Consider the following 138,257-nt stretch of genomic DNA (forward strand, 5'->3'; position numbering starts at 1 on the left):
AGACTCCACAAAAACTACACATTCAATGACGGGGCGAAAAAATCAGCAAAGAATGAGAAATTTTTCCGCGGCAACTGCAATAAAATGAGACAAAATGGAGGGGCAATGGGGGAAAGGGAATGCGACCGAAAAAATGCAATTTCCGTGCGGTTCGGTGGGTTTTTTAGTAGATTCTCGGTAGAGTGGGGCTGGGGCTGGGGCTGGGCGGCTGAGTGGGTGGTTGGGTTGGCTTCTGCGGCTGCCACTGTTGCCAAGTGCAAGCGTAGCGAAAAATTAAAAGAGAGAAAAAAGTTTAACGAATGTAAATTAAAGTTGTCATTAATGACATGGCCCACACGTACGCCCCGCATAGATGCAGATACATTTACAGATGTAGATACAGATGCAGAGAGAGAGAGAAAGAGAATAGGTGGGTGTGTGGGTGTGTGAGAGGGAGAGAGAACATATAATTGCGCTCTTTTGGGCAACGCGTCGCTGGCTTCAAACCCATTAAAAATTGCAGCTACTTTCTGGCCATGGGGTGGAGCGGGCAGACAGTCTCTGCCGCCGCACAGCCTCTGCTGGCCTGGCTGACCAGGGTGCTCGGCAGCTGCCCCTTCGGTGGGAGACCACCCCTTTTCCCTGGACAACTACGCCACTGCCCACGCCTCTTCCGCTGCCGCAGTCGCTGCCACTGCCACTGCCACTGTCGCTGCCACTGCCACTGCCACTGCTGCCATTTGCCGTTAAAAATGTGTGGAGTCAACTGTACTTTTACGCTCACACACTCACGCATGCACACACACACACACTCACACAGACAGGGGGCATTTTTATATACGAATTTTATTTCAATTCATTTAAAAAATATGTGTAATGCTTCCTTTTTTCTGCCGCTGCCACTGCCACTGCCACCGACGCAGCCACTGCGGCTATAGATGCCACTGCTCTGACACTCTCCTCCGTCTCCCCTGCTCTGCTGCCGGCGCTCATCCTTTCGACTTTTGTGTTTCGATTGTCGATGGACACAGCACACAACCCACCCACCACCCACCACCCACCATACACCATCAGTTTTAATGGCCAGCAAAAGGGGTCGAAGAAGGATGTGGAGAATGGAGGCTAAAGGATATGTGGTTCGCGCGCTCTTTGGGTGTCCGTCGCGCATTTTTTCAATAATTAATTTTTTGCGCGTAAATGAAATTTGCATGTAGATGAGGATACAAGTATATACACGCAGACAAATGCACATGCACATGCGTGTGTGTATCTCTGGGAGGCTGTTATATAATGTATGGATATATGGATGGATGGATGGATGGACGGATGGTCATGGTCTCTCTCGCTTGGGCAAGTAAATGGTTTCTGTGTTCTGTGTTCTGTATTCTGGCTTCTGACAGTGCATACGTTTTTGTTGCATACTTTTTGGCGCGCACGCCTCCTGTCCTTATCTCTTTCCCCCATGCATGGGGCTTATCTGGCATATCTGCGCTCGGACTGTACTCTTTTTTCTGCACTGTACTCTGCCACAGATCAAACATTGCGTATACGAACACCTGGAACTTGGAGCAATCGCACCCAGCCGTATCCCCCTATCTACTCCAAGTCTATGCCCATTAAGATAGGTATACTCAGACAATAAGCTAAAGTACTCACCAATTCAGCAGCCAATAATGATGGCTTGTTTTCCTTAGCCAAAGTTGTGTACCAAATGGGATTTCGGGGAATGTTGATTTATGCCTGAAAAACTCTCCTTCTCCTTCTCTCTCTATTTCGTTTGCTCCTCTCCTCTCCTGTGTATAGTTTTAAGATGCTCGAATACTCGTGTTATCATAAATGTTAATATAATTTGATGTTTAGCTTAGAACGCTCCGCTTATCTGAATGGATTTTTGTTTGGTTTTTGTTTTTGTTTTGTATTTTTTTTTCACACTACTAATATTAGCTTTAATTTGTTTTTGTATACGTACGAAATGCTTTCGAAAACTGTTTTTACATGTTTTAGATCATAGTTTTGCTTTTGCTTTTGGTTTGCTTTTGCTTTTGCTTTTGCCACGATATGAATAATTTGAGATAATTTTTATATGGATATATATTGTGATATTGTGATGTTCTTCGATCTGATCCTCTATCGTTCTCTCTCTTTCGATCTCTCGCTTCTGCGAAGACTCCTTCTCTGCTCCGGGTCTCCGGGTCTCCGCGTTTCCGGGTCTCCTGTGTGCTGCTTAGCCAACGATGGCCGCACACAGATACGCACCGCACACACACATACACAAATGTACAGTTCTCGTTGCGCAACTTTGGCACAAAACTGTCCTTCTCCCCCGTTTCCTAGTATTCACTCGCGAAATGTTTAATGTTTAATGCTTAATGTTTCTTCTCCTTTCTCCTCCCTTGTTTTTGTCGATGGCTTCACCTCTCAAAGTTTTTTCATTCAAGACTTTTTCAGAACATTTTCTCGACCGCGTTGACGAACGTAAAAATTCAAAATACTAAGACGAAAATTCAAATCCTAAGACAAAGTTTTCAATTTTATAAACGACAAAATTGTGCTGCTGCTGCTTTTCAATGGATTTCCGTTAAGCTTTTCGTGGCTGTTTTTCCGTTGTTGTTTTTGTTTTTTTTTGTTTTAAAGACACAAAAAAAATTTAACAAATTTTGGCTATTTCCTTTTTTTTGTATTCCGTTTTTTTGTTTTTTTTTTTTTTGGATTTTGTTTTTGAATTTCAGTTTTCACTTCTGCTGTTTTGCTGTTTTGCTGTTGCTTTTCTGTTTTCTGTTGCTGTTGGCTGTTTCGTTGATATATTTTCTATTTTTCCTGTTAACGATTATCGGTTTTCTGGGCTGCGGTTTTTGGGGGGGGGGCTGGAGGCTGGCTGTGGGGCTATTTCTTTTGATTTTTGTTCTGTTACTCTTTCCGGTTTTCCGGTTTTCTGTTTCTGTTTCGATTTCGTTTTCTGTTGCTATTTCTATTTCCGTTTTCGTGTGCTGTGTGTTGGCTCCTTCGTTTGGTTTCTATTTCCGGTTTGTTTGATCTGCTGTCTGCTTTGTGGTCTGGTTTATTGGCTGTTTGCTTTTGGTTGTGTGTTCTGTTCTTCTGTTTCTTCTGTTTGTTTGCTGGTTTCTTGGTTTGTTGCGCTCTGATTTGTTATTATCCTTCGATATCTGTGGTTGTCCTTTTATTGGGGTTCTCGTATTATGGTTACAGTTTTCTCTTTTATTATTCCTTTATCTACTCTATTATTTGTTATTATTTTCTTGTTGCTGTTGTTGTAGTTGTTGTTTGTTGTAGTTGTAGTTGCTGTTGTTGTAGTTGTAGTTGTTGCTGTTGCTGTGTTTGTTGTAGTTGTTGTTTGTTGTATTCCAAATTTTGTTGTGAATTTTGTTTGTTAAATTTTGAGAAACTAACTGAAAATCACTTTTTGTTTTTCCATACAACTGAAGATTAACTTTAATTTGTTGTACTATTTCCTCTTGATGTTGTTGTTGTTGCTGTTGATGTTGTTGTTGTTAGATCTTTGTTGTTGTTTTTTTTTTGTTTTGTCGTAGAATTGATTGATGGAAATTATATACAAATTATTCAGTTATTTAGTGATAAGAAGGTTTCAAAATAATAAGTTTAAATGATTGCACATAAGTTGTTATCGTTATCGTTATCGCTGCTATTATTATTACATTTGTATTATGTTGACGGATCTTCTATCGTCTTCGTTTTCGTTTTGGTATTATATAAATAGTATTATATGTGTTATTATTATTATTATTATTATTCAATTAAATAAAACAATATTTCAATAAGTATCAACAACGTTTTAACGTAATCTTTAAAAATGTTCCAAACAGTCAAAAAGCACCTAAAGATGGAAGAAACAAAGAAGATATCATCATTATTAGTATCTGGGTTCCACAAAGCTGGTTGCAACATTTGTAGCAGGGGCAAGGTCGTCGTCGCCAGTTGGCTCTTGATATCAGTTTAGCAAAAGGGTACAACGAGGACAAGAAAATATACAAATATTTAATGTTTGGACAGATATTATGTATATTTTAAGATCCGATTATCCTTGCCACCAAAAGCTACCGACGCATAAGAATTGGGGTAAAAGTTGAGATAGTTATAGGATGGGAGGATGTGGATGGGCTTTTGAGAAATGAGTTCAGCGTGTTTCTCGGTTCTGGGTTTTCGATTCTGGGTTCATGCCTCATCGTTATCATGGCAGCCTTGTCTGGCTTCCTGTTGCCAAAATAAATTCAACACATGGCACAAACGCACACACACACACACTAACAAACACGCACGCACGGCAAACGCACAGATACTGCAGACAAACAACCGCAGACAGACACCCCCCACCCCCAACCCCCACCCGCAACACCTCGACATCGAACACACACCCCTTTCGCTCTTCTATTCCTAACCCCAGACACGCGTGCTTTTCCTCTATGGAGACACGCATATTGTCTAAACAGCAGCGAAAGCCCCCGCTTCACAACAGAGAGAGGAAAAGCGCCACGCAAAGAGAGCCATGGAACGAGAGACTGTGTGTGTGTGTGTGTGTGAGTGTGTGTGTGTATAGGAAGGACGAGAGGACAATGGACATGCATGGGAGGGGAGGAAACTAAGCGAACAACAAAATTTTCAAGTTCAAAACGCCGCCAGAAGATAAAACGAGGCTTTCGATAAGGGGGCAAGGGGGCGTCACTGGGGGGTGGGGGGTGGCATTGAAGGGGTGTGGCGCAACAAAACCAGAACTAAGCACGAAAACAACAACGTGTGAGGGGTGAACAGTGTAAAAACAAACCCCCTGCGATACGATCAAATGCAGAAAACAACGGTGAAAAAAGCTGCCGCGGCGGCAAAGTCAACGAAATAAAAGTTAACCGTCGGCGACTGCACTATGCGCGGGGTGCAGGGTGTACACAGATTCCCGGATAGCGATACACAGACACAGTTAGACAGATCTTAATACAGACAGAAGCAGAGGCAGACACAGGCACAGACACAGACACAGACACAGACACAGACACATGGGGCACAATGGCACAAAGGGGCAACAACAGACAGACAGACAGATAGACGGACAGACAGAGACACATCCACCCGGCACAAAAGCACAAAGTTCCGATTAGTTGAGCAAAAATTGTTGAACCGCATCGGGGAGAGTCAATAGATAGTACTCGCAGATACCTCGCTCTGTACCCCATGGGTACACGGCAATGGTAACGGGTCTACAGCGACGGCCACACATTCACCAGATGTGTGGGGTGTAGTGAGTCCTGCACTTCCTGTTCATCTCACGGTCTTGGAAGTCTGTTCTTTGCACTCGGGATTCGCACAACATTTCCACAGTATTCACATGGAGCAACCGTTGATCGTTGATCCCAAAAAAAAAAGTGTTGTTCATAGATGGATCCATCTGTTTCGACTCCAACTAATCTGCACATCTGTTTCACATGCAAATACCCTTTAAACCCCCCAATTCACAAGGCCATTTGGCGCACAACTCTCCAGAAAAAAAACGCACACATAAAAAATATTTTTCTGTCTTGACAGAAACTGAATGATGCTGAAATTTTTGGGCGAATTTATTCCCCAAGACATCGCACAGATACAATTACAGTTACAGATACATTTGCACAGACACACACTCGTCTCGAGAAAAAAAATACACTCTGGATCGAAAAATAGCAAGAATATCGTGACGCAGATGTAGGAAGTATCGGAATCTGCTGGAAAGATGCAAGACGGAGACGTGGAACCAGAACCAGACTCCAAAAACACGGGAACAGAATTTCTTTAGAGCGCGCAAAAAACTCAAAACTCAGATGCCGCACAAAAATGTTGCGGGAACCCGTCAGGAGCCAGCGAGCTCCACGAAACGCACCGAAAACGGCCAAAAAGATGAATATGTGCAAAAATCTTTTGCATACGCTCAAGAACCCCATGGAAGGCGGCAGAGCTCGCAGTCGCGTCGCTGTCGCGGCCGGCTTTGGCAGCGGAGAATGGAGCGGCACTCTTCGCTGCGAGAGAACAGAAAAGAAATTGAAAAAAGTCGTCGTCGTCGTCGTCGTCGTCGTCGTGGTCGTGATGAGTGGTTGGTGGGCGGAGGGAGTGTGGGAGGGAGGGTGCACAAAGCTTTTACAGACGCTCGCGCTCAGACAACAAAAACGAAGCGAAAATGAAACGAAGCGAGCACAAAAAGGCGACGGCGACGGCGACCACGACGAATGCGCTCCGCTCGCTCCCCTCTCCAACCATTCCCCCACTGCAGCTCCAACACAAGCACAGCGAGAGAAAGAGAGAGGCCGCCACTCAAGAATTTGTTTGTGTGCGAGAGCGACAGAGTTGTTGGCAAAGAGACAGAGACACAGAGAGAGAGAGAGGGAGAGAGAGAGCAAGCAACGACAAGTAAAGCAAACAAAAAGCGTCGGCAAAAAGTTTGCAAAAAAAAGTAGCTTGACAGTGGAGGCGGTGGCGGCGGCGGAGGAGGCGTGCAAGCATGTGGTGTATCTACTGTGTCGGTGTATCTGTGCACAGGCTACATGTGTGTGCCTGAGTGTGTATCTGTGCGTGCTTGTCGCGCGACTCACATGGGGCCCGCAGTCGGCTGCGACGCGTGCGTCGACAGAGCCATCAGCGTCGCGTGCCTTTGCAGTTGAAGTTTTGTTGCCTGCTTTGGGTGGCTCCATCAGGCAGTGAAGGGTTAAACATTGGCATGCAACGCTCTCTGTATCTCTGTGGGAATGAGTGTCTTTCTGTGTGTGTGACGGAGAGAGGAGGAGGAGCTGCGACAGGTCTGGCCAGCACCCAGCCCCTCCTGCCATCCTTCCCAGTGTCTGGCCCTGTGGTTCCTTTTGGCGGACGGCGCGTGAAAGTGTTACGATTCGAAACCGCCAGAGCTTAGAACTAGGTAAATCAGTCCCTGCCCCAAGGGGAGGCACGAGAGCTTAGATTCGAGCTTTTTCACGCGCCAAAACGCTGAAAATTTAGCTAGATTCCATGGAATTCCCCCCATAATCGTATCTAAAGGGTATCTAGGGGTACTTCTGTTCCTCAATGGAATCGTATAACCCATTTCTATGTATAGACTTATCTCTATCAGCTTCAGAGCCTTAATCAGTTCCCCCCGTTTCTGTTGCTGTTGTTGCTGTTGTGGTGGATTGGGTCCCAGGGGGGAGACAGCGGCATACCCATTCTATATGCTGCGTCCTCCTATCCGTCCTCCTATCAGTAGAATAACAAAAGTGCTCACTTATAAATATTTATGAAAAACAAAATGATAAAGCGAATCGAATCGAAGCAAAACAGCAAAAGTCGCTGAACGCTGACTGAACAGCTGACTCAAACAAAAGGGAAAGACTATAGAAGACATGCATACATACATATATATGTACATATGTATGAAAGATCTTAAGGTCTTTAGGAAATAGGTGAACCGACGTAGAAGTACAAAAGATCTTGAGACTTTTAAGGAATTGCTCTCGTGTACTCGGGATCTTTCTTTAACATTACAAATTTGAGATCTCATCATTGCCAGTGGAATCGTCTGTTTCCAGATCCTCCCCCTCGCCATGGGAGACTTCCTTCTTGCGGAAGAGTATCCAGTCCACCAATGACATGATGCGACTTTGTCGCTTTACTATGCTTTGGATCTTCAGTATGGCCCCCTCGCCGGCCTGCATCTGCCGGAGATCCGGGGGACTGGGCACTTCGATCAGATCTGGAATCCTCCTGCCCTTGCAAATGATGAAACTGGGCTTTCCGCAGAGGCTGAAGGCATCTCCTTTCGGATCTTTCGGGGACTCCTTCTCACGGACGCCTGACTGCCCCTTTGGCCCTGAGATCTTTGTCAGAGATTTCGAGAGAGAATTCTCCACCATGTTTGACTGATCCATTTTGCAGAGCAATAATTTTTGTATATTCCTGGAACTGTTTTCTGAACGAATTTTACAATTGAAATTTCATTTGAATGACAGCTAGGTTTGACAGCTAGGCCTGTCTATCGGTCGGGTCTGTTTACAAGACACAAAGTACGAGTGTTGAACCATTTTCTGAATTGCCAAATTATCCTTGGAAATTTCTGTCGGCTTAACGAAACATCAATTTTCCGATTTAATAAAAATTTCGCCATGTCCGATCGCCTGAGCCTCGAGAAGGTGCGCAAGATACACGAAATTCGGGCCAAGCTGATGGGCGTTGTAGACCGCCAGACGGAGATCAGCGCCAGCCTGGAGGTGGCCATGAAGCACATGAAGCTGTGCCAGACTAAGTTGGTGGACTACTTTTCGAAGAAAAGCCAGATGATCCGTGGTCGCACCGACCCGGCCCTGAAGGCTGTCATCCGCCAGATCCGGATGCTGGACCTTCTGGGGGATGATAGCTTTTCAACGAGCTTGGAAGAGCAGAATGACAGCGACGAGGAGTTCTTTTACGAGGATATCTCGCTAGAGGCCCTATACAAACCTGACAACTACGATCTGGAGCAGTTCAAGGAGGATCTGGAGCTGTTGAAAGAGGATCTGAAGACTGATGCTGTGCCATACGACGACGATCCCGGAGACACTGTACAGCACAATGTCACCATCTAAACAACGTGCAACGTGACAACGGCACAATCTAAGCAACGTGAAACGTGGCAACGTTGCTCCAAAAACAATAGAAACTCTCGTTTGGCGCCAACACGAAAACACAACAATGTATAAAAAGCGCCAGAGCACACTTCACAAAGAGAGGAGAGAACCGAAATCGGAATCGGAATCGGAGAGGCACTGACTGGCAGCAACAGCAACAGCAACAGCAACAACATTTGCCGGGTGTTTAGTTTTTTTGCCGGTGCAAAAAGTAGACGACAAGCGGCCCCCTCTGAAAGCTTCCACTCTCCCAAAACCCAACTCAACGCGCGCGAGCGACCTTCTCTCTCTCTCTCGCTCGCTCGCTCGCCAGTATAGTACATCATCACCCACGCAGCAGACACCAGCATCACACATGGTACATGAATAATGGAAATAAAGAGTCAACTCCGAGTAGTTTCTGCGACCATCCGACCATTGGCATTTGTTGTTTTCTAACACCTTTTGCAGAGCGGGCACTGTGACTATGACAAAGAGTTGGCCCCTCTGAGGGGCCCTCTGAAACATTGCTATTCCGATGGCTACGATCCGTTATGGAATATCGCTTCGCTCGGAAATCAAATCTCAGCAGACCTTCTCGCACTGTATTTATGTAGAAGTCATGGAATTGATGGCTTTGGAAGGGTATCAAAAGGCTCGTCATCGGCAGCTACTTATTATTTCTTAATTTTAGCATGTCTTCTTCCTCTACGCCCCCACTCTACAACTCTCGCCCTCTCTCACCCTCTCTCTCTCTCTCTGTCTCTCTCTGGCGCTTCCCATCGATGGCCTCGGCATTCAAAACTAAGCTTCAGGGCCTGCCTGGCATCGGGACAATGGGGGCCGGGAGCGAGGAGAACAGACGCGGTATAATTGTGTTTTTGTTTGCGTTCTCACTTGGCGGCGCGGCGTGGAATAGGTTAAGAACAGGCCAAGACCCACTCACTCGGCCCCCCACCCCCCTCCACGCGGCCAGCTAGTCGAACATGCAGGGGGGTTTCTATGGCCACAGCAAAAGCTCTCTGCTCTCTGCTTTCTGCTCTCTTAGCCGCTACTGGCGCTGATAAGGCGCCCTTCGCTCCGTTCCCTTCTGTCGGGCGGGGGGGTGGTGGGAGGCTCTAATCTTATCGCGAGGAAGGAACGAGAGTTTGAGAATCGCACTTCGTGGAACAATTCTCTGTGCTGTTCTGTGCGAATTCTTGCTGCCTTTTTGCCAAAGTAGTAGTTGTTGACTCGAATATTAGGTCACACAAAAAGCCGGTTTCTGTTGTATGTAGCTTTTGTATCTGTTATCTTGTGTGGAGCGCTTGCATATGTGGGTGAGCTTCATATCTGTCTGTGTGTTGGGATATGTATTTTTGGGAGGGTGTGTGTGTGTGTGAGCTGGAAAGCCGGTTTCTGTTTCTGTTTCTGCCTCGCTGTTGCTTTTTGCGACTTTGTCGACTTTGGCTATGTAAATTTTTAGCCAGCCCATTCCCATTCGCAGTCCCAATCCCAGTCCCAGTCCCAGTCCCAGTCCCTCTACGAGTACGAATACGAATACGAGTACAAGTATAGCCCCCAGCCATGTCCGAGCATATGCTCGGACAGAGAGTCAGAGTCAGAGTAAGAGGCAGAGCAAGGGGGAGCGGAAGGAGAAATAGAACGCAATAAATATGAATTAGGCAAGAGGAGAGGATGGGTTGGGAGACCGACCACCGTCGCCGCAGACTATGGGGTTTCCCTAATGGCCTTTCATCTGAATTTGCATTAATATAGATTGGGGAATTATGTATTCAATCATTACGGGAATGCGGCACTATACATGGATTACAAGGGGGGGGTGGGAGATACTGGTTACTGGTACATATGTACAAAGGTGATGATGGTAGTGCTCTATCCATCCATCCGTTCAATCAGGCTCATGCAATTTTTATGCAAATATTTCAATTTGCGCCCCATGTCTCGTGGCTCATTTGCTGAAATCCTCTTCCGCCGCCAAAGAGCATCGATTAGCCACGAGCGAAATTCAATAGAATCCAGGTGCAGATACACACACAGATACCACCGACACATGTGCATTATCCTCCTGCAGGTACATATATGTATGCCCATAGACGGGGGCGATTACCATTTTTGTAATTTGCAGTGAAAAGGCTTTTAATTTGATATGAAAACATAAAGGAGCTGGATGGGACAGGAAAAAACATCCTCACGTGGACAACACGTAGGTGGCCTCGGGGCCAAATGCCTACCCTCCTCCCCATTTACCATGCCTACCCTCCTGCCGAGTGGATGGCAACAGCAGCAACAGCCTCTCGTTCAGGATATGCAGATAACTGTAAATAACCGATTATATGTACACACAAATACACACACACAAATGGTATACATATGTACATATGTACACATGTATATGTATATGTACATCATGCCACATATGTACATGGGGCAGAGTTTACATTTGTTCTTGTTGCTTAATTTACAGCCTTATGTCACTTTTTTGGTGCATTATACTTTTTCATTATCGCGCAGCAGCAGCAGAGCAGAGCAGCACCCAAAATCAGATAGAGAGAGAGCGCATCGAATCTCCTGCTGTCTCCCTCCCTCTCGCTATATCCATCTCGTTCTGGCAGTGTCCGAGCAAAGAGAGTAGACGAAGACCACACATCAAAGGGAAATGAGTTTTCATTTAGCCTCACACAAAAGCGGAAATGAATCGAAATAAATAAATAAATTGCACCTGTCCCACCCCGCAGAGCCACCCAGTCATCCGCCCTCCCATCCACGCGCGCTCTCTTCCTTTACATACACGCGATCCCCTCTCCTCTCTGCTGCAGCATCCCCCCCTCCCGACAGTGCGGCATTGCACATGCGTCGAGAGAGAGAGAGCGAGCGAGCGAGCGACAGAGAGAGGGAACTGCAGCAGAAGCTAGCCATCTCGCTCGGGCACCCACATATAGCGCTCTCCCTTTTCCGCACGGCGTGCATTCAACCCGGCAACGCACCTGAGCCACCCGCTGCCCCACACCTATCCCCACCGCCACCGCCACCGCCACCACAACCCCAAGCCCAGCCCCACTGCCATGCCACTGTCCTCGAGGCATTTTCATTCTCTCGCTGCATTCCTGCTCGCCTTTCGTCTTTTCCTTTTCGCCTTTTTCTATCGAGGAAAACCCTATTTGCTGTTTGTTTTTCCCGGCGACAGGCCCCCCGGTTGTACCATCCGCTCTCCGGCCCACCCGCTGTCGCTGCCTCCGTTTTGTTTTGCTTTCGCCTTATCAAACTTTGGCGCTCTCTGGCGCCCCCCAATCGCCCACTCAGCCCCTCCATTCCGCTTCGTGTCTCTGGTTTTGTATTTTGTTTAGGTTTTTGCTTCTGTTCTGTTGTTTTTGCTTTGTTTTCCCGTTTTTACTTTGACTTTCATTCAAGAAGAGTCTTCGTCGCGTCGCGTCGCCTCGCCTCGCCTCGACTCGGGAGGGAGGGACAGATTGGAATGGAATGGAATGGAATCTCCTCTTCGCGACACAGAAACGCAAACGCCCAGCCACGACGATGACGATGACGACAACGAGGGGCCTTGCCCGACTAGAACAAACTCCCCCCGCCGCCACCCGTGCTAGAAAATAGATCACAAAATGGCTAACAAAACCCCATGGAGGTCGGGGAACACACACAGCGATATGGAGAAAGCACATGGAAAGCGGCAAAACACCGCAGCAACATTTCTAATGAAAATTAAAGAGAGCCGAAAAGTTGTCTAGGACCAGCATCCGATGGATGGGTCTTTAAGATAGAGCTTCTATTACACGATTCGTTTTCCACCGATGCCGTTTCTATTTTGGCATTCCCGTAATGTGCACTGCATTCATCCACTAATTTTCACGAAATTCTATCCTTATTTCTGCCAAATAAATACCAGGAATCGTAAGAATCATATTTTGTATAAAATTATATAAATTAATTAAATAAAAACTAATTTCTGATTTTTATTGTAAAAACGCTTATGTACAAATTGAAAATTAATATTGAACTCAAATATCTATCGAGACTACGCTACAATACCTTTCGTTTGGTACATGATATGCCAAACATTAATTGCACACTGATGGGCTATAGTTCTCCACTAGTTCTATCTAGGCTTTAATCAGTTTACAGACCTTCATTCTGAGCGCTTTCAAAAGCTCTTATTTCTGATCTCTGATACTCTCAAATACTTCAAGCCGATATTCTCTTGGAACGATTGTTTTTCGCTTAAATTAACTGAAGAAAAATGTATTCTTTCAGGGTTTATTTTCATGATTTGTGTCTTCAGAGAATCAGAGGCTGATCATGGAGTACATGGAGATCTGGCGAGGCCCAAAAGCTAAGAGGTATACTTATTGTTTGGTGCATTGAATATTTACATCTCAACTATAGACAAATCACTTCTTCATCCACATGACATACCATCGCTAAGCTCTTCTCCTTTACATATCCTTTTGATTCATTCACAGATGCAATCAATCGCACTTTGGGAACACATGGGGAACTAATGGGGACTCCGGCTCTTTGGGAAACTTTGGGAAATTACGAGTTGTAGGTATTTTTTAGTTAAGTCGAAAAAAGCGAACAATTTTTGTTTGTTTCGAACGCGAGAGCGGAGTTTTCTAAACTAATTTTGTTAATCAGATGCATCGGTCGCCGCAGCTAACTAGCGACAACAACAAAACCGCAGAATACGGAATACAGAATCCAGAATAGCGTCGACGTCAGCGTAATAGAGAAATAGGGGGTGGGCCGATGCGGGTGGTGTGGCCTCTCTGCGGTTTAGGGCTGTAATAGGGGTAGTATTTGCATAATTTACATCCAAAACACACTGCACACATACACATGCACACGCACATGCACATACAAATACAAAACACACATACACACATAAACAAAAATAGAGAGTGGCTATGGGCACCCACACTGCGTATACTTAATCCATGGTACGCTTAGGCTTAGGGGCCGCCCGAGGCCCGACGCGCGAGACCTGCACCATGTACCATGCACCTTTCACCATACACAATGCACACTCAATTCACTCACTCATGCTTTTAGGTGCTTCCCCGCTCGACAAAAAATTAAGAGGAGAATTTTTCCAACACAGGACCAAGTGGCGCGCCAAAGTTGTAATGTTGCACTAAATCAGGCAAAATAAAACTTATGCGACTAAACCGAAAATTTTGAATGTGTGTTGCTGTTGACAAAGCATTTTCGAAACTGATTTCGCCCAGGCAGGACGCACTGCCACGCATTTGTTGCAACAGCAACAACAACAACAGCTGCCACTGCAGCCAGAAAAAACTCATTATGAGAGTGGGCCGGCCACTGTCGACGCAGCCACAGCCACAGAAGTGGGTCCGTCCGGGTTACAGTCTGGGGCCGGGGCCGGGGCCCATCAATAATTAGCAGACCTATTAATACGGAATGCAGGAGGGTTGGTTGCCTCCACCCCGCCGCATCCACCGCCCAGTGCGTGGCGATTGAATTTTTTATATTCCTTTTTTTTACATGTTAATTTATTCGATTATTTTGTTGTTTGCGCATCGTCATGAACATAATCAGCAGCAGCAGCAGCAGATGCAGAAGCAGCTAAAGTGGCAGCAGCAGCAGCAAAAGCAGCAGCAGCAGCAAAAGCAGCAGCAGCAGCAAAAGCAGTGGCAAAAGCAGCAGCAGCAGCAGCAGCAGCAGCGGCAGCGGCAACAGCGGCTGCAGTGGCATGCGTCAACTGCAGCAGCGCATTAATGCCACGCATACCACCCAACGCATTCCCCCCTCCTTCCCAGGCATCCTGCGGATCTCCTACTGCATCTCCGCCTGCCTTTTCATTCGCTGCAGCGTTTTTTTAAATTCTTTTTTAGATGCGTTCGCACACAAAAAGTGCATTCATTATTTTTTCACTCGGCGCCAATCATTCACAGTCGGTTTCGGCCAGAGGATCGAAGACCGGCTTCCATACGACACGGAACAGGTACAATATTTTATCGCAAAGAAAGAAAGTGACTTGGGGTTTAAAGATCAATCGCCCCTACGAGTATTTTTAGGATTTGGAAGAACTTTGACTATAGGTTTCTGCTATCACTGAACATCTATCTACTAGTTCAAGGTCTTCCAAGTCAAAGTCTATAGGAGGCCAATAAATTGCGTGCTGCTCCCCCAGATTCTCGTCTCTTGGAGGCGAAAGATCTGCATTGTGCAGATGATATTCGGATGCATACCGCCTGATCCGGCATAAAAAAGAAATTATAATACAATTTATTATTAATTTTTTTTCCTGCTGCACTCACAAAGAGCCGCCGACCAACCAAAATGCAACCCACACGCCGTTCCCAGGGGGCGGGCCCAAACCGCACGCACGCATCAACGCATTATTCTCCCTCCTTTTTTTTGTATTTTGTATAATTTTTTATGTTGTGTTGTGCTCAGCGCAAGTATTACACTTTTATTTCGTATTTTTTATCGCATTTTATGCGATTTTATTGTCATTTTGCGTAGCCCAAACCAGTGACAGCCGCCTGCCCACACCCCCAGCGGAGTATATAGCAAGTACATATGCAATATATGTACATATATGGTGGGATTCGGCAGGAGTTGGACGTGAGCGTTATGCAAATGAGCCTGTGCGTGTATGCAGGTATGTATGTGCATGCTGTCGATGGGGTAATGCGAATGTTCACGTATTCGAAATTAGTGGTATCCTCCACCTGGGGAGCCTAGAATGGAACAAAGAAGGGATTTCGCAACTGTTTATAGCCATCGGCTATAAATTCGCACATTGCCCACAATCGGCGAGTACATAAATCGCCGGTACTTGCGGCTATATTGTATAGTGGCCAACGTGTCTACGCAGCAATTGAATGAAATAGGGCTGATGCCTCGGAGGTGGGAAATATTAAAATAAATTGTCGCAAATGTACGAGTACGAGTGTATTTGTATTAAATTCGGTTCGGTTCGGCTCGGTTTGGCAGTACATAGTTCACTCCCTATCCAATCATTGTGAAAACATTTTGATTGAATAAATATCCATAATAAAATAAGACCGCTTATTGGCTAATTGCAAATCGGGAAATCGGCAGACGATTGGCTGGTTCCGAGGATCGGAGAGAGCCTTTTTCCTGACTAGAATCCAGTCCGTCATTGCTGCATCATTATCCCATGATAAGTGGGATAAGTACAGTTCTCTCGGGCAGTGGCAGGCGACATCCGAGCCAGTGCATTAAGTGCATCCTCCTGTCGACTGTTCATTTTGCTGTCCCTGGGTTTGGGCCACGCACAAACAGCCCCTGGAGGTGGGAGTGCATTGGGGTCGGGGTCGGGGTCGCTGTCGGTGTCGGGGGCCCATACATATGTACATGGGAGCAGCTCAATGTAGTATGTATCTGAAAAAACATATTCTTATTTAACATTTTTGTTTAATTTTCGGCAAGCGCACAAAAAATTCGGGCACCCTGCAGTGAAAGGCGTCGGGCATATCCCTACCGGCAAGAGATGTCTCTGTGTAAATGAAGATCTGTGTATTTATCACTTCCACTGCCTGATAAACCGTTCCCCGAAACGGTGATCCATCGCTTCATCTAGTGCATTCGTCAATTCCATAGAAATATTACATATTACATATTCGTTAATTTTCCATTCAATGATCGATCATGGGCGTAGATGTCATCGTTTAAAAACGGGGTGGGATGAATATCAGGGAAGCGTTTACGCTGAAGATCGGTACAGTCAGGATGGCCGAGTGGTCTAAGGCGCTGCGTTCAGGTCGCAGTCTACTTCTGTAGGCGTGGGTTCGAATCCCACTTCTGACAAGAACGTTTTTTTTTTGTAATTTTTACTCTATTTTATTTGGATTTTTTCCTGGTTAATGTATTTCCTGCACACAGCGTCGCGCCTCGGCGCGAAAAACAATGCAACAAAAATACATTTTGCATGGAAACATAGTACATCGCTACATAGTCGTACGTCACCCACCATGCCCACCATTTGCCCCCCTTATGTACTCGCATTGTTTCCATTTACAGCAAAATAAGTCCGCAAACCAAATTGATTTTTATTCTACAACATTTTCGAATGTTTTTATTTCGCAAACAATTTGCAACCCTTAAAAAAATCCACGCCGGCTTTCACATATGCGAATTTTTCGGGGTTTTCGTTTTTTAATGATGCGAATCCGATGTACGAAATTTTCATTAATACTCGCACTCCGTCCGGCCGGCCTCCCCTCATTGTGCGGCTGTCGCTGTGGCAGTGGCATTGGCGAGGGTGCGAAAGAGATGGCTAGGAAACACCACAGACACTGGGGCGACATGGACATGGATATGGACGTGGACATGGACAGGGACATGGGACTGTGGGTTTAAAGTGCGTCATGTATGTACATGTACAGGTCAGGACATGGACTTGGTGGAGCATATGCAGGGCTCCGAACATACATACATGCATCTGCCTATGTAGTACATAGGCCTTTACATGGGACCCGAGTGTTTATGCAATGCGGTTAACGTTCACCCCATCCCTCACGAATCTCAGGCCAGACCACACCAGATCTCTGCTGTTTGTTTGAATTCTTTTTCAAAAATAATTGAATGTTATTTTCAATTAATTGTTCGTTAGGCGGGAGCACCTACCACCATCCAGAACAAGGCCCAGACCCAGACCCAGACCCAAACCCAAGCCCAGCTCCAGGCCCAGATGCAGATACAGTCACAGGTCCAGGCACAGGCTGGCAACAAATTGGCTGCAATCGAATTGCCTCTCGATGCACACTCCCAGATACGAGCTAATGGATAATGCGACCCCGTAATTGGATTATCGGCGAATGAATAACCCGCCAAATTTACTGTGCTGTGTCCCTCTCAGTCTGCTCCACTGAAACGTGAATTAAAGTTAAGTAAAATCCAACCATGTGGCAACCGGACGGGACAAAGAGGATCCTGCTCTTTGCGAGATCTACATAAGTATGCTGGGCAGAACAAAACCTCAACGAAGGTTACAACTCTTAAGGCCTATCCGAATATTGTCATGAAATTGCATCCTGAAAATAATACTTATTTGTATACTCAGTTCACTATGTTTGTAATACCAAGTGGGATAGGTGGGAGTTAAAGCAGGATAACGACATAACCCGAATCACTTATAAATTCTGACTAAGAAATCGTTCCTGGACAACAAGGTTTCCACTGGTGCAATGGCCTTTACTGTCGCCGGATCTTAGTCCCATATATCATCTTTGGGGGATCGTAAAGAAAAGGACTTATGGCAAAAAGTAAAGTCCAACTGGGGGATTTCATGAGTCGTAGATGCGCTTAAGTCACTGAATATCGTGGTGCCACAACCAAATATTAAAGCTAAAAATTAATCTACTATGCAAACCAAATCAGAAAGAAGACAAAACGATCGTTAACGTTGTGACTCTTATTTACATATACCCGGTACTCCGTCTACTGACTGAGCATAAGTGAGGCAATATATTTTATAGTATGTCGTTATAGTATAGTAAACCATTTAGGAGATTTTATATACAGCTTAACTTCCATAAGTCGAACCACTTCGAAGACTTCGACTTACAGCGTTTAACGTAATGTTCTCCCTAAAAACTGTTGCCACACGTTGTATTTCGAAAGTAACAAACGTTCGAGTAATTTAAGCTCAACTGTATGTATTAGATTTGATCTGTTTTTTATTTTTCCTTAATTTTTTTATATCTCTGTCTCTTTTTTTTCTATTTTCATACAAATACCAGCCGTCTTATCTCGCTCCCTGTCGCCACAGCGAGAACACTGCACGAAGAAGAGTGGGTGAGAGCGAGAGAGGGAAAGAGAGAGAGAATAAGCCCGTAGAATGCGTTGCGTAGCCACTGAAATTTTATTTGCTCGTTCTGTCTATAATAATAAACCGATCTGATCCAGGTTCGGCAACCTGTTAGATATGGACAATCTCTATGATTCGTATTTCTCGTATCTTCAAAATTGTGGAAGCCACAAAAAGACCTTTCGCGGGGGTTATATAGGCTCTTATAGTCTCTGAAATCTAGGCCCTCATCGAGAAGAAAGAACAGACGGACAGACAGACATGCCAATATCGAGAAAACGGAAACGTGCTCTTCTGGGTGTTACACACACCCACTTTCACCACTCTTTGAGGATCGGGATATGTACCTTATGTACCAATATGCACCTTTGACAATCGTATGTTTTCAGTGTGTAGTACTTTCGACCCCGCTCGCAGCTTCCTATTCAGATTCCGGCTCTTGGCTTATTATTAGCTTCGAGCATCCGATTGAATTAGACTACTTCAAATGTAAAGTACCCTGGCTCATCCTCCGTTTACCTGCAGCCTGCACTCTGCACCACAAGGTTGCATACAGAGGGTGCCCCCACATATGTACATACATATATTGTAGTACATGAACAAGGCTCAGTCTTTCGTAAGGGATGCAGCAGGAGGCAGCCCCAAAACAGCATAAAAAAAAACAAAAAAAAAACAATAGAAGAGTAAAGTGCATTTTAAATTTTGTTGCTATCGATTTTCGCGGGGGGAAAGAGACGGCCAGAGCAACAGAGCGAGATGGCTAGCGGCCATCCCCATATACAAATATATTTGTACATGTATGCACATGGAACGGGGTTGCACACATACATCGGACTGTTGCATATATGGAGTAAGCATAAAAAATGCAAATGTGCATGGACATGAAAGCCTACCCCACCACCAGCCCCTTCGCTGCTCCTGCTGCTCCTGCTGCTGCCGCCTCCATTTGCATTGCCGAAAAATGCAACAGACCGAAGCCAGGTCCTTGGTCGAAGTCGTAGCTGGCGCTGGAGCTACGGCCGGAGAGACTCTGCCTTAAATGCACCCAAAAGGGTTGGCTCAACATGGGCTGGTGGAAAGGGAAATCCCTCTGATGCCAGCCAGCTGCTTTTTGCATTGTGGAGCCGCCTTTTGGTCCAGCCTAGAACCAGGTACCAGGTACCAGGTCCAGGAGCACCTAATGAAGTTGCAAGCCGCTTGTCATCTGTACCTGGCAACCCACATGGATGGTGGGAAGGGGAGCATGGCAATGGCAATGGAGATGGAGATGTTAATGGTAATGGGAATGGGTGTGGATATGTAGATGGGTTGGGTAGACGTCCAAGAACTGAGGCCCATGTTCGACGTGTTGTCAGCAATTCAACCGCACACAGACGATTGCCAATTGGGGATGCACGGATGCAGTATTCAGTATGGACACATCCTGCGTGTACAGTCAGGTGCAATATCCGCAACAGGAGAGTTTTACATTTTTAAATAATATTGCATCCACTGCTGCCCCATGCCCCACATGCCACCCATGCCACCACTGCCGCCACCCTTAAATAAAAATGGCAAATGAATGGCCATTTTTGCAACTGAAGTTTGCGGTTTGTCCTCAAAGTACTGGGACTCTTCCAACGTATCCTTATTGGGAAATAGACGTAGATACCCATCCATCGAAAGCACATCTCTTGGCTCGTAATTAATATTGATAAATGGATACATTTCGAGCGCACTTCATTGGCCAAGTTGCACTGCAGTTGCGGCAGTCAATGGGTGATGGCAATGGCGATGGCAAGGCCTGTCAGCAATCCCTCCACTCCGAAATCCCATTGCCAGAAGCATGGCGATGAAGCTCACTCGGGAAATCATCCATCAGTTGACAGCAAAAGGCAGACAGACAGGCAGACGGACGGACAGATGGACTGACAGACGGACAGAGGCTGTCCAATTCCGAGCAGGAGATGAATATGAAAACTCGGATAATAGACGAAACGGACATTGATGCATGTATGATATATGAATCAAAATAATGGCTGGCGGTGGTTCGGTCTCGTGATTCGGTGATTGTGGGGATGGGTGGGGGGAGAATGTAATTACGCAGCCGCGGCATCTGTTGCAATGGGAATGGGCTGCCGAGCTGTACATTTAACTGCCTGAATGCGCGAAAAAAAATGAGTCCCACAGCAGTGGGGCTATGCGAAATATATCCATTAGCTTCTGCTTAAAACATTTTCATCGGGAAAGGGAAAAAACGAAGAAACCCAGGAGCTACTGATAATTTTTGAATGCACTTTCCACGAGAAAAAATTATGTTGTAGGCCCGGATGAGTAGATCACTTCCGCATACTTGCAATTTGCAACATACTCCCCAATTGAAAAAACTCAAAAACCGCGGCACAAAAATTAATTAATTTATTAAAAAGAAAATTGTAGCACCTGTGAAAATATATTGTACATGCGTGTCGATAGAGTGGATTTACCTGAAGTCTTTTACCATTTTCAATGTACCTCACGTACTATTCTTCGTGCAGTGTTGGCGATCTGACGAAAGGCAGCGAGATAAAATGGCTTGATCTGGTGTTAGAATAAACAGATGTAAAAGATAAATGTAAAGGAATATGAGATACAAAAAATCTAATATATAAAAATCTCGCAAACTGCTCGAAATGTTTTTATGAAATTTTTGTAGGACGATAAGGGACGATACCAAACGAAATATAAAATATTTTGTATAAATTACATAAATCATAAGCACACATACATAAATACATACATAGATGCTGACTGAGTACTGGCTATAAAGTAGAGCCGCGGCCCTTGCCGCTAGTCAAAACTTTCCCGCCCGTTTGTGTATTGTATGGTCCTAATTTTAGACGTTAGTTCTTAAGTGGCTATAATTCTCAACAAAATTAGATAATACTTGTTTAATGTTTAAAGAATGTTTAAAGGTAAAAACTATTCAGTTAATTAAATCTATTTTAATTGATTAAATTGATTGAAAGAAAACTACTTATAAGAAATACTATCAGGTAAAATTTGTGACAAAGCTGAACCTGTCCCGAATCAGAACGGAAAAGAGAGGCTTTTGGCCGCAGCACAGTGGAGTGGGGGAGGGCTATTTATTTTGGTGCATGCTTCAAAGGGGGGGCATGGTATTCTTATTGTGCATATGAAATATTGAAATTTAGCCCGTAGGCTTATACCCGTATGAAAACAAGAATAAAGTCGAGGCGCCTCCACGGCCGCATGTAATGAAAATTTCAACAGAACACAACGGCAAAAGGGTGGATGTGAGTGGGCGCTCGGAGGTGGGTGGGCTTGTGCGGCAGGCAGGGGTTGACTTTTCAAGAGGGACCTGGGACCTGCTGGGCCACTCGACATATTGAAGCATATTAATTAAAAACATTTTCATTTATTAAAAGAGCAGTCGGGGAGGAGGAGAGCATCAGCGGCAGGGGCACAGGAGATTGTGGCACCTGAATAGCTGCAGAAGCAGCAAAAACAACAGCAGCTGAGGGGCGAATCAGCAGTACTTTGCTGTGTTCGGAATTCCCTGTAAAGCAGGGAATTGGTTTCTCCAATGGGGACGGGGGATAAGAGTAATTCTATTAGCCATTCAAATGAAACTGCCTCCATGCTAACCACTAATCCCTGGCATTCCCTGGCCATTCCATCAGAAATATGCATCCAGAAGCCTGCAATTTTCAGTCAAGAAAATTCGCCATTCGCCATTCGCCAATGGCCGTTAATCGTTCGATGCCTTCCGATTTACCCGATGGGACAGTCCGCCAAGCGGCAATTTGTCCCTAGTCGAGTCCCATTGGGGCGCCTCCAAAAAGACAGAAGGGGCACATATTTTATCAGGCTGGTTCCTAACAAATTGCTCAACAACCAGCGACCATAATCGTAATCGTAAGGCATGCCAGGATCCATAGATGGAGGATGGTAGATGGTAAATGGGAGATGGCAGATGGGAGGGACTCGAGAAAAGATATGTGTGTAGGACCACAACATAAATTTAAATGATAATAGCGAAAACATACATTGCCAGATACTTTGTTGCTAATTGCGGTCGAGGACGACTTTGCTCTAATTGAAATACAACACGTATTCCGGTAGAGTCTTCCGGGGGTGGTGGACTGCGGAGGGGGGAGGGGAGTCTGCAGACATACGGAGTGCAGCTTCTGGACTCTGTCTTGTGGCAGGTGAACTTGTTTCTCTTTTGGCGCTCCGCTAACCAGACACCATTTATCATTACGAGCCCCGAGAACTGGGAAAACTAGATTTCACTGACCGACTACAGGCCATGCCATGGCCACAGCTACGGCTACGGCTACCGCTACCAGAGAGTTGTCTCCGCTGGGAGTCATCGTTGTTTTGAGGCAAGTGGATCGTTCGTGCTCTGTTCCCTGTGCTCTGTTCCATGTTCCATGTTCGATCGGGGCTCTGAGATTTTTGCGAAAATTAATTTTAATTACCCAACGATGTTGTCGCCGAAAGCCGCTAAAGTTGCTGGCTGTCTTGTCAGTTCTTCATAGACAGCTGATCAATAACAATTTTCGTGGCATTTCCGCTTCTAATTAAGTGCGGCAGAGATTGTCGCCAGTCGGATGCGAGATTCCATCCAGGATTGGGCAGGCTGTGTATGTCGTAGCAACCAGTAAAGATCTTTCACCATTATGACAGAGTTCGAGAAGTACTTGTAAAATTCGAAATTAAATATGCGTCCATTCCGACAGAATTCAACAATCTCCCACTCCGTCCCGGCGACCAATCGAGACGATTTTCCAGAGATCACCATTGAGTCCACAATGGAGAAGCTCCTGGAGGTCCGGAATCGCCTGCAGGGCATCTCGGAGCGCTCGCAAGCTCTGGAAACCGGGGTGCAGTCTCTCCGACGTGTGCTGACCGCCCAGGCCCAAAGAGATAGTAAGAATGCCTTGGGAAAACTGGAGGAGCTACGGCAAATACGGGAAGCCATCTCATCCGCGAAGAAAGATAATGAAGATGAACTCAGGAAAGCTTTAGGCCGTATCTTATTCGTGAAGGATGGGGAGATGTTGGAAGATAATGAAGCTTCAGTCAGTGGAGTTTTAGGCTGTAATTTTCACTAAAAACAATACATTATTGAAGAAACAAAGGAACGAGCGTATGTTCGAGTGGTTTTTTGGGTGTGTGTCTTTTTGGGACTGAGAGCACGTGCCCTTGACCGTGGCATAATACCGAAAAATACCCAGGCACACGCTATCAAGAGTCGGAGGCATTCGTCATAGCGGAACCACGCCTGGGAGGAGAAGATCACCATGTACTCGTATACGTATTGTATATGTGGCAAGGTCTATTCAGACACCAGAATAAAAGGTAGCTCTCCCTCCTGTTCCACCTCCACTTGTGATTCTCCCAACCGCAAATGGGAGCGGGAGGAGAGAAGAGAGCGAACTAAACACAAACTGAATGCAAAATTTGCAGCATGCGTCATTAGGCTGGCTGCTGCTGCTGCTCGTGGGGCTGAGGGGGGAGTACTGTGGAGTGCCAGTGGAGTGGCTGTGCCAGTGCAAGTGGAAGTGGCATTGACGCTGCCGCTGCCGTTTCGACGCACGCTTCGCTGGTCAGTCATTAAGTGAGTCAGCGGGTTGGTTGAAGTGCTGACTGACCAGTTCCTTCCTCGCTCTCGCTCTCGGCCAGGCCCAGACACAGACACCACCCTCCAGGTGTGTGTGTGTGTGTGTTAGCCTGTGGCGAGTGATAAAAGGCAGTCAGGGCAATGTGGCTGCGGCTGCTGCTGCTGCTACGCCTACACAGACGACTCTGGGCCCATCGTTTAAAACAATTCCAGGGGAGCGTGCGGCCAGGGCAGGGGCTTCCACAGATGCATGCAAAATTGAGAGAGATGGAGAGTGAGAGGGCTGTCCATGGAATCTGCTTATTCCTGTTCTATTCCCACAGCGAGAACTGTAGCCAAGGTGTATTATTAGGTGAGGTGCAACAGCTGCTACTGTCGAAAAAGAGAGCCTCAAACAACAACAACGACCCCCTGGATGATTGAGAATTGATTTTCTTTTCTTCAGGCTATAGGAACGCCCCACCTTATTTTGATTACGCATTGGCTGTAGCGCATCTATCCTTCGGCTAGACCCAAGCTCACACGCCCACACACTCTGTCTGTCTGTCTGTCTGTCTGTCTGTCGATTCTCTTTGGGGGCTAATGTCCGGGCTTCTTGTTGCTCTCTGTTTTCTCTCTCTCTCTCTCTCTCGGTCTTCGCTCATCATTCGGGTCGAATAGTACGAGTACTCGTAAAATCCTTGAACGAGATCATCAATCTTGCTTTGTTGTACTCGTACTCGTAGCTCCCATTCCCTTTCCAGTTCCCCCTGTTCGTGGGCCAGGCCCTCCTTTCGCCTTTGTTTTTGCTCTTCTCTTTTTTGCTGTCGCGCCTTTTTTGTATGTCATTTGCCATGCCGCCCGTCCCTTCCGCATTCGGGTAGTATTCCCCGCTTTTTGTTCTTTACTTTATTTATGCCGCCCAGCCTCCCCCCAAACATAGCCCCAACCCCCCACCCACCAAGCAGACAGAGGGACAGCGGAAAAAGCCAGCGGCAAAAACTGCAATCACTTTTTGCTGTTGGTTTTTGTCAGTTTTTTGCGAATTTCACTTTTTTAGTCATTTCCATTTATTTTATTTGCAGTTTAGAGCCCCTCCCCCCCTTCCCAACCACGTACCGTGCCTCCTTTTCCACCCACAAATGGGGAAATGGCGGTGAGTGGAGACAGAAGAGAGCAAAACACAGAGAGAGAGAGAGCGAAAGAGTGGGTGGAAGAGTGAGAGCGGAGCTGGAGCTGGAGCTGGAGGAGTTGGTTGCATTTCATTTATGTTTTTTTTCTTAACTTTTGTTTGGCTGTGTTAGTGCTAGTGTATCTGTTTGCGTGTGTGTGTGATGCAATGACCTCGAACTTTGTTTGCCCATCGCTGCATCTTGAAGATCTTTTTTTTTCTACTATACCCTTGATGAGAGTGGGTACAATATGTTTTGATCAAATGGTTGGAAAGCAGGAAAAGAGGGATTTTGTAAATACCTACACATACATTTGTATATGTACATATATGTGTATGTATGCGTACATAGTGAGTGAGGGGTTGGGGGGTGGGGAGCTGATATTCAGAGCAATATAGCCATCTACAATTCATGTAATAATTCTGTATAAAAACAAATTGCATATAAAACCTGGCAAGGTGTAAAACCTTTCTACTTTGAAATAGTTCCATTAAATTTTAAAGATATCGAAATAAAGGTGCATTCCAAACAGCCTGCACTTTAATACTTTGCAAAGCAACTCAACTATCTAGGAGCTGAACCTACTAGGGTATCAAAAGCTTCGACCTTCCCTTTGTTTTTTGCTTGTTTCGGGGCAGTAGTTATCGCATCTGGGCTTGCCGGCTTTCAGCTTTCGGCTTAGGGACTTATGGACTGCAGGGCATGGCCTGGTCAGTCCAGGCGCCCGCCGCACAGGCTTGTGCCCTGCTCCGAGCTTAGTAGGCGGAGAAGCTGCTTATCTGGTCCGCTCATTGGCGGCTTCAGCTTTGAGGTGAAATATTAGGAATTGGAGGAGAACTTTCCACGGGGAGCATGAAGATTTTCGGAAGAGCTCCAAATCATAATTATCATCAAAAGTAGCATGCGAGATTTTGCATTTATATGCATGTACAATAAAAATCAATAAAACTCTACATCCCCACACTCCAGCCACTGGGAGCGAGAGAGAGAGAGAGAGAGAGAGCTCGTGTGAAAGAGCGGACAGTGGCACTACCACAAGTTCAACAGCCCACGCATACAGGCAAGCCGGCACTCAACCCTTCACACAGATACACCGGCAATAAAAACTGCAATAATATTCGTGTGTAAGCAGTGCAAAAAAACGACTCTCTCTCTCTCACCAATACAATGGCAAGCAGGCGGCCCTCAAAGCTGGACGCAGCAGCAGCAGCAGCAGAAGCAGCTCCAAATTCGCTGTCGCTCGTTCTCCCAACTCGTTCGCTCCTCTCCCAAATGGCAGAGCGGCGCTCGCTCGCTGGCAGCACGCGTTGCATGCTGTGACTGCGACTGCGAAAGCGGCTGCGATGCCTGCAACATTTTGCGGCTGCTCTCGAAATCTAAATTTCAAGTTCGTCTCCCATGCAACTCATCCGGTGTCAGAGAGTTTTGGCCAGCTTCAACTAGAGCCCACACCAGCACCCGCATTTTGTCTACGGCTACGGTTGCACGATGTTTTTTCCCCACATGCTATTTCAGGGCACACTAATCGCACAGGAATACGGTCACATTTGGCTGCAATGATATTTACAGGGACCCGTCGGTGTTTCTAGCTGGAGAAGACGGTCCAGCTCTCTGCTGTCTCCGATGTTGTACCAGTGGAATAAAACGTTCTACGAAATAAGTTTGTCTTTCAAAAAGCGTCGGTTAAAAACGTACACTAAATTCCGCTTCTATTACGAGGGACAACCGCAGAAAAGAGAACAAAAAAGCATGCGAAAAACCTATGCGATAAATAAAGCAGCACGAAAAAGGGACAGAGAAAGGGACAGCGGCTGCACCGGGAAGGGCAGAGAGAAGGAACGTGGCCCCAGCTCCAGCTCCAGCTTCAGCACCAGCCCCCGTTCTGGTTGAAAACGAAACCGGATTTCTTTTTTGATTTATTTTTCCCCACTCCCCCGCTCCCCCGCTCCCCCCGCTCCACACCTCTCGCACTCCCACACCACACTTTCATCCAGTTTTGTTTCCTTTTTTTTTTAGAAGTTTTCGAGTTGTCTCGTGTTTGGAGCTGCCTTTTTTTACATTTGACTGAGTTTTCGGAATGCAGTTTCCCTTCTGGAAACTTTGCCCCGTTTTGTTATGTTCCGCTGCAGCAGCAGTGGGTTCCGGGGATCCGGGGCTCCGGGGCTCCGTGGCTCGGGCTGCGGTTCCGGGGGGTGGGTTCTCTTCTTTATGGTTTTATTTTATTGGATGGTTTATGTTTATTTTCCACTGCCCGGTTTCCGTGTAATGTTTTGCATATTTTTGTGGAGTGAAACAGGTTTTACTTTTTATTTATTTCATGTATTTCTGTTTTATTTTTTGAATTTCTCGCCAACCAAAAAGGAATACGAAAAGCTTTTGTTTTGATTTTGAAATGGAACTGGTTTTCTGAGTCAGTTGGTTGCTTGTCCAGATCGTGTGAGGGATGGGGTGGGGTGGGGGGAAGTTGGAGGCACCACCTTCAAGAACTTGTGGCCCAGTGCCCCACCATTAAGTCGGCTTTGCCTCTGCCTCCTCGTTGTCCTTTCGGGCACCACTACTGCTGCTGCCGTTTCTGCTGGGAAGTCGCACCATGTCCACGTTGTAGAGCCGAAAGCCGACCTTCTTGCAGCGCAAATTGAGGGTGACGACCATGCAGTAGAGCAGGACCATGAGTTGTCTGGCCCGCAGCAAATACGAAGCACCCATGCCGTCAGGGAAGATCGGCTTGTCCCACTCGGAGCAGTCGTAGAGAAAGTAGCCGCCGTCGTGGCTGGAGCTAAAGCCGAAGGCGAGGCGCCGCTCTTGGCACTCGAGGATGCCCCATTGGAAGCGCGTAAAGAAGTAGCTGAGAGCCTCCAGGAGACTCATGGAGGAGCTGGCCGGGGCGCTGTAGACATGCCCGAAGGCCACCAGCTCCATCTGCACTAGGAAGTGGATGTCCTGGAAGTCGCACTGGACGGACATCTCGTCGGGACCGAGGTTCTGGTCCCACCGCTGGCTGTACTCCACACTGGCCCGGTAGTATTTGTCCCCGTTCACGACAATCGCGTCCAAGAGCTTGCTGGTCCAGTCGCCGAGCCGCCGGAAGATGCTGGCTGCACAGCAGGCCACGACGTAGCAGCCCAGGGACTGGCGACCCCGCACCCTGCTATCGAACCAGGGGGCCCGCGGATGCAGTCCGCCCCACATCGACCAGAGGCGATTCTCGATCTCCACGTCGAATTCCCGCCAGCGGGTGTCGCTCTGATGGCGCGGGCGGCCCTCGAGGTTATATCTCAGTCTTCGACTCCAGATCGGAGAACTGTTGCCGGGCACCAGCCAGGTCATAGACTCGCTGCGAACGGTCTGAGACGCGGGCTGCTTGAGCAGCTTCATCAGACCGGCGATGGCGGCCGGATCTTCGGACTTCTGATGATGCACCATCTCTCGGCCTCGAACCGAAGAGGGTTGGCAGCGATCGTGGAGCGGCTGCAGAATCAGCGATCACCAAGCGCTTGAAGCCAGTCTCTGGCCACATTTTGGGACTCCACGGTACTCCAGCTGGTATGAGGCTGGTATGGGGATGAAACGGGAAATTTGATAGGGGGGAAACTACGGAGAAAGTCAGGAGACACACAATTTAAAACTGAATGAAAAGGCACAGCCTTCCAAAGCCAACGAGGGGGAACGTTGTGAGTTGCTGCGGACACCGCAACTCTACAGTTATACCCGATACTAAGTCAGTATGGCTCTCCTCCGGCAGACGCCGCTAATATTAAACGACACGACAAAGAGTGCGTGCGAGAGAGACAGAAAATCAGTCTGAGCGTGACGTCGGGCGCTGCGTAGCCACTAAAAATTGATTTCTTGCTTTTGGCTACAAAAATGATCCGATCTGATCCAGATTCGGCAACCGGATAGATATGGTCATTGTCTATGATTCTGCGTTTTTAGTTTACTCGATTTTGCAATATTGTGGATGCAACAGATTTTCGTCCTTTGTGTGGGCGGAAGGGGGTGGGGCGAAATTTTGAGATATACGTTTTATAGTGAGATCTAACAGGAGTGCGGATACCAAATTTGGTTACTCTAGCCTTAATAGTCTCTGAGATTTATGAATATCCCCAGATCTGCATCCTTTGCGGGGGCGGAAGGGGGTGTGGCGAAATTTTGAAACAAACTCGTCTCGGTCCGATATATTAGGGGTGTGGATACCAAATTTGGTTGCTCTAGCTTTTATAGTCTCTGAGATCTAGGCGCTAATGTTTTACTCTAAGCAAAGCCGCCTATGCTACGTGTGTGTTAGAGAGAGACAGGGCGAGAAAAAATGAAATTGTTTTCTTGATGCTGGCTATAATAATAATACGATCCAATTCAGATTCCGCAGTCTAAAAGATATCGTCATTCTCTACGATTCTGCATTTTTGGTTTTCTCGTATCTTTAAAATTGTGGATGCCACAGATTTTCGCCCTTTGTGGGGGCGGAAGTGGGCGGGGCAAAGTTTTGAAATATTTTTGTAGCAGTGACATATCACAGAAGTCTGGATCCAAAACATCGTTGCTCTAGCTCTTATAGTCTTTGAGCATTAGGCGCTGAAGGGGACGGACAGACGGACAGACGGACAGACGGACAGACGGACGGACGGACAGACAGACAGGGCTCAATCGACTCGGCTATTGATGCTGATCAAGAATATATATACTTTATAGGGTCGGAAACGATTCCTTCTGGACGTTACACACATCCACTTTTACCACAAATCTAATATACCCCAATACTCATTTTGAGTATCGGGTATAAAAAGGCTGCTGTAATGAGGCTGCTTCATCACTCCCCCATAGTCACGTGGAGTCACGAAACGAAAGAAAAATGCATCGATCGTGTTTTCTTGTAATGTGTAATCACTGTTGCTACAAACACACACTGATGGCATTGGATCAGAGTCCACAGTGTATGATTTAAAGTGCCACTTCACGCTCTCTAATCGGTTAAATTTCGGAAGAGGTCCAGAGACTAATTTACCAGTTGCTCTGCGCTCTTACAGCGCTTGAACTCCTCGAGGACCTTCTTGGTTTTCTTGAGCAGACACTCCCTTGACAAATACAAGTCCTTTTCCATCTGGGCCAGCCTGCGTCCAATCCTGTCCTGCATACTCTGGAGGATGGCCATGTCCCGCTCGGCCCGGTCTTTGCTGATCTTGCTGTTGCCCAATTTGTCGCAGAATGCTTCAAAGTTCTGGTCCAAAGCGACCATCTTGCACTCCATGCCACTGATTTTCTGCTTGAGATCCTTGACGCGACTGTTCAAGTCCTGCAGAGGCTCGACTGTGTCTGATTCCTCGGGCTTTTGCTTGGCGTCACTTGGTGTCTGATAAATCTCGCAAACCTTCGACAAGCTGCCACGAAACTGTTCCCAATCAACGCTGTCAAGGTCGCCATCCATGTTATTTGTGAAATCGTTGATCTTTACGACAAGTTGATTGATTTCATCCTCCTTGCTAACAGCATCTTCGGCAGACTTCTCTTCAAGGATCTCTTTCGTTTCGTCCGTCTTGTCAATGTCTTGGTCTATCTCGCTGGATGTCTGGGGTTCGGCCTGGAGATCGACCAGGGGATCCGCCTGGGACTCGTCCTGCGGCTCGTCCTGGGACTCGTCCTGCGGCTCGTCCTGCGACTCGTCCTGCGGCTCGTCCTGCGACTCGTCTTGCGGCTCGTCCTGCGACTCGTCTTGCGGCTCGTCCTGCGACTCGTCTTGTGGCTCGTCCTCCAGCTCGTCCTGCGACTCGTCTTGTGGCTCGTCCTCCAGCACGTCCTGCGGCTCGTCCTGCGGCTCTTCCTGCGGCTCGTCCTGCAGCTCGTCCTGCGGCTCGTCCTGCGGCTCGACCTGGGTCTCGACCTGGGGCTTGTACTGGGGCTTGACCTGGGGCTTGACCTGGGGCTTGACCTGGGGCTTGACCTGGGGCTTGACCTGGGGCTTGACCTGGGGCTTGACCTGGGGCTTGACCTGGGGCTTGACCTGGGGCTTGACCTGGGTCTTGGCCTGCGGCTTGAACACGGGCTCTTTGACTGGGTGGTCTCTCTTATAGCCACACATTATGCCCCTCTGTGGGTTGAGCACTTGTTCGTTTATTCCGTAAACGGATACCTTTTCGACCCAGCCACGTACCTTAATCAGTGTCGACTTGAGGTTCTTGGCCTTAGAGATCGCCTTCGTCATGAATTCATTGCGCATTTCTTTGACCAACTCCTGGATTTGGCCAGAAGCCGCATAGTCGGCCGACAAGCGCTTCTGATAGTCACCGCAGTCGTCTTCCTCCGTTGGCTTATCCAGCGACTCGTACTCGATCAAACCCTTCTGCGAGGGTGCATGCAAATGTTGGTTACTCCAGCATCCCATGGGATAATCTCGCTTTAGAGGCGATACTTACCTCCACCATGAAGCCCAGATGTATGGCGTCGGAGGTCAGCTGCACACCCACCGGATCCTGGTTCAAACTGTCCTTGGGGGCGGGCAGACCGTAAGGAGATTGGACCACCTCGTTATCTGGCTCAGCCTCCCCGATTCCCATGGAAGCATCGTCCGTAGGCTGCTCCCGATTCGATTCCATTTTACCGAAAATTTACAATTTAAAAATGTTTCACGTTCGTCTGTATTGGAATAATAACAAATTTAAAATGATTTGTGGCTCCGATTTGATGTGAAGATACAAAACGAAATGACAGTTGACACTTGGCCTGGGCCTAGGCCTACTTTTTGAGCCAGTGCTAATGGGGAAGGGGGGTTCCTACTTTTTGGGCCAGTGCTAATGGGGAAGGGGGGGTTCCCTGATCTGATTATGGTTGACCCGCCCGGGAGCAGTACGAGTACAACCAGAAATTAAGTTCGCGTTGCAGCAACGCATTAGCGCAACCAATAATTTGAGGCATCGTAAACACGTCGTAAATGTTGCACTGGCAAATTTTAGGCCTTAATTTTCTATAGAAGACAACGGGGAGGACAAGGGAGTCCCCTCCCTCTCCTGGCTCCTGCCTCATTGCTCTCCAGCAGGGAGCTTCTTGCAACTGCAAGGCGTAATTACAGTCCATTAAATTCGCAGCGTTTGCTCCGCGGTTGCTTCTTTCACTTGGCGCATGCATGATAAGTGCCACTTGCCACTTGCCGCTTGCCTCCTTGGCACTCGCCCCATCCCCATTCACATCCCCACCACCTTGGCCAACGTGCGTTCATCAAAGGGAAATGAAAACGTTTCGCATTTCTCTTTTCGCTGCTCTTTCTGTGGCATGCAACAGCAGCGGTCTTTGTGTCTGTCGGTCTCTGAGGTGTAACATACAAGCAAAATATACATATGTACGTATATTCTTATGCTGCAAGGGCATATTCGATTCCGCAAAACTGAACCCAGAACTCATTTTTTGGACCCTGATTTACCAGCTTAAAATAAATAATAACGAGTTCCATAGTCATAAGCCCTGAAAAAGGTTACACGTAAAGACAATAAAGAATGAGTTCCAAGAATGGTAATCCGTAAGGGCTACGACACATATTCAATGAAAGTATGGACTGGGAATCCGTTTGCTTCAGGAAATTCCCGGAATATTCAGAGTGGCATCCCCTCGAGAGGCAATGCAGGGTGATCCAAGAGTCGGCTCTTCAGCTAAAAGTCCCCATTTGTTTTCTCTTATTTTAATTAGAGCCTTGTGCCACTCGGTGTCCGTTTGTCTTCTCACCGCTGACTCTTGTGGCCCCCAAGTTAGTTAGGATTCAACCTGACTCTGCCTCTGCCTCTGTCCCTGCCTTAAGACATATAGCAGTGGCACTTCTCAGCCAGTAATTACATAACTCGCTGCCATGCCATCCAGTTGACCATGGCCATGGCCGTGGCTAGAAGATGTCGGAACGAACGGCTGCCACAGCCACAGCCACTGCCACTGCAACTGCCGCCCCTGATAGGTTAATCAATTTATTTGAATGCGGAACGCGGACGAGTGTAATTGCCCCTGCGATGCTTATCGTCGAGTTGATGGAAAAGAATGGGATAAGAGAGCCATCCCAGCGATCGCAAATAAAATGCGGATAAGTGGGTCTGGATGAAATAAAGAGATCCAATCCAAGATGATCCCATCTCTAATATGGCATTTCCTAGCATTTCCCGCAAGTATCTGAGAGTGGAATATTAATAGACCTGGCAGCAAACCGATTCAAGTGGGTCACAAAGCAGATATGATAAGGCCAGAGCCGGGGCAGAGCAAATGATCGACTATTAATAGAGGTGGCCTGGCGTGGATAAAGCGAGGAAAGCGTCGCGTCGCTGGGAAAACTGGATGGATGGAAATTGTGTGACCAATCGGCAGAAAGTCAAGGCTTCGGTTACCACCAAAAAGGTGGAGTCCGATGACGATCTTTCTCCTTGATCTTGCCGAGAGACAGAGTTCCGATCCCCCTTTTCTGGCTTTATCCAGCCATGCCAACCGCTGGTTTTAAGTTAATTTTTTTGAATTATAACCAAGTCCCCAGTGTCCCATCTACTCGTAAAACATTCATCTTATATATTATATTATGACGGTGGATTTTTCCGCTGCGGTTTTTCTGCTATTTGCTATGATTAATTTTATTATTATTATTCCTGCTCATTGTTTGCAGCCGAATAAAAAAAACGAAATAAAAACAAATGCTGCTTAAAACAGTATCGAATTATTGGATAGATGTTCGGAGAACAATGACGGGGGGAGGCCGAATGCAATTAAATTAAAACTGCACAAACATGCACAATTTACATAAATGAATCCCGTGATGATTTATTAATTTCATTTTGTATTAAAATCCAGCATAATTTGCAAAGCTTTTTATATGCACAACATATATCAATGAGGGAACAAAACACGCGCGCGTCCAATACATCCAAAAAAAGGAGAAGGAATGCTTTATAATTGGAATTAATTGGAAAACTTGTCGGATCAGAGAAAAGCGGAATGACAAATTGTTGATTATATTGCTATTATAAAAGCATGATTTGCCGAGGCAGAAAAACCCGAGCCTAATTAGCTGTTTTTGTGCCAGGCGCCTGCATTCCATCTCTATTCCTCCATGTCATTGTGGCATCTCCAGGCACCATCAATCGATATGGTGCGGACTTCAGAGAAGCCTCGGCCAGATCTTGCACTTGCCTGCCCTATCGCGGCCGTGCCAATGTCTTTGCGCCTTCGTCCAGAAAGGTCAGGGATGCGGTCCGTCTTGGACAGAGAGATAAGGGCGCATGGACAAGAGCCCCCATTGTTCTCGATTTGCTTGTGATGTGGGAGGGGGCACACAGGGCCACAGAGCTGCCAGGGGAATGACACATATAGTAATTGTGGAAATACTTAAATCCCACTAAAAAATGAGTTTCTCTTTTGGTAATGAGTGAGATTCGCCTGGAAACCTTGAAGTGGCGAGTGCCTGAATCGAACCGTAAAGTGCAACACAATTTCTCCGCCCCTCGAAGCCTCACCTGCCACACAGCACTTGCTCCTGCCACAGCCCACACATGCCACAAGTTGAATTTTCATTATACTCTTTCGTAGAGAGTGTGTTATGATTTCAATGAGGTGTTTGCTAGGCAGAAACTGCGGCCTTCAATGATATATAATCCAAATCAACAGCGAGGCAATGTGCTTCGATTTTCTACATATTCCTTTTATATTTGATGACTCCAGCATAAGAATTTGTGCCCGTCTAGCAATAGACAGATCCGAAAGTGTATAAAAACCATCAACCCCTTGAAGCAGCCAATTTTGTGTACTTAATTTTTCGTTTTGTTGCATTTTGTTTTGGCCGCCAGTCGGCTGACCGAACTTGAAATTTGATATCCACTACAACAGCGGCACCAGACCAACAATTGCAACCTGTTGCAAGTAGTTGTTGCCTTAGCCAGAGCCGAAACTCGATGTTGTTTGCTGTTGCTGTGGCTATGGCTGTTGCTGTTGCTTTTTTGTCGCCAAATCCTGTGCTGTGATACTGTGATGCTGTGGCGTTTGCCCACGTGGTGTCATGAACTTGCCAATCCATTCCGGTGAAAACCAACAAGGTTGCTGCTGCTGCTGTTGCCTCTGTTGCTGCTGTTGGGGAGAAATTTTCCTGTGGAAAGTCGTTAAAATATTTCTGTTCACACAGCTCGAGTATGAGTATGAGTAGGAGGAAGAGGAGATCTGCTGGAAGGAGCCTTCTTCTCCACAAAGGATCTCGCATGCAGCCCAGGAAAAGATTGGTGCTGGAAAGAGCCACAACAGTCGACACCCAAACAAAATCCATGGGGCTTTTAATTGTCAAAAGTGTAATGCGACAGCGATGCATCAACCGGAAAGAGAGCAGAGCCCCGGCCATGATGATGACAAAGGCCCAGCACGAGGCGTCATGCCACTGGTCTCGTGTAACAGCCGCCTGGGTGGATGGTGGCAACACTTGAGCCAACACGCCGTCGGCCGGGGACACGTGTCTGGCTGAAAGCAGGCAGGCAGGGTGGGGGGACGGGATGGTATGGGCTGGCAGGCAAGTGGCTAATTAGGGCTACGACAGCCACTCCTCAAAGTAAGACACCTCAGTGGCTGCCAAATCAAAACGACAGATGATTTGCATTGCAGCAACAGCAACAGCAACAGCAACAGTTCCTCCATCCATTCTCGACTCTTCGCAGATGATGGCGATGGCGTGCAACCGACAAGTCCAACTATTAATCCGAGTATGTGGAACACAATTCCTCTGGCAATTGCCAAGGCAATTTCACAATTATCGCATGTACTCCTCGTACCTTAAAATTCCAGCAACTTGTCCCTGCCCCATCCCCTGCCCCAGCCCCTGTCCAAGCTCCTCCTCCCGTTGCATGAGAGCTAATTGAAAAGCTGCGTGTCCGAGTACGAGCTGGAGAAGATATGTGTGTCTTCTATTGAAGAGCGGGACTGGGACTGGGACTGAGAGTGAGATCGGGACTTGTGTGGTCTTATCGCACTGACAGTTGTCAGTGCCGATAACTGACACTTTACACCAAACCATTTATGTTCTATGTTCGGTCTAGCACTTTCTGGTCTGGATCTGGGTCTGGGTCTGGGTCCCTCCTCGCTCTGACATTATTTGTCAGAGATTTTTTGACTGGTTGCTGGATGGGTCGGTTTCCTAGCGGTGTTCCAAGAGCGTCAGGAAATGAGACTCTGGGATAAGGCGAAGACAAATGGACAGATTGACGGGAGAAGATTCAGATTCAGATTGGGATTCAGATGCAGAATGCAATCTTCCACACTTCCTTGTTGGCCCTCTGACTCTGCCTCTCCCTCTCCTGAATGACACAACACAATAATGGCCAAGACCTAACCCAAATACCAACGCATTGTCCAAGCTAATGAGCGGGCCACTTAGGAGCGCATTCCTGCAACTCATGGAACATCACCGAAGTGTGCGCAACTTTAATTTCCAGCGCCATAAATCAAATCCGCGACCCAGCCAGCCAGCAAGCAACCAGCAAGCAGCAAGCAGCCAGCCACCAAGTCAGAGCCAACTCTAAATGAAGTAGTTACCAGTTGCCATCGACCAGGCCGCCGCGCATTGAACGCCATTCATCATCATCATCATCATCGCCATGTCCATGATGCAGGGAATTCAATTCACGCCTGCGAGGAATGCCTTTGAGAGTGCACCAGCAGTGGTGCATCCCCATATACCCATGTCCCCAGCAGCAGCAGCAGCAGCAGCACCAGTTGCAGTTGCAGTGCGTCGCATGAGGCGATAATTAGCGCGCAATTGTCGTTAACGCCGCCTTTGTCTACGTCTATTCCTGCCATGTCCACCGGGGGAGCAAAGGTGGGACGGGTAGACGGGGGGACGGGGGGACGGGAGAACCCTGAGTCAGCAGCAGTTGATCGTCCGCCAGGAACGTGACGAGCACCACAATTGCAGTCAATCAACGATTGGATGAGATGTGGCTGGGATGGGGCTGGGGTTGGGTTAGATTGGGATTGGGATTGGATGAGATGATCACCGGCAGAAGGTGTACACTGTACATACGTCGCGTCGATTATTCTATGCAGCAAAGACTCGGCAAAAGAGCTCCTCTAGGAGCAACCGGTTCCTGCATAAATCATAAAATAAAAGACACTAAAAGCGAAAATAAATCACGAGAGCGCATGGGGGAAACCGGGCGGACATTAGAGAAATTTGCCTGGCCACAGGACCGGCTACCGGCTACCGGGCTACCGGCTGCCCGAGATCCCCTGGCCGAATATTAATTGTGAGTGCACCGGGCGCATCAATTCAAAGCTGGGGACTCTCCTGCTCTGCTCTGCTCTGCTCGAACACTCCACAATCCCGCGGCGAACCACCACAGCCACAGCGCATGCGTGGCTGGATGAGGTATGGGACCTGAATATAGTCTCCGATTGCCTTTGAAATATGACGCCCAGTTTTTGCGCACTTGGAAATGGATTTCTCTGGCGGGGCCATTTCCAATGCGAATGGAGCGTGGATTTCCGAGAATTCAACAAAACATGGGCGTTATTCTCCTCCATTTGTGCAAATGAACCTCTGGAATGGCTGCTGGAACGGCTGCTGGATGGTTGTGAAGCATGCGAGTGAGATTCAAATTTGCCACAATTATAGTACATATGTATGCCACAATTCTTGGCCAGAATGGAAGGGTGAACCAAAGCAAACCAAACCAAACCAATTTCGGGAGATTGTTCCCGCCAATTAACAATAAACGAATGTTAATCGATTCAAAGTACAGTTGCCGTATGTTCTGCTAGTCTGCAGTCGAAATGCCATTACGGACACATGCTAATGATGCCCCACATCTCTCTCCCTCTCTCTCTCTCTCTCTCTCTCTCTCTCTCTCTTTCGCTCTGTGGCTCTGTGTAGATCTCTGGCCTAAACGCGATGAATCTGCAGTTTCTCTGGCCCATAAACTGACTGCCAACTACCGACTTCTGTCCGTTTGCGAATGAATGCCTCCTATGGCGTCGACTCAAGTCGGCAGGAAAAACCGGCAGTCAGCAGCAGGCAGTGTATGGCAGAAGGAAGTAGGCAGAAGGCAGAAGGGGTGGTGGGGGATGGGGCCTCCTCCAGGCAAGACCCAAGCACCAAAGCGGCGGCAAAAAGTGGCAAATGTAATTTAATAAATTAATTACATCAATTAGTTGCTGCATTTTTATTGAAATTGCTGTAAATATTGGGCTAGACAACTCGGCCAGCAGCCAGCAACCAGCAACGGCCAGCAGCCAGTGGCACTACTGTCTGCCATTCCGCCTGGATTTATGGAGCATTTCTCATCGCCCGGCAATGGAGCAGCGAAGCCTGCCTAACTTATGGGAAATTTATTCGATGTGGAATCGGTAGGAGTGTCCCTCCGGCCCGGAGTTAATGAAGGCGCTTTGTATTGATTAGCCCGTGGAAGGGGAGACAAATGGGTATTCAAATGTGTGGGGTATGTGGGGTGCGTGTTTGGTGGGGGGGGGGGGACAAGTTATTAGATCTAAAACAATTTTCAAAAGGGAAAGAGGGCAGGGAAGGGGGCACTCAATCGATTTACAGTCCATTATGTCAGTCAGATCCGCAACCTGCCCCAACTCTTTGTCTTGGGATGGCTTCATTTATAGTGTCAAGCGTGTTGTGAGGGGGAGGACGTGACTAAACTGCTACCTACACCATCTGCATAATCCGTCGGGAATTACTTTGGAAAATGCCCAAAAACCAATCGAAACAAAGACAGACCTGCCTGCCCAGGCCCCATGCTAGAACATTGGCTGCATATTGATGTGGGGGGATGCCGATGCCTATGCCGATGCCGATGCAATAACATCCAAAATACACATCCAAAATCCACACATCAACCATATTCGTAGCTGCAAATGTAAATGCAAATGCAAATGCAGCAGCGCCCCGTGATTGATTCAGCTGTGGATCGTGTTGAGCTGTTTTGTGTCGCGCTTTTGGGGTCAGTGTCAGCGGGAGGTCGTGGCAGCCGCTCCCGCTCCCGCACCCGCACCCGCACCCGGACCCGGACCCGCCCCTCCCATCTTCGATCACACACGCAATCCGCATCTTAAGCAGAGCCCCCTTTCGACGGGGGTCTCGTATGTATATATATTCCAGCCCCACCGCCAGAGCACCGTGTAGTCATGACAATGGAACTCAGCTCGACGGTTGCCTGTGTGCTAGCCACTCTCTTTGTTCTGGGCCTGGTCCAGGCGGATGTGGGCGTGGCACAGCAGCGCCTCCGCCTGCAACAGCAGCGACAGTCGTCCTATCCAGCGGCTGGCTACAAGCCGGCCAGGCAATTCCCCCTCCCCGCGGCCGGAGATCAGCCGCAGTCCGCCCGGCTGGTGGCCACCGGTGCCCAGCCGCAATCCGCTCGCCTGGTGGCCAACAGCGAAGCGCAGGAGGATCTCGACGATGCCGCCGAGGAAGTGGAGGTGCCCATGTCGAAAGTAGCAGCACCTGTTCCAGCAGCAGCTCCAGCTCCAGCTCCAGGTCGAGGTCCTGGCGCCGTGCCTGTCCCAGCCGCAGTCCCATTCACACCCACAATCGCATACTATCCGGCGGGAGCTGTGGGCTTTGTCCATCCAACGGCATACGCCAAAATCATTGCAGCTCCGCAACTGCCACAGGCGGCATTCGCAGCCCCGCAACTGCCACAGGCGGCATCTGCCTATGTGACCGCGCCCCAGTACTACGCCGCTTACTTTGGATAAGTCGCAAGAAGACGGGGGATGGGGATGGTGGAGACGTACCTTAGCCACCATAAAATATATTCTAATAAAAGTTGATTGTTACTGTTGAACACACTGACTGGCTCTGTCCGGGATATGATGTCCCGAAGATACATATTCCGACTCCTAGAGGCTGCTGCTGCTGCTGCTTCTGCTTCTGCTTCCAGAATTAATCTTGCTCATAGTTTAATTGCGCGCTTCTCCTGCCCTCGTGCCGCCTGCCCTTGTGCCTCCTGCAACTACTGATCGAAAGCCATGTGATTAGGCATGCTCCATCAACATGCCAAATCTCTGAGACGACGACAACGAATCTTGGCCTCCAGCTTAGGCTGGAAGAACAGACAGAAAGCTGCTTACCGAACGAACGGTAGGCACTCACTGCACCTAACGAGCATTTGTGCAGCATATGCGGGGAGAGAGAGAGAGAGAGGTGAGAAGGGGAGGGAGAGCTGCTCCGACAATGAGTGAGCAAAGATAATCTATTATGACCGTAACAAGAAATAAATCCCAACTCGGTAATCCATCATTTTACGACTTGGCAATCAAAACAAGGAGTTTAACTAAAAGAGTCAGAGTCTCGGCCTGCCCCGCAGGACTGACGACTGACGACTGGCGGACAGTCAGTCGAATAGTCGAATAGTCGAATAGTTGACTCTGGCTTTGGCTTTGGCTTTGGCTGTGGCTCTAGCTCTAGCTCTGGCCCAATCAACGACAACCAGGTTGGATTTTGCTAACGAACAAGTCGAGAGTCATGTTAACGTTGGCCAGAACTAGAATCGCAGCTCTCTGGCTCCCTGGTTGTTGTGGCCGCCTGTCCTAAGATTGTTTGGGCCTGGTCAGGAAACATGCATTTTGGACAGGCTCATTGGCCGCATGCACATTCAGGCCAAATCAAAGGAGCAACTGGTGGAAAGCTGGCTCAATTTACGGGGCTGCCTGACGTGACGACATAGCCAAGTTGGCAGCTCTGGGCCATTTTGGGGGCCCCCGACTAAATAGTTGCCAATAATCCGTGTCCAAACTGATCGGGCTGCCTTTTATGGCCATGGACGAAATTAGATGCCAAAATGCGGCGACCGACGATCGCTGGATGGAGAGGAGTGAAGTGGTGTGGCGGATGGGAGGGGAGGAGAGGGGAGGCGAAGGATGGATGCTTCATTACCGATGCACAAACTTGGGCGTGTGCGTCTCGGTTGATTTGCAACGGTTCTCGGCCAAACATTTTGCATTATTATTGCTTCATCAAGTGTCCAGCAGCAGCAGCCAACGCAGATGGGGCACGCCGCAACGGAATGCCAATCATTGCAGAAACCTAAGCAGTGACTGCCTGCCTGCCCCCAACGAATCGGACAAAGGCACTAGACAGAAGACACTTGAGACATATGAGACAACTGAGGCACAAGAGACACACACGACCCGTAAGAGCATTTGGAACTGCTCAAACATTTTTGAAATCGCATTTAGAGGTGAAGGTGCAACAGTTGGTGGCATAAACGATTCTGACTGGCCCCAAATACGCCTGGAATAGTATGAAGGCGGAATATCCTTTGTTAACTTTTCCACTTATTTGTGGCGTGCATATTCATTGAACGTCACTTTATTTGATCAAAGTCGATACATTTGTTTAAATAAAAACCCTAACATGGCATTTTTCCATTATCCGAGATCTGTTCAGCGCCTGATCTGTGGAAAGTGAAACTAAATTAACGAAATTAGAAAGCGTTTCGGCGCACTTTATTTTAACCTAATTTATTGGGTAAATGAGATCTAAGATCTGTAAATCTGTTGTGCTCCCTCACCAAATGATAATTAATAACCACAACCAAAGGTCAGTCCAATTTTTTATTCTAACAGTGAATTTTTGTAGGCCGGAAGGTGGATGCTGATATGAAGCGATTCTGGAATTACTTCTTCTTGGTGTTGTCAATTAGCTCTCGTATTTTGTCGTTCATTCGCTGGACCAGCGTTTGGGGATCATCTACATGGGGCACCTAGAAACAGATTTATGTAACAGTAGAGCTAATCTAAGACTGGAAGGTGCAGCTGTACCTGATAGTTTTGGGATGTGTAGATGCCCGTGTAAATTCCGGCTCCAAAGGTCAGCTGCAAGAGAAGGCGGAAAGATGGAAACTGTTAAAGTGTGTTGCATTGGAGCGTTTTCACACTACTGGCTGACCAGAGAGAAGCACAGGGTTCGTTTGAAGTTCCAGAATGGCTTCTTTGGGCAGTACGGAATCGTGTCCTGCATCTCAGGGCAGCAGCTGTAGGAGGGGCGGCCGTTGCCCGCTCCACATCTGGCTTTCATCAGTTGCAGACCGACTCCCAGCAACTTCATTTTTGTGAAATTTATTTACAAATATTAATTTTTACTGACGAATTTTGTTTGGAAATTTTACCAGATTCCAGGAGATTACTGGGATCGGATTTGGGAAAATATCTATGACTGACCACTGAAACAAATATTATGTATACAATTGGATTTACGTTCCGTTAAAGTTGTCCAGCAGCCAACGCAGATGGGGATTTGAGGAGCTGAGAAGGCCAGAACAGAATCACAATCATTGCAGAAACCTAAGCAGTGACTGCCTGCCTGCCCCCAACGAATCAGTCAAAGGCAAAGCCACAAAAGACATGAGAGACGACCCGTAAGAGCATTTGGAACTGCTCAAACATTTTTGAAATCGCATTTAGAGGTGAAGGTGCAACAGTTAGTGGCATATCTGGTGGCATATCTCCCCAGTTCGCTGCCACATAGAAGGCAGCCACAGGGGCTTAGCAAAGCGGCAGGGTAATTAAAAAGCGAAATGGGTTACCGAACACCCCGACTAGTGTGGGCGGCACACTTTTCGCCCACACGGGACGACGACAGTGGTAGCCGTATCAGTTACCAATCAGTCGGTCTGGAGTGTGGGTGGGTGGGCATTTCTGTTTTTACATTGGGGAGAATGTTTTCCAACGCCAGCGCAGTTGAAAATGAAAAACAAGCAACAGACGCAGTAGCGGCAAATTGAAAAATAACAAAAACGAGCCGCATAAATCCGAATAGCGAAAGAGAAACAAGTATACAGGAAGCAGGCAGAAGATACTATATGTGGTTTGAATAGGTATTATTATAGTATACATATTCTAATAGAGCTATTAGGTGTGACGCCCAGCCGCACATATAAATATTAAAATTCGAAAAATAGGGCGCGCCCGCTCTTCACAGTGAGACCATACCACAGCCACAGACGGGCACATTACCAGCTGATAGAGCACAGTGTGACCGTAGCGAAAAAGACAATGGGCACACTCCAATCGGAGCCAGCATCCGAGGCTTTGGCCTGAAGTTCTCCGTGTCCTTCGCCGCTCTGGAGGTTTTCCCATTTAAAATCAGCTGGCGCATATTATTTTTCAGGGCTCCCTCAGGTGTTTGGGTGTTGCCAGATGGATACTGCATCTACGATCGCGTGCGTCGCGCCAGCAGATGCTACCTGCACACTCTACGACGTACGACGTAAGTGCTTCGCAGGTGCATACATTACCGAAATCGATTCCTTGTTTTCCCCTCTATTTATCTTTTCCATTGACAGTTTTTACTTGGTTCTCCTTTTTTCATTCCTTCCAGCTCTATTCGCCGAGACCCTCTCTGGCCATAAGCTGATATGCCTCGATCTCCTTCTCTTAGCAGGTAAAGTTATTAAGTTATTATTTATTCATTAACTTTATTAAACTCTTCCTCTCATTTCAGCAGGTTGCCCCCTTCGGATGCCAGAAATACCTCTGGTGTGACCGTGGACACCGTTATGACCACCATCGCTTACCAGGAGGGTGACGCAACGCGAACTCTCGGCTCCTGCGCCCCTGATTCCAATCGCGTGAGGCTGTGTCATTTGGCCTGGGCGACATTTGGGTCCAGGCACTGCCATGGCAATCTGCCTTGCGTCCCACGCCGCTTTCTCCGCCTTTCCAGTCCGCTCTCCGTCGGCACCTCCTCCCCATCCTCTCGGGAGGTTCAAGGGATGTCTTCTTGGCTCAACTGACGAAACCACTGGCTGCTACTGACATGCTACTGGCCATAGCCATGATGCCACTGCTGTGCCGCTAAGTCGACAACGTGGTGTCCCGTCCGTTGCAGCATGGACAAGTGATCAACGGCTCACGCGCACTGAAAATATTGTGAGCAACCCCCATTCACACGCCATCGAATCAAACGCTGGGCTTAGAGACGCGTAAGTAAATCAGTATATAAATATGGACATATCTTAAGATGTATCTTCCTTCACAGAGGACTAATGTACCCTTGGATTTGCCTCGAGCCGAGTCGTACCACCACAGTCCTATCAGACAGCAGGACAGAAGCGAACCCTTTGCAAGATCCCAACCTAACAAGTCATCGTCATCCTTCGACCTGGCCATCGACAACAAGTACTTTGACTATGACAATCAAGAGAGGAGCTACGCGGGCTACTAGACTCTAGATAGATTTCGTTGTTGTTAAGTTTAGGGATATACGCGTCCATATATGTATGTATTTAGATAGTAGATACAAATGTTTCCCACTTGTTTATTTATTTATACTAAGCTAAGTAATGACGAATAAAACTATTGAAAAATCGTCCTTGCTGTATCCTGTATCGGAACAACAAAAAATCCAAGAAAATTGTTTGAGTCCTTACCGAAGGATCAAGGACATTATTCTGATCACGGCGGGCCATGGTAACCCCGTTCAAACAAGATATATATGTCTGCAGGAAATATCATTGATCCTTGGTCCTTGATAAGGACTCCAATAGGTCAGGGATATTGTTTGGATCACAAGAAGCCACCGCAAGCCCAGATCGGCCCACAAATAGCCGAGAAAACTAAAAATGTATGGTTGGGGTTGTTGGAGTCCCTACCAAAGGATCAAGGACACATTCTGATCACACTGGGCCATGGCAGGCCCTAATGGAGTCCCAAATAAGGGAAAACATAAGATTTATATGCCTAGGAAAATATCCTTAATCCTTGGTCCTTGATAAGGACTCCATCAGATCAAGGATGTTATTCCAAACACAGGAAGCCGCCGCACGTCCCGATCGGGCCTAAAATAACGAGTTGTAATGTAATGTTGTACAACAACAGCTTTCAAATTGCGACCGCTCAAAGGGAGTAAAACGTTAATTTCAAATCTGGGATACCAGGCAAACAGAAATAGCAAAAAGCCGCTGCTTTTTTTTAATTCCTTTTACTTTTATTTTTACGTTTTTTCATATTTTCTTTGGCCGCTCAAAGGGAGAAAAACGTTAATTTCAAATCTGGGATACCAGGCAAACAGAAATAGCAAAAAGCCGCTCGTATTTTTTAAATTTCTTTTAATTTAATTTTTACGTTTTTTCATATTTTCTTTGGCCGCTCAAAGGGAGAAAAACGTTAATTTCAAATCTGGGATACCAGGCAAACAGAAATAGCAAAAAGCCGCTGCTTTTTTTTAATTCCTTTTACTTTTATTTTTACGTTTTTTCATATTTTCTTTGGCCGCTCAAAGGGAGAAAAACGTTAATTTCAAATCTGGGATACCAGGCAAACAGAAATATTTTTTTTTTTATATTTTCTTTGGCCGCTCAAAGGGAGAAAAACGTTAATTTCAAATCTGGGATACCAGGCAAACAGAAATAGCAAAAAGCCGCAGGTTTTTTTTAAATTCCTTTTAATTTTATTTTTACGTTTTTTTCATATTTTCTTTGGCCGCTCAAAGGGAGAAAAACGTTAATTTTAAATCTGGAATACCAGGCAAACAGAAATAGCAAAAAGCCGCTCGTTTTTTTTAATTTCTTTTAATTTTATTTTTACGTTTTTTTCATATTTTCTTTGGCCGCTCAAAGGGAGAAAAACGTTAATTTCAAATCTGGGATACCAGGCAAACAGAAATAGCAAACAGCCGCTGCTTTTTTTTTAATTCCTTTTAATTTTATTTTTACGTTTTTTCATATTTTCTTTGGCCGCTCAAAGGGAGACAAACGTTAATTTCAAATCTGGAATACCAGGCAAACAGAAATAGCAAAAAGCCGATCGTTTTTTTTTTTAATTTCTTTTAATTTTATTTTTACGTTTTTTTCATATTTTCTTTGGCCGCTCAAAGGGAGAAAAACGTTAATTTCAAATCTGGGATACCAGGCAAACAGAAATAGCAAAAAGCCGATCGTTTTTTTTTTAATTTCTTTTAATTTTATTTTTACGTTTTTTTCATATTTTCTTTGGCCGCTCAAAGGGAGAAAAACGTTAATTTCAAATCTGGAATACCAGGCAAACAGAAATAGCAAAAAGCCGCTCGTTTTTTTAAAATTTCTTTTAATTTTATTTTTACGTTTTTTTCATATTTTCTTTGGCCGCTCAAAGGGAGAAAAACGTTAATTTCAAATCTGGAATACCAGGCAAACAGAAATAGCAAAAAGCCGCTCGTTTTTTTTTAATTTCTTTTAATTTTATTTTTACGTTTTTTTCATATTTTCTTTGGCCGCTCAAAGGGAGAAAAACGTTAATTTCAAATCAGGGATACCAGGCAAACAGAAATAGCAAAAAGCCGCTCGTTTTTTTCAAATTTCTTTTAATTTTATTTTTACGTTTTTTTCATATTTTCTTTGGCCGCTCAAAGGGAGAAAAACGTTAATTTCAAATCTGGAATACCAGGCAAACAGAAATAGCAAAAAGCCGCTCGTTTTTTTTTAATTTCTTTTAATTTTATTTTTACGTTTTTTTCATATTTTCTTTGGCCGCTCAAAGGGAGAAAAACGTTAATTTCAAATCTGGAATACCAGGCAAACAGAAATAGCAAAAAGCCGCTCGTTTTTTTCAAATTTCTTTTAATTTTATTTTTACGTTTTTTTCATATTTTCTTTGGCCGCTCAAAGGGAGAAAAACGTTAATTTCAAATCTGGGATACCAGGCAAACAGAAATAGCAAACAGCCGCTGCTTTTTTTTAATTCCTTTTACTTTTATTTTTACGTTTTTTCATATTTTCTTTGGCCGCTCAAAGGGAGAAAAACGTTAATTTCAAATCTGGGATACCAGGCAAACAGAAATAGCAAAAAGCCGCTCGTTTTTTTCAAATTTCTTTTAATTTTATTTTTACGTTTTTTTCATATTTTCTTTGGCCGCTCAAAGGGAGAAAAACGTTAATTTCAAATCTGGGATACCAGGCAAACAGAAATAGCAAAAAGCCGCTGCCTTTTTTTAATTCCTTTTAATTTTATTTTTACGTTTTTTCATATTTTCTTTGGCCGCTCAAAGGGAGAAAAACGTTAATTTCAAATCTGGGATACCAGGCAAACAGAAATAGCAAAAAGCCGCTCGTTTTTTTCAAATTTCTTTTAATTTTATTTTTACGTTTTTTTCATATTTTCTTTGGCCGCTCAAAGGGAGAAGAACGTTAATTTCAAATCTGGGATACCAGGCAAACAGAAATAGCAAAAAGCCGCAGGTTTTTTTTTAATTCCTTTTAATTTTATTTTTACGTTTTTTCATATTTTCTTTGGCCGCTCAAAGGGAGAAAAACGTTAATTTCAAATCTGGAATACCAGGCAAACAGAAATAGCAAAAAGCCGCTCGTTTTTTTTAATTTCTTTTAATTTTATTTTTACGTTTTTTTCATATTTTCTTTGGCCGCTCAAAGGGAGAAAAACGTTAATTTCAAATCTGGGATACCAGGCAAACAGAAATAGCAAACAGCCGCTGCTTTTTTTTTAATTTCTTTTAATTTTATTTTTACGTTTTTTTCATATTTTCTTTGGCCGCTCAAAGGGAGAAAAACGTTAATTTCAAATCTGGGATACCAGGCAAACAGAAATAGCAAAACGCCGATCGTTTTTTTTTTTAATTTCTTTTAATTTTATTTTTACGTTTTTTTCATATATTCTTTGGCCGCTCAAAGGGAGAAAAACGTTAATTTCAAATCTGGGATACCAGGCAAACAGAAATAGCAAAAAGCCGCTGCCTTTTTTTAATTCCTTTTAATTTTATTTTTACGTTTTTTCATATTTTCTTTGGCCGCTCAAAGGGGGAAAAACGTTAATTTCAAATCTGGGATACCAGGCAAACAGAAATAGCAAAAAGCCGCTCGTTTTTTTCAAATTTCTTTTAATTTTATTTTTACGTTTTTTTCATATTTTCTTTGGCCGCTCAAAGGGAGAAAAACGTTAATTTCAAATCTGGGATACCAGGCAAACAGAAATAGCAAAAAGCCGCTGCCTTTTTTTAATTCCTTTTAATTTTATTTTTACGTTTTTTCATATTTTCTTTGGCCGCTCAAAGGGAGAAAAACGTTAATTTCAAATCTGGGATACCAGGCAAACAGAAATAGCAAACAGCCGCTGCTTTTTTTTTAATTCCTTTTAATTTTATTTTTACGTTTTTTTCATATTTTCTTTGGCCGCTCAAAGGGAGAAAAACGTTAATTTCAAATCTGGGATACCAGGCAAACAGAAATAGCAAAACGCCGATCGTTTTTTTTTTTTTAATTTCTTTTAATTTTATTTTTACGTTTTTTTCATATTTTCTTTGGCCGCTCAAAGGGAGAAAAACGTTAATTTCAAATCTGGGATACCAGGCAAACAGAAATAGCAAAAAGCCGCTCGTTTTTTTTTTTAATTTCTTTTAATTTTATTTTTACGTTTTTTTCATATTTTCTTTGGCCGCTCAAAGGGAGAAAAACGTTAATTTCAAATCTGGGATACCAGGCAAACAGAAATAGCAAAAAGCCGCAGGTTTTTTTTAAATTCCTTTTAATTTTATTTTTACGTTTTTTTCATATTTTCTTTGGCCGCTCAAAGGGAGAAAAACGTTAATTTCAAATCTGGAATACCAGGCAAACAGAAATAGCAAAAAGCCGCTCGTTTTTTTTAATTTCTTTTAATTTTATTTTTACGTTTTTTTCATATTTTCTTTGGCCGCTCAAAGGGAGAAAAACGTTAATTTCAAATCTGGGATACCAGGCAAACAGAAATAGCAAACAGCCGCTGCTTTTTTTTTAATTCCTTTTAATTTTATTTTTACGTTTTTCATATTTTCTTTGGCCGCTCAAAGGGAGAAAAACGTTAATTTCAAATCTGGAATACCAGGCAAACAGAAATAGCAAAAAGCCGATCGTTTTTTTTTAATTTCTTTTAATTTTATTTTTACGTTTTTTCATATTTTCTTTGGCCGCTCAAAGGGAGAAAAACGTTAATTTCAAATCTGGAATACCAGGCAAACAGAAATAGCAAAAAGCCGCTCGTTTTTTTTTAATTTCTTTTAATTTTATTTTTACGTTTTTTCATATTTTCTTTGGCCGCTCAAAGGGAGAAAAACGTTAATTTCAAATCTGGGATACCAGGCAAACAGAAATAGCAAAAAGCCGCTGCCTTTTTTTAATTCCTTTTAATTTTATTTTTACGTTTTTTCATATTTTCTTTGGCCGCTCAAAGGGAGAAAAACGTTAATTTCAAATCTGGAATACCAGGCAAACAGAAATAGCAAAAAGCCGCTCGTTTTTTTTTAATTTCTTTTAATTTTATTTTTACGTTTTTTCATATTTTCTTTGGCCGCTCAAAGGGAGAAAAACGTTAATTTCAAATCTGGGATACCAGGCAAACAGAAATCAACAGAAGGTCGCTGGTTTTTTTTAATTCTTTTACAAATTTTTTTCGTTTTCATATTTTCTTTGGTCGTTGAGAGTTGTTGTTGTACAACAACAACTATTGTTGTTTTCTTCGTTACTTGAAGCCCGATCTAGTCGTCCGAAGGCTTCCTGTGATCGGAATAGCATCCTTAATCTGATGAAGTCCTTATCAAGGACCAAGGATTAAGGATATTTTCCTAGGCATATATATCTTGTTTTCTCCATTATTCGTTGCCCGATCGCGACATGCGACGGCTTTCTGTAATCAAAAAAATGTCCTTGATCCTTCGCTAACAGCACCTGCCATACACATATAGTTTTTCCGGCTATTAGTGGGCCGATCTAGCCGTGCGACGGCTTCCTGCGGTCGAAAAAATCTCCTTGATTTAATGAAGTCCTTATCAAGGATCAAGGACATTTTTCCCAATCAAAAAGATTGAGTTTTCTGCGCTATTTGTGATCCGATCTGGGCGTGCCACACCTTTTGTAATCTGGATAGTTGTTCCGATACAGGATACAGCAAGGATGATTTTTTAATAGTTTTATTCGTCATTACTTAGCTTAGTATAAATAAATAAACAAGTGGGAAACATTTGTATCTACTATCTAAATACATACATATATGGACGCGTATATCCCTAAACTTAACAACAACGAAATCTATCTAGAGTCTAGTAGCCCGCGTAGCTCCTCTCTTGATTGTCATAGTCAAAGTACTTGTTGTCGATGGCCAGGTCGAAGGATGACGATGACTTGTTAGGTTGGGATCTTGCAAAGGGTTCGCTTCTGTCCTGCTGTCTGATAGGACTGTGGTGGTACGACTCGGCTCGAGGCAAATCCAAGGGTACATTAGTCCTCTGTGAAGGAAGATACATCTTAAGATATGTCCATATTTATATACTGATTTACTTACGCGTCTCTAAGCCCAGCGTTTGATTCGATGGCGTGTGAATGGGGGGTTGCTCACAATATTTTCAGTGCGCGTGAGCCGTTGATCACTTGTCCATGCTGCAACGGACGGGACACCACGTTGTCGACTTAGCGGCACAGCAGTGGCATCATGGCTATGGCCAGTAGCATGTCAGTAGCAGCCAGTGGTTTCGTCAGTTGAGCCAAGAAGACATCCCTTGAACCTCCCGAGAGGATGGGGAGGAGGTGACGTCGGAGAGCGGACTGGAAAGGCGGAGAAAGCAGCGTGGGACGTAAGGCAGATTGCCATGGCAGTGCCTGGACCCAAAGGTCGCCCAGGCACAGCTTCACGCGATTGGAATCAGGGGCGCACGGGGTTATGTTGACAGGCACCCCTCGTGGCATCGTGAACCCGTGCGCAGGAGCCGAGAGTTCGCGTTGTCAACCGGTCAGGTTCCTGGAGTAAAAAGCCGTCAGAAGGATGGGTCACCCTCCTTGTAAGCGATGGTGGTTAACCTGCTGAGATGAGAGGAAGAGTTAAATAAAGTAAATGAATAAATAATAACTTAATAACTTTACCTGCTAAGAGAAGGAGATCGAGGCATATCAGCTTATGGCCATAGAGGGTCTCGGCGAATACAGCTGGAATGAAAAAAGGAGAGCCAAGTAAAAACTGTCAATGGAAAAGATGAATAGAGGGGAAAACAAGGAATCGATTTCGGTAATGTATGCACCTGCGAAGCACTTACGTCGTACGTCGTAGAGTGTGCAGGTAGCTAAATAACATATATGTATGTACCATCTGCTGGCGCGATGCACGCGATCGTGGATGCAATATCGATCTGGCAACACATCGCCTGAGGGAGCCCTGTAAAAAAAGAATGCGCGCGCGCCAACTGAGTTCACATGGGAAAATCACCAGAGCGGTGTAGGACACGGAAAAGTTAAAGTTATCCGGGGAAATATATCACGAAATATTCTCTCAGAAGGAAAAAACAATGGCTTATAATGACGCGTCGTTAGGCGGACACCAGAGCCGAAGACCCTGGGATCTAATACATAATGTTCGTTTGCGACATATTCGCAGTAAATCCTGGAACCTTGCATAATTCTTGAACCAGAACCACATCAAGAAATAAGAGAGCAATAAAAGAGCAATAACCTTGTCCAAAAGTAGCGTCACAAAATTTTGCCAAAGTAAAAGTACTTGAGCACATAATTTAAAATGCGCGCCCGTCAAAACTGTCATTTTACAGCACTGAGTTTCGCATCAGCTGTGTCAATAATTCCCATACCAAAAACGACTACAAAAAACGAACTTTCTTTTGGGGCTAACAAATAAAACTTGTTGAGCGTAGCGGTAGAATCGACCAACTTGTCGTTCCCGCTCTGTCGCACGTGTTTGTTGTTATTCTAATTATACATATCCACATGCAGAAGAACACGCAAGCGTACGCATTAAAAAAACTCTACACGTCACCAAAGTTTCTCCCCCACAGGTGTGTGGTGCTGCCAGCCAAAGCGTAAGTGGATCAAATAATCAAATAATCGCGTGCTTAATAGTTCGATATTACAGAAAATGCGTCAATTGAAAGGCAAGGTCAAGGAGACGCGCAAGCAGAAGAAGGAGCGTAAACTAGATAATGTGGAAATTCAAGGAAAAATTCGTACAATTGTTTTGCCGGCCATGGGCGTCTTAGCGTTATTTGTAGTGCTGTTCGTCTACCTTAAGACGCGGCCTGCAGTGACTGCCTAGTGGACACACAAACTGCAGCGATGAACATGCATCCCGTCCGATGACCGTCTATAGGCTTAAGTTAGTGTATTTTCTGAATTTAAATGTTACCTGTGCAGTGTGCAATTCATGTCTAACGTCGTTTACTGTACAAATTAATATGTATGCATAGTAAAAGTAAAAGAATACCATTCCACTCTCTGCGGAGTGTGATTCTAAGGTATCCAGAAACGGATTTTGATTTAATTTAAATTTTCTTTAATTTCTGTAAAAACTTCTGGCAGTAGTGCTGCGAAACGTTTTATCATGGCAGGGCTGCACTAAAAACGGTGAAGAAAATTTGGCGCAAGAAACGAAATATTTGAAAATTTCCCGAAAAAAGACTGAGGCTTTAATTTTAATTTAGAAAGCTGGAAATATGCAAATTAATTATGGCTTTTAGCTGTCCAGACAGAGATAAATTTACCACACTGAACCTGACAGCCACGAACAAGTTTTATTTTTGGCTGTTTGTGTTTTCCTTGTGTCTATATCATTTTCTCCCAGTCCACCACTCTTGATAGTAGCGCTTGTCGCTTGCATTTGAATAGCCCCTTAGAGGCAAATTATTTATTAAATCGGCTATCAAGTGCAACTTAAATCACACTATTTCGTAGAGTAATTGTACAACCAGAGAGCAGAGCACGCCAGCAGCACTAACTGAGATTATCTAATCTCTGTAAAAAGTTAAAAGTGAAATCAGCTGTTCGCGCACACATACACACGCAAATCTGCGTTTGACATTTCTTACACACACACTCTCCCTTACACATATTAAACTGGCGGCGGGTGAAGGCAAAAGTGGCTTCAATTATTCGACAATGCTTAAGTTTTTGGTAAGTTGCATTTTCTAATATTATAGCACAGTGTTTGTGCAGAGAAAAGCCCATTTATGTGTGCATAAATACAAAGCATCAGGTTTATGGATATATCATCAATTTGTGGTTCATCTTTTTGCGGCGGTGACGTTGTTGCCGCGGTACCTCGTCATCATCAAAACAACCTTTTGGCCAACAAAAACATACAAATTTGGATATTAGACAAGCGCTTTCAAGGTTATATAATAGGCGACAACGAACCCAATCCCCAAATGAAATCACAGTAATCTCTTGGAAAAATGTCAACTGGTAAAGCTTCAAAAAGTTATCTACTTTGGTCAAATCAATAAAAATTAATAGTTTTACATAAATTTCACAAAAATGAAGTTGCTTGGAGTCGGTCTGCAACTGATGAAAGCCAGATGTGGAGCGGGCAACGGCCGCCCCTCCTACAGCTGCTGCCCTGAGATGCAAGACACGATTCCCTACTGCCCAAAAAAGCCATTTTGGAACTTCAAACGAACACTGTACTTCTCTCTGGTCAGCCAGAAGTGGGACCAACCAACCAATGCAACAAATTTTAACAGTTTTCTTTTTGTCCGTCTTCCCTTGCAGCTGACATTTGGAGCCGGAATTTACACGGGCATCTACATATCTCAAAACTATGAGGTACGCCTTCCACCCCTACACTTAAATTGTCTCTACTGAAAATAATAAAACTATGTATGGGTGGGTATCTGTTTCCAGGTGCCCCGTGTCGATGACCCCCAAAAGCTGGTCCAGCGAATGAACGAAAAGATACGAGAGCTAATTGACGACAACAAGAAAAAGTAATTCCAGATTAGATATAATCTTACGGCCTTTGTCGTTCACTACCACCAGTCACACTACAAAAATTCATTGTTAGAATAAAACATTAGACCGACCTTTGGTTGTGGTTATTAATTATCATTTGGTGAGGGAGAACAAACGATCAACAGATCATAGGGGACTCATTTATCCAATAAATTAGGTTAAATATAAGTTAAATTAAAGTGCGCCTGAACGCATTCTAATTTCATTTCACTCTCCACAGGTCGGCCGCTGAACAGATCGTTCATGACATCAAAAAGGAGGCCAAGAAGATCTTGGATGATTGAAAAATGCCATGTTAGGGTTTTAATTTAAACAAATGTATCTACTATGATCAAATAAAGTGACGTTCAATGTACATATTCGCCACCAATTATTACAAACTAGACAAATGATATTCCTCCTCCATAATATTCCAAGCGAGTTTGGGGCTGGACAAAGGCCAGCCAGTCAGAGGCGTGTGTGGGTAACAGGCCCATGCTATGGCATTTGTAAAGGGCCAGCGCTACGTTGGCCAGGTTTCCCAGAAAGTAGACAATGCGCTGACCAGTTCCCTGGGCGCCTTCGGCCATTTTCGAGGTAACTTGGGTTGTGAACATTGCCTTGATTGGCCGCACCAGCATCATGCCGACCATCATAATTGGGAAAATCGATATAGAATTACCGGACATGTACATGATGAACAGGTTCATGGGTATCTGCAATGAATCCAAAGGTTATTACGTCCAGCATGGAGCCTGCATGGTCGACTATACACTTACATTCTTCAGCGGTCCTAGAGCCAGATCCCATGATTTCTTTATAACCAAACGCTGATCGCGTACGACTTCGGTTTGATTTACCACTGCACTTGGATTGTAGCCCAGCGGAGATGGAATTTCCGAATTTTTGCTGCTCGGGAAAAACGAAATGGGGTGTGAAAATATCTCTTGTGCCGCACATACACATATCAAATACTCAATTCAAAATTGCATTTACCTTCCATTAAAGTCCAACGCCCACTTGAATTTCTTTGAATTTTGCTTTGCAGACATGCTGAGTTTTCTTTTTATTTAATAATTGAAACAATCTCACAATTCGGGGTGAATTTTTCATGCATTTACACAAATTGGGGTAGCTAGTGTGGGAAAACGCCAAACGTCAAAATAAACAGTGTTGCAAAACTTCAAGCGCTTGAAAATATCGTTATCGATAGACCACAACAAAAGAAAACGGGTATTGTCGAAAAAAAATTATTATTTATTTCGTATTATAAAAATGTCCAGCCGGTTTTATTTATTTAAATTTTATTTAGAATTACCTTTTAAATAGTACGTTTTCCGTTTTAATATGGTTTTATGTATATGCGTGTGTTTGTTTTATGGGTTTTCTTTTTTTGTTTTTTGCCAAGCGACGACACGAAACGAAAGTGTTAAAAATTAAAATGGTTTTTGTTGTTTATTACTTCTCATTAATATTACTTTTATATTTATAAAATTAAAAAGAAATATATATTGATGAGGGGGGGAGAGGGAGAGAGGACAAAAATAACTTAAAAAAGACATTTTTACCATATACTTTAGTGTTGTTTCCTTTTTTCTTTTGCGATTGGTTGGGGTTCTCTTTTAATCGTTTCGTTTTTAAACATCCAATAATTATGTATATAAATTTAAATTAAATTATAGCGTTCTTTTATATGCTGATGCTGCTTGAAAAGATCTGTTCTTGCAATTTCAATTTCTCGTGTTCTCAACGGACAGGAAGGAGGAGCCTTTTAAGTTATGCGAAGATCTCTACTCTTGTTGTTTATGTTGCTGTTGCTGCTGTAGTTGTTGTTGCTGCTGTTGTTGTTGTTGCTGCTGTTGTTGTTGTTGCTGCTGTTGTTGTTGTTGCTGTTGTTGTTGTTCCTTCTTGATGAGGATAGGATTTCCGCCGTTTTCCTGTGTCTGTTTTGTCTGTCTGTTGGTGTTTCTGATGGTTGTTTTCTGCTTCTGTTTTTGCTTTGCTTGAAATCAAAGTTAGTGTGTATTTATGTTGTTGCTGTTGTTGTTTTTTGTTGTTGTGGTTGTAGTTTTAGTGTATGTTTAATTAGCGATTAGCATTCTTCAGCTGATTGGACAACCAGTCGAGTCCCTCGTAGAGTCCATCGCCGCTAGTTGCACACGTCGCTTGAATGTACCAGTTGCGGTTTCTGAGTGAGTGCAAACCGAGCTTGTCGGTAATTTCAGCCGCATTCATTGCATTTGGCAGATCCTACAACGATTCAATAAAAAAAATGGGATTATGTGAGGTTTATTTGGGATAGTTGCAACAAATATTCTGTGTGGTGACAATAATTGGCATATCAGTCCCGTCTTGAAACAAAATAAACTTTGAATAATCATAGTATCAATCATAACAAGTTATTAACATCATCTAGGAGGGGGTCGCTGGCGGTGCCACATAATCAACAAAGGTGCACGGTCTGTTGCTGCCATCGGCTGGCATACACACATATGTTTGCAACAACTGCCGGCTCTTATCAACGTATGTATGTATGCATACATTTTCTGTTTCACACATATTCGTTAATGGAGTTTGTCACCGCTTTGGTGTGTTATGTGGCAACCGATTCGGTTCGTCTCGCAATTCGCATGCTTACCTGTTTGTTGGCGAATATTAGTAAGACTGCATCTCGAAGCTCGTCCTCCGCCAGCATGCGCATCAATTCCTCTCTCGCCTCACCGATACGCTCTCGGTCATTGCTGTCAACGACGAAGATAAGACCCTGTTGTAACAAGAAAAAACAAAAATGTATTCCAATTAGTGAATCCATGGAGAATTGAAGCAATGATGCATCTGTTTTAGGGGTGTGGGGGGTACATATCAGTCCCGTCTTGAAACAAAATAAACTTTGAATAATCATAGTATTAATCATAACAAGTTGTTAACATCATCTAGAAGGAAGGGGCGGGAGGTCTCTGGATGCGATAGGTGCCAAGATCCAGTCACTTACTTGTGTATTCTGGAAGTAATGCCTCCACAATGGACGAATTTTGTCTTGGCCGCCCACATCCCACACTGTAAAGCTAATATTCTTGTATTCTACAGTCTCCACATTGAAACCTAGTCGGAACCGAGTCGAGAGAGTGAAAGAGAGAGAAAACACACATGAGAATGAGTACCGAGGAGAAAAGTAGCTACAATTGCTAGCTAGCTAGCTGCTAGTCCACTTACCAATGGTAGGTATCGTTGTAACAATTTCGCCTAATTTGAGTTTGTACAGAATTGTGGTTTTACCAGCGGCATCCAAACCGACCATCAATATCCTCATTTCCTTTTTGCCAAAGAGGCCTTTAAACAGATTGGCGAATACGTTTCCCATAGTTGCTTGCTTTTATTTCGATTCTTTTGATTGGAGAAGTAGGAAATCGGTTATGCTGCTGCTGCTGCTGCTGGTGGCCTTCTTGCTTGGCTGGAATTATTACAAGTTCAAATCCGAGTTGCAAATGCTGTTGATAATATGCAAACTCTGGACTTGTGTGCTTGGACTTGGAGAATCTGCAAATAAACCAAACAAAATCGATATTAAATTTAACCAATAATGCCGGCATATGTTACAGGACTGAACTTCACTTATCGGTGTGGCAACTGGAACTGATTCGAGTGACAAATAAAACAAAAGATGCTATGATGTGATGATATGTTAGGCCCTTCCCACTGAATTGTTCGAGCCGTCTGAGATTGGGCCCCGAGGCAGAGACTCTTTTGTTTGGCTTAATCGTTACCCCCAAAGCTGACGTGTTGATTGCTTCCACAACTGAGTCACAACAATTCGCTTATGAAATTTAGCAACAATCCCATGGAACTGTTCGGACATGAGCTTTGCTTTGAAAAACAACGCAAATTAAACGCAACTTAAAAAAAAAAGCTCGGCCGTTTGGGAAATATAGTATAGTATTTTTTGCCCATAATATCAATGTGTTGCCCGCTTTGCTGGCTGCGAATGTCGATGTCGGCGGCCGCCGCCGCTGATAAGATATTGATTTTTGTTGTTGGGAGACGATGACGAGTCGGAGGCACTGCAGGAGGGTCGCCTTTTCTCCACCCCGTCTCATTCACGAAACGTGTATAAGCTGGAATGCGCGTAAAATGATAAAGCCAGGGGCGAGAGGCTAGATGGAAATTCGCAATCTCGGAGAGTGTAAGTTCTAAATCTGCGGTGAGTCACCCGGCGACCAGCTACAGAGTCCAAGTGGCTCCGAGTGGATTTGTGTGTGCGTTACATTTGTACAACCAGCACTCTCTCCTGCTCCAACGTGCAATTCAATTAAAGTTTTAATTAAAGAACCGAAGACGATGTCCCCTGCTCTTCGTCGCACTCCCCTCGCGCACGAACAGCAAAGCGTTGCCAACGAAACATAATGCGCAAATAAAAAAGAAACATCACGCAAATTTTGAGATACACTCAAATTTAGTGATAATTACCAAAGTTTTGTGTTTATGTTGCTTCGGATCAACTAATCAAAATGGAGAAATGAACAGTAGAAATTGTATGCCGGAAAAGAAAACGAAAACTACACGTAGCAACTTTTATTTGCCAAGCGACGACGACTACGACGACGACAAGAAGCGACGGCAGCTACACCAACACCCTGCACACGCACACACTCACACACCCATGAGCCACACTCTAGGGTTGCCTATTACGTTGTCGAGTCGGACCGGACGCCCTGTGCCAATTGAATTGAAATCCCTATTGTATCCTCACATACGGCGGATTTCAGGATAGCATCACCAGTATATGTACATATTTAGATTTTCTTGTCGGTAAATTTCAAATTGGATGCAGAGAGAGCCATTGCTCTGAAATTTATACGTGGTTAGTGTGCGTCTGTGTGAGTGACGTATGCTTTTTTTTCTCCCTTTGAGGTTGGTGAAATGCGACGGCGGCAAGACCTTGTTTTTTTAAATACAGTGCAATATTCTGTCTATTCTGCACTAGTGTCAATGAATCCAGGTGGGGATTTTTTAACTGCACATTACACGTTTTATTTACCGATTTATTTGAGCTTCTTTTGTGGATTTTCCTTTTATTAAATTTTCTCTGCTGCCAAACACACCACACACCGAATTGTGAAGAGAAATATGATGGAAAAAATATCGATATGAGGAATGTGTGATGGACGATAAGTATTACTAGTTCTTTTATCAAGGGGCCAAAGTCGAAAAAACTTTGAAATTATATAATACATTGACCAAATGTTCGATATGACGTAAACAAGTAAAAAAAAATAAACAAAAAACCATTTAGAAACTTTGATAATTTGTAGTGCGCAAGTTAATAAACAATTTTTAGACGATACATTTTCGGCGATTTCCGATAATATTTATCACCAAAACTCCCCACAGCGGTGTACGTTCTAAGTTTGTGTGTGGGTATGTTTGTGTGTGTGTGTGTGTGTGTAGAAATGGCTTACACTAATACGAACACACGAACACTGTCCACACTTTAGACCAAGGAAATAAATCCATTTTTCTCATACACTACCCCTGATTTTGACTAAAGTCAAATACGCACCAACTAATTGAATCAAATGCACACAAATTTGAGCGGAAATTTTAGAAATTTCTGCTTGGAAATGTCAAAAATCACAGAGCAAAAAAAACTTGACCGAGAATACACTTGCCGTTGAAAAAACTGCAAACTCACCAACATAAACGTTGCGGCATGGCTTGTGTTAGAGTGAGACGACAATGTTACGGATGGTATATGCTTTGAAATGCTGCCACGTCTCTTCTTCAATAAATATCGAAATTTATACGCACGCAAATGATAGATATTGAAATGAAACATAAACCTACATAAATATGTATGTTTACTTTATTACAGTCGGCGTTAGAAAGTCCTGTTTTTGTTAGTTCACAGTTGGTTGAGGCGAAGTATTTAAATAACTTGGCGCTCCATGTTCTACCCAAAAACTCCGTTTCTGAGCAACAGTTTGCTGGAAGCCGAAATTCTTAAAGTCAATGTGAGAATGTTGTTTCTACGGCTTGCACCATGTGCACAAAAACGATAAGGCAACACTGGTTTTCAAATATTAAAACTGTTGATCTCATATAATGTTTTTATTCAGTCGGCGGCTGTGTCGCAACTTTTGGAATGGCTCTGTCGGACTCCACGTGTCACCACCTACAGGGTGAACAGACTGCGCACCAATGTAGAGACGCACAAGGCGCAATTGGAGGAGCATCTCGCAAGGAGATATCCATGTGGCCAGCAGGCCCCGAGGATTTATGGCCTGGCGGATCTGCCCGAAGTACTGTGCATAGCTCCCCTTGAGGCGGAACTGGCGTTGTCCGTACCCGATCCTACGCTCAAAGAAGTCATTGTGGACACCAGCTGCGGAGCTGCTCTGCTGCGGGGAGCTCACATTTATGCCCCTGGCGTTCTGGCCATGGAGTCGAACACACAGCTGCAGGAATGCGTCAATGTCTATGCTGACTTGGCCGGCAAATGCAAGCGAGGGATGACCACGCGTTACGAGAACTCGGAAAAGGTCTATGTGGGCGTGGGCAAGGTGCTAATGCAACGCTATCAACTGTACAATGACAAGAATGAAGCTCCCACAGGGATCGCCGTTGAAATGCAATCGAATGTCAGTGGAGTGCCCTCGCTTGGGGACCTCAGCAGCGCAGACGCCCTGCTGCAAAATCTGCCCTCTATTGTATGCGTGCGTGTCCTGGACCCACAGCCTGGTGAACGCATCCTGGACATGTGCGCTGCTCCGGGCAACAAAACCACTCACATAGCAGAGCTAATGGGCGATCAGGGGTGCGTCGTGGCGTTGGATAACTCCGCGAGTCGTGTGCGCGGCATGCTGGGGAAACTGGGGAACAACTATCGGAGCATACAGGCGCACGTCTTTGACTCCACAAAAGCAGTGGCCGCGTCGAGCGATTCGTCGTGCCCAGCCGCTCCACCCTTTCCATGTGCCAGCTTCGATCGCATTCTTCTGGATGCCCCATGCAGTGGTCTGGGCAACCGTCCGCAGCTATTGTGCAACATTAAGCAGGCCAAGATCTTGAAATCCTATCCAAACATCCAGCGTCGTCTTCTGGCACAGGCTGTCCAACTTTTGCGCCCTGGCGGCATCCTCGTCTACAGCACTTGCACAGTCACCGAGGCCGAGTGCGAGAGCATTGTGGCCTGGGCGCTGAGAAAGTATCCCGAACTACGTCTGCTGGATGCCACACCTCGGTACGGGGGTCCCGGCCTGCCACTCCCGGATCTGGAGACCGCTCAATCGAAGCTGCTGCAGCGCTTTGGTCCCGGCAACGATTTGGACACTGTGGGTTTCTTTATTGCTAAATTTCAAAAAGATTAAACGATTATTCAAGTTATCTCGGGTTTTATTTAATTGAATTGCAGTTCTTTACATATTTTTGCTTGCATTTGTTTCGAGGCGAGGTTCCTTTTCGGGGAACATTGGCCGATGGCCGATAGCCGGTAGCCGAGAGATTTCTTTCACTTAGCTCCCTGCAGAATGGACACAAATTTCATAATAAATGAAAAAAACCACACACAATGATATCTTTTTAGAGTTCTAAATATTAAAATTACTTGTAGAAGTTACAATTCACATCTATCGTAATGTTAATTATAGTCTAGATATTATTTTAGCATTTCTTAAGACGAGTATTTGCTGTTTAAATGCAAACGATGCATTTTTCATCTCTCTCTCCATCTCTATCTCTATCTCTCTCTTTCTTTTCCTTTCTATCCCTCTCCCTCTATCTCTCTCTCTCTCTCTTCTCTCTTTCTGTCGCCGATTACACATTTATATATATTTATATATACGTACTTAACTCAATTAATTAATAACTAAATAATTAGTGTGTGTGTTGTATGGGTTATGGTAAAGAAAATGCCGTGTCCTAGGCCTAGCTCTGGGTCTGGTTCTGTTTCTGGTTCTGATTCTGGTTCAATAACATAAAATAATTCCTCTTCGCTTGGATCCCTTCTTTTCGCTTACTTAATAAGTCGCCCCGCAATTGAATGATCAACTATTATCTAGCTGCATGTGATTTGTTTTTTTTTTTTTTATTATTTTTGCCGTTCATCTTAGCTTCTGACTTAATTATTCTTTTGGCTAATCCCCAAATGGTTTCTCCTCCACTCCACTAAAAACTGTCGGGAAAACAATCAGATTAGTGAAGACGAAAAAAACTTGCAAAAAAAAAAAAAAATTATATATATATATAAGAATAAGGGAAAAACCAAAGTGTACTTTAGTCAGATGGAAATGGATGTCCCCAAAATGTATTCTCGGGAATGTCCTATCCTAAACGAAGCCGCGCAGGTTTAATGGCGGCCAGTGCTCTCATTCTATATATATATGTAGTATGTATATCTGGCTTAGGGGCTACGCCTAGTGCTAGGTTAAGAGACTATTAACATGTTTTTACGTCGGGATGTTGAGGGTCTTGAATTGCTCCTCGTTCATCTCAGTCATCATAAAAGTGCCATCCTGTATCATCAAAACGACGCGACGAGTGCCCCCTGAGAAAAAGTGCAAAGAAAGGAGAGAAAGGGGAGATTAATGCACAGAAGATGGAAGATTATTGGTTTTTGTATTACCTGGTGAGGGCAGATCCGCTCGCACCACCTCGGCCGGGATTTGGGACTCGGTGCCATCGCTGTCAGAGGTCGTGATGTGAATTTGTGCAGTGACCGGTGTTCCCGTGCCGGTGCCAGAACTCTCCTGCTGCAGTGCGGCTGCCTGATGCTGGGCCAGCTCCTCCTCGGTCATGGAGACGAGAATTTGCTCGCCATCGGATGTTGCTGCTGCAGCGGATTGTTCCCCAGCTTGGACAGCCTCAGCCACGGCATGGTCTAGCGAAAGGACATCCTGATCGTCGCCTTCAGCGGCGGCCACATACGCGAACTGTTGCTCGCCATCCGGTCCCTGGGTAACCAGTATGGTCTGGCCCTCGGCATTCTTGCCAGCCACCTGGTAGACGGTGCCATCTTCACCTCTTACCAGAAGAGCAGAGCCGTCTTCGTTGGTCAGCACCTGCTGATCGCTGCCCAAAAGCGCATGCGCTGCCTCCAGCTGTTCGCGCTGTTCCTCCTGCATTTGCTCATGCTCGACCTGCAGCTGCGACTCTTCCCCCCCAATCAGCTTGCCAGTGATTGGGCACAGCTGGACCTGTTGCTGGTGCAGATCCTCCTCCAGCTCCAACTGGAGCGGTGTGGGCTGTGGCGTTGGCTTGGGCGCTATTCTTTGCCTTTGCCCTGGTGCCAGCACCTTTTGTAGCTGAGATTGGGATTGCTGCTGGCGTTGCTGGCGAGCCTGGGCCTGGCGTTGGGCTAATATTTCCTCCCTGGTCACCACCTTGCGAGTTACCTTCAAGTCCCCAGACTTGGACAGCTGCAGGATCTTCTGCTCTGGCGTCACCACTTTGGTGCCGGCTCCTGGCGACGCTTGATGCCGTTGCTGGGGCGTACCGGGACCAGCGCGTGCCAGGGGCCGGCCGCCAGGATGTGCCCTCGTCGGTGGCTGCTGTGCGCGAGCCTGCGGCGTGCCTGCCAAAGGACGACGTTGCACCGACGATGATATCGGACCGCCCTGACCAGGGGGACGTATCACCTGCTGACGCTGGCTTACAGTCACAGGCGAACTGGAATTGGAGTGTGAAGGGCGGGCTACGCTCAAACGTTTGGCTATGCCCCCTCCTCCCACTGTCGTGGCTGAGGCGCTACTGGTGCTGGTCTTTTGAGCGGCAACGGCGGCTGCCACTGCTGTGACGGGGGCTGTCGGCTCCGAGTGCTCAACGCGGAAGACCCCTGTATTATTGCTGGCTATCTCCGAGCGGGACAGATAGCGTACAGGACACTCGACTTTATTATTTTTCTGAAACGGATTTCAAGATGAATTATCGTTTTTTACAGATGATCTCATCATTTATTTACCAAAAGCAGGGTGTTTGGCATTTCCGGTTTACGAAACATTCCAGAGCTGGTGGTGTCGTCCGTGTAGATGATCTCTCCCATTTTGATACTGTCCGCTCCGGAGGCAGCAGAGTTTCCATTAATTCTGGACGCAGCCTGTCTATCAGCCGAATGGACACGCGACTTGCTTTGCTGCACGGAGCTACCGCCGTTTTTTAAACGCTTCACAGTGTGTGTGGGCAGATCCTCCTCGAGATCCTCCAGTTCCACCGAGTCATTCGCTGCGGTCTCCTCAATACTGGAATCAGTTTGATTGAGCTTGCGTTTGGTGGGACCCGACGTGGCGGCGGCCCATTCCTGCTCGTTGGCGGATTCATCGTCGTTGCCCGAGGAGGGCGATGAAGAACCGTCGCCAACAGCAGTATCGGTTACCCATTGCTTGAACGCATCCATGGCTTTGGTTTTCGAAGTGCGCGATGGCCGAGAGCTCGGCGATACTTGTGCTTGAGGCGTGGCTGGACTGAGTGGAGCTGGAGAATCGGTTTTCGATGAGGGCACTGGATGCTGCAGACGCTTCAAGGCATCCAGTCCCTTCTCTCTGGTCAGTTTCTGACGCGCCAGCTGCTTCTCAAACATTTGTAGGAAAAAGGGCACACTCTCGAGATTGGCCATCACCTCCCAGGTGTTGCCATTGTGCGAACGATCCACCCATTTAACCAAATACTCGTGTGTCTTGCGTCTCGGATTGAAGCGTTTAGCGACAATCTTTTCCACAGCCTCTTCAGTACGCTGTTCGGTCTTGGAATCACAACGGGTGGCTATTCGATTGTTCGGTTTGACAGCACCACCACTCGAGGCAGTGGATGTTGTTGTTGGTGGCAGCGTTGGGGTTCCTGGCTTGGATACGGGCCGTTCGTTCTCAATGTCTTTCAGTTGGTTGGACAAGGCTGGCAGCTTATTAGCAGTCGATTCTGAAAATAAGTACAGTTTTTAGACGATCTCGATTCTAGTCACACATTGAAAGAATGTTGCTGGGTATCAGCATTGAATCAACCACGAGACTAAGCTTGAATATGCTTTATTTTTGTATACGGATACGGACACTGATTTAATAGTAATTCCGTTTCTATAAAATTTATACTTACTTCTGGTTGGGGATGCGCTTGCGTTGTTATTGCTGTTCGAAGTGTTATTATTGTTGTTGGGATTCACAACCGTTTTGGTGATGCGCACTGGCATATCCTGCAGCTGTCCATGTGCAATCTTGCCAAAAGACTGTATTGTCTTGCCAGCCACAATCCATGGCTCCCTCACGCTCTCCTCGAGCCTCACCCAATGCTGGTACATGGCCCATGAATTGCTAGCACTCGATTCCTTGCGCGCATGCAACTGTGTGGCCTTCCACAGCGAAAATGCCCAGATTGAAGGCTTGGTGTCCAGCGAGTCCTTAAGGTTTGCATTCTCCTTCTCGCAGGCATCTTCCTTGTGCGACTGAAACTCCTCGACAAAGTTGTAGGCCTTCAGGCACCGTCCACATACGAGAACATCCATATTTGCCAGATCCTCCTGGGCAGCTGAGAAGTGAAAACAAAACGAGTTACTTAAATTGCTTGCTATTTTTCTGCCATTTTTTTTTCTTTCACTCACCTCCGATAATGTTTGCGTACTTTCCAATTTCCGTCGGAGCTATCTCCTGTGCCAACATTATAGACAACACCAAAGCCTACGGTTCTGTCGAATTCATTTAAATAATCAAAATAAAAGAGCAAATTTATTTAGTTGTTGTTTGCTTGCTTTTAAAAACGGAACAGCTAACAGGGGGAAGAAAAAGTACAGTGCTGTGGTGTGTTTTCGTTTGCATGGGTGGCAACCCCGAATGTCTTCGGTGTGTGCCCAGAATGGTGGGTTTCTCTAATGCAGCGGCGCGGCGCGGTGCGGCGCCTTGGTTACAGCGAGCCAAAATACACAAAAAATGCAATACAATGCAGCGAACCGGGCACACAGCAAACAGAAAAAAAGAAACACACTGGGGAACGAGGGTAGACCAGATTGGGCATATCAAATTGTTTATATTAAAAAAAAATCATTTATGCCATTTTAAATTGCTCCGTTTTTACAACCTATTTAACATATTTAATAGTAGTTGACTGCAACCGCTACCAGGAAAAGATTACAATTGGCTATTTGTTTCATTCAGTTCATTTAATTTTCACTTTTTGATATGTATACTGATTCCCGCTCAAATTGCTCGCCAGCAGTAATGCTTGCCATTTCACAAATTTTTGCGTCAAATCAATAATAATGGACCCACTTTTACACTGCATTATTTACACACCTTCATAAACCAAATCGATCTGGAAACTAAAGTTTATATTGTTTTTTGAATGTTAATATAACTCTAACTGTTTTCTCCAAATTTCAACACGCGCAGCGCTGTTCTGCTTTCAACTGCCCGCGCGAAACTCTGAATGCCAAAAGCAAAACGGTGTCTATTTGCCTGAAACGCAGACCAGCGGTGGTTAGACTGCGGCTAGGGTGACTTTTGTATGAGCTCTTTTTTGGATATATGCCGAATAACCTATATATTAATTATGTCTGGGATTGTCGAATATATTAAATGTATTAATTTTAACACATTTTTTGCTCAACTGCCACGAAACTTCTACACGTGCTCACTTTCTTGTGTGGTTTCACAATTATACATCAGTCTCAAATGCCTAACCAAGAGTGTAGTGGACCTTCAGTTCGTACACATAAATTAGCACTTGCTAAGCCAATCGCGTGTCGTGTTGAGTTCATTTACTGATATGGTAACTTCGTGCACCCTGATGTTTTTCAAGAAATTTAAATTAAATTGTAGAAAACATTACAATTAAACCCAGTTCATATTTTTTGTATGTTGTTTATAAAATAAGAGTTATGTAAATAATTTAACAACTGATTTGGATAGGCAAAATATTTCGCCATGGCATGATTTGACAACCCTCGACGTTGTGTTTTGCCGCTGCCTTGGTGTGTACACACTTTCACAGTTGCCGGTGAATTTCGCTGATATTTGTTTTATTTAATTGTTTTCGATTTAGCTAAATAAAATATCATGGCTGATGACGACCGCGACGATCAGAAGGAGTACCGTTGGGAGACGGGATATGAGAAGACATGGTAATATTGCGTAATATATTAGAAATCATCTCAACTCAATGTGGAGCAACTTCTCAGGGAAGCCATCAAGGACGACGAGGATGGGCTGCTCGATGGGGCAATCGCGGATATTATCCAGAAGGCCAAGCGTCAGCGGCAGGCGCAAAAGACGAAACAGAATCGTCTGGGAATGATGCGACATCTATTCATCATACTCGACTGCTCCGAGTCGATGAGCGTGCCTGATCTGAAGCCCACGCGCCTACGCTGCACCATCAAGCTGCTCGAACAGTTCATCGAAGAGTTCTTTGACCAGAATCCTATTAGCCAGATGGGCATTATTGCTCTAAAGGCGAAGCGTGCTGAGAAAATAACCGAATTGACCGGCACCTCGCGTGTGCATCTCAAGGCATTGGAAGGGTAAGTGAGAGTCCTGAATGATTTCCATCGGAATAATCCATTGGTTTTCTCAGCCTAGCAAATGTGCCTTTGACCAGCGAGCCATCGCTGCAGAACGGCTTGGATTTGGCATTGAAAACCCTCAAAGTTGTTCCATCGCATGCTTCGCGGGAGATTGTCATCGTGATGGGCTCCCTCACCACCTGCGATCCCGTGGACATTAATCTAACTATCGATGAGCTGAAGAAGGAGGGTATACGCTGTTCGGTAATCTCATTGTCGGCAGAGATTCATATCGCCCGCTACCTCACCCAACAGACTAGGGGCACATTCGGCGCTGTCCTGGACGATGCTCATTTTAGAGATCAACTGATGTCCCAGGTGGATCCGCCGCCTGCGGCCAAGACTCAGCACAATTCCCTCATCCGTATGGGCTTTCCGCACACCAAGAACGAGGTGGAGGGCAAGGATGCACCGCTCTCGATGTGCATGTGCCACATAGAGAATCTGGAGGAGCCCAGCGAGCTCTGCACCACCGGACACCACTGTCCACAATGCAATAGCAAGTACTGCGAACTGCCCGTGGAGTGTCAGTCGTGTGGTCTTACGCTAGTCTCGGCTCCACATCTTGCCCGCTCGTACCATCATCTGTTCCCTGTTCCCAACTTCGAGGAAATTCCGTTCGATTCTTTGCCGAAAGCCTCCTCGGACCGTGGTGGGACCGGCACCGGGACCACGGAATGCTACGCTTGCATGAAACTCTTCGTCCCAGTCGCAGACAAGACTGTTTTCAAGTGCGGCTTCTGCAAGCAGTTCTTCTGCCTCGATTGTGATATCTTCATTCACGACACCTTGCACGCCTGTGTGGGCTGCAACACCATACCAGGCGTCGATGGCCTGGTCTATCAGCAGAGCTCCAAGTCCGTCTCGGACTCTCACCACCAGGCGCAGGCGCACGATTTGCACCCAGGAACGTCCAAGCAACGTGGACAGTTTAGCATATAACTACATATAACTACACTACCGCAAATCTGGCCATCTGCACTGTAAATAGTTACTAAAACTCCATCGTAGCATAGGGCGAATACACACCGATACAGTTCAATTCATGTTCGTGTTTTGCATCATTATAAATTTGCTGTTTTGGTATGGCTAATAATTGTGAAGGTGAACGCAGAATCTATATGGCTGTGCCCATTAACATTCATAGTTAATTTTTTGCTTGTTTGCTGGCGATTCACTGTGCCAGCCGGGCGGACTTTTGTCTAGAGCCCGCTTGAGTTCATCGCCAGCGCTCGAAGCATTCGGTTGGGTTGTGTTTTTTTTAAATTTTGTTTTCGTTTGATTCGATCCCAAAGCTTCACGGCTTCCACAGGTGTTCTCTGTGATCTGTTTGTTGTCTGACGTTGAATAAGGTACGAGTAATAATAATAACAGACGCGTTGGTGTGTGAAGAGTCAAGAGCGAGCCCTGAGCCCCTGATCCCCCGATCCCCCGATCGCCGACCCCCAGAGAGTTCCGAGTTTGTTTTGGAGTCGTAGCAGAGATAATATACGCGTACTCTATGGCCCCATAAAGAATTATGGGGCTGCTTTAAACTAGTATTTAACTGGTTTGAGCTCAGCCAAACCGCCAAACCGCCAACACCATTGATCATTTTATTACAGGTTGAATACTTCTCCGAATGAAGAGTTTTGAGTGGACTCTGGAATAAAGGTTCCAACTATAGCATTCGGCGATGGAGTTTTTTTTTAAAGTCTTAACGCTCTAAGTAATTCTGTTTAGATCCTGTAGTTCTTATGATTATTGTACATTTGTATGTACATTCGGAATATACATAGATCATGGCCCTTGGATAAATGTCGCTCATGTGTTGTGTCCTCCCCAGTTCGTTTGGTGTAATAGTCGTTCATTGAAGCTGATTTAAAACGCAAATCGCAGTTAAACGACTGGCAGACAGTCTGGTCTAGTCAGTCTAGTTAATTACTGACTATCCCAGTAGCATACCTGCATACACCACTCATTTCCACACATACGAGCATTCGCGGAATAAAGACGTTTCCGCATTGGAGCGCCAAACGAAAAAAAAATAAAAAAATAAATAAAAAAGGCGAGAAATCACAAATCGCTGGGTGATAATTGTGTGTGAAAGTGGAATGAATCAGATGAAAAGAAAATAAATAAAATATCACTCGTTTTTGTCAATGGCTGGTACAATTAACGACAATTAAAAGCAAATTGTGTTAGGGCCGGGCTTAATTGAAGCACCAAGAAATTCGTGGCCGCTTCAGGTCTCCCCCATCAGCATCATTTGGAAAATTGCATAGGAAAATATTTTGCACAGGAGGAGGCGAGGTGTTCATGAAACGCCGCCCGGGGAAAACTAACCGAAATTTGGTCGTAATAATAATTTATGCAGAAATAGCCCGAAAGTGTGTTCTCTAATTTGCATGGCTTGTCGGCCGAAAGGAAAGGCGGAAAAGCCAAGGGGTGGCAGCGGAGGTGGGGCGGCCGTCGAGGCAGACTTTGATGCTGGAAACTTTTCTGCGGCTAATCACTTGTTAAGTAATTTGTTGCGGCATGTTCGGTAGCAAAAGGGTTGGATCCCCGGAGTCCGGAGACCGGAGCCCGCAGCCCAGAATATAGTACGATACGAAACCCTCGTAGACACATCCCCCACATCGATTGGTTTGGATTGGATTGGTATTTTCCCTGGGGCAAAGTTATTTGCATTGTTTAGAAGTTGTTGGGGAAATTGTTGTGAATATTAATATAAATACTTTTGCAATTTGCAAACACTGATTAAAATATGATGTCTGGCAAATTGACTTCAAAAGCTACTAATTCACGAATTCAAGAGATGAATAATTATTACCCACTGGAAATCCAATCGGTGGGGTAGGGTTGGCACCTCAGAGGCAAAGGCAATCAAATACTTGACGTATAAAACGGAAGTTATGTAAGAGTTCCATTAGCAGTTTCGCTTTCTGGATGGGATTGGGATTGGGACTGGGATCGGGATTGGCCCCAGCCCCAGCCGCAGCCCCATCCCCAGCCTCAGCCCCAGCCCCATATGATGTCGAGCCCATTTCTGGTGTCTGGGTTTAATTTTAAATATTGCTAAATGAATAAATTAATTGAATAAAGGGGCAATCCAATTAGCAAGTTTTCAGCGCAAATGAGAAATCGATTCTTATATCGGAACATAATTTAATTATTTTCGCAACACCCGACAACAGAGCCCTGCTTGGGGTTGTTTATAAATACATTACATTAATTTACCCACAAATAGATATTAATCATTCTAGTTGATTTTTTTTTTTTTTTTTGCTTTGTGCAGCACAGTTTTTTTCTTCTGAATTATTAACAATCTATGAAAAGCCACAAACAAGAATTCCGCTTTCATTTCTCAAAACAGCGCAAAAACACATCATCAACAGACGGAAAATAGCTTCCGGCCAATCGAAATGAAATTGATAATCCTATTTCCCCGCCGCCACCCACCCACTCATCCACTCATCCATCCATCCATTCATTCGTCTATCCATTCATACCACCCACCCTGCTCCCAACGTACAGCAAAATCATACAAAAAAATGACAAGGAATTAACAAAAAAAAAAAAAAAGAAAAGAAAAAAGGCGATTAATGTCGGTAAATGGAGTTTTTCCTTGATTTTTTTGTTTGGCTTACCTCCGAATGCAATTATGCAATAAATGCTTCACAATGTTTGCACAACTTTTTAATTATAAATGTTGAATTGCTAATTTGAAATGCGGCGAATGCAAATCCGCGGACGGCTTGAGGGACCTAGGCCCCGTCTCTATATACTGTACTAAAGGTGTATGTACTAAAGTTAGTGGCTGCAGTTTAATTGCAGTTTACATCGGGCCGTGATAGCCTTAGCCCATTTTCCATGAAGCGTGGCCGCACCCGGGGGAAAAACCGCCCACTGCCCGGGTGAGCCCCACCGACCAGGTGTGGGCTGCAGTGTCTATAATTTGATCGTTTGGAAAACTCACGCACTTGCATAATTAAGTTGCATGATAAAGGTGGAGAAAGAGTGGAACATTGGGGAATTTGAAAGTCTTAACATGTATATTCCAGATCTGATCTGATCCGATCTGTTCCCTGATGATCCGTAGCCGTCTCTAGAGTCTAGACACATCTCCTGGCTATCACTCGTAGAGCTGAGGCACTACTTGTGACAAAATGATGTTGAGTTGCTCTTAGCTCAACTAGCAAACATGTGTATGATATGATGTTTATGATCTCTACATCATATCGGTGTTTGTCTAACTAATGAATCTCATCTCCTACTGTTCTAGGGTTAATACACCTTCACTAATGCAATGCCATCACTACGAATCAATAACTGTAAACAGATCTATTTCCATTCCGCTCTGGCACACGTCGTACACCATCTCATCATCAGTGCATCAGCTCCCTCGTCTGGTTATTGGTTTTCCTTTCACCTGCTCCTTCGCCTGCGCTAACTCTCTGCGGTTCCAGATCTTAATTGCTGTTTGTTTAGCGTAATACAGATTGCAGAGCGGTGCGCGCCGGGAGAGCAGTACGTGTTTGATAAATTAATGTTTTTTTTGTCCCTTTGCGTTGCTTCGATCTGTTTCGATTTTAAGTATAAAATAAGGCGCGAATGATATACGGATAATACTTCGATTAAAGTGTCGTCGCGTGACTGTCGTTTCAGTGATTTTCTCTGTAATCTTTCCATATAATATAGCCCGAAACGAATCTGCAACGGAGGGCACTGCTTACACCACGGTAATTCCGGTTTCAGAGAGTTTATACATACATATATATGTACGTTCCGCGGGTTCTTCTTGCCTTTTTTTTAATTTTTTATCCACAATTTCGGTTCTTCTTTATTGTTTTTATATTACGGCTCGGACTTTCCTTTTGATTTTGTATTCCACGCATTTTTTTCATAAATGACATCATTTTAAAGTCATTTTTTGTGTTGTTTTTTTTTTTGTTTAAAGAGAGATGTACACCAACATATGTACATATGTGTTAGTGATATTTATTGTACGTCTGTAGTGCTTTGTTTTGTTTTTTGTATTTTTGGAGTGTTTGTCTATGGACTGGAAGGTCACCCACCGCAACATCATTAACGACTTCAAAATAGAAGTGGAGCTCCATTAAATGCTGATCTATTCGAATCGAATAACGATCATTTATTTGGCCTAAGCTTAAAACCGGGTTGCCTTCCGGCATAGCATTCCGGATTCATACAGCCACCCTCTCAAAGTACTTGCTATCACTTACTTGCCGCAAAACACAAACACTCTTCGAATATGGCCCAATGATAACTTGAAAGGAACAGGCCACGCCACATAGCAACTGAGGATTGCACAAACACAGAAACCACAATAGCAGTAACAGAAACAGAAACTGATTAACTTGACCGATAAAATAATCTTGTCAGGGTTTAGGTGGAGATTTCGTTGCGTTTCGGCCAATACAGAAATCTCTATCAACAGACTACAAGTCATATACATATATGTACATAAGTATGTAGGTATATATTATTTCTGAGAATTACGAGCACGAGTCATGAGCCAAACATTTCCAATTGAAAATGTGTGTACTCCAAACGGTATCTGAGAGGGCTTTTACATTGTAATAGCTGATTGTGATTGTGAAAGTAGAGATGCAACATTCTTGAAACATTCTTAAACGATTATCCGGATTGCAATTGAACCAGAGAGCATTATGTGGCCAGAGGCAGCAGTCAGAAGTCAGCAGTGAGCATCCCCGACTCTCGGTATTCCATTTGAGTTGGTTTTGAGAGCGCCCCCACACAGATTTCCATCACCATAATTAGCCCGGCTGAGTAACTGCCTTGCTGGCGACTGCCTTTTGCGAATGTCAAGTCAAGAAAAGTTCCCCACCAAACCAGTCGAATAAAAAATGCAGCCGCATGCGGCGCGCTTCAAAGTCACAAACAATTTGCAAGCCACACTGAGCACTCAACAAGCCGCATTAAAATACAGCCCATTGTTGTGGCACCCATCTCCCATCCCCAAACTCCAGCCAACCCCCAGACGCAGCCGCAGCCGCAGCCGCAGCGGCAGCGGCAGCCCACCGACAATCCAATCCTCACCTGACAACCAGCTAATAAAAATTGTTAATATTATGAAGTACGGCACAATGTTCTACTCCAGTCAAATTGAAACTTTTCGAAACAAACGAGCAAAACAGCGCAAAAATAACCATTCATACTCGAGTATAATGCGGCTACTGTGTATTGTGCATATAACATTTAGGATTCTCCAGCGGGTTCAGTGACTCTCGGAGTGTAATAATGAGAGAAGTCGCTGGGGAAAAAAAGGGGGCACAAAAGTAATCTCCGTAATTATGGATGGGTGAATGGGCAGAATCCTATCAATTGGTCCCAATTTGGCCAATATACAGAAATGGCTGCTTACAGCCCGGAAAAGATGGCATTAGAAAGGTGGACGTACAACAACAGAAGACACTCTACTCTTCACTTATCAATGGCGACAATTCAATGTCTCTTCATTTGTACATTCTCCGTGTCAACATAGACGTCGACATCCTACCGGCCAGATAACGCTCCCCGTGCCGTGCCAGCCATTCCATTTCATGAAGATAATGTGAAGCAAACTGGGGCGATATTCATAGTCTCTCTGCCTATCTCTAGCTCTCCGTCTCTCTGGCTATCAGGGGGAAACACAACATGGGAATCGCTCATTCGAGCCATGGAGAGTGCAGCTATTAGCAGCTCTTATCTCGAGGGGTCTTGCCAAATGGATGAGGGCCTACTTTAATTGCATCAGATATACGGAGACGTATGAAATTATATGGCCCCGCAGGCCGACTTTGCACTAGGCCGACACATGGAGTGCCTCTTCTCGGCTTTACGAGTGTTTTCTACTACGTCAAGAATTCTCGGGCGATTAATCTCCTCTCCAAATGTGTCTGGCCTCCAGAGAAAGATAATGTCCACGATTATGTTCCCAAAAATACTGGTGATTATACAAATTTTGGCTAATTTTTATGGACCGTCTGGGAGGCGTTATAAATCTCCAACTGATGCGATCTACTAGAAGACCTACCACGAAATAAAATTGGCAAAAATATTTATAATCCTCTTTGCTAATTGTGGGTCATAAAAAGGAATTGCAAAGTGCGTAAATAAATATTTCTGGAAGTATGTATGCTTCAAACGACAGTAGAAGAACTATTCAAATGGGAGAAAATTCCTAGGCATTCAAATGTTTTCCACGGCACGGGAAAGGAAATCGTAAAATTCAGTCCCCAGTTGAGCGATGCGATCATAAATTAAAGCGGGTAAACAAATATTGGACAATGTAGGACTCATAAATCGATTGATTGGGCACTGCACTCGTACTCGTTTTCGTACAATACCAAAGATATCGCTTTATATTTGTTCCACAAAGTCAGCGAAAATTGTTGTTTTGTTGCGGGTCTACAATTATCCATGGGGCTTAACGGCCATATACCGCGAAAAAGGTGTGAAAATGTTTATCAAAGAGTTGCTCAATGGGAAGATCAAATATTTGTAAGTAATCGAACATAAATTAGCGATCAATTAGGCCATCTTTTGGTCTGGCACCGATTTATCAAACAAAAGTGACGTCACAGAACGACGCTTCTGACGTCAAAATGTCTCGGAAAGAAGTGTTAACTGAAAATGGAGTGGTACCACTGGATGGCCCGTCTCCAAATAGAGACGTTTGGGACCTATCGTTAGTCACAAGCCACATCCCATACCATCCCGTCCCACCCACCATTAAAAAGATTTCAAATCGTACTTTCGAACTCGAGTTTCGTATCTGTGGATATGTTTCACTTGGGGGGATTCATGATGCAGCAAACTAGGCCTACTACTTACCACATATAGCTACTATAGACCGACAAAACGAGATTTTCAGATGTTTGCGGCGACTCCGTGATTTGTTTTTCAAGTTTGACTAGACCATCGTCACCTCCCCACAGCCCCACGGCCCAACAGCCCCACAGCCACCGTCACAGCCACCACCACCACCGCCACCGCCACCGCCGCTGGCATAGCCATAGCCCCAGCCGGTCTCCGTATGGCTGGCTGCGTGGCAGACACACTGCTTTGGGCCGAGCTTTTCACTCGATAAGTATTTTGACAAGTCATTGGTCTGGCCCGAGGCTGCGTCTCCGCTTCTAGCCAGACTTTGGCGTTAATGGTTTCTACGGGAAGGGGACGGGAAGAGAAGGACGTGGTGCTGGTCAAAGTCGCATTTCATTCGATTGGTATGGAAAATAACCGAGGTAAATGTGAAAACTGCTTGGCCAGCTTCAAGATTTCGTAAGGCTGAATGTTAGGGTCTCTCAGCTGCGCCTACAACTGTTTCCAGAACGATCGGAATCGTACGAGCAGGCCGTCGCAAGGCCTCTTTGAATGGCGCTTCCCCCGCCGCCCAACTGTGTCAAGGTCGATCGGCAGGCGCTTCAGACCACGTCTCGTAGTAGGTCTCGATCAGTGTCAAGCGGGTACAACGGCCTGCATTCTAAACGAAGCCGCTTACAAGTGTTACACTCTGCATTCATGGCCTGGCCTGCCCCTCGATCAGTGGCAAGATATAGACAGGTAGAGCGCGCATTTTTCGGGCTACGGACGTGTCTGAATGTTCAGCGAGCGAGCGAGCGAGCGAGCGGTTATCAGAATACCCGAAAGTGGGCTGTAAATGTGTTGAAGTACAGTGATATGTGGCAGCCACAATTGCTAACGACTCTCGTCGAGGGCTGGCTAATCAATGGCACGAGCGCTGACAGTCGGCCCGCAATAGTCGTAAAACAATGGCCCAATGGCTGGCTTATCGGGCTGTGACGTCAGGAATGTGTGGATGAAGAACGATTAGGCCCATCTGTTAATACCTATAGCAGTTATTATCGGTGTGCTATTTATTGTATACATTTATGTAATTGGGAGTTCAACATTCGGTTTCAAGTGCGAATCGGGACTAAGGCCCGCCCGATCGCGCTCTCGCTGGCAAATCCGATTTGAACCGGAAACATCGTCGCCCTGCGAAATGCCTGCGATATCGTTGTCGGCGCCGTCGTCGTCGTCGTTGTCGTCGTCGTCGCTGCTTTCGTTTGGGAAAAAGTTGTTAACAATATTTTTGCCGACGCGTTGGGGGCCAGAAGTAGCAGCAGCAGCAGCAGCAGCAGTGAGCAGAGCGTCAAAAGCGAAATCCAAAGCTTTAACCGTTCCACCGCCAGCGGCCCACGATCAGAAACACTTTGGAGCGCGTCGCGCGCGGTAACTTGATCGGCAGTTAGTTAGTTTTTTTCCACGCAAAGATTTCCCACCGAGAGTCTCGAGTGTGACCAAAGTGAAACGGTGCGCCTTTTTTTTTGACCTGAACCCGCCAGAAAAGAAACGAGGGAAAAAGTATGTGCAAATGACAGGTGATGCGAGTATTGTAGTATATCGGGAGACGGTCCCCATCCGCCAGAAAGGACTCCTCCTCCTCGCGCTCCTTCTTTCTCGCGCTAATCCCAAGAACCCAGCAAGCAAGCGAGCAGCCAAATCCCACCTAATTAGTGGGGGTCTTATTTATACGACCAAGTCCCGAACCGACCTAAAACAAAGAGAATGATCATAAAGTATACAATATGCGGTGCTTATAAAATTGTGCAATTTATAATTGCAAACTGCCTAAACCCAAAGTGTGCTTTTATCAAGGGAACAACAAAATAACGAAATAAAAACATATAATAAAAAAAATACTAAGAGGCATGCGGCACGGCCCGGCCGGGCCGGGCCGGGCCGACTCCCAGCTGACCGACCACGCAGTGGCATCATGGCAGCATCTTTGGGTTTTCGGCCTCAGATCCAACACTGGATTACCTCCCCACCCCCCCAAAATATGTCTCGCACTTTGCATAAAACTCGATCTGATATTCTGTCGCCATTGCCATTATATATCGAGCTGTCTGTTCCCATGACAGATTCGAATTAATTGGTCATTGAGTGACCTATAAACTAGTCGCATACCTAATGTCGGATAGCCGACCTTCGCACAGATGATTTAACATTAACATCACGCAGCCCTCTACCTCTCGGGAACAGACAATTTAATTTTTTTAGTTTTCCAGCCTTTGTCCGATAGATAAGGCATCGGAAACAGGTATTGATTGGCTCTTGGCGATTTTGTAACTAAACTGGGACATGTGTGTGTGTGTGTGCGGAAAATCTTGAGGAAAAGCGAAAGCCTCGCGATCGCTATCTAGAAAGAATCAATAAGCCCACTTTCGCTGGGCTGTCCTTGAAATCAACGAGACTCTTCAGTGGTCTATTAGTACCCACATTAACACCGATTTCTCGTGCTAATCAGCCTTTCAATCACTCAACCGCAACCCGATAAGATAACACACCAGGCGTGTGCTCATCGAGAGCCCAATGGCAGGGAGGCTTATCTGGATTACTAAGGGGTCGAAAATATTACACTTTAAACCCGAATTGGGGGTTGGGTAAAACCAAATAGTACCATAGAAAATGGCTAATTGATTGGCCCGATTGGGACAAGACATTGTAAACAGTAGACATATCGGCAATATATGGCTTGTGCCTGCCGGAGTGAGTGTTGATAACCGATAAATCGGCGGGATTACATTCCAGGAATACAGGTGTTCCTGTAGAATACCTCTTCGACTAAGTTTCGTACATGGTCTAATCTGTGCACATAAATAATCATCTATTGAGCGATAATAGCGTTTCTAACTGGGCAAATCAGTTGGAGCACAACTCGAGAGATGGTGAAATCGACCCTAGCTATACATCTCATACTTATACGAATACGTATATGTGTGGGCGTGTGGGCTATATGCCCTTCGCAACTATATCTATATGACTCGGAAGATTGCGGAATAGTTGTTACCGTTCTGTTACATTATATGACTTTGTATTCCTGATTTGATTTACTAGCTCACAAATCAACTGCTATACTATATTTTAGACTGTCATCACGTTTTGTACTGGTTATAAACTGCATACATATGTGCATACTCGTGTTCTCGTAAAAGCCAGGGAAAAAATGCCCAAGTGACAGTCGTCGGAGTACGTTCAACAGACATTAATTATATGTGCATATGTTATTGCTCTTTCGCCGACCTGTTCCCAGTAACGAGTTACTACTCCGCAGTGAATCACAGTGCCGTGCCACAAAAAAAACACAAAAAAAGACAGACATCAAATGTTATTAGGGATGGCGGATCGGGGATTCTATCTACACAGACCGGGAACGCAGCTCAGCTCTGTTTCTCTATCTGTTCTCACAGCCGCTTTGGAGAGCCACTTGTCGAGATATGCTAGTCTAGCCCCAACCCAACCCATCTGTCGCGATAAGATATGCTAGTCAATTGGAACATGACCTGGACAATATCTAACCGATCTGTTTTCTCACTGAACTTTTAGTAATGGCGAAATTCTGGAATGCACTCACCCGCCGCAAAACGGACGACGTCAACGAGGGCGAGTCCCAGCTGGCGCGTGTCCTCAATCTCTTTGATCTTACGGCCCTGGGCGTGGGCAGTACTCTGGGACTAGGCGTCTATGTCCTGGCCGGACAGGTGGCCTACAACATTGCCGGTCCGGCGGTGACCATTTCATTCCTGATCGCGGCCGTCGCATCGGCCTTTGCGGGCATCTGCTATGCGGAGTTTGCCGCTCGCGTGCCCAAGGCAGGAAGCGCCTATGTGTACAGCTATGTGACCATTGGCGAGTTTGTGGCCTTCACCATTGGATGGAATCTAATCCTGGAGTATGTCATCGGCACTGCTTCCGTGGCGCGCGGCCTGAGCGGCTACTTTGACGCGCTGATCGACAACAACATGTCGAAGGCGCTGAATGAATCGATGCACATGGATGTGGGCTTTTTGGGCGACTATCCGGACTTTCTGTCCTTCGGGATGGTCTTGCTGTTGGCCGGAATCTTGGCCTTTGGCGCCAAGGAGTCCAGTTTCCTGAACAACATCTTCACTTGCGTCAATCTAGTCACGATCTGCATTGTTCTGGTGGCCGGAGCCATGAATGGTGAGTGGGATGCTCTTGATTTCCCGTGGACGTCTGATCCTCATTCATGTGTATTCCTTCCGTACAGCGAATGCCGATAACTGGCGCATTCCCCAGGACCAGGTGCCCGAAGGATTCGGCACTGGTGGGTTCATGCCGTTCGGCCTTGCCGGAGTGATGGCGGGAGCGGCCAAGTGCTTCTTTGGCTTCGTGGGATTCGACTGCATTGCCACCACGGGCGAGGAGGCCATCAATCCCAAGCGCAACATCCCGCTCTCGATCGTCATCTCGCTGATCATCATCTTCCTGGCCTACTTCGGGGTCTCCACGGTGCTGACGATGATGCTTCCGTACTACCTGCAGGACAGGGACGCCCCTTTCCCGCACGCCTTCGACGTCGTCGGCTGGATCACAATCAAGTGGATCGTGACTATCGGAGCGGTGTTTGCCCTGTGCACCAGTCTCCTGGGAGCCATGTTCCCACTGCCCCGCATCCTCTACGCCATGGGCAACGACGGCATCCTCTTCAAGCGGCTCTCCAAGGTGCATCCCTACACGAAGACGCCCCTTATAGCCACCATTGTCTCGGGAATCTTTGCCTGTGAGTTGAGCGGTTTGAAAATGGATTTGAAAGGAATGATTTCAGACCTTTAATTTTTCCTGACAGCCATCATGGCCATGCTGTTCAATCTGGACCAGCTCGTGGACATGATGTCCATCGGAACCCTGCTGGCCTACACCATCGTGGCCATTTGTGTTCTGGTCTTGCGCTACCAGGACGAGGACATGACCAAGCTCGTGTCGGTGAAGGCCCCAAATGTGTTCCGGCAGTTCTTCAACGGCCATTCATATCGGGAACCCAACTCCTTGACCTCTAGCATCACCAAGGTCGGCATCGTGGTCTTCGCCGTCGTGTGCCTGGTGTGGTGCTCATTGCAGAAGGCATTTGACCTTGACAGTACCGGTGGCATAGTGTCGCTGAGCCTGGTGGGCGTCGTACTGATCCTCATCGGCGTGATCATTGGAATGCAGCCAGTGTCGACCATTGAGCTGACCTTCAAGGTGCCGCTGGTGCCGTTCGTGCCGTGCCTGAGTGTCTTTGCCAACCTCTACCTGATGTTCCAGCTGGATCTGAACACTTGGATTCGATTCCTTATCTGGATTGTGATTGGCTATGTGATCTACTTCTGCTATGGGCTGCGCAACTCCACACAGATATCCAGGAATCGCAACCACGCCGAGGTAGCGGCTAATGCCTTGCAGCAGCAAAGCAACAATTATCTTGGCCAGCACGAGAACCGCGCCTTTGAGCCCGACTTTAAGGCGGAAAATGGCGTCAAGCTGCCGCCGTACGAGTACTCCGAAAAGCTTTAAGCCCGCAGAAGCAGCCGAAGTATTATAGGTCCCCTTTTTTTTTACCCGACAGCGCACTTTTTCAGCTTGAACTTCATTTACTCCTCGACATTTTCTCTTGAATAGAACAAAGACTCTTGCCTTCCTAGCTAGCACGTGTATGTGAGAGAGATGAATAGATTGCGCATAAAAATTAAATGGATCCGCACACCCACCCCCACTCTTCCATCTATCCCCCCCCGACCCCGTCTTATCTGTCCCAGCGGATCTGTTATTTCTATGCGCCACACACGCTTCGTAAGCGACTTCTAGAGAGAGCTCCAGTACCAGACTCTGTTTAACCATTTCGCCATTTTACTACCATTTTACGTATACTTGATTATCCAACCAACAACTATTTTTTTTAACTGTTTAACTGTTTGCTCCGCTAACCCCTGAATCCCTGAGTCCCCTTCGCAATGCCCCATTTTGTTGTGATATTTGTAAATATGTATGCCCCCCATATAACATATGTATATGTATGTATATGTATATGTACTGTATAGATCTATAATGAATGATCCCATATTTGTATATTTTTGTCACAATTAATGTAAATGAAATACTGTAGCAAACTAGCCAACTACTATTTTATGTCATCGCAGATGCCTGCTCGTGCAACCTGTACCACCATAAGCTGCACTTAGTATTTAAGCTCTTTAGCTGCTAAGCCTTTACTTTCCTTTCCACAATTGTTAATACTTTGCCAAAACACCAGAAACCAGATACGAATTTTGCCCACTTGCTTGTTTAATAAAATCCAAATGTTGTTCATCACAAAACGGATGAGATATTTAATTGAAATTGCTGTCTTAATGGTTTAATGGTTTGTTTGTGCCGGGATTATGCGTGTACCTATGTTGCTGCACAAAGTATTTATCCAGGAATAGCGCAACGAAATAAAGGAGTACAGTCCCCAGAGCGTAGAAACTTCTTCATGAGTGCCATATCCTTATGCGTCTGTTTCAGGCTCTCACAAACTTTGCAGCCTCTTCCATATGCATTTCTGCTTTTTTTGTTGGCAACTGTTGGACTGGACTCCGACTCCGACTGCGATTGCGACTGCGACTCCACACTGTTTGCTAACCAGCTTAGTTAAATGCCAAAGAATCTGGACCCCACACCGCTGTTTTGGCCTGCTCCTCCTCCTCTAATTTCTAAGCCTGGGGAAACTTGAAGAGTAAATAGTCGGAGCGGGTCGAAAAAATTCGCAACTCAGAGCCAAAAAGCCAGACAAAAGTTGCTTGGGATAATGCAAGCAAACAGAGGAGACCCTACCCACCCCCACTCTTACACACACACACACACACACAAACACACACATTCGAGTACGAGTTCGAATGGGGATGGGGATCCTGAATATGCCAAGTGGAGGATTGGTTGAGCAGCAGGGATGGTCGACAAAGGCGTCCACTGAGAAAATACAATTGTTTTGCCCGGATTTTCTCTTAACCCCTTCTATTTCAATCTTTTCCCCAGCACTAATTTATGCATTTTAAAAGCATATCAAATGCTTACGTGGAGCCGGAATGGAACGAAGCGAAGGGCAGGGAGGGGAGTGGACTGGGGGCGGCTATCCAGCTATAGCCAGCAAAGAGGATATTCAGAGAGGGAATTGTAATTTGACTTTTGTGTCTTTGCTGTGCACATATGCGGAAAAATGCAATTTTTCACACGCTGCCATTGTAGCAATTGAAGGAAGAGCTTTTGCACAAAATCTCCTTTTCTTCGCTTTCTCTTTTTCCACCAGCTGCTGGGTAATCAATAGCCCCTGGTACTCTACAGAGTTAGTCGCTCTAAGAAGTATTTTCGGTGGTAATATATGGTCATATACGATTAATAGCAACATATTTCGAGTCTTACATACATACACATATGTATTTTTTATATTTATTTAAAAAATTTCAAGAATTTAATACATGACTTTTACATTTACATTGACATACGCGCAAAACAATTGACACTTATGTATTTCTACACGGTATTCTACATACATATGCCCAAAAGTATGCAATGTTTAACTTTTTAAGATGGAGGGAAACTTGTATTCGTGTTTTGTTAATCAATGATTTCATAAAAATAAGAATTGTCTGAAAACATTAAGCTTCAATCACTTCATCTTGAGTTTCCGCATGAAAATAGCTGGAATTTCATACCCCAATATAAGTTTATTTTTCAAACTGAATGTGCACGCTGCCTCGATTCCAAATTCTTTGGCTTCTCGCTAAAAAATAAGATAAAAAATAAGAACTAAAACATAAATAATAATCGCATAAGATTCGTCGAGACTCCCAACTTTATTTATGAACTATTCTGAAAACATTTCGTCTGGAAAAACTATCACTGAATATCTGAGCTGGATTCACAATCCATCAGTAATCTTTCAATTGCTTCTGGAAAAGCAGCCACAATTGGAAATAATATTGTCAACCTTTTGGAGAAACCGTATGAATATCGTTCTCCTCTTGTGCAAATTGGATGTGATGGAACTGCTTTGAGCACTGGACATAAAAACGGAAAGAAACCTTAATAGACCTTACAGTGGCTTGTGTGCTGGTGAATTACCACTTGGCCATTTCTTTACTTCTGTGGACGGTATCACAACAGGCCTTAAAAGCCTTACTGGAAACATAGGCAAGGTGCGCGATTGCTTCAGCAATCATTGTCTCACAAACCTCGCCGATACCCAGGGACCCGGAGACATTCTGTTAGTGGGTTAGCTAAACCAACACAATCCTTACAGGAACTGGCCAATTTCGTCATGCAGCTGGTTCGGCTAGGATTTTTTGGCAAAATATGTTTATATTTTAGAGATGGACTAAAGAGCATTGGTAGGCATGCACAGAAAATCCTTTTTCACACATCCAGAAAATATATTATTGGCCCTGTTACAAGATGATGCGTCTAATAGTATGAGAGAACTGATGGAATACTGAAGGCGCGAGAGGAGAGCCTTCAATGAAAATTATGTATAGAGACAACAATATTGAGAGCTGAGTTTAATCAGGCACTCATTCCTTACAATTTAATACGTTTCCTTGCCATATTTAAGCTGTGAAAAGATGAGTAAAGTTTGTGTTGGCTTCATTGTCTTTTTGAGGACCAGAAGCTGGGGATGGGTTCATTCGTATCCGAATAAAAGGAAGGAGGGGAATACCAATGTTTGAGACAAAACAATTGCTACTCCATCCTAATGTTCGTGTCCATTTTGTTTTATATTTTAATCAGCTTTCGGAAATTAGATCCTAATAATAATATGTTCATGTTATAAGAGAATTGGGCCCGGATACTGCATTCAGTGCCGACCATAGAACGGCCCTCGTCCTCGTAGACCGCGCAGCTTATTGCTAATTGAATTGAAATTCTTCTTAAATGAAATTGTTTTGTTTCCCTGTTCCTGTTGTTGTTGTTGTTGTTGTTGCTGTTGTACGAAACTGCACCGCAGGCAAAAACACGGATACCTTGCTCGATTTATATCCTCCGAAAATACATACACATAAGGGAGAATAAAGTGGGTCAGCCCCCCTCTGCCGGTAGGTATTATGTATCTAATCGAGCATGCAACATGCACCTATAGCGTCATATCCTCGCCTTTTATGCCCTAGCGAAAGAATATTATGTTTTGGACCACTATTGTACCGCTATATCCGATAGAATCGATAGATAAGCCAGATATTTCGAAGAAAATTGAAGATGATCCAACCAAACGCTACCAACGGCAGTCAAATTGAATGGAAATCGACTGACTATTATATCATACCGCAACGAATGAACTATCTTCTCTTCGCGTTAAAAGTGTAGTTCAAGAGTCGTGGGAATGTCTGTCTTGTATAAATGCTGACGAGTGGCCGATCTCTGGCCCCCATTAAAGCGCTATATTTCCATTCGAATGCCGCTTCCACTCCATCGAATCGCAAGGTTCAATGTAGGCGCGTGGGCTGGACATGGGCGTGTGCGTGGGCGTGGAGGGGGGGGTGTCATTCCGAGTATGCAATGCAATTTGCGTTACAATCGCGCTCAAATAAAATTTTGGCCTAAAAGTATCAGATTCGATGCAATGAGAGCTGCACTGAAAGGTGAATAAATAAACAATAAATGCTCGGCAAGGGCTATGGGATTAGGGTAGGATTGTGGGAGGATGCGCCTGCCATTTTGGCCGCTCATTGCGCGCGCTCTGCGTTTGTGGTTTCATTTGTGAGTTTTAATTAAATACGTTTAAATATTTGTTATTTCCGACAGACAGAGAGACAGAGGTGGGGGCAGACAATGCAAAACCAAACCAAACCAAACCAAACGAAACGAAACCGAAGCGAACAAGCATACCAGGAGCGGCATGGATGATGGTGGATGGAGGAGCGGACTGTCATCCGTCCACCTGGTAAATATTAGCGAAAAATTAGGAAAGTATTTTAAGCGCAACATGTTCGTCCTGCGGCTTTCAACATCAAAATCCCCCGTACGCGCACCGCACCGAACTGCACCACAGCAGGGAGTTCCTGTTGTCCAGGGTCCCGCGCATCATTTGCAAAAGTTTTCGGTGCGTGTGCATTTCATTTATTTATAAATAATGCATAATTAATTTAAAGTGCGTGCGTAAAATTGTTGTTAAGTGCTTAATCCTGTAAAACTCACGGAGAGCAGCAGGAAGCGGAACATCGACGTGAACGCGCAATCAAGGGCAGCGCCCAAGAGCGCACCGGATATTGATTTGCATTTTGCATGCATATTCCATAAGCCTATAAACTATCACTAAATCGAAAGAGCAGGGCAATGCGGGAGGGAGGGACGGTACGGTTCCGCTGCCTCTGAGAGTTTTCCATTATTTATTTGATATTTATTAGTCAAGTTGTGGGCTGAAACGGCACTGCAGATTGCTCATTTATTTCATCACAAACATTTCTGTTTTCCAAATCCAGTACTTGACAGCCACAGCCCTCTCTATTCTACTCTTCAAACCAATTAACTGAAATTTCAAATTTTCCAAATAGAATATAAACCAAAATTGCTAATGATTCTGGTTCCGTCATTTCCGCGCCACCAAGCCCCCGCCCCCCGAAGCCTACCACCCCCCACCCTCCACTCCATTGCCCAATGCAATTTGAATCCGCAGTTTTGTCAAAGTCAGAAAGTTCAAAATTTTACATGCGGTCAGAAAATCAAATTAACTTTTAGCGCGTATACATTTTGGCGCGACCACAGCTTGGTAATATCCTAAAAAAATTTAATATTAAATGAAATAGAGGGGCTCGAAATGAAGCGACGGGGCCATGTGCATATAATAGGCCGATCAACATCAATTAAGAAAATAATCCCCGCATTATTCGAATGGGAAAGCGAATGCGACTGCCATTGCGATTGCGACTGCGATTGCGACCAGTGGAAGGATGTGAGTGCGAGTATATAAATATTGTTTGACATCGACGAGGGCACAAAAAATTGTCATCTCCGGAATCAGGGGAGGAGTGAATTGGGGAATTAAGCCAACATTTTCCACATATGCTAAGCGTGTGGAAAAAAATGGGAGCAGACCATGTTGTGCGGTCGTAATGATGACGCTTCTGGCCAAGCGCATTCCGGATGTTGGTATAAATGACGACGATGATGATGACAGGTGCTACATACAAGGACATGACATTTATGAACTCGGATCCTTGCACGGAGCACGGAGTACGCTTGGATGGTCCGCTGTTGAGTTGCAGAGGGGATAATTATAATGGAGGGCCATGGGGGGATCTATTTTACGCAAAAACTGGGCAAGAGTTCTTGAATCCTCATACAGTGATCCCTTTTACCGTGCATACATTCACTTTCAATTAACATTTTCAAGTATTTTCAACATTTTCCACACTAATTGCATTTTACGTGGCTCATCAAAACAAAAACAGCACCAACTAAATAAATACACACAGTTTCTCTCTATTTATTTGCGCACAGCAGGTGCTGTTGATAAAACAAACAAAAATGCGTGCTATATACTGTTCGAGCAACCACACAAACACACACAAATACAATATATGTATATGTATATCCATATAGTATATACGGTATATGGGGAAATGTGGTTAGAAGGCATTTTAGATTTCGGCCAAAACATTGACGCATCGAGCCATTTAACCAAATTCATCATACGCACTGTTGCATGGTTCGCACCTCTTGATTATTGTACCCGGGTACTGGGTACTCGGTAGAATAGTAGTACAAGGGTATATATATTATTCGTAGATCGGAATCGATCATCAAACTATTGGAAATATCGAAGACGTGAACATACGAGAGCTGTTCAATAAGTCTGACTTTTAGAATTTTCCACCTCTTAAATGATTAGGACAATTCTGCATCTGTCGACAGGCATTTATCAATAGACTCCTGTCAAAACTTGAAGAAGCTGCGTCTTTTGGATTGTGTGTTTGACAGCCTTTGATGGCAGACTTCCTCGTAATTTGAAGAGAAAATGGAAAAACGTGAAGTCCTGTGTGTTCATTAAGCATTTTTTTTACTTACTGAATATCGTTGTGGCTGTACAAGCACAAAGCATACCGAACATCCTGGACTCCCACTTGAGGTCTTTGCACCCGAAAAAAGTGAAAACACTAACGATATGGCTTTAGCCGATCCGATGTTGAAAAAGGGAGAGATTGTGGAAGTCATAGGTAGTTTATTATTTGTGTTTCAAGGCCCCTTTTGAACCAATATGGCTAAGATATGAAAGTTTAGCTGGATTATATATCTAGAAACTGGAATATTATCTATTTAAAATAGATAAGAAATACTTATACACCCCATTTCAAAGCGGGGGTCGGCACGGCCCTGTCCATTGTGCTTAGGAAAAGGCGCTCACGTACACGTGTGGTCCAGTGATCGGCACCAATTAAATAAAACTTTTTGTTTCATTTTTCCTGCTGTCTACGCACACAAGCCGCACTGTAAGTTTCGTTTGATAGTTAGCCTGCAGGGGGTATCATTAAGTCGGTAGGTTTCCGTTTGACGGTTCTTGTGGACGCAGCACTTGCAACAAGCCCAACAAATATATGTGCGGAAAGCAAACATGGCCATAAAATCGCATTTGGCATTTTGTGTAAATCAAATCAGCAGAGCGGGAAACGGAAACAAAAGCCCGAGTTAGGGGCCAGGACGCGGGTGGAAAGGACTTTATGTTTTTTGATGACCATAATGAAAAGATCAAAAGGCCATAAAATGCCGGCTCCCGTGGAGGGCAGTAACAAAAATATATCAACGACATGTGTGGCATTCAAAAAGACAAAAAAGAGATGCATAAAATTTTAAATGCAAATACGCAACTCACAAAAAAATAAAGGTGGAAAAAATAAAAGTTATCATATAATATGGAGAGTAATGGGGCCATTAAGTGGGTTATGCCGATGGGTTATAAACTGCCGGGAGGATAAATGTGCGCGTAGATAGGAGTAACCCCCAATGCGAAACTCTCGCACCCAATCGCCTCTTCATTAATGCAATCCTGGCTTCAACTGTTACCAGCAATGTTACCCCATTCGAAAATCCTCTCGACTTTGACCAAATTAGTACGCTTTGGGGCGGGTGGGGGCACAGTGCGAAAACTCAATTTGCTGCTGAAACGTCTCCACAGCTCGGTGGATCCGATTAGGGTCCAGGGAGGCCAGGGACAAGAGCGGGGGCGGGGGCAGGGTCCGACTCTCCGTTCGAGTTCCATTTAGTCTCGTCAACTGCCATCAATTTGACTAACAATATTCACGCCAATTAACAAATTAATTGCCTACTTTGCTGGCTGCACTTGAAGGCAGCAAACACACAGATACAAACACACACACAAACGCACACACGAGCACACTAACACACACGAACACAACAAACTGTGCACACTCGCTCTCAGGCATATTCCCAATGGCGTCTTAGTTTTATGGGCAAACACAACACAGCCACAAAGCAGAAACGTTAATGAAATTTCTAGCCCAAGCGGCGGCGCTACGGTATTCAGCCCACAGGGCAGACAAAGGGGTGGGGCTGGGTTGAGAGGAGGCAGGGCCAGCCAAGGGAGTGCCAGTTGTGCAACCTTTGCCCGGTAGGTGGCGTATTTGCAAAGCTTTTAATATAATGACACATTATCATGGCGTAGGCTGCGGCAATGTCAAAGGCAGGGCATACACACACACACACACAGGCACACACACATTTGCATGGGTGATGCATGGAACAAATGAGCTCACGCATAAGCAGATAAAGAGGGGGGGTGGGGTGGAGTATGGAGTATGGAGTGGCAGGAACGCGGGACAGAGATGCACTTTCAACCGTTTGTTCGCATAGGGTATCATAGGATACGTGCATACAATACATACATCTGGACCCTTGATCATTCTGGACTGCATATTCAACTAAAATTCATGTGTATAAAGTACTGTAAGAAATTAACAGCTGAATATTGAATACCTTTTCAATAAATAAATAATACTCTCTTCATCATCACCATTTTACCTCTCTAAGATTGGTCGTTGGATCAATGAGATCAGAGAGGTATCGACTCAGAGGGAGGGTATCGGGGTACCTCCCATCGAGTAGGGCTAGACTTTTCCATTGTGCTGGTATGCTCTCTTGTCGTTGTGTGCCCTCCCATCACCCCACCTCATTCTCTGCACTTTACTGTCGATTTATTACTGTTATTTCTGCTGATTTTACGCATACGACCTGTAGGCCGAACTGGCCCGTTCCAAAAGGCGTTTTAAATTGGCTAAAAAACCGAAAAACAGAAAAGGGGAAGTGCAAACAGTATGCTCCCCTCTTTCGCATATGCTCGTCGCTTATAAAATATGCAGCAGCAGCAACGCTTGTTGCAACAATGACAGTATCAACAACAACAACAATTGCCACAGCAACATCAGTGGCATCCATTTAATTTCGTTTTAATGCACAACATACATATATCCCCACGAAGGTGTCCTGGCCGATTGCCGAGAGCACCGCCGGCCATTGTCCTTATGCCGAGCGCAAACAATTGTACTTTATCCAGCAATCAAATGATTGCAAAAGAGAGGGCCACAGAGAGGGGTCACAGGACAGGACAGGACAGGCCAGAACAGGACGGGGGCTGCGGCAATTAAATGGCAGAAGTCTGTTTAACACATAATTTTTGGCCGAGTTGCATATTACTCATGTTGTTGTTGTTGTTACTGCCAGCCCTGCCGATTGTCGCTGTCATCATTTGTATTTGCCTGTTGTCTGTGTTTGTTGAGTGCCAATCGAAATTTTATGGCACCACTTAGCGGACAAGAAGAGCAAGGTGCTGATGCTTTCAGATACCCTTTCAGACACATAGATTATACCCATGAAATATATACCAATCAAATATGACTTCAGTACTCCCAAAGACTTGGTTTTCATCGCTTTGCTTCAAATAATTGCCTAAACATCGAAACATACAGTCTATAGGAAGTGGTCTGCTGTTCGTTGTCAAAGATAATAAACATTATTCTCAGAATTCGACTGTAACACCCATTCATAGCTTTCAAATGGATGGATAGAAATTATAGAAATTTATAGATACATATATTAAAGTAAATCTAAAGCAAATACAAATCTTTGCGTGTAATGATGGCTGGAATGCTTTATAAATAGCACAGAAGTTTGCCAAAAATAACCAAGAGTCTCTTAGTCTTTGAGGGGGCACCATAAGAATAGACACTGTGGGAGGGATCTCTGTATACCAATTCTCAGATATTCTTTAAGGACTGCCACATTGTTCGCTCGTCATTGCAATTAAATAAGAATAAGAATTCGAAAAAGATTGACAAAACGTTGCCATTGTCCAAGTAAGCTATCGATCATTCTAAAAAGCCGCCTCAAGTGGCCCTCGTCCGAGTAGGAAACAAATTTGCCGAATGTGTAGCAATGTTCAAGGTCGGAGAACATCTCAAGAGGCTGTGCCAAGATGCTTGAGCAGAGAACTCGTGAAGTGGCTAAAAATTAGTGGTGTTGTCCGTACATGGACTGCTAGAAAATGTGGGAGTCCAGGAGGAACGCATTCCTTAAGGTTGCTGCTTTATGGGGAGACTGCAAGAAAGAAAACCCCGACAAAAGTTGCGTGTGCATCAGTGGATAGCTTGGAAAACCATGGTTCCATCCACATTACCATCATCGAAACATTCACAAATTATGATTGCGATACTCGTCCAAGATGTGGAGAGACACTTCAGAATGAAAACCAGATCCAAAAATAATTTTACTCAAGTGCGTGGCCGAAAACGAGTCGAAGGCGGACAGACGGGACGGGACGGTCTACGAATGGAGCACGTCCAAACTGATTTTTGGTTGCCAACAACCAGTCGAAGGCATCGTCATCGTCATCGACATCGCCCAAGTGGTTAATAGAGTCCGCTGATGGCTTCGATGTATGTACAATGTACATACACTTGACTTGGCTCCATATTACGTTGATCGTTTCTACCACGGAGATTGGTAATAAAACCTGATTTCGATCGGGGATTTCGCTATAAATACGCAACGCGATTCGGAACAAGACATCATTGGGTTCAATACCTTCGACACAGTAACATCTTCAGTCAGTTCGAATATAGTTTGCCAATCTCCACAAGAACTATAGCTTCAGAATGGTGAGTGAATCCACCCTTGGGATCACACTTGGAAGTACAAAACTAACCTTCCTCCCCATTTTCTCTATAGAAACTCTTCATCGGTGTCCTCTCTCTGTGCCTGGTGGCCATCGCAGCTGCCCAGTCGGCCGATCCGGCGGCTTTGGAGCCCTCGGCAGAGTACCTGCCCCCTGTGGGCGACGCCGAGGCCGCTAAGCTCTCCGAGGATGGCTACCGCTACAAGACCGTGCGCCGACTGAAGCTGCGCCACCGCCGTGAGGTCCCCAACCAGGAGTACCTGCCGCCAGTGGACAACGCACCCAGCCAGGAGTACCTGCCCCCAGTCGACGCTGCTGCCATCGGCGACACCAAGGTGGCTGATGATGGCTACCGCTACAAGACCGTCCGCAAGCTCAAGTTCCGTGCCCGCCACCGCCGCGATGTGTCCGAGATCGCCGAGCCCAGCAACGAGTACCTGCCCCCCGTTGAGGTGTCGCTGGCTCCTGAGCTGAAGACCGTCCTGGGCGATGATGGCTACCGCTACAAGACCGTGCGCCGCCTCAAGCTCCGTCGCCACCGTCGTGAGGTCGCCGTCGCTGCCGAGGAGGCCTCCGCCGAGAGTGCCCCCAATGGTGAGTACCTGCCCCCCGCCGAGGCTGCCGCACCGGTCGAGGCCGAGCCCAAGGCTGCCGCTGAGGAGGGAACCGAGCTGGCCAAGGACGGATACCGCTACAAGACCGTGCGCCGCATCCGGTACCGCCGCCACTAAAATTCTGGACACGGACTGAGGAATATTGAACCAAATTGATCCTGAAAGTACACAGAGTAGAGCCGGGGACCGGCCCCTGCCCCCTTCCCGGCTGACTCGACAGCAATCTTTTTTTTTCTCCCAATATACAGACTTTCAATTGTCCCAGCATATGGAATAATAAAATTTATTCACGAAAAATCAGTTGAAACCGAGTTGAATATTTTGTTCGCCGACTGCTGGCTGTTGGTTGCCTCTCCTCAATCATGTGGCTTGCCAAGAACCGAGAACCAAGAACCGAAGTAAAATTAACATATTTTCTAAATTGCACATTAAATAATATCCATATAGGAAAAAACGGAGTACGAGAGAGCGAGCAGAGCCAAGCCAATGGCTGAAATGGAATTGAAATCAATGGCCAAGTAATGGCCAAAAGGAGGCGGAAAGGCAAAAAAAAGAAAGGAAAAAAAGACAGAGACGAGAAGCAAGCGAATGGAAGGGAAAAACTTTTGGCCTGCGCCAAAACGGGGCGAAATTCTATTTAGAAATGAAGTGTGCTCTTTTAGGCGCACCAGCATCCACCATCCACTCAAAGTGCAACGACTCCCCCCCCTCGGAACCGACTCCGCGACTCCTCGACTCCTCGACAGGCTGCTCGACTGCTCCAGCATCTTTTTACGGTCAACTTTTCGTAATATTATTTTGCATTTATTTGCACAAAGTTGATTTTTCCTCTGATTTCTTTGTTTTCTTTGGTTCCCTTTGCGGACTGGCAGCCAAATTACAATATTGTAGCGGTCCATGGTCCTTGGTCGCTTGTCGGATCCATGGACCAGAACCAGAACCAGAAACAGAACCAGCGGGAAAAGAGTAAATAAAACATTTTTTTGTGCGCCAAACATAAAGTTACGTAATTGAGCGCTTGACTCTTGAAAGCTGATGGTTCGGGCACGCCACGAATCCGTCCACGGGTCTGGGTCTGGGTCTCAGGGCCAGGCCAGAAAAGGTTATCGACGAGTTCAAGTTGAATGAATATTCATTTCATAATAGATTGAAATTAGCCACCAAAAGGTTGAGGTTGAGCACGCGTACTCCTCTGGGACAGGTGGTGATTCCTTCTCATCCGTGAAAGAGGTTTGCCATCTCTGGAGATACCAGGCAAAAGGCTAAGGCTAAAAGCCAGGCACATGCATTGCTAATTGATATTGATAAGCTGCCATGGGGCATGCGGCATGCGGCATGCGGCATGGGATGCCATGCTATCTTTCGTTGCCGTTTGAAGAGCACACTTTTAATGGGCAGCAGGCAGGTCTAATCTGGCCTGCTCGCCTCTGCTCTGTTCTGCTCTGTTTTGCTCAGCAAATTTACTTCACTTTCTGGCCCAATTAGTAGCGATTGGCATTGGCCAGAACCAGGCAAGAGGCAAGAAAAATCGTCAAAGTCAAACATGCAAAAAGGCCAGATGCAGCAAACTTTTTGGCCAAGCGGAAAACTTTTCGAGCAGCAAACTTGTGAAATATTTAAAATTATGGTTCTTGTGCGGCATACGCCAAACACAAGGAATGCGAATGCGAATGGCTTGACCCAGGTCGAGGCCGTGCATCATGCACTCGATGCGACAGGGTGCAGGCCATTTCAATTGCGCCTCTTAGCCACTTACGACTCTCCGTTCGAGAGCAGAGCAAAGCAATGCAAAGCAAAGCGGTCCGGTCCAGGGCCAAAGCAGAGCAAATTGAGGTGAAGTATTTAAGGCCAAAGCGGCTTGGGTCCCGCTCCCTAGCTCCGCCACCGCCCCCGCCTCCGCCCCCGATTCCGATTCCGACACATAAGCGGATGAGGCAACCCCGGGCCCGGTGACGTGGGGGACGACCAGCTGGCAGTCGCACTCTGATTGCAGGGGCTCGCTCGCTTTCTGTTGCTTATCTTCTTTGTCAGAGATTTTCTCGCTCTTCCTTCTCCAAAGTGTGTCTGTGTCTGGCAGAAGAGCAGAAGAGCACAAGAGCAGAACTGCCAACTGGCAACTGTTTCCATTAAAAAACCATTTAAATATTATCTCCACCGACTTCCTCCGCCTAATCCACATGCGTCGGCCGTGGGGGCCATCCATCCGCTTGACGTTCAGCCAAATGACAGATACAGGCCGCCAAAGGAATCTCTTTGCATTAATGAGCTTTGAGTATTTCGAGTTTGATTTTATTAATTGGACTTTCATTGGATAAACATCTTGATTAACTTTCTGTCGTACGGCCTGTCGCATGGCCGCCTCTGAGGCCCAGATATTCGACTCGTTTGACGCACCAATTACAAATGCAATTACAAGTGGCAACAATGAAATTAGCAGGCAAATTGTTTCATTGATTTAAGAGGCCCATTAAATGTTTATAGCACTCTCCATAACCATCTCCATACCATTCTTGTGTCTGTCTCTGGTCTCTGGTCTCATTCGATTGTCATTTCACAAATTCTTTCGCCCCGAATATTTCAATGGGACACTGGACAATGCCTAACCAATGCAATTTCCTCCTAATGGATTGAAAACATTCTCGAATTAGGTTCAAAGAATTTTTCGCAAATATGTTGTTGACTCCATTAAATGGGAATTTGGCCAAATTGTGCGGTTTTCAGCTTATTTTCCGTACGTACTACATTCATATTTGTGTAATTCCCTTCCCAGATCTTATCGTTGCAAAACAATTTGTCATTTCTGTGACATCTTGTTGCTGCTCCATTAATATCGTACACACGGAACGGCAAGCGAGCGAGCCGAAAAATATTTGCTTGCCACAGATTTACATTGCAGTAATTGATTTAATTTCAATTGTGGACCGTGTTCGTCTCTGGCTGCCTGGATGGTTGAAGGGATGGATGGGATGGTGTGAGCGTCGGGAGTCCATCCAAACACGAGAATATTGATAAGTCAAATCGAATAGTGATGGTGCATGGTGTGGGTGTGGGTGTGGGTGCGGGTGCGGGTGAGTGACTGGCCCACAGAACTGCGATTGATAAATATCAGAGTGTTTTTAAAGCTTATTTTTCAGATGTCCAAACGGGAGACGACGCCAACGGGCGACAAAAATAAGTAAACAAGAGCAACAACGCCAGCGAGTACAGTAAAACCTCACAAATTATCAGGGCTTCGGCTCTGTATATAAATATTTCATATAAACACTACAACTTTTTTGAGCTAGCTTGAAATATCTCAACCCGAAGCAAAAGGGTGTCTGCCGAGTACTAAGGAGCTATCGCTTTTATGTTTCTGTATGGTATAGAGATCTGATTTTAATGAAGTTTATCTGATCTATTGAAATCTAATTTTGATGGGGTCCCTATTGACCGTTTCCTTACTTCTGAAATTTCAATTCGAAAGCTTTCTGTTTGCCTAATCCCTATAATGTGTGGGGGATAATCGTATGGGTGAGGCTCTACTGTAATAAAGTTGATTGCAGCAGTCGGTGGCAAATTGAATATTTACCCGCATGTGAGAGAGAGCGTGTCTCTGCGAGTGAGTGCGATTCTGTCTCTTTTTCTCTGTTTGCACGAGTATTTGTAAGCATTGTTAAATGTCGGCTCCACCATCCACATCCACATCCACATCCACAGCATCCACAGCGTCCACAACGGAACAATATCTGGATGATAAATGCAAAGTAGTGAGAGAGAGAACATTCGTTCGCTCATTCTCTGGAAACTGTGTTCCACCATTGTTAACGGTTGCTCGTGCGTGGATGCAGATTGGGTCTGTCTCCACAAATTTCTAGCTACCAATATCCACCATATCATTCAACCCTTCTTGCTCTCTGCAGTCAATCGCTCTCTCTTCCTAAATCTCTCGCCAAACTATCCTCAGCTGTTGCTTCAACGCCTGTTTCCACTGTAGTACAATTGCTGTTTCTGTTCTCTGTTGTTCGGTATCTCTATCTCCTCCACGGGTACGTTTGTTGGTGTTGTTTGAGGCAGCGTCTTATGCCAATCTTTGGGTTCTATCGATTTTCTTTTGTTTAATTTACTGGACCTCTTGCCGCGCGGGGGAGCGCGGAGCCCTTTTCGATTTCGTAATCTAGTTCGAATGGCTTTGTCTTGTTTATTTGTTTGAGTCGAGCTCTTGATAAGGTTCGAGTAGAAGCTGCCGAATATCCCCCTCTTTGTTTTAAGTACGAGTGCTCTTGCACCCAATTTATGTATGTGTATCGAACATGGTAGAGGTATCCGTGATTCCGACTAATCCGAAAAATTATTTAGTTGCTGGAATGATCTACATACATAGATATGAACAGCTTTTTATCCGATCAGATGTTTATGGATTGGAAAAGCATGAAAAAAGATCATTTTTGTATACAAAAAGCCAATAAAAAATCAGGTGGGTTAACGTTTCAACACCAAAATGCATCAAAATACATATACATATGTACATATAAACATACAAATACTTATATAGGTATTGTACTTAGAGTGCCCATGGGGACAGACAATAGTCGGAAAAATGTCGTCGACAGAACATGTGCACGACGCTCAAGTAACTGGACACAATTCGACGGTGTGTCCGGTATCTAACACGTACATAAAACGTACCCGTCATCAGCATCTTGCTTTCGAAAATTTGATCCCGGAAATCCAAATCAAATCTAAATACCAAAAGTACTACAGAAACAGCTTTGAAACAGCTGATCAACGAAATCTTAAAAGCAAAACCAAAACCAAGCCAAATCTCGTTCAGGAATACCATGGATGGCTATTGGCGACGAATCTGTTGACTGTTGATGTTACCCCGCGCTTATCGGGCGGCATATTAATCAGCGTTTTGGAATTACTCACAGACCACAAGAGTGAGCGGCGATAAACGTGCCACTGCTGCCACAAACGGCGTCGATAAGAGAACCAACTGCGAACTGCGAAAATGTGTGTTTTACCAAAGTTCTCTCTCTCTTCTCGGATTGTTTACAACCCACCGAAGAGAGGGACAGCAATACAACAACGACAACAACAATAGCATCCTCAGAGAGGGATGCTCTCTTTGTGCACTAACACGCGCGCGAGAGAGAGAGAGAGAGAGAGAGACAGAGAGCGAGCAAGCAATTGTTGCTCTGCGCTCTCGCAGAGGCTGGCTGCTGCGCCGCCAATTTGCAAGAAAATTTAGTTCGTTTACAGTTGGTTTTTGTGGGCAAGTTGTGAAAATCGCATCGAGGAGAGAGCACACTCCGACAAGGAAGAGTTGCCAACACGCAGCAGAAAGTGGCAGCTACCAGCAAAAGCAGCAGCAGCAGCAGCAACAGTAGCAGCAGCTAGCAGCACAGTGAAGTGGCAAATGGACAAACCCAACTACCAAGTGGTGAAAACTGACAACTGAAAACTAAGCCAAAGTTTGGAAATACGAAACACGAAATACCCGTGTTTTAAATTGTGGAAATGAGCTTGCTGCTGCGGGCTCTCTCGCTCCCGCTTAAATAATATGTGTACACACACATTGGCAAGCACTCACACGCATACTTGCATACACATAAGTACAATAATACTTATGTATGTATTTTCATATGTGTGCGGTAAATTTTGCCGTGTTGCCGAACCTCGTTTGGAGATTTCTGTGTGCGTTGTGTGGTGGCAGCAAATAGTTGTTGCAAGGCCTTCGAGCAGTAACAAACAGCCAGCATAGCATCCATCCCCCAATAAGTGGCAGCAACGGCGACGACTGACGCACACAGCAGCAGCAGCAGCGGCACCAGCGGCAGCGGCGGCCACAACAACGTTGTTAATTGAAATAAATTGAAATAAATTCCACAACGTTTGCTGCTCATATTGTTAATAAAGAAAAGCAGCAGCAGCAGCGGCGGCAACAGCAACAGCATCAACGGCAACAACAACGACCGAATCACCAGCATAAACAAAACAGTGAACCACCCAGTCGAAATATTCAAATAAAACCAACCCGAACCCGAAATCAGGCAAGCATTTATTCCAAAACAAAAAATATTTAAAAAGCTAATTGAATGTGGGGTGCCCTCCCGCCCCTAATCCCCCTTAAAGAGAGAGATTTTTCTCGAGTTGCAAATAATCAGCAAATGCGTTCGCCAGTTCGTAAATTTGCGTTTAGTTGTGTTTCTCGATTTTTGGTATCAGCGGCAAATGCGTGGCAAATACATTTATTTTTAGACTAAAGTGTGTGCCCGAACAAGTGTACGAAGACTCGTATGTGCATTGCAGCATCGTTGAAAATAAGTAAATGAAATTGGCAAAGAACAAAAAAAAAAAGAAAAGAAACAAAAAGACTGCTTCCAAAGTGCATTCAAGACGAGAATCAAAGGGAAATATTTAAAAAAAGAGCTTGGTTTGAGTGGAGGATCGTTCCTGCCTATGCCAGAACATTCCTTTGATTGATATAGGAGGATTCAGTCGATCCGATCTGGTCGATTTCCAATGATTAGTAGAACTAGTAGAGATCCTTCTCTTGGCAGTATTCAGGAGATAGCTTTTGCTATGCCTCTAGCGCAGTTAGACTCTTTTCTAGCCTCGCTCTCGTAAGCAAAAAGTTCTTATAAGATAACCAAATAAATAAATAAATAGTTCCATGTCGAATCACTCGGATTCGCAGAAACAACAGCACACGCACACACAAACACACACAATTGTTTATGTTATACGATTGCGGCGGGGTTTTTGATTTCAGCCAACTCACAGAGTACTTCGATTTGTATACAAGTGGAAAATATAGATTTGCGGGTTTGGTGTGCCAACAGAAACAGAAACAGTGCCTCAGGTGGTACGGTACAGTCAGTACACCTGGATGGAAGGCGAGTTAGAGCGAATTTTCCAGCTATTGTTCTATCATTTGATTTTGCTCGTAATCAATTTAATATTTACATTGTTTTCTACTGTTTATTATCTCAATCATCTACTGCTCCCCCCAAAGTCAATTGAATTTATTTCTAAAACAAATATAAACCCACCTTCGCGCCCAGGACTCGAACTCTCTCCAGGTTCAGGCTTAGGTTCATTGAACTCCCTAACCAGCCTCAAGGACCTCGGCGACGACCCTTACCCTTTCGGGACTCAAGAAGAGCGCCGAAAAGTATGCAACGGCCATGGACCATCAGGGCATAAACTAATATTAACGATTTTCTCACTTCACTTCTTTCCCTCCTACTTTCAGCAGCATCCGTGCAGCAGCATCCCACCGCAGTGGGCCAACAAACACATACATACACACACACACACACACACACACACATACACACACGCGCGAGCGGGCACTCGAACAACTCTCACCGACAAGTGTACCAAAAGTCGGACATGCGCAAACACCATTTTGGTAGTGGTAGCACGTCAGAAGTTAACGTTAATAGCGCCTAAGAGAGCGCACCGAGAGAGGGATTAAGGGAGCGCGCCAAAGTCGTAAGAGAGAGCCAGCCCGAAATGGCCTTTTCGCGCCACAACATTGAAAAGCGCCGACTCATCGAGCTAGTGCGCCTGAATCCCATCCTGTGGGACTGCCGCCTGCCACACTACAAGCGCTCCGACAAGAAGAAGGCCATCAAGTGGAACGAGCTGGGGCGCATGTTCAACGTGACCGGCGAGCGGGTGCAGCGGACCTTCACCTCCCTGCGGGAGATCTTCCGCCGGGAGCTGAACCACGAGAAGATGCTGGGCACCACGCGGTTCAAGTCCAAGTGGGAGTACTACGATGCCATGGCCTTTCTCAAGGAGGTGATACGAGAGCGGAAGTAAGCTTTTTTTTTATTGAGGAGGCTTTAGGAGCTGCGACTTACACTTTCTCTTTCTCTTGCAGATCCCGGGAGCGCGTTAAGCAGGGCCCCACTGATCCTGCCACCAGGTCAATTTCTACCAATAACAACAACCACAACAACAACAACAACTCGAACAGCAACAACAACAACAGCGTGGCAATGGATGAATACCAATATTTTGCCCCAAGCGATCCCAACAATCCCAACAATCAGCCGCAGCCGCAGCCGCAGGCTCTGGCCCTGCCGCAGCCAAAGACCAACGTCACGTCAGTGTCGAATCCTGCAACCATCCTGCCCAGCCTCAGCCAACTGCCTGCCGCACTGCTGCCACAGGCCCAACATTTGCAGGCCCTCCAGCTGCAGCCGGATGTGACGCTTACCTCGTTGAGTGCCATTCCCAAGCAGCCGCCGTCCGCGACAGCATCCGCAGTGCCCGCCGCGCCTGCATCTCCCGCCCAGGTGCTGTCCAGCTCACGTTCCTGCAGCTCCTCGCCCTCCATCTACATCAAGGACGAGCCAGGCTCTCCAGAGAATGTGGACGGGCTGGGAAGCGGGACAAAGCTGGCCACCATTCGTCCGCAGACCAAGCAGCAGTTGAAGGCGCGCCTGCAGGTGCCGGCACCCAAGAGCGCCTCGATCTACGCCACGTCCCCACCACGTCTCATCATCAACGCGAACAACGAGCTCATCGATGCCGATGCTGGGGACCTGGACGAGGATCTGGATGACTACGACGAGGATGACGACGAGACAGGCCGCTACTCCCCAGTGGTAGATGTGGATATGATGGGGCCCGACGGCCGCTTTTCGCCCGGAGGCAGCAGCTACACGCGAGTGGGTGCGGTAGGAGGCGGGCGCTCCCAGTCCCGGCATCTGCCCAGCCCCAGGGAACTGCTCTACATGAAATTCGGAGACTTTCTGGCAGCCCGACTGAACACCCTCAATGAGACTGTGGCCAATGAGTTGATGAACAAGATACTGCTGCTCATCGCAGAGAAATGAGCGCCGCAATAGACCGCATGCCGCATGCTCAAATATGATTGAATCGACAAAGGAGTGGTGAGTGGAGCATAATTTATTACGAGTGTTATCTATAAGGATCGGCGGATAGCTTTTCAATCAGCCCAGCACGTTGTTACATTCGATAATAACTTCTAGTCTAAGGAGCAAAAACCATGCTAGAAAATAGATGGATTGCAGCAGGAGAGGACAGTACAGGACAGAGAGCTCTCCTGTAAATCTACGGAATGTGTGATGATCTTCCTGATTTTTTGAGGGAATGCGAATGTGCAAATCGTTTACAAAAATGTTGTAATGCTCATAGCTTTTATGCTCTGGCCAGAAATTCTTGAACTAGTTTGGCGCTGGGTGTGCTCTAGAAATTTATTGCCCTGACCAATTTATTTAGCAACACACATACACATATTTAAATTTCGAGTTTTATTTACACACAAAATGCCAGAGCCATAAAAAAGTTTTAATTTCCGGACGTTGAAGTGGACCCCAGACACACACACACACACGCAGCCACACACGCAGCCACACACGACCGGACGGAACGATGCAAGTTTGGAGATTTGAGAGCATTTCACGCATAAATAAAATGCCTAGGACTCTGCAACATGACAGGAGCCAAGTCCCACTCCCAAAGCCCTCTATTCCAAAACCGAATAGGCCCCATAGAAGAGCTAACTGACGGCACGGCCCACAATGGGCGAAGCGCAGCCGAAACTCAAAATTAGAACAAAAAACGAGCCATGCAGCTCCAAGCTTTGCTTTTTGACTCGGACTCGGAGTCGGACCTCAGACCTCGGACTTGGCCACTTTGGCCATCTGACGAGCTGTGGCGAAAGGGCAAAAATGAAAGAGCTGCGTGCCGGATATGCGAACGTTTAGCACCCTGGATAGCCCTTGGCACAACATTCAATATAGATATTCAATATATATATGTCGTTGCAACAAAACAGCTGATTTGCTGGTAAAATGCAGGGGAAATTACTTTGCTTTGGATCAAATCAGCAACAAAAGGATCAGTTAAACTCGGAATCTAGTGGAGTTCCGCCACCAAAAAGTGCATCGTTTGGTCCTTTACTAACATCGGAATGTTGATTAACCAATGATCATTATACTAAGGGTAAATGTACAAATTGACTCTTGGGCTTGGGTTCGGGAGAAGGGTGTCACAGATGGAGACATGTGTGTAGCCTTCATAGGCAGATTGCCTCGATGACACCGCAGCAGTGCCCAACCAAGTTCAAACTGTGTGTGTATCTGTATCTGTATCTATCTGTATCTGTATTTGTATCTATATCCGTATCTGTAACTAGTAGTAGCTGCAACTGTGCGAATGGCTTCGCACTCTGGCACTCTCCAAAGCGTCGTCGGCATGGAGCGTGTGTATTTACGATTTTGTAATATTTATGCAGCGACGCCTTTGGTGTGTGCCCTTTAGATGCCATTGCGGCTGCCCTTCCTATACATCCATGCACCCATCCGATGTTGATGCCCGCACCAGCCCGAGCACCAGCCCGAGCACCAGCACCAGCACCAGCAGAGCACCCGACACCCCACTCTTATCTATGGTTTGGGCCAAGTTGCTTTACGAGCACAGACGCAGCCTCGGATTTGAGTTGGAAAGTGGAATCGAGGGAGCCTCCAGCACAGTGGGTGGCGTGTCCGACCTTTTATGGATAGTTACAGCAAGTTTGTTGGCACTTACAACATTATAAATTTGCCATAAATTATCATTTTATGGATGCAGCTGATGACACGATGGGCAACAAAAGATACTTTTGATCCGAAATGAGCATTAAACGGGGCCAAACAGCGGGGCTGGCAGCATCATCGAGGATAACACCATCCCATTGAAGTGTGTATTTTAAAGGATCGATAAATTGCAGAAATATGACATCCCAGTGGCATTATTGTCCATGCATCCCATCGTAGTACCCCCATCGCCATTACTATTCGGAATTCACAGTAAATAAACTTAACATTTCCTTGTCTAGGATGCCACACAGAGGCCCACTCTTGAACGGAGACCGCCCTTTGGCTGTCTGAGTGCCTGCTGCCAGCCTGCCAGATTTCCCAAACACTTTCCACACTTCCGCCCGTTCTCGTTCCCGTGCCCGTGCCCGTTCCCGTTCCCATTCGCATTTCCGCTCAAAAAATCAAATCTCAGTTGGTTACAATGTCTGAGGATGCTGATATACGCACTCCCTATGCACTCGTTCCGGGTCTCCGCCTCTCCGGCTCTCGTAGGACTCTGACTCTCCCCGTCAATGGGGCAAGTTTTAAATGGCGGCGCTAAAAAGTATTGCATGCCCCCGCCGGAGCGCGCGGCCCCTTTCTGCACATAAAATGCATATGCAAGTTAATGTTTACAATAGTCGTAAAAGTTTAATGGATTTTGCCAGCTACTGCACGGGGCTTAGGATCGTAACTTTCGAAATCAGTTTTTTCCCAGAGACAGCTACAGAGAGGGAGTGGGTGTGGGCGATGGTGAGGGGGGAGGGCCAGCACACAGTGTATGTGTGTGTGTGTGTGTGGCAGGCACATCAGCAGGCCCCAAACTTTCGCGCTGTTTGTATAATCAAAATGCATTTATTTGATTAATACGCCGCCATCTTTCTCTCGCTTTTCCACTTTTGCCAAAATATTTGGAAAAGCTTCTGTTGATTTTATTTTGGGAATTTTCCTTTGTTTTCCTATTGACTTTTACACTTTTGCCCCTGCGTGGTGGTATTGGTGGAGTTGGTGGTGCTGCCATGGCCGTTGATGGGGGAATAGTCGGGGACTAGTTTGTCGTTTGGGGTCGAAACGGACACATAGTCGTATGTATTCGGAACATATGTATATTGTAGTCTCTATGCCTCGTCGTAGAGTGTGTAGAGTGATTATGTTGTACTAATATTGGGAGAGACTGGCAATCGGCAAACATTGAAGTGGGGCTTGGGCTTGGGTTTGGGCTTGGGATTGGGATTGGGATTGGGCTTGGGATTGATTTTGGGTTGTACGAGTACAGCTTAAAGGGCTGGCTGCGTTGCAAATTAAGTGCCAAAACTAATTCATTAAACTGGAGGAGCAGATTGCAATTGACAAATTATGGAAACCGAAACAAACTCCACAAGACTTCCGTATGAATTTATCATCTGGCTTTTGTCTCTGGGAATTCGGTTTGTGATTGAGTGCATTCCATTCAGGTCCATCATCTAATGAAATGCATATGCCAATCAACATAATTATAACTTTGAATGGTGTGTAGTGGGGCCACGCCCAAATTGAAAGGGCCACAAAAACCAGCAACAGGCAGCAGCCAGGCAGCAGTTAGGCAGCAGTCAGGCAGCATCAGGATGGGGGTTATGTGGAAAAGGATATGCCAAAGCCACAGAACAGAGAGAGCCATCATCGAAGCATGTATCGAAGCAAATCTAACATCTGGCTACAGAAATTGTGGCAGCCAGGATGTGTTTAATGGTGATCGAATGCGGGATACCCAATAGCTCCCTTTTGACTCCTCCCAAAGCTCCTGAACACATTGTCCGCCGCTGCAACGGATACGTATCTGAGGGATATATGTGCATAATTTATGGTCTTGCAACTTCCTCGTGCAGCCCCGATATACCCTGGAGGACCCTGGGTACTCCTTCTGCCTTCTGTATAATAATGTTAACCCAAGCCTGGCGCACACAAAGAACTTGTCCAGAGGATGGCGATATGGATGTGGCTGTGGCTATGGCTATGGCCATGTCTGTGGCAGTGGCAGTGGAAGTGGCTGTGGATGACGATGCCTAGGCCTGGGCATATGTCGATGACTATAACTATGAGTAGTATCAATATTGACAGCCATTAATATGGCATTTTATGCAATAAGCAGAGACATTGATGAGGCGGAGTCCGGAGTCTCGGCTGAGCCTTGCTTCTGTCTCATGGCACTGCTGCATTTTTAATGAGCTCCAGTGGAGGAGGCGCCTCGCCTCGTCCGGGCTTCCGCTGTTGCCTGATGACTGGGGAAATGCTTCCGTCTGCGATTGGAAATTTGCCAACCCCGTCGTGTGGGCGCCGTGTGGGAGGCAGCCACTTGGGGGCAGGTTAATTTCAGAGGTAGCTGGGGGCTGGGGGCTGGGGGCTGGTGGCTGGTGGCTGCCAGGAGGCTGGGGATTGAAAAGCGGAAGGCAAAACGGAAGCGCGCAGACACACACGACCTCGTCTTGGATGCCTCGTAGTCGTATCTCCTTCGTATTAATGGCCGGAGGACATGTCAAAGGAACTGATGACGCGCCGCGTCTCCAGACCGACGTGCACTGACTGCAATCATGGAAACCAAACCATGCTGATGAGGCCCCCAGGTATGGACGGATGGATGGGTGGACAGATGGATGGGCGGGTGGATGCTTCTTTAGATACTTATTGTCCGCGCCCGCAACCCGATACGGACCTGCAATGCCCTCTGACTATCCTGCATATCAATCAGGCGGGCCGGCGTGCAAAAAAAACACGTCGGTCGCCATCTGCCGCCGCAGATTGCAGATTGCTCAAAGGATGAAATGAAACAAAAATAATTGCACAGAATTTATCGCCAGATTTACCTTTCGGATTTGGCCTGCTCGAGCGCGTTTCGTTTTCCTAAATTAATAATTTTGATTGCCTCGCCTTGACTCTTGCCTCTTGCCTCTTGACTCTTGCCTCTTGGATGCTGTGCTGCAGCAAAGCTGCCGTTGCAAAGTTGTGCCGCTCTGCTCTGCTCTGCTCCGCTGCGCGACAGTTGTTTAAGTTTTGCTTGCGAAAAATTATCATCATTAGTGCCCGAACTTTGAACTTTGCCTTTTCGACGTCACTTTGACAATCAGGGGCGGCGCACTTTCTTTCGCTGCAAAGTTTCGTTCTGCAAATAAATTGTCTCGTAAGCTAATGAAAATGCCGGAGGCTGGTAATTAAGTTGCAAATGCAGCAGAATTCAGACGAGGCGACGGATGGGGGAGGGGGCGGAGTGTCATCTGAATTACCCAAGATTATGTTGAAAATATATTCCGTTTTGGCCAAATGTTTTGGGTTTGTGCCAATTAGAGAAACCATTCTTATTGTTTTCTAAACATTTTCACCGCACATTTTGCCAGGCACGTTGATGCTGATGTTGATGGACTGGCAGCAGCAGCAGCAGCACAAAATGGTTTTGGTAATATTTTGAGCCTTGCGAGTCATCAAGGACATGGATGCTCCACTCCTCCACTTGAGGCCACTCCACTCCACTGCACTCCTCTCCACACAAATCGACTCGACTCCCACTCGAATCGTATATATTTTGGCTGGCCACAAAAATTGATTGCCGTAAATGCCGAAAAGCAAGGCAAATAATATTTGTGCTGTTCTGTGGCTTTTTGCGGCAACGATGGCAGAGCACACAGCATTTATAAATAAATTACAGAGAAAAAGAGGAAGGGCGATAGAGAGAGAGAGAGAGAGAGGAAGAGAGGTTTTTGGCAAAAAAAATCAAAATATCAATTGCTGAATGCGTTTTCCATTTCAACGAAACGGGAAAGCCTGCTGCCTCCAGCCAACTGTCTCTTCGACTTGGCAGATTGTTTATTCAGGGTTCCACAATTAATTACCACTAAAAGTGCGACCAGCTGTGACAGAGAGAGATAGAATGAACAAGCGAGAGAGAGAGAGAGGGTGTTCGGTGAAGACACAGAGACAAAAACAGACTAATTACATTAGCTGCCACAACGATTTGTCTCCCGACTCAATCAAAATGTTGGCCCTTAGTGCAGGTTGCAGACGCTGCTTCTCGGAGGCCTGCCGGAATGCTGCAAAATTCCTCAGAATGTTGCCACAAATCACCAGGAAACATGATGACAGCATACGGTGCCTGACTGCGCCTACAGGTATGCAACAGTTCTTGAGAAAGCCAGAAGAGAATAGCAAAGGCACTCGAGTGGGAGGGGGATTGGGATTGGGAGTGGTTGTGGTTGTGGATGTGGATGTGGGAGAGGAGCTCGCTGTTTATGCATTTCCCTAATGAAATGCAAAGAAAACAAAGCGAGCTCCAGCCTAGCAATATCCCAGCCCCAGCTTACAGCTCGGGCTATCCGCCCTGCGATAGGCAATGCAAATTTCAGGAGAGCCCTTCTTGTGGCTGCTTCTGCTGCTGCTTCTGCTGCTGCTGTGGCTGAGTGGTAATTAAATATTTATTTTCTCCGTAGCTATTTGCTTTGATTAATAGCTAACAAAAATGGGGAAAATAGGAAAAGATAGGGCTTTGCTGCGGGGCACACACTTTGGATGGATACCCTTGCAGATAATAAATAGAATAAATTGATTTGTTTTGATTAAATATATCCCTATAAGAACTACCTCAAACGACTAGTCATCCAATCAAGAATCTGGGTCCATATGGCATTGCAAATATCTGATAATAATCATAGTATCATCTGAAAGGGTATTACAACACAAGAGGCGCCCCAACGTCATGTTCTTTGGCTGTTGGATGTTTTTAATATTTTACAATTTCCCAATTGTTTGCCTCCCCCCTCCGCTTTTGTTTAACTTGAGTTACGAGTATTGTTGGTTTTTGTTCAGTTGTTCAGTAGGTAAATCAAAAACTTGGAGAGCGAAATCCGGGTCTTTGACTGGGTCCCATTTAATTTCGATAATGTGTTTCGGATTTGACAATTGATTTGGGTAAGCGGGTGGGGGATTAGGGATAGGATTACGGGGACAGAGAGTCCATTGAGATATTAATAGAGCCTTGGAGTTAAGACCCTGGGCTGTCGTATTGCTGGACACGTCGTTCAGCCATGAGTCACTCTGTGTGGCACAGGACACCACGACACCAGGGCGAGGACCAGGACTAGGACCAGCACCAGGACAGAGCTCTTTCGACACCCCATGGGTGTCAACCAACCGCATTCACTTTGCATATTGACACGTCTCCTAGTGTGCATGAGTAATTTATTGTTTTCCATGGCGTACTTCAAGGCGCCAAACTGGGAAATGGCGCAAACACAAACCGAGCGAGAAGCGCATGGAAATGTTGCATGGAAAAAGGTCAGCGAGACACATTACCACATGATTACGAGACCACAGGGACCACCGACTTGACCTCCGACCAGCCACCAGCAGCCAACCACAGGGAACGCTGGAGCTGGTGCTGGAGCTGTAGATGGCGATGGCGATGGAGGCAGACAACCGGCTCCAGTTGCATATAGTATCCAGCTGCTGCTCCATCTCCATCTCTATCTCCCGCTCCACTATCTTCTGCTCGATCTCCGTCTCCTGCTCGAAATCCGAATGCGTAAAACCAAAGGGCGAACAAAATGGCACCACAACAGCGGAAATGCGCAGGAGACAGAGGCAGAGGCAGCGGCAGCGGCAGAGGCAGGAGACAGAGGCAGGATTGCAGTTGCACCAAAGCGTCATTAAGTCAATTTGTGAGAGGCAAAGCGGCAACTTAATGTGCAGTCGGGGACCCCGGGACCCTGGGAGTTGAAGAGACCCCCGACTAGCAATAGGAATTGGACCAGCACTACGACTGGTCCTAGGCACTAGGACCCCAAACATGGACACACCAATTATCCAGAAATGCCAACACACAAAAGCAAAACCCTGGCATAAGAAAGCTGGGGCTTGGGGTTGCTGTTGGGGCCGCCCCAAAAAGGAGATTGCGCTTTTGCGGTTGTGTTAAGTTGATTTCCGGGCACGTCTGGTCCCCCTGTCCCTGTCCCTGTTCCCATCCCTATCCCTGTCCATTCTCTCACACATTACCCCACATGGGGGCTTCCAAGATGTCCTACGCCAATTATGCGTAGGGGCCCCATCCTCTGCTCGTCAGCGGTATATTCATAAACAGACGACGATGTCCCTGTTGTCAATGCCATCATCATCATCATCAGCACTCTCATCATCATAATCATCATCATCAACGCCATGGTTATCATCGTTCTCAGCAGTCTTGCAGTAGGTGTTGGCCACGCCCCCTGCGTCAGTGGCTGTCACAAGCACCGGCACCCACCCACAGCCAGGAACCACCCTGCCCCCCCACTCGACCCACTCATTTCCTCCTTTTCCTCCTATCCCCCGATAAGGTGTGCTGTAAATTATACGCTTTTGCGTTTAGCCTCCGCCACAGACCTGTAGTCTGGGTCCAGCCTCGGAGGAATCCCTCCTGCTGTCTGCTGCCCGCTGCACGCTGCCCGCTGCCCACTGCCCGCTCCATCTCCGTCCAGTTCGGACAGTCCGGCAGTTTGATGTTTTGCGGTTGTGTTGACGTTGTCCCAGGGCCGGAGAATGAGCAGCCAAGTGAAGGGCCCACCCACAGATGCTGGTGGCCTTTAATATTTAAAGTGCGCTTTTAGGCCAAAGTTTGTCCATTATCCTGCCGACATGTTATTGTCCTTTCGCTTTGCGGTGCCGGGGCCAATTAATGAGATTTCCACAATGCCAGCATCGCATCGCATCGCATCGCATCGACCGGAGCGCATCCGGGCGTGGTGGGGATGGGCGGTGTTGTTGGACTTGGTGTTGGGTGTGGGTGTGGGTGTGGGTGTGGGAGGCATTGTTTCGAGAAGACAAGAAGGTTGCCCTGGAGCACAAAGGTGAAGGGCCCTCCAATGGGTGCTTCATCCGGCAGTTAAGAGGTTGAACAACAGCTATCTTTAGAGCTTCAAGAGATCCGTTTTCTCAAATCAAGGTAGAGCTATGATGATGAGTGGTAATCGCAGTTAAGTTGTCCCTTTGTGCACCTTGGAGTACTCCCAGTTTTCTTTGGGAAATAACCCTGCTCTCTTGCTGGGAAGCTTCATTTGAATAATCCACTTTGATCGTCACTCGAAAACCCCTTTAACAGTTCGAAGCGGAAATGTTTCTTTAGCCGGAAAAACTTGCACACTTTCCATCGCACCATCGCACCCTCGCACCATCGAGCCATCGCATCATCGAGCCATAGCCACAGCCACAGCCTTAGCCTTAATTTTCATTAGCTGCAGTTTCCCATCTTCCGAACAGAACCAAACCGAACTGGTAGGAACTCTGTGCCTCCTTCGAGTGTCTCCTTGTGCAGCCAGTGGCAGAACAGACCGCAAAGTTGGGGCAGCCACTGTGTCATTTGTTATGTTATTGGTTTGGACATTTTGCAAATTGCTTATTTAGCAGTGCGTAAAATCCACAGCGTCCTCTGGCTGCCTGCTGCCAGCTCATCCTGCTCCGGTTCCGTACTCTCATTCTGCTCTCGTCCTGCGGTTCTCTTTTTGTCGAGGCCACACACATGTCAAGGAGCAGTAGATTCTGCTATTTCTCGCCTCTGAATCCTGCTCGTGCTTCTGCCTCTGCCTCTGCCTCTGTGTCTCTGTCTGTGTCTGTGTGGCCCAAGAATTTTTTCCTCTTCTCCATTGTTGTAGCCTCAAAGTTAACAACGTGTCAAGCAAGCGGTTAGAAGGTCTCCTCTCTCTCCATCCATGCTTGTACTGTCCTGTCCTGTCCTGCCCTGTCCTGTCCATCCCGTCTAACCCGTTCGCTTCTTACCATACGCAGCAGTATAGGGAGATTGGCAGGGGTGCCAGAGATGCCCTGGGTCGTGGCAGGTGTCACACATCCAGTTATTTGGCCAAGTGTTCGAAAACTGTCAATGCAGTACAATTTTCCCACTTGCACATGAGTATATTTTTTTTCCGACTTCGGACTCTCATCTGTCCCCGTAATAATATTTGTCTTTCATTCTGTGTCATTTACTCCGGCCTCCCGGCCTCCCGGCCTCCTGGCCTCCCGGCCTCTGGTTCTAGTTCTGGTTCTGGTTCTGGTTCTTGGTGTTTTTGTGTGGCGCCTAATTGCCTGCTACATTTTGTGGCACTTGGGTGCGGCAAAAGGGGCAAAAAGGACCCCGAAACGAGTGTCATAAACTTTTTTACGACTAATATTTTGTGAGGCTTTTTAATTAGGCGAAATGGTCGTTAAAATTGATTTATTGCCTGTGATGGGAATTGTTAATTGGGGGCTCTCTCCAACGGGTGGGGGCAAACGGCTATAAAATTGAATAACTCTCTTGAATTGATCGATAAGCTAAGGTCCTTTCCCTCCCTGCCTAAAATGTTTGCCTAATTACTAACATCTACTATTCTGTTCTCTTCTCGTTTCAGCTCCCAGCCCAAAGGCTAACTTTTAGGATAATATTACAAATAATAATAATAATAATTTTTTTTTTTTGAATCAAGTCTGTATTACTCGGATGTGCCATGGAAGACAAACGGAAGGAAATGTATGGATAATCCAACACTAAAATATATCAAGTGGTTTTTGAACTCGAAAAAAGTTTTAGAAGGCACCAAAGTTGGAGAACTCAAATATATTTGGTTTCATCGAAATAATTGAAAGTTTCAGTCGTTTTTTATGATACGTACATTATACATTGTACGTGAACGTGAACGTGAACGTAGCCCTCGTCGTCCCAGTGGAGTAGGCAAAAACTTCTGGCCACTTTATCGCTTTAAGTGACTGGAAAACTCGGTAAAGTTCCAATGCTCCTCCACTGCACGGCCACTAAACGGTTCAACTTTATGCAAATTGTGGAGCTCCCAGGAATCTTCAACCAAAAACGATTAAACGTCATTAGCATTATAATAGCATTTTACTTTCGCGACTTTGACTCTACCAGAGAGCTCCACCGTCCGTCCGTCCGTCCGTCTGTCTGTCTGTCCGTTCCCACCTCCTTGACGACTCACCTTTCTGTCTGCCCAGGTCTGGGTCTGAGCCTGGTCCTGGTCCTGGTCCTGACTACGGCTCTGCCTCTCATTCGTCCTGTCCCTCGTCCTCCCGACCACGACCCCGACTGTCCTGGATGGATGGGCAGTCATTCATCTTCATAGTAAAAACAACAGCACCAACAACGATACGATGTGATTACAGTTCCGTTTTAATTGTAATTAAAGCGATTATTACGACGGGGTTTTTGTCTCTTTTGTGCCCTTGCCCTTGCCCTCCATCTCCATTCCATTCCATTCCGTCTAGTGATTCCGCCGCGTCCGCGTCCGCGTCTACGTCCGCGTCTGCCCTCTTAAACTCTGGGCTTAATCTTTGCTACTTGCTACTTGCGACCTGCAGCTTATTTCAATTTAAAAATCCCGCCAAGTTTTTCTATTTTCCCGCACGACTTTTGCGCGGGCCGAGCCTAAGGGCTTTTCCTGCGATGCGATGTGGGGGCGGGCGGAGTGAGGCCAAAAACTGTTTCTTGTTGCATAGAAAAGTTTTTCTTACTTATTTGTTGGTTGAGCACAGGCTTTGGGCACGGGGCATGGAGGCATGGAGGCATGGAGTGAGGTGTAGCTTGTGGCACCACCTGGCCAAAAAACTTGCTGTTGCTCTTGTTGCCGTGTCTTGTTATGTCTTGATGGGCCCCCGTCTCCAGCGAAAAATTTGAGGCAGGCAGGCTGGCTCGTATAGTATATTGTACTAGAGTCTGGCACTAGTTCGACTTAACTTACGGACTTAACTTCCATAGAATTGAAATTGATTTGGCCTTTGCCTGCAGCAGGCTGCAGCAGCCACCAATTGCAGTCGGAAGCGGAGGTGGAGGCGCAGGCGGAGGCCTTCCTTAGAGGAAGGTGGAATACGGAACGAAATAAAATTAAGTTCGCATAGCATACTGCCAGGCGCCTAAACAAGTTAGGAGAAGTTATGCTCGACTCATAATTTCATCCCGGTAACCCCGGTATTCCCAGCCGAGTTCAAGGGTATTCTGTATATTTGGAACAGAAGGAAGCTGAGCCACAGAGATGTCTTCGGATAGGTCCCAATTATACGTATGTTCTTACACATATTTCCCAACACATCTTGAGATTCGTGCTCCCACTATTAACCTCGTTTGCTCATTGCAAAGAAGGAGTATGTTGCACTTAATTTACACTTTTCGCAAGCTCTCTCCTGCATTCTTTTGGGTCCTTTTAAATGAAAAGTAACTGCAGGAATGGCAAAAACATTAGCAACAGCTACAAGAACTACATCCCGATCCCCACCGCCGTCTGCCCACCTCCAACCAAACACAACATTTGGTTGGTGTAATTTTTATAACGATATTTCCCAACTGAGTTAAGTAGCAAAACTCACTTCGCATAATTACACAAAGTGTGGGAATGAGGGAGAGGTTCCGACTAAAAAACTGTAATTAGTGGTGCGAAATTAGTGTTATCCTGGCAGGGGCAGGGACGGTGCAAAGGCAGAGGCAGCGGTAGGAGGGTGGAGAGAGCGATGAAAGCAACTCGAAAGTGAAATGAAACACACACGCTGATAGTTTTTTAATGTGTGTGCACATTCGTTGATGTATGAATGCAGACACATCTGCAGTAGCAAGTTGCAACAGCCCCTTCCAAACACCCCATTCACACACACACAAAATCCACCTCTCTGCAAAAAAAAACTAGCGGTAGAGTGGGGCTCGCAGGCTTAGGCTTTGCGTCTCTCCGGTGCTCAAAGCGCTATTTGGGTCAACTACGGCGTCTACACACGTCAAGGGGGGAAGAGGTGCGGTGCGGCACGGTGCGGTACGGTACGGTACAAAAAGGTGTGGGAAACTTTTTTATGAACTGTTAAATTTCCAATTAGCGCTGATTGTTTCGATTTAACGGAAAACAAACAGTGCGTGTGAAAAGGTGAACTACCTCGTCGATTTTCCACGCTGCCTTCGCGCTCTCTCTCTGTATCGTTATGAAAAGGATGGCTGGAATTTGAAAATCAATACCAGTCGCAGATAGAGATACATATATCGCCAACCAGAGATATATAGATACACAGGCAGCTCCCTTGTGGAACAATTTATAATATCCTCGGATTGATATTGCTCCTGAATCGGGGAGTCCGGAGACGATTGAATTCCCGACCAACAACGCAGCTTACGAGTGGGGGGCATTATTTAAATCAATAATTAATGCACTTGACTACGCTTCACGTCAGAGTCTCTGCTTCCTGCAAAAGGCCTTCACCGTTGTCTCTGCTGTGGCTGTTGTTGCTGTTGCATGTGTCAACGCCCATGTCCAGAGGAGAAGTCTCGTCTGGGGTCTCCTTTTGGCGGCACTAGCATTTTTATGACCATAATGTGCAAGCACACGTACGAGTCTCCGCCAGCCACCCACCCGCCATCGAGCGCCAGCTCCAGGACCAACTCCAGCAACTCCAGCTTGACTGCCACTCCAACTCCCTTGCTCCCCTGTTGGCCATCTACCGCGTGTCCCAGGTCCTCCGTCTCGCCGGCCATTGTGCGGATATCGCATTGCTCCCGGTGCAGGCGGTCTGGTCCTGGGCCTGTGGCTCCTTCATCGGTTCTCCCAACAGATGAATGTCTGTTAAATATTTATGAGTATCGAAATGTTGCCTCAATGCATATTATAACAAATGAAACGTCAATTTCATGCGAAAAATGCAAACAGCATTGACATCCCAAGGATTGCTGTTGCCGTTGCTGTTGCTGCTGCTGCTGCTGCTGCTGTGGACGAGGACCAGCACAAGGAGCTCCAGTAGTCCGGCTTGGCTTGGTGGGTAGTTGGTCATGGCTGGCACGTGACAGGCCTATGGGCATGGGCTAAGTGGGTGTCCAGCCCGTTCTTTCGTCTTTCATCTAGCCTCGTCTGTCGTCTGTCCGATGTCGGATGTTGGATGTCGTCTGTCGGATGTCCTTTGGTTTCTGCACAATTTCATTATGGAATTTCATGCTCTCCGTCCCCAAAGGACTGCACATTCAATTTGGTGAGCTCAAAGTGGAGTTCTTCCACATAAAACATACATTTCATGGACTTTTGGAGTAGATAATGGGTTATGACAGACATTTTGCCCCACAAAGCAAAGACCTCCTCTTCGACTGATGGCAAATTTCGTAAATGTTCGGAAAATATCTAAGAACTGTGTGCTGAAATAATATTATGTTGTCCAAGCTGCCAGCTTCAATCAAGTGAAAACTCATTAGCAAAAGCGACTCCCAAAAAATCTAAAGAAACTCCACTCCATTCCTTAAGAAAAGCAGCGCAAAAAATGGAGCAAAAATATTATTACAACTGTGCGGAGCCCACGGGTGGGCGAGGGGGCGGGGGACGAGTGACGAGTGAGGAGTGAGGAAGAGCGAGTGATAGGCGTTTTCCCAGCCTAGCAGCTAATTTGCGAAGGAGCAGAGCAATAAAAATTGTTTATTGAAATGTGAAAAAGTGAAAAGTGTGCGCGGGCGAAAAATTCCAAATACGCTCCAAGTATTTCCTTTTGCTTTGCGCTTTTCCACTACCCGTTTTCCCCACTTTTCCCAATTTAGCTTTTATTTTTGCAATTGCAAAAGTCTGAATTTAATTAAAAATGCAGCAGGCTCTACTCGATCCCCCCCCAACCCCTCTCACTCTCTCGCGTGCCCACCATCCACCATCCACCATCCCGCTCTTTGTACCGCTGTGCACTTGAACTGCCAAAGCAGGACAGACGCAATAATTTTCATGTTAGATGCCAAAAGCGTGCAAAATGTTTTTCAACTATCAGACAATAGGCCTGAAAGGACAATGGGAGGACATACAGGCGGCTACACTGGCAGAGGTGCGGATTGCGGGGGCGGCAAAGAGGGAAGAAAGTTGAGCCATCACCGACATAAACTTTATTCAAAAGACCAAATACAGGGAGCGAGAGTGGGCCCCTACTGCCAAGGTGTTGTCGGCAGGGAAAGGGATGGGTACAAAATCAACAATGGGAGAAGACTCAGCATCGCCCACCGCACCTCTTGATACCCTTTGCAGATCTATGGGATTAAGCCCAGAGACAACCGCCGGCTCACTAGCTTCACTCGCCCGCACCGTTATGAGTAAAATATCAGGCCACGAAGACGTCAAATTTGTATATAATAGAGAGGTGCTTAAAATGTCTGGCTACGGAATACATAATCCTACTGTGCGGGTTGTCGAGGCCACTCTTTTTTCTGCGTCGCAAATACCAGCTCAAACTCATTATACCCATCCTGCAAGGGTATAGCAATTTATAAATAATAATTTCTCCTCACCTGCTCCATTCTCGAAGGCGGCCCGGCCCGGCCCGGCCCGGGCCCGACCCTTCTGTCGTCACCAGGCGGGCAACCGACAGGAGATGATGGTGCTGCAGGGACAGGAAGGCAGGGAGACCACCTTTGTCTAGCCTACAAGAATAACAATAAGCTCAACAGCAACAACAGCAAAGTGCGCAGCCCCGAGTGAGAGAGAGCGACAGAGTGTGAAAGAAAAAGAGGGAGAGAGGGAGAGAGATAGACACAGAGAGGGTGAATATTGCTTGAGAAATGCCAGCGGCAGTTGATGAAGTGCAGACAGCAGACCGTTACTAGGCAATGAAGTTGCCATGCCTTGCCACCCACCCACCCACACACCCATGACCCACCTGCCAACTGCCTCAACACCGCCCACAATTGCCGCCTAACATCTACCTGCCGCCGCCCACTGCCCCACACTCTGGGAGGATGGTCACACCTGTCTCTTTGGGATCTTTACCGTTTGCCTGCCCACTTTTCATTGTTTTAATTGTTTGTCAGCTTTTGCCTCCTCTCCTCTTCTGTCTTGCCTCTGCCCCACTCAATCTCAGAAAATTTACGACACAAAATTTCCCCCCTTGTGTGTGTGTGTTTGCGTGTGGGTGGGTGTGGGGGGCTTTCTAGGCCTGAATTCTGCTGAGTTCTTGTCGTCAATCTTTGGGGCAGTTAATTTAGTTGGGCATATTTATTAGAAGGAGTTCTCTCTTTCAGAGTAGGTCTGTTCCTGTTTCCATCTGATTTCATTCCGTTATTAATGGCCGCCCATTTTCGATGGGTTGGGGTTGTCTCCTTATCGGGAGACAAGAGTTAAGACTTCAAATGAACGGTAAACTTTAAAAATTCTCCCCTAAAATTTATATATTTTATGCATGGACTTTTATTCTTGCATAATCGTATGAAACATATGAAAGCTCAAAATATATTTCAAAATTTCGCCTCTACAGCCATACGACGTTTCAATTCAAAAACTTTTCTAGACATGAAATATTGCAAGTGTTTCCACCTCATAGAAAACTTTATGGAATGCCTGAAAAGCGGTATTCTCATACCAAATTTGGTCGAAATTGTTGGAGTTGTTTGAAAGATCTCAGGAACATCCAACGCATTTTCAGAAATAGAGTTGCCAATTGTTTGTTCAATTCTTCGTACAAATGTGCTTTCAATTCGCTCGCTTTTTACGAGCTAAGCCATCCGTAATGAACCGAGTTCTGGTAAAGTCCCCAAGCGTGCTCCCCGGGGGATAAAAGCAACACGGCCAGGGTTTCCAGACAGTAACCAAAAATCGCGCATCGTTTGCTGTCGAGCTAGAGAGAGACAGAGAGATAGAAAGACGAAGAGAAAGAGAAAGAGGTGGGGGCGCCACGGACGTGGACCAGTTCAGTTATTGTCAACAGGATGCGGCAAATATGCCACTTTTATGGCACGCTTCCGTATCCGGAACCCGCCAGCGAAGGTGGTGCTGAACAGTGCTCGTTCCCGACTCTTCCCTGCCGCCCAGCCAGGGGTTGGGAGCTTGGGAGAGGTAACAAGGCGGATATAGTTGGTAAATTACGGTGGCAACCTGTGCAGCGACTCGCAGGATGCACAGCCAGCCAGCCAGCGCAGGGAGTGGCAGCGCGATATGCAAAAGCGCAAAAGTGCCAACGCACTGCACTTGGGCCATGCCATGCCACTGCCACTGCCACTCGCTCCACTCGCGCCACTCGCGCCACTTGCCCCACAGTAAGACAAGATGCTGGATGAACTTGAGTCTGAACAAGGAACCTTTAATGCCCTTCGCCAAGCCGACTTATCCATTGGACCATTTTTTTCCACCGCTAAATTGCCCGAATAGCCCCGTAGCCATGAGTTTTCCACCAAGTTTCATCCATGGGAAGATTGGAGAACTTTTGAAATTTGGTTTGGAAATCTCGAGGAGCTCTCCTTGACGTCGTAAATGGCCCGATAAGGTGGCGGCGCGACCTCGATTGTGAAGAGTATCGAATGGCAGGACGCTCGCTCGTCTGCGGGAATGGGTACGGCAACTGGTGCGAGTGCGAGTGCGAGTGCAAGTGCGAGTATCGATAGCAACAGTTGCAGTTGGTAGCAGCGGGTGGCGATGGCGGGGGCGGTGGGTGCAGGAAGTGGCTAGAAGTTGGCTGCAGCTGGCGGCAGCTGTTGGTGCGGCATTTTTAAGTTTTACGTGTGGCACGTGCTGCAAACCGGGGGCAGCCAAGGATAGGAGGAATGCAAAAGATGCCACACAGCAACTGAGACTCTAAGACTGAGACTCTGCCACACGTGCGCGTCCTGGGCGCGTTGTTTTTCCACTTTTTTCATGACTTTCAACAGCGCGTAAAACTAAAGAAAAACTGTCAGACCAGCGCGCTGCAGAGCTGCAGAGCTGCAGCGCTGAGGTGGAGCGGAGTGGAGTGGTGTCAAGGTGGCACTTTAAGCTGCGGCTGCGGCTTCTATGAGTTACGGACCGCCAGCAATCAGAGCAGCTGCGTAAGTGCAGCTCCCAGTGCAGTCCCAGCGGTGAGCAGAGGATGATTGGAAATGTGGGCCACTGCGACAGTTACCAGCTACCAGAGTGCCAGGAGGACAGGACTGGCGTCCACCAGTCCACCAGTCCACCAGTCCGCATAAGAAAGAGCTCGCGTTCGAATCCCACTATATATTCAAGTCAGTAAAAGAATTTAGCAATAATTCAGAGAGGTGAAAGCAGCATAAAATATATCGGAATTCAAATGTGGATCGCAGATGATCCGAGACAGCCTTTAACTGCCTTCCATCAGCACTCACTTATGCATGTAATATCCTGTCGTTGGGCACGTTCGAGCGACTCAATTCCGGGCACTTGTCCTTCGAGCTGGCAGGACAAGTGCTGGCTGGGACATTACAAAGCGATTGACCGGAAGAGGACACGGCACGCACGCAGGACACTTGCGGCCACCGCACGAAAGAGTAAAGTTTGCCGAAGAGTTGCCAGCTGCAGCTGGCGAGGAGGAGCAGGACCTCAACTCAAGGAACTCAAGGAAGGTCCTCCTGCAGAGATTTGGAAGCGTCAAGCAAACACTTCGAAGGGCAACTAGAAGTGGCAAGTCGAGTTGGTTTGCCCAAAGCTGGGTCCAAGCAATCGTTAGTAGATGCGACAGCACGGGGACCTTAAAGCGCAACTTTTCCCCCATTCCCCATTCCGATTCGGGCAAAACTTCTTATGGCCTTCTTCTTATGGTAGTGGTAGTACGATAGTAGCATGCAGGAGAGTATGCGCTTAAATTATGCGGCATTCATAATGCAACAGAGTCGAGGATGTGCCATCGTACTCTTTGACATATTCCTTCCAGAAACTGCTGCTAAAACTTGGCAACAACCAGGCGCCGAAGGAGGATGTGGAGGCAGGCATTAAATTTTATGCACATTCCCCCATATACACACCCATATCCATACCCATACCCATGCCCATACCCCGTTTCCTTACTCCAAGAGTCCATATCCTGGATGACTGCGCTGTGGAGCTCGCTTAAGCCCAAAATAATGCCCAGGCTTCTGGCCCATTATTTCAGCGAATTTTCTGTTGCACATAAGTGTGCTAGTTGCTGCTTCTTTTCCATCCTTTCTTCCTCCTTTCCACTGCTTTCTCTTGCCTCTTTCATATTCTATTTTATTTAAGAACTTTTCCGCGGCAAAGGCAAAGTCAAAAAATTTATTTAAAGTTCAAAGTTGCCTCCTCTTTGTATTTTATTTTACGGCACTTTTGTGTACTCGCTCCGCTCGAATATTTAAGCTCGCTCGCGATTTTTGCGGCATTAGGAGAGTCTCTGCTCCGCAGATGGAGCTACCATATCAAATTGGTAGCTTCCAAAAGGAAGTTCGGATCGGATGACTTCCTACTTCCTGCACAATGTTCTCAAGCTACATACATAGATACATTTTTGATTTACAATAAACATTGCATTGTTTGATTACTCCGGACCCACGACCCATGACAAACATATTGAATATTGAGGAAGGGGCTAGGACATACGTATCTCTGGAGTGTCCTCGTCCACCCCCACCCACACCCCGACCCACGATATCGATGTCGATGTCGGTGTCGTTGTGGATATGCATTGTTGCAATGAAAACCTAATCTATTTTTGATGAATCGCAATTGTAAATTTCAACAATGGTAGTGAACCCAACGCTTCAAAGAGCTTCAACGAATTATTGTGTACAAAATACTCGTACTCGCATATTTGTGTATGAGCTTTTGTGCAGTATGCCCTGATATTTGTCTGTCATCGATCCCATTAGCTTTTTAATAGATTATGAAATCTATTGCACATAATAACTGTTTCGTGAATGACAGAGCTTCCAATTATGCGTTTCAATGCGATTTGACATCCAGTCTTGACCGGAAATTCTCTATCTCCTGTGTCCCATTTCAGGGAGATCTAAAAACCAGAGATATGAAATGTCACTTTATAGATGAGTATTTTAGGAAGAACACCAGATCGGTATTATGGGTATTCCCTGTCTAGCTGCAGGGTGTACCAATGTCTGCAATGAGGGCTCCAAAAATGCCCTTGCTGTCCTCTCGGCCGGGAGCATTTTTTGTGTGCTGTTCGTTATAGGAGTATTCCAGTCCATAATGCAATTGAAGTGCTGGGCCATATGTGCGCGCGGGGTTTGTGTATTGCGAGGAGTAGTAGTTGGCCATTGTGGGGGATACTTTTGGCCCTCTATTGATGATGATGATGCTGCTGATGCTGATGCTGATGCAGATGCTGATTTCGTATGCACAAAAACAGCCGAGTGGCAGATAGAAATTGTCATCAATAAAATAAATTGTTGTATTATTTTCGTTTTATTCAGTGCCCCCGCTGTTGTGTCCCGCCCCGTTGTGTTGTGGCATATGCAGTTGTTTTGCGATTGTCTGACAAAATTAACAGAAAATAAAATTACTGCTTACATCCTGCTGCCCCCCTGTATCGCTTGTCTCCTGTTGGGAGTGCACTGCATAAATCATGAGCCGAGAGAGAGAGAGAGAGAGAGAGAGAGAGGGGGAGAGAGTGAGTGCATCATGTGGGACGCTTGGTCCTGCGAATTGAGTCAATTGTGTGGAAATTATGGATGCATGGGGATGGATATGGATAGTGCCATCGATATAGACAGAAAAGTCATTTAAATTCATCTTTCTTTTTGAAATAAATACTCAGAGTGCAGCAGAGCTCGGAGTAAATACCGAATCCAATCCCATCATAATACTCGTAGTACACACAAAAACACAACAATTAAATGCATTCGGGGCGTGTCCTGTAATTAATAATTTATTGACTAATTGGATTATGATTTGCACACTCGCCAAACACTGCATGAACGCTTTCGCTTCGCATCGCTTTGCACCGCTTTGCATGCCAGACCTTATCAGAAGAGAGCTTGTTCGAAACCTACTGTGACTGACATGGAATTTGGCTTTTTAGTGGTTTTTTAATGAGATTAGAAATGCGCTGCGCCCTTTGTCTAATGACATCAAGTGCAGCGTGTTCGAGTGTTTGATATGCGGCTCGAATGGAATTACAAAAACATTATTCGCATCATTGGAAATTGTTTCTATTTAAAAATGAAGCAAATAAGCATGACATTCCTGATATTACGACTGGACGATACCTCTGGCTACTACCAATAATAATTTCATTTACAGGATTCTTTTTGTATTCGAATAGATTTAAATATTTATACTAATAGATTTGCGCCGAGGGTGGAAATGGTAAATAATGTATAAAATTAATATGATAATTTGGTCGAAGTGTACATATTTCATATATATTTCATACTAAAAGTAAATATTTTCATATTTAGATTAAATATATTTCCTGCAAATCAAAGTAAATTGTACATTTCACGGATTTTTCTCCCTTTGAGGCTTCAATAGTTATTGAATAATCCTTCATGCCTATTAGACACATCTGTGTGAAATTTTACAGGTTCGTTTTATAAATATGTAAATTTTAGTTTTTGTAATATTGTTAGTAATTAATTAATAATTTAATTAATTTAATAAAACTCAAGTATTGTGATTTGAGATCCAAAAATTTCGAGTGCAGCCTATCACTGTTTTCTCCATGGGTTCCGGGAATTCTTGGGAGTTCCTGGAACGAAGCTGCGGGCCAAGCGATAAGCCGAGCTGGGGTCCGCTCCCAAGAATAATCGCTACAATTATCGTCGGAATACTGTGCAAATATTGCTGAAGCATTGAACATAAATAAATAGCCCGAGCTCGCAGAGATTCGCCACAGTTATATTGCGATATTTGCCCCGTTGAGATCGCAATGAATTTGCCCCGGAGTTATTTGGCCTTTCATCTCCTTTTGCTTCTGCTCGGGATCGCTTGCGCCACTGCCCGGGTGTCCATGGCGGAATGGAACGCGTTCAAGGAGAAGTACGGCAAGCGGTACAACTACAATGACAACATACGCCACTATGGCATATACAAACGGAGAGCAGTGGAGGTCCAGGAGCACAACAGACGATTTGCAGCGGGCGAAGTGGGATACGAGATGGGACTCAACGAGTTCTCCGATACCAAGCAGAACCTGCTCGCCTTCCGAACGAATGGCGCCGAGCCCGAGGCAGATGCTCCCACACAAAATCTGACGATTCCGTCCAACTACAAGTATTACGATCAGATAACGGACGGAAAGGACTGGAGGGAGTCGGGATGTATTTCGCCGGTGGGCAACCAGGGCACCGAGTGCCTGGCGTGCTGGGCCTTCGCTGCTTCGGGGGCCATCGAGGCTCATCTGGCACTGAAGAATCATCGGCTGGTGGCGCTCTCTCCTAAGCACCTGCTCGACTGTACGAACGGGCCCAGCGCCAAATGCGAGGGCGGGTGGGTGAGCGTGGCGTTCAACTACACCAGGGACAATGGCATTGCCACGAAGGAGTCCTATCCGTTCGTGCCATTGAGTGAAGAGTGTCGCTACGACAAGTCAACTAGTGCGGGCAGGGTGCGTGGCTATGTGACCCTGAGTAATGCCGATGAAAGGGAACTCGCCGAAGTGGTCTACAACATTGGCCCCGTCGCCGTCTCGATCGACCATCTGCATCAATCGTTCCAGAACTATAAGAGAGGTGTACTGAAGGATGAAAACTGTAGATCGGACAGGGCATCGCTCCGTCATGCCGTGCTGGTGGTGGGTTTTGGCACCGACGCCGAGTGGGGCGACTACTGGCTGATCAAGAACTCCTATGGCACATCGTGGGGGATAGACGGATATCTCAAGTTGGCACGTAACGCGGGAAACATGTGTGGCGTCGCCTCCATTCCCCAGTATCCGCTCATATAACTCTGTCATATTTTAAAATAAAAAATGAAGAATCAAATATACATACGTACAAATGTGTGTCCTCCTCTTTCAGTTTTCTGGCGGCTCCGTTTTTCGTACTGGCCAGCTGTCGTTTAGGGCCGGCCATCAAATAAAAGAGTTCATTTGACCATTTAATACTTTTGGCCCGCCACGAATTGCCCAAGTGTTTTGAGGGTCAGGGGACTACCATAATCTCGGATTGCTGGCCCAGGAGCCGCCGCACAGAAACCCAATAATTGACACATAAATAACTTTAAACAACTTACTTACAAGCCCTGGGCTCGGGGGAGATACGAGTATCATGCCTGCCTGCACACTCTCCAGGCCCCAGACTTCAGGCTTTGGCCAGGGGCACGGGCACGGGCACGGGCACGGGTACGCCCACACAATCTTATTAAAAATGTCCCCGGATAATACAAGGAAGGCTGCGAAGGAGGAGGAGCGGAGGAGCGGAGAGCGGGTCGGGGCCATAGTTGGCTCGCATGTTTGTGCAACTTTTAACTGCCACCGCTGGGATAAATCATAAAAGGATATTTCTGTGCCAGCCCTGAATGTGGAGTGGAGGACCAGCTGGACAGGGGGGAGTTGGCTGTGGGGACTGGTGGCCGAGGACTGGTGGGGCTCACTGTCAGGGCCATTACTTGGCTGGAAAATATTTTTACAAGCTCTGCTTTTAATGTGGCCAATTGGCGTGGCTTTTCCTTGGGATTGTCTCTCTTTGTATCTGCGTATTCTTTGTGCCATTTATTGACATTTCTCTGGCACTTTGCGTGGAGAAGAAACTACTTTGAGTGGACGTGGACCTTTGGAGACTTACTGCCTGTCCCAGAAGCCCCAGAAGCCGAAGTCCTTTCAGGTCGCGGTCACTTTGATGGCTCATAAAAGGATCAATAAACTTGGGAGCGCCCACAGGTGTTGGCCCAAAGGCCACAAACAAACTTTAGGTCGTTGAAATAGAAAAACATCATCTCCTTCGGATCGCATTTGTCGGTTTGCTTTATTCCCGAAAAAGCCCCACCAGGAGACAAAAAGGGAAACTCTCGGTACGGCAAAAATTCGACTGCCACTCTCTTCTACATTGTGGAACATGCAAAACAACTTCCGTTGCCTGTGGCAGCTGAGGCATGCCCCTGCAAAAAAAAAAAACGAAAAAAGAAAACCGAAAGAAAACAACAAGGGAGCAGTTCCACTGTACAGTGGAAAACTCTATAATTTCAGTGTAAATTTACTGATATTATGGGAATATTTTACACTCACTTTATTCCATAATATATGTATGTAGTGTTATGATTTATGCAGGATATACAATACAGCCTCTACGTAAGCGCTGGGATCCCCCAAATTTGCTCGCACTTGTCATGAGTGATGAATAAATATAGAGAGAAACCACAACCACGAGTGATGTTCTAACGATAATTCTTTTACTCCGCTCTTCACCTAACGACCAATTTGATTAGAACAATACTATATTTTCTCTGTTTCCATTTATCTCAAAATTTTGTATTACATCTGTGTCTCTTTTCTTGAGGGACCTCTAAAATTTGATTTGTTCATTCTGGCTATAATAACGATCCGAAGTGATTATTGTGACCTGATATGATCTGATAACATTATGATCATTTACGATCTACGAATCAGCTTTTTCCTTTTTTTTTCTCTCGTAACACTGTAATATCACAGGAGTCTGGAGACAAAATTTGATTCCTCTAGCTTTTGTAGTCTCTGAGATCTAGGCGCTCATCGATACGCACAGACAGACAGACATAACTATTCCGACTCGGCTATTGATGCTGATGAAGTATATTCTTATATACTCTTTGGGTTGGGAAACGCTTCGCACTGAGTACCTATCGGGTAGACTTATTTTTGAGGGCATTTCCAACGTGCTGAGCCCACTGTTGGCTCTGCCTACCCCGACCCAAAATTTCAGTTCTCGCGGTTTGTTTGCGGTTGTGTGCTGGTGCTCGCGCCTCTCTTGGCCACGCATTGGGAAATGGGGAACTGGGGAACTGGGAACAGAATGAAAATGTGTTGCATATGCAAGAGGCGCCCCGACACGCACGACAAAGAGGCAGGCCAACAACAGTTGCAACAGAGGCAGCAACAGCAACACCAACAACAACAGCAACAGCAAGAGGAACAGAAGTGGCAGCAAAAGCCAAAGATGTTGATGAAGCACTGACACAAGTGACGACGTTGGCGGCTCGAGTTTGATTGAAAATTTGCATTTGGGCCTGGCTGACTCTCTTCTGCTATGGCGCCTTCTCTTTGGGCCAACCCCACCTCCCCATCTTCTGCGTCTTGGGCGGGGCGGTACGAAAAGTTTGCAGCCACTGACAGCTGTCAAATAGATGTAGCACGGTTTTGTGGCTGTGCCTCGGCCTTGGCGGCAATGGAAGACAATTTTGCGGCATTTTGAATTGTAAATTTCTCGCGTCAAGTGCCAACGAAGAAATGGCTGTTGCCCGAATGAATGAAGCGGTGGATGAATGGATGGATGGATGCATAGATGGATGGATGGATGGATGGATGGATGGTTGCTTGGTTGTCTGTCAAGTGCGGCAAACTACTCGTACTTTTGGCAGCTCCTTCGTCACATGTGGCTCCACAGAGTGGCGTCACCTGGCCCAACACGGTATACGGTATAGTATCCTCCCCATCCTCCCCATCCTACCGCTCAACCGCCCTACCACCCGCCTCTGTTTGCATTCATTCATTCCACTAAAAATGCAAAATCTCTCCAAAATTTCCCGTCGTCACTGCAACTGCAATGCAATTTACACTTGAATACGAAATGTTGCGTATGTTGTTCCACCCAAAAAACCCAAACGCCAAACAAAAATACCAAAAAAAAAGGAGAAAAAAAAAAATAAGGAAAGAGGAAAAACATAAACCTGAACCCGAACCCGAATCAGAACTTTTGGGGATTCCGGGAATTGCGATGAAGGGGCAAATTCCGGGTGCTTGCTAAGCAACAAATTTCTATGCGAAAAATGCTAAAATTCTCCGCACACCCCCAACCCCCCACCCGGATCCGTAGCCGTACCCCCAGCCCGGTACTCGATTGCAATTGCGCATATTAATTGAAAATTTCTCACGCAAAAAAGACTCTGCACTCCACAGTAAATTGGTCCACTTCCATAGCCCAGCCCCCTCTCAGAACGAACCCCAAAGGCTGCATGCATAACAATGCGGGGAGGAGGGTGGAGGGAGGAGCGAGGCAGGGAGTATATGCCGCGATTGGGTTGTACAAATCGGTATTACTTTGGCCAAATGGAAATGCTAATCAAAATATGCAAAGACTGATCGATGTGCGCGCAGAATGATGATGGACCTGGTCAAAATGCAATGGAATATTTTCAGCAAAGCACTCGCAATCGCACTCGATCGATGCCTGTCAATTATTTGTATTTGCACAGGGACATTTGTCCAACGATTTTGGCCAAGAACTAACCAAATTACATGCAATTTGCTGCCCAAGAGCTTACTAACTCTAAGCCTCATTTAAAAATTACTCGCTTCAGCTGGCTTGCAACAGCCACAGCCACAGGCTAAGTGCGAGTGCGAGTGCGAGTGGCAGTGCCAGTGCCGGCTTCCTTTCTTTCATTAGCGGAGTAGAAGGAGGAGGAACCTGGCGCTAATTTTGGCCAAAAACTTTTAAATGTTCACACTCCGAAGAGCCGTGTGTCCAGCAGGGCACTCTTTCCGAGTGCTGCAGACAGACCCAGACCCAGACCCGGGGCCACATCCACAGTTGTGCACCCTCTAATCATTTTAACAGCTGCCAATCATCATTAGTGCTGGTGTGCCGTGCCGCTCTGTGCTCCAGGATTAGGGATTGGGGATTAGGGATCGTGGTGTGAACGTGGTTTGACTCCTCGTCTGTCGGTTGCTGTCGGTTTAGCCACTGACTGGAACTGGGGCTGGGATGGGGGCCCGTCGAAATTTCAAAGCCATTTACAAGCTACAACTATAAAACCGCCAATTAGCAACGCGTTGCCAATAAACTAAACAGCGTGGGAGGGCGCCCACAATTCCGATTCTGTCGTCAAACGTAAGGCGAGGTAGGGCTACGGGTATTCCAGAATTTCTTTTTCCGGCTCGCTGCACGCTCCTCTCTCCCAGCACCTGCTCCTGCTCCTGTTCCTGTTCCAGTGCTCCTTTCTCCTCCTTCCTCCACATGTTAGCCGGGCGTTTTTAAGCCAATTCACCAGACTAATCAGTATAAACCACTTCAAAGCAACTGCTGCTGCTGCTGCTGCCACGTCGACGGCGGCGGCAACAAATTTCCTTCTTTGTAATGCGCCGGGGATGTGCGCGAATTCCGATGTGTCTGCCGCGGTACTAAAGCCCGGCCCGGCCCGGCCCGGCCCGGCCAGTCGTACAACCCGTAGTCGATATAAAATGCTGCTCGAATGTGTAGAAGCTATTTGGCCATTTTACTTCCCCTTTTCGTGTGATGGAGGCCATCAAAGCGGGTATGCCCCTGCCTCTGCCTCTGTGGCTCCTCTGTTGCAAGGAAAGACAGAGAAAAGAATGAAATCGTGCGGTTCTCTCAACGAAAGAGCATTTCCAGTTCGAATCGGGAGCCCATGCGGCACACCCTTCTCGCTGTGTTAAGTGGTCCCTGGCAAACGTGTTAAAATGTGTAATTTAATTTCGACAGCCAGCGAACCTCATTTCTCTCTCAGACATTTACAGCCGCACTCATGTTGAGATTTAAGCGCAAACTTCAAACAAATTTAAGGGTCTTCTGGATGGCAGCTAAGCCGGTCGAAAAAACTTTGGCCAACGCCTGTCCCAACCAACCAAAAATAAGCAACGGACAAGCGGAAAAAATCAGCATTGACAACTGGCAGAGCGGGGGGTTTGGGTTCCAGCTCTAGTTCCAGTTCCAGGCCGGGTCCCGAGACGAGACTCAACTTTTGGCGGCCATATGTCAATTTGCTGTTACAACTCGTTCACTGGGACGACGCTGGGACGACGCTGGGACGACGCTGGGACGACGCAGGGACGACACTGGGAAACTCCGAGAGCTTCAAAACTCCGTATTCCACACTCAATTTCAGAGACGCCTCCGATTTGCGGGTCTGGCGCCGACAGAGAGCTGGTGCTGGGGGCTGGGGGCTGGGGCGGAAACTTTTTAACAACTTGGGGTCTCGGTCAGCCGAAGAAGTTTTCTAATCTGTTTTCTGGTAGGTAGTAGAAGATACGAGTATGAAGGGCGGGTAGGTTGATTTTCGTTTGTGATTTTTAAACGGCCCTGGCCATTGATCCGAAGTCTTTTGTTGTGCACTGTGTGTCGGACACGCAAGTGTTTACTTTCCCACTATATTGGGAGAGGATAGCAGAGGACAGGACTCTATAGGGGACATGCTCTGGGGTAGTATATTTATCTTTAGAGAATTGGCGTGGGCGAGCGGCAGGGAGGGGGGGGATAGGGAGGGCCTAAAATCAACTTGTATAGAAAGTCAATAAAACTGTTTGACAACTCAATGACTGCCACGCAGATTGAGACGGTGTTTGTCTGTGTGATTGGGGGGTGGGGAGGGGAGGAGAGGAGTTTGGGAGTGGGAGTGGGAGTGGGACGACCCCTATGGACACATTAAATTTACAATTTATGGCTTGCCAATCGCCAGGAAGTTTTGTGCGAGTTTCCACTTTCCCCCCAAAAGTGGCAGGAGGGGGGGCTGACGGGGCAGCTTTAATTCGGGCATAGTCCGATGAAGGGCTGCAAAAAGGGGTAGTAAATTCTACTCAAGGACGTCGACACGGCGCCCCCTTTCTACATATTTCTACAATTTATCGTATACTCGCCAGAGATGCAGAGAACCACTACAAAACTTTTGTGGTGGCCATATATCTTGCTCCCGCGGAAGCTTTATTTTATCTGCAATGCAATCATCCGATTACAACGCATAAACTGCTTAAAGACTTCAATAGTCGTAATGCACAATCCATGTAAGCCCTGCGACCCATGCGAGTATTCTTTTTTGAATAAAGCCATTCGACAGACGGACAGACGGGGAGGGAGGGAGCCATAGAGCAGTACAGACAGAGAGACAGAGAGACAGACAGACATTTATGGCATTACTATGATGGTGATGCTATCAACTTCACCGACCAAAAGGCCAAAATGTTGTTAAAAATGGCAATTAACTGCATACTCACGCACAGACAGAGACAGACAGAGGGTGAAAGAGAGTACAAGAGAGAGAGAGAGAGAGAGAGAGAGAGGGAGAGAGAGCGCGAGCGCCCACATGGCGTATGCGTAATTTATCATATTTTTACACGCATTTTTATTTGCATTTTCCGCCATTGCGAGCACTTTTTTTCCTACTTAAAATTCGATTTATAACAATTTGCGGTAAATAAACTTGCATCATAAATTGCCGCTGATATTTGAAGGGGCATCACGCCGTGCATTCGGGCCTGGTGTGGGGGTGGCGGGGCATTCGTCCACCTTCTTTTGTGGGATATTTTTACAATCGCTGCGTTTCGAAAGTGCATTGCACTTTGCTATCGTTTTTATTGCTCAAGAATCATTGTTCCTGTTGTTTGCTGCGCTTCATATAATTAACGCATAATTTATGCATGACCCGGCGATTGGCGATTGCCAATTGGGTGGCCAGGAAACGCAGGACCTTCGGTTCGGATTCGGGACTCGGGACTCGGCATTCGGGATTCGAGTTCGGATAAGAAGGATGAGAGCTTCCTTGTCGGGGTTTTTCTTTTGGCTTGTAAATAAAAACTTTACATGGCCATTTAACCGAAGGCGTTTTAATACGATAATGACAATATTTCACAAAGGACCCGGGAACAAAGGATATGACTGTGGCTGGGCGGCTGCTGCTATCAGAGGGCATCAGGACCTGGGCGCCCCTATTTATCGAACGGACGTGGCTGGCCCTCTTTAATGCATAAGAAGCAATTTTCAATCAATTCGATGAAGCCTGCTCCCGCATAAAGCCCAAAGGCCATAACGAACACCGACCCCCCCTGAAGTCTGATCCTAAAACCACCTACGAGGAGGACTGCAAGTGTATGGACCACAGTATTAGCAGACCATTCCGGGCAGGGATATTGCAGCTAGCTGCAGCTAATAAAACTCGTACCTATCGCATGGAGCCCCATTTCATTAATGTCAAGCACGACCATTTCGAGCCAAACGGCTTTCGGTCTATTTAAAAATTTATAAACTTAAGGTAGTCTTACGAGTATAACCAAGTACGAATACGAGCAGAGAAGAGCTCTCTGAATGTTCCTGTTTCCCCGCAATAAACTTGCAAACCACATGCTGGGGAAACCCACAAAAACCATTCCCAGCCCCATTCCCAACGCCATTCAGTTGCTGCCTCGGATTGGAGACCAGCGCAGGCGGTTGGGGGACTGGGATTTGGGGATCGGAGTGGGCGTGGGCGTGGCAGTGTGTGATTAAAGGAGAGCGTCGGGTTGAGGGCGGTGTTGAGCAAATGGAAAACCATTTAGCCAATTTAAATGTTGTTCGAACAAGCTGAAGCGAGAAACAAAAACGCAGCGTAATAGACAAAACCAAAAAATCAACAAGAAACAAGTACACGCAGGAACAGCATGGCATCCAACCACCGACCACGAGATACCCTCTATCCAAGAGAACATTTGACAGTGAGACTGAAAAAGGAAAGGAGTCAAATGTCTATGCATGAAGGATACTGCTATATATATACATATGTCTGTATGTTTGCTGTTTGCTGTCCCTGAATGAGACATACCCTTTTTTATTCACGGAATAGTACGGGGTATTGCTGCCAGCAAAGGCTAGAGGGAAAAAGTTACAGCAAAGCAGCAAATCTCATGCAGCAGCACGGCAAGGACGTCCGTCAGGAGACGCATCGCATCCCACGCAACAGATACGACACAGAGCGATAGTCGTAAAGGGGGGGGGGATGGGGGCTGGAAGCAGAATGGGCGAAGTGGCAGTGGCAGAGTCCTCCGAGTCCATCAGTTCATTTTCTGTTGGCAACTCCGTTCCCCTGGCCTTTTCCCATCCCCATCCCCATCCACACTTCACTTAATTAGATTGCGCTTTGGGTGCATGTTTACTTTTCCGAGCAGCTACAAAAAACTCGGAGAAAAGACAGGCAGGCGACTAAAGAAAAACAGTCGACACAAATGAGGGAACAAGAGAAATGCTTCACACACACACACACACACACAGACAGACACACACACACACATGTAGAAAGAAAGAAAGAAAGCACAAAAGAATGAAGGAAGGAAAAAACTTATAAAACACATTTGTGGGCGAAAGTGAGGACAGGACGTCTTCATCGTTGGTGCAAAAAAAAAGTGTGCCACATTTCAGAGCAGAGTTCGAGGTCTCCCAGCCAGCTCACAGCTCACAGCTCCCAGCTTCCAGCTCCCAGCGAGAGAGAGAGCTGGGACCCCTAATAACATAATAATAGCAGAGGCCAAATTATTTCCCCAAAGAACGGCTCTTGTCCTCGCAGTTGGCAGCTTACCTTGGGGAGAGTGCGGCAATAGTCCCCTCGTCCGGAAGGGATTCTAGAACAGGCATCGGATGCTGTATATCCTTATGGGATTGCCGTTCCATAAGCAGTATTCATAGATAGCCAAATAGTTCGATTGCAGGCAATTTGCCACTATGCTCTCTTACCCGAGAAGCTCCGAGAGCCTAAACAAACAGCATGTGCTAGTTGGTCAACCCTTTCGGCTGTGATGTGACATTGGCTTTGTTCCCCCCCAAAAAATCCCCAAGAACCCCGAGGTTCTTCCATTTTGCTCCATTTTAAAACTACCAACAGCGGAGAGCAGAGAGCAGAGAGCAGTGAGCAGTGAGCAGCAGATGTTGCCACAGTTCGTTCTCGGACTCATTCTCGTAGCTGGCTGTAGTTGTGTCCCCGCGGGCGAGTTGCCTTGATTATGACAGTGGGGTTTACATGACAGAAACAATACGAATGATACCAACAACAACAGCAACTGCGGACGGGGATAAAGCATTGTAAGCCGAGTTCTTGTTTTTGTTCTTGTTATTGTTCGTGGTTGGTAGTTGGTCAATGTTATAATTTGCCACATGTCTCCATGGCTCCTACAAGGAGACATGGGCACAGGACTCGACTCTCACATACATACATACATACGTGCATATCTAAAATCTTGGGATAATTCTGGTACTCGCATGTTAAGCCCAAAGTCAGCCCAAGAAATCTCTGGGCTGCCGCTGCCTGATTTCCGTTTGCTTCAACTAACAATTTTCCCATTTAAATGTAGATGGTTACCGCAAAACACACTGCCAGTTGGCCCCTGTCCCCCCAGTCCGTCCCCAGTCTCCCATCCTGGGCCGAACGAACGAACCCTTTCACATGAGAGGGCGCCTTCTTGGCATGTCCTCTTGTAATTACTTGGCCAGTTCCTGGGGCCGACTGGGCTGGTTAGTGTGTGTGCTGTGCCTGCCTCTGATTGTTGAGTGATAAGTTGTTGTTGCAGTTGTCTGCTTGGAACATGGCAGCTTTTCCCCCAGAGCGGAGGAGGGTCCTTCACTTGCACCAAACACACACCAGAACAGAACCCCGTGCCCGCCCGAATCCGCTGCAGGCTACCAGGGGCTACCAGTGGCTGCAGGGGCTACAGGGGGACTACAGGGGGCGGGGCTACTAACTAACTCGCCTTGGACTCGCCGAGGGACCTCTGAGGGTCGTCATCGGCACCGCGCGTTAGCGTTAGCGTTGGCGTTGGCGCTAGCGTCGCCGTTGCAGTTGTTTTGCTGTTTTTGGTGGCCCAAATGTTGCTCTAAATTGTTAATTAAATTTTTGTGTTCTCATTCTCTAACGGACATGTGGGGGCAACAGCTCCAACAATAGTAGAGCATAGCGCACTTTTTTCTGCAGCAAAAGTTTACGTTTTGGATTCCCTTTCAAGGGGTAGGGGGGTATCTGTGTTTTAAGAAGGATCTTCCATCATGCAGAATTTTCTGGCTTATAAGTGTTTTTTTTTCCTGATGATAAGAGCAATACATTCCACTTTTTATTATTCAATCAGTTAGGGTATTGTCGGATTCGGTTTCCCCGCCCCCCACACTTGCCTTATTTTCTCGCTCTTTCTGAAAGTGAGTAACAGTAATTAACAGCAAATGTTGGTTTTCCACGACAGCAGAACGGAAACCACCACAAAGAAGATGGACTAACTGGTTGGAGCGACTGCATTAGATCATTTAGACATGCCCCATGCCCCATGCCCCATGCCCCAGGCAGACAGCTCCTTTAATTTTATCTGTCCCTCTTCATGCGATGATATTTTCAATGCATTGCATTACGGATGTGGGCCCGAGGCCCGAGGCCCGACGCCCGTGGCTCGACAGGCATTCCCAACTAGTTTTATTTTCGACCCAGACTGTGCCACTATCAGTCGGCCAACCACCGGCAAATACATACTACATCGACCGCAATAGCAACAGCAACAGCAACAGCAATTGTACGAGTGGCAATTACAACAATCAACGGAATAGGACGGACGACGACGGGTCGGTCGTCGCCGCATAAACGATAAGCGATGACAAAGTCAACATATGTACGTACGTACGGGGAGAGTACGGGGAGAGTACGGGGAGAGAGGTCCGTTCCAAGAGCTGGGCCTACTACGAGACCAAAAGCCGCGATTACACAAACGACAAACGGCTTGGACATGAATAACACAAACTGAGGCGAAAAATCTTCGAGTTGGGGCAGCTAGTCCAGATCAAGACTAATCAGACGTAAGAACAAAAGGTATACAATATACGGGCGCGGGTAAGGGTAAGGGTAGGGGTAAGCGTAAGGGTAGGGGTACATTTCATATGCAATCTTTGAGTCATGGTGTGTTTGAAGAGCGTCCAAGCTCATTATCAGCATTCACGAAATCCATCTTTCGGGGCAACGGAATTGAAAAAAGTGTCATAAATGGCTTTTAAACCGCTCCCCTAGGAGCTATCGAGGTATAGTGACCTTCATTTGCATCTTCTCATCGAAAAAAGCTTCTGCTACTGGCTTTCCGTTCCGTATCGCCAGGCACATGGCCATTACCCAATTGCGATGATATTTAAGTTGTTTCTGTTATTTCCCATGTCGCCAGCTTCGAGTGTGCTTCGATTACCAGCGTCCGCCAGTCCCTCCGCCGCCTGGTGGTTGTGGTTCTTAACGATATGCGACTATTTTGACCCCAAGAGACCGGGCAGACCGGGCAGAGAAAGAGAGAGAATGCCGTATGCCGTACAGAGGCCCCAAACAGCAAGAAACTGAAACTGAAAACATACGCACACAGCTGCACATTACGCCACAAATTTATTTGGATTGGGGTTGGGTCAGAATTTAAATATTCCAACGCGCCAGGCAGCACCGCACCACACCGCCACCATATCACCATCGGCAATAACAACAAAGTATTAAACGGCAACTGATTTTCGCCCGGTACGGGACTGATCGACAGACGGATGGATGGACGATCGATTTCGATTTCGATTCAGATTCCAGCCCAGATTCGGTCTTGGCTTCGCCTTTGGCTTCGGGCTCGATCTGCTTGATTTGTCATGAGAGTCCGTCGGATCCATTTGCCTATTCCCAAGCCCCCCCCATCCCATACCATACTACCCCGTCGAGTCGTCATCTTTTTTCTTTATCTACGCGCGTATTGCCAAATGCAGCGGGGTCTAGGTCTCTCTGCCTTGGCCCGAGGTCTCAGTCGGTTGGTTCATCAGAAAAATGTTGGTTAAAATTATTCCCAACATGGTCTGGATCGTTTCCCCCGCTTTGTGGACACAAACAGAACAGTCGCTTCGCTCGCCTATAAATTTTATGGCCTGATTGAGTTGAGTCGAGTTGAGTTGGGTTGGGTTGGGTTGGGCTGTGAGCTGCGTTCAATTAGGGTTCGTTTTCGTTTCAGTTTCATTTCGGGCTTATCGAATGGGTAAGAAGACAAGCAAAAACGCCAACAGTTACGATCGTTCATGCCGTTCCTCTGCCTGCCTTGCCTGGCCTGGCGTTTTGACCTGTGTCAATATTTATTGACTTTGTATTTACAGCCAAGACTCTATTTGCATTGAATTAGTGATTAATTTCACTGATAAGCGAACCGATCGCTTGCCCTGGTATGGGGACGGACGAAGAAGGGCTCTGATATTTCCTAATACTCGTAGTATATTCGTATAAAAACATCTTTCAATGCTTTCCTTATGAAGAAGGTATTTACATTGTACGTGAATATATGCCAGTCGTTTAAAGGAGTGAAGACTTTAAGATAAGTGTAGTTTTAGGAATACTCTTCGAATATTTATTCTATGTACATTTATGATTATATTTTACTCAAATTTGTCGCATAGGTTTAAAACTGAATGGTATTCTTTTTTTTTTTGCGAAGGATAGTTGACGGACAGAGTCGGATAATATTATTATGTGCGTTGCAATACCTGCAGTGGAAAAACCAGAGAGAAGTTGGTACACAATTTTCATTACCAATTGTACCAATTTAATGCAGATCCTGAATACTCGTATTAAGCATGCACATATGTATATGCATATGTACATATGTATATTATACGCACCATACCTACATATGAAACCTATTCATATTTTATTTCATTGCAAAAATCTTCCTGTTCATGCCTGTTCGTTGGGGCTCTCAAATTCACTTTACTTTACCATTTTATGGCTGCCCAATTAACTGCGCATTATTGCCAGAGTCCAACTAAAGGGCAGAAAACTCATTTTGCCCCATAAAAGTTCACATAAAAACACATACATACATATGTACATATATATTCTTGTTCATATATGTATGTATGAATATGTATTTATGTATGTACATATGAGAATTTAATCAGCAGTAGCCGTCAAGTAGAAAACAAATTCCGCTTGCATGGGTTTCAATTTGGCTTGAAAAAATACCAAAAAGCGAGGAAGCTGAGAAGCGGGAGACGAAGGTCTTTCATCTGGCGAGAGATCATGCGATCGGGCCAGATTGAGGCGGTGGTGTGGTGGGTCATTGAGGGTACTGCAACGGATGCGGCCTGCTGTCCGTCCGTCCCTAAGATTGTGAGCGCGAGATGGAAGGAGATGGATGGGATCGACTGTGAGTGGAAGTGGGGGCCCAGAGTTTTTGCCAGAAAAATTATCGTGACAACATTTGTGCGGGCACGTTGTGACTCTGCCCCAAAACAGAATACATTAATTGACACTTGGCCGGAAATAGTTCATTAGGCATAAATTACGTACAGACAAAGCATTTCATTTCTCCTCTCTGTTCTGACCTCTCTCTCTCACTCTATCTATCTTTCGCTGCGTCTCTCTTTTTGCCATTTGCTTGCAGTGCGAGAGTCCGAGTCCGAGGCGGGTTGTTGTCGATTGTAGTTGCTAGATTTTCAGCGGCTTAAATGGACAGAAATAGGGAACGAACTATGTACATATGTGCATACATATACTACATATTACTGTTATCTCTGCTGCTCTGCAGCGAATGGGAGTCCAAAGCGCAAGCCAAAACAAACGCATACACAAACGGATGCATCTCGCTCGCTCACTCACTAGCTGGAAGTCCTCCGTCTCTGTTGCTTCTTGGCAGTATCATCAACATGTGTGATCCAAATGTTCTGTTCTCTTGTAAATTTTTACAAACGAGGAAATACGATAATGAACTGAACTTCGACTTCGGATCGGAATCGGAATCGCGGTGGTAGCTGCACCGAAAGAAGACGGCGAAAGGCAGAAAGACCGAAAGACCGAAGCAACAGAAACAGAACAAAAATTCAACTAAAACGCAATTGTAGACGCGAAGAAGAGACAGAGACAGAAACGAATTCATCGCTGCCCTCCTTCCCTCCTTCACTCCACATTACTTAAGCGGGCTCAAATCTGCCCCCTAGCACCCTCTAGCAGATCCCCCTCTCGAACACACACACACACACACACACACACATCAGTTGGCTGATTGGCCGAGGAGGGGAGGGTGATGCATGCATACGAAATGGAAACTGAAATGAGTGCTGCAATTGTTGTGGGACAAGAAAGAGGGAGTTTTTGAGGAAGTACTGGTACACGATGCGATTGGACCACTGCGAGTGGGCCGATAGTCTGTTCGTCCCGGCAACAGTTTGTCCCGCTCTTAATAAATAAATTTAATCTGTGAGGGTACGAGTATGCAATGGGGGGTACAAGACCGCTCTGTACTTCTGTACTTAAGAGTCGACCAAAGTGTGGGTTATACCCTTGAATAGGATACTATGATTCTGTGTCGATCTCTGTCAGCCTGAAAGTTTGCTGAGTATTTCCTTGAAATGCAATTAATCGATAAAACATGAAGGTCATTTTAAAAGGAAGTGCTAAGCAGTGAAATTATCATACAAGCTGTTTGTTTGATAAAATGATAGGTTTTTTTGTAATTTTTCAAATACAAATTCAATATATGTATATGTAAACAAGCCATTTTATAGACCAACAAGCTCTTCTGCAGAGTTTGGCCAAATAAATTAATCAATAAATAAATAATATAAAAATATGTACATAGATGTATGGATGTATGTATGTGCATCGATCATGAACTAAGCGGCTCTCAGCTGTAGGGTATTGCATTGCCATCGCTGTCGTCAAGAAGAAACGGCGAACCGAACCCAGAGAGGGAGGCTTCAACAATTCGTCCATCGGCTACTGTAAACCGACGACAAGCGCGAACGCGTCGACGGATTTTTGTATTACACACATTTTCTTGTTCTGTTCTCGTCTTGATTGTATTCACGGGAATGTTTGCCAGTGTGTGAGTGGCTGTGTGTGTGCGCGCGCGCCGTCGCTGCTTTTCGCGTTCGCTCGTCGTTCTTCGTTTGCTTTTACTTTCTGTTGCTCTTGTGTGATTGCAATTAAACGGCATTTTTCCATTCTGGTGAGAGCGCGAGAGCAAGCGAAGAGCAGAGCGTTTGTGACCTGGTCTGGATCAACGTCTGTCTCGGCCCGACTGACTCCGATAACGGTACACTATGGTCTATCTAGACAGCGGGCGAGACAGAGAGAGAGAGTGAGAGCCAAAGAGAGAGAGAGAGCGCTGTCGCTGTTGCTGTTTCTGTTGCGCTCTCCTTCATGA

The 138,257-nt window shown here is 46.0% G+C and overlaps 16 protein-coding genes, 2 long non-coding RNA genes and 1 other non-coding gene across 27 annotated transcripts; 11 read left to right on the forward strand and 8 right to left on the reverse strand.

Annotated features, from left to right (window-relative positions):
- Window positions 1–7,441: 7,441 nt before the first annotated feature.
- Window positions 7,442–7,909, reverse strand: LOC6596147. Its single transcript, XM_002021123.2, has one exon. It carries the CDS (start codon window positions 7,869–7,871, stop codon window positions 7,485–7,487), a length of 387 nt encoding a protein of 128 aa, XP_002021159.1. The 5' UTR covers window positions 7,872–7,909; the 3' UTR covers window positions 7,442–7,484.
- An 8,404-nt stretch (window positions 7,910–16,313) lies between these two features.
- Trnal-cag lies at window positions 16,314–16,397 on the forward strand. Its single transcript has one exon. It is a non-coding gene; the product is annotated as a tRNA-Leu (tRNA).
- An 11,084-nt stretch (window positions 16,398–27,481) lies between these two features.
- Window positions 27,482–28,752, reverse strand: LOC6596144. The gene has a single exon (XM_026989767.1). The coding sequence runs from the start codon at window positions 28,579–28,581 to the stop codon at window positions 27,667–27,669; it is 915 nt and encodes a 304-aa protein (XP_026845568.1). The 5' UTR covers window positions 28,582–28,752; the 3' UTR covers window positions 27,482–27,666.
- A 1,272-nt stretch (window positions 28,753–30,024) lies between these two features.
- Window positions 30,025–31,789, reverse strand: LOC6596143 (clumping factor B). Its single transcript, XM_026989715.1, has 3 exons — window positions 31,566–31,789; window positions 31,304–31,492; window positions 30,025–31,240 (listed from the first exon to the last, which is right to left on the reverse strand). Exons 1-3 carry the CDS (start codon window positions 31,743–31,745, stop codon window positions 30,152–30,154), a joined length of 1,458 nt encoding a protein of 485 aa, XP_026845516.1. The 5' UTR covers window positions 31,746–31,789; the 3' UTR covers window positions 30,025–30,151.
- A 7,493-nt stretch (window positions 31,790–39,282) lies between these two features.
- Window positions 39,283–39,891, forward strand: LOC6596142 (nischarin). Its single transcript, XM_002021119.2, has one exon. The coding sequence runs from the start codon at window positions 39,283–39,285 to the stop codon at window positions 39,847–39,849; it is 567 nt and encodes a 188-aa protein (XP_002021155.1). The 3' UTR covers window positions 39,850–39,891.
- A 1,804-nt stretch (window positions 39,892–41,695) lies between these two features.
- LOC6596141 lies at window positions 41,696–42,218 on the reverse strand. The gene is made up of 3 exons (XM_002021118.2): window positions 42,044–42,218; window positions 41,917–41,970; window positions 41,696–41,858 (listed from the first exon to the last, which is right to left on the reverse strand). Exons 1-3 carry the CDS (start codon window positions 42,200–42,202, stop codon window positions 41,772–41,774), a joined length of 300 nt encoding a protein of 99 aa, XP_002021154.1. The 5' UTR covers window positions 42,203–42,218; the 3' UTR covers window positions 41,696–41,771.
- A 973-nt stretch (window positions 42,219–43,191) lies between these two features.
- LOC113566043 lies at window positions 43,192–43,621 on the forward strand. 2 transcript variants are annotated; one of them, XR_003408909.1, is made up of 3 exons: window positions 43,192–43,363; window positions 43,475–43,537; window positions 43,598–43,621. It is a non-coding gene; the product is annotated as an uncharacterized LOC113566043 (long non-coding RNA). The 2 variants fall into 2 exon arrangements; XR_003408910.1 differs by having other exon boundaries at window positions 43,601–43,619.
- Window positions 43,622–50,010: 6,389 nt separating this feature from the next.
- On the reverse strand, window positions 50,011–51,159 carry LOC6596140. 3 transcript variants are annotated; one of them, XR_003408878.1, is made up of 4 exons: window positions 51,143–51,159; window positions 50,973–51,035; window positions 50,398–50,912; window positions 50,011–50,341 (listed from the first exon to the last, which is right to left on the reverse strand). It is a non-coding gene; the product is annotated as an uncharacterized LOC6596140 (long non-coding RNA). The 3 variants fall into 3 exon arrangements; XR_003408877.1 differs by lacking the exon at window positions 51,143–51,159 and having other exon boundaries at window positions 50,973–51,051; XR_003408879.1 differs by lacking the exon at window positions 51,143–51,159 and having other exon boundaries at window positions 50,398–50,909; window positions 50,973–51,049.
- Window positions 51,160–51,726: 567 nt separating this feature from the next.
- LOC6596139 (single-pass membrane and coiled-coil domain-containing protein 4 homolog) lies at window positions 51,727–52,351 on the forward strand. The gene is made up of 2 exons (XM_002021116.2): window positions 51,727–51,916; window positions 51,970–52,351. The coding sequence occupies exon 2, from the start codon at window positions 51,973–51,975 to the stop codon at window positions 52,147–52,149; it is 177 nt and encodes a 58-aa protein (XP_002021152.1). The 5' UTR covers window positions 51,727–51,916; window positions 51,970–51,972; the 3' UTR covers window positions 52,150–52,351.
- A 394-nt stretch (window positions 52,352–52,745) lies between these two features.
- On the forward strand, window positions 52,746–54,195 carry LOC6596138. Of its 3 annotated transcripts, none has more exons than XM_026989471.1 (4): window positions 52,746–53,003; window positions 53,601–53,654; window positions 53,733–53,815; window positions 54,061–54,195. In XM_026989471.1, exons 1-4 carry the CDS (start codon window positions 52,989–52,991, stop codon window positions 54,122–54,124), a joined length of 216 nt encoding a protein of 71 aa, XP_026845272.1. In that variant the 5' UTR covers window positions 52,746–52,988; the 3' UTR covers window positions 54,125–54,195. The 3 variants fall into 3 exon arrangements, with proteins under 3 accessions (XP_026845272.1, XP_026845271.1, XP_026845270.1); XM_026989469.1 differs by lacking the exon at window positions 52,746–53,003 and adding an exon at window positions 53,411–53,525; XM_026989470.1 differs by lacking the exons at window positions 52,746–53,003; window positions 54,061–54,195 and adding an exon at window positions 53,367–53,525 and having other exon boundaries at window positions 53,733–53,911.
- LOC6596137 (ER membrane protein complex subunit 4) lies at window positions 54,136–54,893 on the reverse strand. The gene is made up of 3 exons (XM_002021114.2): window positions 54,816–54,893; window positions 54,599–54,728; window positions 54,136–54,535 (listed from the first exon to the last, which is right to left on the reverse strand). Exons 1-3 carry the CDS (start codon window positions 54,869–54,871, stop codon window positions 54,221–54,223), a joined length of 501 nt encoding a protein of 166 aa, XP_002021150.1. The 5' UTR covers window positions 54,872–54,893; the 3' UTR covers window positions 54,136–54,220.
- Window positions 54,894–55,668: 775 nt separating this feature from the next.
- Window positions 55,669–58,899, reverse strand: LOC6596172 (ADP-ribosylation factor 1). The gene is made up of 5 exons (XM_002021113.2): window positions 58,855–58,899; window positions 57,033–57,356; window positions 56,812–56,921; window positions 56,458–56,583; window positions 55,669–56,069 (listed from the first exon to the last, which is right to left on the reverse strand). The coding sequence occupies exons 2-5, from the start codon at window positions 57,178–57,180 to the stop codon at window positions 55,905–55,907; spliced, it is 549 nt and encodes a 182-aa protein (XP_002021149.1). The 5' UTR covers window positions 57,181–57,356; window positions 58,855–58,899; the 3' UTR covers window positions 55,669–55,904.
- A 775-nt stretch (window positions 58,900–59,674) lies between these two features.
- On the forward strand, window positions 59,675–61,183 carry LOC6596171 (putative methyltransferase NSUN6). Its single transcript, XM_002021112.2, has 2 exons — window positions 59,675–59,827; window positions 59,933–61,183. Exons 1-2 carry the CDS (start codon window positions 59,762–59,764, stop codon window positions 61,181–61,183), a joined length of 1,317 nt encoding a protein of 438 aa, XP_002021148.1. The 5' UTR covers window positions 59,675–59,761.
- Window positions 61,184–61,932: 749 nt separating this feature from the next.
- On the reverse strand, window positions 61,933–66,166 carry LOC6596170. The gene is made up of 6 exons (XM_002021111.2): window positions 66,086–66,166; window positions 65,398–65,481; window positions 64,896–65,324; window positions 63,772–64,721; window positions 62,437–63,712; window positions 61,933–62,358 (listed from the first exon to the last, which is right to left on the reverse strand). Exons 2-6 carry the CDS (start codon window positions 65,453–65,455, stop codon window positions 62,261–62,263), a joined length of 2,811 nt encoding a protein of 936 aa, XP_002021147.1. The 5' UTR covers window positions 65,456–65,481; window positions 66,086–66,166; the 3' UTR covers window positions 61,933–62,260.
- A 652-nt stretch (window positions 66,167–66,818) lies between these two features.
- On the forward strand, window positions 66,819–68,395 carry LOC6596169 (general transcription factor IIH subunit 2). The gene is made up of 3 exons (XM_002021110.2): window positions 66,819–66,912; window positions 66,970–67,311; window positions 67,365–68,395. The coding sequence occupies exons 1-3, from the start codon at window positions 66,848–66,850 to the stop codon at window positions 68,293–68,295; spliced, it is 1,338 nt and encodes a 445-aa protein (XP_002021146.1). The 5' UTR covers window positions 66,819–66,847; the 3' UTR covers window positions 68,296–68,395.
- Window positions 68,396–71,866: 3,471 nt separating this feature from the next.
- LOC6596168 (cationic amino acid transporter 3) lies at window positions 71,867–81,521 on the forward strand. 3 transcript variants are annotated; one of them, XM_026989773.1, is made up of 4 exons: window positions 71,867–72,113; window positions 78,751–79,368; window positions 79,436–79,948; window positions 80,015–81,521. In XM_026989773.1, the coding sequence occupies exons 2-4, from the start codon at window positions 78,753–78,755 to the stop codon at window positions 80,719–80,721; spliced, it is 1,836 nt and encodes a 611-aa protein (XP_026845574.1). In that variant the 5' UTR covers window positions 71,867–72,113; window positions 78,751–78,752; the 3' UTR covers window positions 80,722–81,521. The 3 variants fall into 3 exon arrangements, with proteins under 3 accessions (XP_026845574.1, XP_026845573.1, XP_002021145.2); XM_026989772.1 differs by having other exon boundaries at window positions 71,867–72,074; XM_002021109.2 differs by lacking the exon at window positions 71,867–72,113 and adding an exon at window positions 76,589–76,725.
- A 4,767-nt stretch (window positions 81,522–86,288) lies between these two features.
- On the forward strand, window positions 86,289–92,088 carry LOC6596167. Its single transcript, XM_026989609.1, has 2 exons — window positions 86,289–86,318; window positions 91,411–92,088. The coding sequence occupies exons 1-2, from the start codon at window positions 86,289–86,291 to the stop codon at window positions 92,086–92,088; spliced, it is 708 nt and encodes a 235-aa protein (XP_026845410.1).
- A 7,137-nt stretch (window positions 92,089–99,225) lies between these two features.
- LOC6596166 (myb-like protein AA) lies at window positions 99,226–110,958 on the forward strand. Of its 2 annotated transcripts, XR_003408891.1 has the most exons (3): window positions 99,226–99,779; window positions 99,845–100,862; window positions 110,933–110,958. XR_003408891.1 is itself a non-coding variant. In XM_002021107.2 (2 exons), the coding sequence occupies exons 1-2, from the start codon at window positions 99,472–99,474 to the stop codon at window positions 100,803–100,805; spliced, it is 1,269 nt and encodes a 422-aa protein (XP_002021143.1). In that variant the 5' UTR covers window positions 99,226–99,471; the 3' UTR covers window positions 100,806–100,899. The 2 variants fall into 2 exon arrangements, 1 of the variants encoding a protein (XP_002021143.1); XM_002021107.2 differs by lacking the exon at window positions 110,933–110,958 and having other exon boundaries at window positions 99,845–100,899.
- Window positions 110,959–122,120: 11,162 nt separating this feature from the next.
- On the forward strand, window positions 122,121–123,197 carry LOC6596164 (cathepsin L1). Its single transcript, XM_002021105.2, has one exon. It carries the CDS (start codon window positions 122,124–122,126, stop codon window positions 123,138–123,140), a length of 1,017 nt encoding a protein of 338 aa, XP_002021141.1. The 5' UTR covers window positions 122,121–122,123; the 3' UTR covers window positions 123,141–123,197.
- The last annotated feature ends 15,060 nt before the right edge of the window (window positions 123,198–138,257 follow it).

Source organism: Drosophila persimilis, unplaced genomic scaffold (genome assembly GCF_003286085.1).
Source record: "Drosophila persimilis strain 14011-0111.01,24,50 unplaced genomic scaffold, DperRS2 tig00000431-arrow-pilon, whole genome shotgun sequence".
NCBI lineage: Eukaryota > Metazoa > Arthropoda > Insecta > Diptera > Drosophilidae > Drosophila > Drosophila persimilis.

Bases quoted from the DNA above. Each gene is read 5' to 3' on its own strand.
- LOC6596147 (XM_002021123.2), bottom strand. From the start codon at position 7,871: ATGGATCAGTCAAACATGGTGGAGAATTCTCTCTCGAAATCTCTGACA.
- LOC6596144 (XM_026989767.1), bottom strand. From the start codon at position 28,581: ATGGTGCATCATCAGAAGTCCGAAGATCCGGCCGCCATCGCCGGTCTG.
- LOC6596143 (XM_026989715.1), bottom strand. From the start codon at position 31,745: ATGGAATCGAATCGGGAGCAGCCTACGGACGATGCTTCCATGGGAATC. The intron at 31,493-31,565 runs GTAAGTATCGCC...GCACCCTCGCAG, and splicing joins ATCTGGGCTTCATGGTGGAG to AAGGGTTTGATCGAGTACGA. The intron at 31,241-31,303 runs GTACGTGGCTGG...CTCAACCCACAG, and splicing joins TCAAGTCGACACTGATTAAG to AGGGGCATAATGTGTGGCTA.
- LOC6596142 (XM_002021119.2), top strand. From the start codon at position 39,283: ATGGAACTCAGCTCGACGGTTGCCTGTGTGCTAGCCACTCTCTTTGTT.
- LOC6596141 (XM_002021118.2), bottom strand. From the start codon at position 42,202: ATGAAGTTGCTGGGAGTCGGTCTGCAACTGATGAAAGCCAGATGTGGA. The intron at 41,971-42,043 runs GTCAGCCAGTAG...CTTCTCTTGCAG, and splicing joins GAACCCTGTGCTTCTCTCTG to CTGACCTTTGGAGCCGGAAT. The intron at 41,859-41,916 runs GTACAGCTGCAC...ATCTGTTTCTAG, and splicing joins ACACATCCCAAAACTATCAG to GTGCCCCATGTAGATGATCC.
- LOC6596139 (XM_002021116.2), top strand. From the start codon at position 51,973: ATGCGTCAATTGAAAGGCAAGGTCAAGGAGACGCGCAAGCAGAAGAAG.
- LOC6596138 (XM_026989470.1), top strand. From the start codon at position 53,367: ATGAAGTTGCTTGGAGTCGGTCTGCAACTGATGAAAGCCAGATGTGGA. The intron at 53,526-53,600 runs GTCAGCCAGAAG...CTTCCCTTGCAG, and splicing joins GAACACTGTACTTCTCTCTG to CTGACATTTGGAGCCGGAAT. The intron at 53,655-53,732 runs GTACGCCTTCCA...ATCTGTTTCCAG, and splicing joins ACATATCTCAAAACTATGAG to GTGCCCCGTGTCGATGACCC.
- LOC6596137 (XM_002021114.2), bottom strand. From the start codon at position 54,871: ATGTCTGCAAAGCAAAATTCAAAGAAATTCAAGTGGGCGTTGGACTTT. The intron at 54,729-54,815 runs GTAAATGCAATT...TTTCCCGAGCAG, and splicing joins GCGTTGGACTTTAATGGAAG to CAAAAATTCGGAAATTCCAT. The intron at 54,536-54,598 runs GTAAGTGTATAG...GATTCATTGCAG, and splicing joins CTCTAGGACCGCTGAAGAAT to ATACCCATGAACCTGTTCAT.
- LOC6596172 (XM_002021113.2), bottom strand. From the start codon at position 57,180: ATGGGAAACGTATTCGCCAATCTGTTTAAAGGCCTCTTTGGCAAAAAG. The intron at 56,922-57,032 runs GTAAGTGGACTA...GGTTCCGACTAG, and splicing joins TACAACGATACCTACCATTG to GTTTCAATGTGGAGACTGTA. The intron at 56,584-56,811 runs GTAAGTGACTGG...TTGTTACAACAG, and splicing joins ATTACTTCCAGAATACACAA to GGTCTTATCTTCGTCGTTGA.
- LOC6596171 (XM_002021112.2), top strand. From the start codon at position 59,762: ATGTTCTACCCAAAAACTCCGTTTCTGAGCAACAGTTTGCTGGAAGCC. The intron at 59,828-59,932 runs GTGAGAATGTTG...GTTTTTATTCAG, and splicing joins CCGAAATTCTTAAAGTCAAT to TCGGCGGCTGTGTCGCAACT.
- LOC6596170 (XM_002021111.2), bottom strand. From the start codon at position 65,455: ATGTTGGCACAGGAGATAGCTCCGACGGAAATTGGAAAGTACGCAAAC. The intron at 65,325-65,397 runs GTGAGTGAAAGA...TTCACTTCTCAG, and splicing joins GTACGCAAACATTATCGGAG to CTGCCCAGGAGGATCTGGCA. The intron at 64,722-64,895 runs GTAAGTATAAAT...ACTTATTTTCAG, and splicing joins AAGCGCATCCCCAACCAGAA to AATCGACTGCTAATAAGCTG.
- LOC6596169 (XM_002021110.2), top strand. From the start codon at position 66,848: ATGGCTGATGACGACCGCGACGATCAGAAGGAGTACCGTTGGGAGACG. The intron at 66,913-66,969 runs GTAATATTGCGT...GCAACTTCTCAG, and splicing joins ACGGGATATGAGAAGACATG to GGAAGCCATCAAGGACGACG. The intron at 67,312-67,364 runs GTAAGTGAGAGT...TGGTTTTCTCAG, and splicing joins CATCTCAAGGCATTGGAAGG to CCTAGCAAATGTGCCTTTGA.
- LOC6596168 (XM_026989773.1), top strand. From the start codon at position 78,753: ATGGCGAAATTCTGGAATGCACTCACCCGCCGCAAAACGGACGACGTC. The intron at 79,369-79,435 runs GTGAGTGGGATG...CCTTCCGTACAG, and splicing joins GGTGGCCGGAGCCATGAATG to CGAATGCCGATAACTGGCGC. The intron at 79,949-80,014 runs GTGAGTTGAGCG...TTTTCCTGACAG, and splicing joins TGTCTCGGGAATCTTTGCCT to CCATCATGGCCATGCTGTTC.
- LOC6596167 (XM_026989609.1), top strand. From the start codon at position 86,289: ATGACGCTTCTGGCCAAGCGCATTCCGGAT. The intron at 86,319-91,410 runs GTTGGTATAAAT...TTTTCTCTATAG, and splicing joins TGGCCAAGCGCATTCCGGAT to AAACTCTTCATCGGTGTCCT.
- LOC6596166 (XM_002021107.2), top strand. From the start codon at position 99,472: ATGGCCTTTTCGCGCCACAACATTGAAAAGCGCCGACTCATCGAGCTA. The intron at 99,780-99,844 runs GTAAGCTTTTTT...TTTCTCTTGCAG, and splicing joins GAGGTGATACGAGAGCGGAA to ATCCCGGGAGCGCGTTAAGC.
- LOC6596164 (XM_002021105.2), top strand. From the start codon at position 122,124: ATGAATTTGCCCCGGAGTTATTTGGCCTTTCATCTCCTTTTGCTTCTG.